The 144,179-nt window shown below is 43.9% G+C and overlaps 1 protein-coding gene and 1 long non-coding RNA gene across 4 annotated transcripts; one reads left to right on the top strand and one right to left on the bottom strand.

The window, feature by feature from the left end:
* Nucleotides 1-32,259: 32,259 nt before the first annotated feature.
* On the top strand, nucleotides 32,260-123,017 carry LOC134932989 (homeobox protein EMX1-like). The gene is made up of 3 exons (XM_063927900.1): nucleotides 32,260-32,973; nucleotides 105,419-105,603; nucleotides 122,334-123,017. Exons 1-3 carry the CDS (start codon nucleotides 32,685-32,687, stop codon nucleotides 122,499-122,501), a joined length of 642 nt encoding a protein of 213 aa, XP_063783970.1. The 5' UTR covers nucleotides 32,260-32,684; the 3' UTR covers nucleotides 122,502-123,017.
* Nucleotides 34,021-141,269, bottom strand: LOC134932990 (uncharacterized). Of its 3 annotated transcripts, XR_010179549.1 has the most exons (6): nucleotides 140,933-141,269; nucleotides 103,942-104,068; nucleotides 51,437-51,551; nucleotides 47,645-47,767; nucleotides 45,241-45,358; nucleotides 34,021-34,228 (listed from the first exon to the last, which is right to left on the bottom strand). It is a non-coding gene; the product is annotated as an uncharacterized LOC134932990 (long non-coding RNA). The 3 variants fall into 3 exon arrangements; XR_010179550.1 differs by lacking the exon at nucleotides 45,241-45,358; XR_010179551.1 differs by lacking the exon at nucleotides 51,437-51,551.
* Between the last annotated feature and the right edge of the window lie 2,910 nt (nucleotides 141,270-144,179).

Here is a 144,179-nt window from a genome sequence, read left to right as displayed (position 1 = left end):
TATGGAAGCACGACCAGCCGATGGCTATCCAGCCGTATACTAGACTTCAAATAGGAACAATATCCATGTGAATGCAATGATTGCAAACTCCACCCAATACAACCCCCCCTTTAAGCTAAGGCCATAAATTTGCTTAGAAAAACAGACATTACATACCAATAAGGCAGCCAACTATGGGGTAAATTTACTAAGCTCCCGATTTTGACCGAGATGCCGTTTTTTCATCAAAGTGTCATCTCGGTAATTTACTAAACACTAATCACGGCAGAGATGAGGGCATTCGTAATTTTTTGCAAGTCCAAGTTAAAAATTACGAATGAATACACCATCGGTCAAAACGCGGCTGTTTAAGTATGAATCTCGGTCATTTACTAAGAAGTGCAAAGCAAAAAACAAACAAACACTGCCGTGAAAAATTACAACTCGTAAAAAAGTGCTAAAAAAAAACAGACCTTTTTTTTTTATTCGTGATTGGATAGGCATGCACGGATCCATGAGATCCGTGCATGTATATCAGTGGGAAGGGGTGGGAAAGTGCTTATTTTTTAAAAAAAAATTGCGTGGGGTCCCCCCTCCTAAGCATAACCAGCCTCGGGCTCTTTGAGCCGATCCTGGTTGCAGAAATATGGGGAAAAAAATGACAGGGGTTCCCCCATATTTAAGCAACCAGCATCGGGCTCTGCGCCTAGTCCTGGTCCCAAAAATACGGGGGACAAAAAGAGTAGGGGTCCCCCGTATTTTTAAAACCAGCACCGGGCTCCACTAGCTGGACAGATAATGCCACAGCCGGGGGTCACTTTTATATAGTGCCCTGCGGCCGTGGCATCAAAAATCCAACTAGTCACTCCTGGCCGGGGTACCCTGGGGGAGTGGGGACCCCTTCAATCAAGGGGTCCCCCCCCCAGCCACCCAAGGGCCAGGGGTGAAGCCCGAGGCTGTCCCCCCCCATCCAATGGGCTGCGGATGGGGAGGCTGATAGCCTTTGTTGTAAAAGAAAAGATATTGTTTTTAGTAGCAGTACTACAAGGCCCAGCAAGCCTCCCCCGCATGCTGGTACTTGGAGAACCACAAGTACCAGCATGCGACGGAAAAACGGGCCCGCTGGTACCTGTAGTACTACTACTAAAAAAATACCCAAAAAAAGACAAGACACACACACCGTGAAAGTATAATTTTATTACATACATACACACATACATACATACTTACCTTAAGTTCCCACGCAGGTCGGTCCTCTTCTCCAGTAGAATCCAAGGGGTACCTGTTGAAGAAATTATACTCACGAGATCCAGGGGTCCAGGCTCCTCGGGAAATCCAGGGGTAATCCACGTACTTGAAAAAAAAAAAAAAAACTGTGTCCCGACCACGAACTGAAAGGGGACCCATGTTTGCACATGGGTCACCTTTCCACGAATGCCAGAAACCCACTCTGACTTCTGTCTAAGTGGGTTTCTTCAGCCAATCAGGGAGCGCCACGTTGTAGCACTCTCCTGATCAGCTGTGTGGTCCTGTCCTCACTGACAGGCAGCACACGGCAGTGTTACAATGTAGCGCCTATGCGCTACATTGTAACCAATGATGGGAACTTTCTGCCCTGCGGTTGACCTAAAGTGACGTCACCGCTGAGCAGAAAGTTCCCATCATTGGTTACAATGTAGCGCATAGGCGCTACATTGTAACACTGCCGTGTGCTGCCTGTCAGTGAGGACAGGACCACACAGCTGATCAGGAGAGTGCTACAACGTGGCACTCCCTGATTGGCTGAAGAAACCCACTTAGACATCAGTCAGAGTGGGTTTCTGGCATTCGTGGAAAGGAGTCCCATGTGAAAACATGGGGCCCCTTTCAGTTCGTGGCTCGGCTTTCCGTTTTCTTATTTTATGCAAGTACGTGGATTACCCCTGGATTTCCCGAGGAGCCTGGACCCCTGGATCTCGTGAGTATAATTTCTTCAACAGGTACCCCTTGGATTCTACTGGAGAAGAGGACCGACCTGCGTGGGAACTTAAGGTAAGTATGTATGTATGTGTGTATGTATGTAATAAAATTATACTTTCACGGTGTGTGTGTCTTGTCTTTTTTTGGGTATTTTTTTAGTAGTAGTACTACAGGTACCAGCGGGCCCGTTTTTCCGTCGCATGCTGGTACTTGTGGTTCTCCAAGTACCAGCATGCGGGGGAGGCTTGCTGGGCCTTGTAGTACTGCTACTAAAAACAATATCTTTTCTTTTACAACAAAGGCTATCAGCCTCCCCATCCGCAGCCCATTGGATGGGGGGGGACAGCCTCGGGCTTCACCCCTGGCCCTTGGGTGGCTGGGGGGGGACCCCTTGATTGAAGGGGTCCCCACTCCCCCAGGGTACCCCGGCCAGGGGTGACTAGTTGGATTTTTGATGCCATGGCCGCAGGGCACTATATAAAAGTGACCCCCGGCTGTGGCATTATCTGTCCAGCTAGTGGAGCCCGGTGCTGGTTTTAAAAATACGGGGGACCCCTACTCTTTTTGTCCCCCGTATTTTTGGGACCAGGACCAGGCGCAGAGCCCGATGCTGGTTGCTTAAATATGGGGGAACCCCTGTCATTTTTTTCCACATATTTTTGCAACCAGGATCGGCTCAAAGAGCCCGAGGCTGGTTATGCTTAGGAGGGGGGACCCCACGCATTTTTTTTTATTATTTTACAGTGTTTAATTAAAAAAAAAAAAAAAATAAACCCCAGCACGGATCACACAGATCCGGCCGAGATTGATTGTAAAAAAAGTCGGCAGTGTTTTGCTAATCACTGCCGTAAAAATAGAAAAAAACCCACGAATGACATCGACATCGGAACAAAAGAAAAACCCGAATACGACAGCTTAGTAAATTAGTCGTAATCAATTCAAAAAGTTGCAGTTTTACACTTTCGATGTCATTCGTGATTGAACTTTGACCTGAATCTGGAAAATACGAATCTTAGTAAATTTACCCCTATATCTTTACAAAGAGAAAAAAAAAAAAACTCGCTTTTTCAATATACCTAGACTATTCAATCATGATATTCATTTGATATAATCAGCAAATGCAGTACAACTTGCTGGGATGTGTAGTTCCACGAATCATACCTAGACTATTCAATCATGATATTCATTTGACATAATCAGCAAATGCAGTACAACTTGCTGGGATGTGTAGTTCCACGAATCATACCTAGACTATTCAATCATGATATTCATTTGACATAATCAGCAAATGCAGTACAACTTGCTGGGATGTGTAGTTCCACGAATCATACCTAGACTATTCAATCATGATATTCATTTGACATAATCAGCAAATGCAGTACAACTTGCTGGGATGTGTAGTTCCACGAATCATACCTAGACTATTCAATCATGATATTCATTTGACATAATCAGCAAATGCAGTACAACTTGCTGGGATGTGTAGTTCCACGAATCATACCTAGACTATTCAATCATGATATTCATTTGACATAATCAGCAAATGCAGTACAACTTGCTGGAATGTGTAGTTCCACGAATCATACCTGTTGAGCACAAAGAGTGATGAGGAGTTGGTCCTGGGTTCCTCCTAATGCAAGACAATGCTAGACCTCATGTGGCTGGAGTGTGTCAGCAGTTCCTGCAAGACGAAGGCATTGATGCTATGGACTGGCCCGCCCGTTCCCCAGACCTGAATCCAATTGAGCACATCTGGGACATCATGTCTCGCTCCATCCACCAACGCCACATTGCACCACAGACTGTCCAGGAATTGGCGGATGCTTTAGTCCAGGTCTGGGAGGAGATTCCTCAGGAGACCATCCGCCACCTCATCAGGAGCATGCCCAGGCGTTGTAGGGAGGTCATACAGGCACGTGGAGGCCACACACACTACTGAGCCTCATTTTGACTTGTTTTAAGGACATTACATCAAAGTTGGATCAGCCTGTAGTGTGTTTTTCCACTTTAATTTTGAGTGTGACACCAAATCCAGACCTCCATGGGTTAATAAATTTGATTTCCATTGATAATTTTTGTGTGATTTTGTTGTCAGCACATTCAACTATGTAAAGAACAAAGTATTTAATAAGAATATTTCATTCATTCAGATCTAGGATGTGTTATTTTAGTGTTCCCTTTATTTTTTTGAGCAGTATATATATATATATATATATATATATATATATAATAAATTTATGGACCCCTTATATATTTTCTGTTAATCACCCACACCCCTTATATATGTTGTGCCTATCGCACCCCTCACCCCCTTCCTTTATATAAATGATATCTGTCAACTCTTATGTAGTTTAATATCAAGATGCCATAAATAATTTTCAATTACTTTTTTTGCTGACTGTTGCTGGAACTGTCTGCCATAGATGTGCGGTTCCATGGCAGCACTGCGTAGCTCCTCTCTGCACACTGACTGAGGTTGCAGGAGCAGGAGGTGGAGCTGGCCAGGGTCAGGTAGATACAAGGGAGCAGGCGAGCGGCCACCAGCAGCTTGTGGCAAACGGCGGTGGCTGAGGTAGCATCTAAGGCTGTGGGCAGTGTGATGTTAGAGTATTAGAATGCTTAATATTTGTAGACACTCCCTTACTAACATGTGTAAGCCTGAATCTTCAGTGATGGTCCCTAGGACCAGGGGAATGCTGGGAAGTGGGTGGTCCAGTGTGCCTGTAGTTGGTGATGGAATAAAGCAGCACAGCAGTGAACTCACATGTCTCTGTGTCCTGATGACTGGATTTACAAACATATGAACAAAACATGGTGTCAGAAGAAGTTTAACTTGGACTGCTAGTGCTCTCAGAGTGTGACAGAATCCTGCAGCAGTCTGTGGCTCTGATACTCAGTGTCTGCAAAACCTGCCGTGTGCTCCTCTCTTCAAACAGTGAGTAACCATGGATAAACTAGCTCCTCCAACCGGCATGCTGATGTCTGGTAAATTGTCTGAAAACTGGAAAAGATTTAAGCAAAGGTTTAATATATATCTTGCTGATACAGAGGCTGACAAAACGAAGGCATCCATTTTCCTCCATGTGATAGGAGAGGATGTGCTGGACATTTATAATAGTTTTCAGTTTGCTGAGGGGCAGAATATGGTGCTATCTTCTATAATGCAAAAGTTTGAAGATTACTTTGTGCCAAGGAAAATGTGACATATGAAATATATAATTTTTACACATGTGATCAGAAGTCTGTAGATTGATTTGATCAGTATGTTACAGAGCTGCAATCACTCAGTAAAACCTGTGAGTTTGGTGATTTAAAGGATTCACTGATTAGAGATCGTATTGTCTGTGGAATACCTGATAATGGACTCAGAGAGAGACTGCTGAGAGAGCAAGACCTGACACTAGACAAGGCAGTGACTATGTGTAGATCTGCAGAAATAACTAGATTTCAAGCCAAAAAGTTACACAAGGATGCTGCTGTCCATGTAGTGCAGAACACAGAGCTAAGCAAACCTCCATTCTCAAGAATGAAGCAGTCTAAGCCACAGTCTAATAAGGAAATGTGTAGTAGATGTGGAAATGCTCACAATCCTAAAATATGCCCGGCTTATGGTAAAACCTGCATGAAATGTGGTAGACTTAATCACTTTGCCAAATGCTGTAAAATTAAAAGTGAAACAACCAATATGCATGCTGTTAAACAAACAGAGGAATTCTTTGTGGATTGCATTGAACTTTGAGTGCAGATAAGAAAGAATGGATTGTCCCTTTAACTGTGAATGAGATTGTCATTCCTTTTAAGCTTGATACTGGCGCGCAGGTGAATTTAATATCGTTTCAAGACTATAAAACTTTTAGAGTAAAACCTAAAATTCATCCAGCCAAAGTGAAAGTTACAGGGTACACTGGGGAGAAAATTCCTGTGAAAGGTACATGCTTAGTGACACTGAAATATAAGGGACAACAGTTTAAAACATCTCTACTGATTGTGGATAAAAATGTGCAACCGATTCTAGGATTAAGTTCCTGTGAGAAACTAAGCTTGCTAAAGAAAGTTTTTATGGTGACATCACAAGTAGAAGATGACTGCAAATCGGTGTTTACAGAATACAGAGACTTGTTTGAAGGTCTAGGTTGTTTGCCTGCAGAGCATAAAATAAATATAGACACGCAAGTTTCTTCAGTGATACACCCCTGTAGAAAAGTGTCGTTTGCGCTGAGAGATAAACTGAAACAAGAGTTAAATCGCATGGAAGCCTTGGGTGTGATACAGAAAGTTGATGAGCCTACTGAATGGGTAAGCTCCTTAGTAATTGTTGAAAAGAAAAATGGACAACTCCGAATATGTCTAGACCCCAGAGATTTAAACAAAGCTATTAAACGAGAACATTTCAAACTACCAACCAGAGATGAAATCATGTTGCAATTTGCGGGAGCAAAATGGTTCAGTAAATTGGATGCATCTTCAGGATTCTGGCAAATGAAGCTAGATGAGGCCAGCTCAAAGCTTTGTACATTTAATACACCAGAAGGTCAATACAGATTTCTTCGACTACCATATGGAATATTGTCTCCTCCAGAAGTATATCACAAAAAGATACACATGATTTTTGAACATATTCCAGGTGTTGAAACAATGATGGATGACATTATTGTCTGGGGATCTACAAAGGAAGAACATGATTCTAGATTGAGACAAGTAATGGAACTTGTCAAGAAAGTGAATCTAAAGCTAAACAAGGACAAATGTGAATTTGGCGTGAATACACTTACCTTTAAGGGCGACGTGGTCTCGGATCAAGGTGTAAAACCAGACCCAAGGAAAATATCAGCCATAGTGAACATGGAACGTCCTAACAACAAAGACGAAGTCAGAAGATTCCTAGGAATGATTACTTACTTAGGAAAGTTTATTTCTCAACTCTCTGATCAAACAGCCTCTCTTAGATGGTTGTTGGGCAAAGATAACGAGTGGATGTGGTCACATGAACAAGAAGAAAGTTGGCAAAACTTGAAACAGATCATTACAGAGCAACCAGTGCTAAAATTCTTTGATCCTGCGAAAAGAATAAGAATTTCAGCAGATGCTTCGCAATTTGGCCTAGGCTCAGTGCTGTTACAAGAACATGAGGATACATGGCAACCAGTAATCTATGCATCAAGAGCACTGACAAGTGCTGAAACAAGGTATGCTCAGATAGAAAAAGAACTTCTAGCGATTACATATGCATGTGAGCGATTTCATCAGTTTGTGTATGGTCAAACATTTACAGTGGAAACTGACCACAAGCCATTGGTAGCTATCATGACTAAATCATTACATGACTGTCCCATGAGAATTCAATGAATGCTTATCTGACTACAGAAATATGATGTACACTTGCTGTACTGTCCCAGCAAATACATGTACATTGCTGATACACTTTCTCATGCTGTGGACAATAGTGAAGGTTCCAAAAGTCTGATGGATGAAGAGATAGAAGCCTATGTTAATTTGATCGTAGCTTCTCTACCAGTGTCTCTTGCAAGACAATAACAGATTAGGAAAGAAACTGAGACAGATGACACAATGAAAGTGTTGAAAGATATCATTCTGAAAGGTTGGCCAGCAGAAAAGCATGCGTGCCCGCTGTCTATTCATGATTATTGGATGTACCGCAGTGACCTTACAGTTGTCGATGGTATTATTTACAAAGGCAATAGGTTTGTCATACCTGCACGACTAAGAAAAACTATGCTGTGCAAGATACATGAAGGCCACTTAGGAGAAGAAAAATGTAAGCGGAGAGCGCGTGAAGTTATGTATTGGCCAAGAATGAACCAAGACGTAGCACAGACTACAGCTACATGTGAATTATGTCTTACGTATAGACCGAAACAACAAGTCGAGCCACTGAGTCCTCACGCAGTGCCAGAGAGACCGTACCAGAAAGTTGGGCAGATTTGTTTGATTGTAATGGGAAAACATACATTGTTGTGACTGATTATTACTCTAACTACCCTGAGGAGAAGACACTACATACAACTACTAGTAAAGCCGTAATCAATTGCATGAAGTCAATCTTCCTGTGGAAGTGTTCACTGACAATGGTCCTCAGTTTTCCAGTGCTGAATTTAGACAATTTGCTGATGAGTGGGAATTTGTTCATACTATGTCAAGTCCCCACTATCCACGCTCAAATGGGTTGGTGGAAAGTTCAGTAAAAACTGTAAAGAGTCTCATGAAAAAAGCTCAAGAAGGTAAAGAAGATTTCTACAAAAGTCTTTTAATCTACCGCAGTACACCTTTACAAAATGGACTTTCTCCTGCACAAATGCTGATGGGAAGGAGGATTAGAGCAAATCTCCCGATACATGATGAACTGCTTAATACACATAACTCAGCGTTGGTCAGACTGAGTAAGGAACGTCAACAGGCGAAACAGAAACTGTTCCATGACAGACGAACAAAACGCTTATCTGATCTAATTTCGGGTGACCAAGTCCATCTCAGAGATCACGAGAAAGGTATTTGGGTGCAGAAAGGTATTGTGCAAGCACAAGTAGCACCAAGATCTTATACTATACGTACAGAGCATGGAACAGAAGTAAGAAGAAATCGGGTGGATTTAAGATCTCAACCTAACCATAATGAAGACAACATGACTGAAGAATACCCTTCATCTGACATGTATGATGATCCTCATAATGGTGAACAAACCACGATTCTAGAAAGGTCCAACATGGTAGATGAAACACAGACTGTGTATGAAAGACCCAAAAGGGAAATACGCAGACCTGAGAGACTCATTGAAATGTGTTAGATGATGTTCTTAATATGACGTTGTTAATTGTTGCATTGAAGCGTACAGGGCTTATCTTTAAAGAAAAAAGGATGTGATGTTAGTTTATTAGAATGCTTAATATTTGTAGACACTCCCTTACTAACATGTGTAAGCCTGAATCTTCAGTGATGGTCCCTAGGACCAGGGGGATGCTGGGAAGTGGGTGGTCCAGTGTGCAGTGTGTCTGTAGTTGGTGATGGAATAAAGCAGCACAGCAGTGAACTCGCATGTCTCTGTGTCCTGATGACTGGATTTACATACATATGAACAAAACAGGCAGTGACTGGAACTCCCTGCCTACGGCCTTGAGAGTGATTGTGGAGCCCGGACACCCTGACTGCAGGGGGAGGAGGGAGAGGATGATGCTGTTGCTGCCTCTCCGGCCAGCATAGAGAGACATAGCAGCATTGAGCAGCAGGCTGACTGCCAGCCGCTGACAGTCAGTAAGGGAGGCCCCAAATGCTTAATGTGTACCGCAGCTTGGCTGAGCAGAAGCCGCAGCTGTTCCTTCTTGTTGCCGGGTATTTGTTTCCACATTTTGTCAGCAGAGGCGGCGCAGCAAATGCAGTTCACCCTGGCTACAATGTGAGTGTTAACCTCTAAGGCTAGGGCCACACATAGCGGCCAAGCGGGTCTCGCTGAACAGGACCCACTTGGCCCAGGAGGGGGAGATTTGTGTGTACACGGATCCTGTTCTACAGGATGCCGCAGAACAGGATCTGGCCAGTGACACACTGTGTGAACACATACATTGAAATGTATGTGTTCACATTGAAATCCCGCCGTCCTTTCATTTGGCCCAACCGCAGCATGCTGCGGTTGGATCAGATAGCGGCGGGACTGCCACATATGTGTGGGTGCCTGCATAGGCGCCCATTTGCAGTCTCCTTCCGGCCAATCATGTGCCGCTGAACAGGACCCGCTTGGCCGCTATGTGTGGCCCTACTCTAACTGTGTGGAGTTTGTATATTCTCCCTGTGCTTGTGTGAGGCTTCCTCCGGGTGCTCCGGTTTCCTCCCACAATCCAAAAATATACCTGTAGGTTAATTGGATCCCAACAAAATTAACCGTAGTGTGAATGTGTGTGCGCGTACATGTGGTATGGAATATAGATTGTAAATTCCACTGGGGCAGGGACTGATGTAAATTGCCAAGTATTCTCTCTGTAAAAGTGCTGTAGAATATGTGTGCGTAACATGGACAAAACTGAACTCATTATCTTTCCCCCAGCCAGAGTAACACCCCCTACCAATATCTCCGTCACTGCTGACAACACCATCATCTCCGGTGTTCCCCAACTCCGCTGCTTGGGTGTCACGCTTGACTCCTCCCTCTCCTTTGCACCCCACATCCAAGCTCTGGCACAATCCTGTCGGTTCCAGCTACATTGCGCAACATTGCTTGTATCAGGCTATTTCTCTCCAAGAGTGCAACTAAACTTATCATCCACTCACTGGTCATCTCACGACTCGACTAGCAATGTTCTCCTCACTGCGCTCACATGCTCCCATCTTGCTCCCCTCCAATCTGTCCTCAACTCCGCAGCTAGGCTTATCTTCCTCTCCCGCCGCTCCCCTTCTGCCACTCCCCTTCAACAAAATCTGCACTGGCTCCCATTCCTCTACCGAATCCTCTTCAAACTCCTCACCCTCACGTACAAGGCCATCTCTAATTCCACTGCTCCCTACATCTCCAACCTCCTCTTCCCCTTCCGATGTATAACCTAGTCCTTCAGGTTTGCCTCATGCATTGACCATCTCTGCTTTGCTTACATACTGTCATCAGGCTACCTCCCACCTGCTCGCACCTCGTGTCATCTCTCCGTAGCCTCTTCCTAGTAGATTGTTAGCTCCTCAGAGCAGGGCCCTCTTTCCTCTTGTTGTCAAAACCCTCTTCTCGACACATTTCACTCACAGCCCTCTCCTACTCAGCGACCATCTTTACCCGCTTTTTTTTCCTGCTGGTAAAGGCTCATCTCTATCTATGGCCACCAGCTCCTAGTGCGCTGATCACTCACTCGCTACCTACATCTAAGCTGTATTATGTTTTGAGAATTGTGGTGCTCTTTGTTACCTGTACTCTATTTTTGTTATTTATTTACTGTAATGTTAAGTTTTGGCACCTTATAAATAAAATGTAATAATAATAATAATAATAATAATAATAATAATAATATAAATAACTGGTAGTAGTAATAATAATAATAATAATCATCATCATCATCTTCTTCTTCCTCCTTTGGTTTGGTAGGGGCGGGGGATGCAAGATGTTTATTTATGTTTGTTTTTCATTCTCTTATATATTCATTCTGCAAATTAGCTTGTGCAGAGTTTGTTAGAGTGCACTGAATCCTTCTTTGTAACTTAGCTGACCTGTTACTCTTTTTTTGCACCGTATCTTTTAATTGCTCTTGCTGTACCTTTTCATGTATTCTGTTCCTACTGATGTTATTCATTATCTTCTTGTACTATTATATTATTATATTGGTGTTATATTGGTTCATGTATGTCGCATATAGTTTTGTTTGCATTGTTCTACCTTACTAATTTGTTATTGTACCACTTGTCGCTTCAATAAAATAAATAGATAAAATATGTAATTTCAAATCAGTTTTATTTTTTCTTGTAGCAAACCAATTTTGTTGAGTCTTTGGGCCTAATTCAGACCTGTTCGCTCGCTAGGGTTTTTTTTGCAGTCCTGCGTTCGCATAGTCGCCACCCATAGGGGAGTATAATTTTGCTTTGCAAGTGTGCTAACGCATGTGTAGCAGAGCTGTACAAGCAGATTTTCTGCAGTCTCTGAGTAGCCCATGGCTTACTGAGCCACTGTGAACACTTCAGCCTGTCCGGGACCGGAAATGACGTCAGGAACCCGCCCTGCAAACGCATGGACATACCTGCGTTTTTCCAACCACTCCCTGAAAACAGTCCGTTGAGACCCACAAATGGCTTCTTCCTGTCAATCTCCTTGCGAACACCCATGCGAATGGATTCTTCACACAAACCCATCGCTGAGCGGTGATCCGCTTTGTACCAGTGCGATGTGCCTGCGCATTGCGGTGCATACGCATGCGCAGTTTAGACTTGATCGCAGGCTGTACGAAAACGCAGCCGAGTGAGCAGGTCTGAATTAGGCCCTTTATATTGAGAATGTGCTTTCTACATTTACTTTCACTTTGGACAGTGAATGATGCAGCCTTGGGGATGATGGTTGAGTATAAAAGCTTACTGTACTTCAGTCCCTGGATTCCAAGTTCAGATGAACTATGTTTATATGCTCATTTATGATCTATCCTCAATGTTTTAATAAAGTATTATCCTTTTCTATAAAAATAAACAGCAATTGACTTTTAGCATTTTTTATAAAATGTAAATACAATGTAATTTAAACTTTACCCACTAGAGGGCAGACCTGCCATTCTTTTGTTAATGAATTAGCTACAGTGGACAACAAAATTGAAAATACAACATAAAAGTCACTTAACCTTCGGTGCGGTGCAATGTTCAAAGTCACATAAACATGTGAAATGAGTCCAATAGGCACAACCTAAAAATAATGCGTGTGCAACATAAAAATGTCTTCGGTTTCGTTAAATCATGCAGAAACAACATTTCTAAGGGATTGAAACAAATTAAACGGATAGTTTATGGAAAACAGTGGCATTTTATTCAAAGAAAGTTATTCTGACAGTTATGAAACTTTTCTACATTTTTCATCAACACCAAGTAATGATAGAAAAAACAATGTGCCTGGTAGATCTCTTTGTTCACTACGTTCACTGTGGAAGGAACTTGAGACAAAACTGACCTATATGCTATCAAACATCATTAGATAAGTGACAGCTACACAACATCGCGAGGGGTGCTGTCGACTAGGAAGAGAAGGGGAGGGAAAATAGTGAGAGCTGTGCCTATTAGATCAATTGCGCCTGACCGAAGGTTAATAAGGTGCTGAGGTATCACATATACCTAGTACAGGATGTGGTATTGCGTGGACCAGGTTCACTACGATATGCCGGCGGTCGGGCTCCCGGCATCCAGCATACCGGCGCCGGGAGCCCGACCGCCGGCTTACCGACAGTGTGGCGAGCGCAAATGAGCCCCTTGCGGGCTCGCTGTGCTCACCACGCTACGGGCACGGTGGCGCGCTACGTGCACCACGCTATTTTATTCTCCCTCCAGGGGGGTCGTGGACCCCCAAGAGGGAGAATAAGTGTCGGTATGCCGGCTGTCGGGCTCCCGGCGCCGGTATGCTGGTCGCTGGGAGCCCGACCGCCGGCATACTGAAGACCACCCGCGTGGACCATTCTCTGGAATTGAGAAGTAGTGGACAACACTATTCTTCCACAAGAAAGCAGCTCAACTAACTCCTTGTTGATTTTGGTAGAAACCTTGAGGGTAATTCAGACCTGATCGTAGCAGCAAATTTGTTAACAGTTGGGCAAAACCATGTGCACTGCAGGTGTGGCAGATATAACATTTGCAGAGAGAGTTAGATTTGGGTGGGTTATCATATTGTTTCTGTGCAGAGTAAATACTGGCTGCTTTATTTTTACTCCAATTTAGATCTCAGTTTGAACCCACCCAGCCAAATCTAAAGGGGGGTACTCACGGAGCGATATTCTAAGCAATCTGACTAGATTGCTTAGAATTTGAGCATTATCACTCCGTGTGTACCCCCTACAGCGATAGCGATGCGCAGCCCCAAGCATCGCTATCGCTGGTGCTAGATTGGCCTGTGCAGGCCAATCTAGCGGGTGGCTCACTTCACCTGCTGGGTGAAATGAGCGGCCCCCCCATCTCCCCCCGCACGCTCAGCACACACCTCTCCCGCATTGGCCCGTCTATATGGGCATTTACTCTCTCTGCACATGTTATATCTCTTCCTCCTGCAGTGCACATGGTTTTGTCCATTAGCTAACAAATTAGCTGCTATGATCAGACCTGAATTACCCCCCCCTTGTCCCATGTGTTTCAGGAATTCTGTAAATGCTCAAATGGGTTTAGATCTGGTGTCTGAGAACTAGGCTATGGTCAACAAACCATTTGTGCTCAGTGGATGGGGCGAGGGGGGGGGGGGGGCATTTATTATGCTCCTTAAAGACATGTCTACTGTCAGGAAAGAAATGCTGCAATACGAACGGAACATGATAAATTGGTTTCAGTAAATCAGGGACGCTCCATCTTTTTCCTTGAAGTGCCATATAAAAGAAAATTAATGTGGACATTTTTTTCCTCACAGTTAGACTCCTAGCAATTTTTTATTAAGGTGCCCACCACACTCTAACACGCACCATAAATGTATTTCACCTCCTTACTATGGTCATGTCCCCTAGAGGCATTGGCGTCAAAAAGGGGGTGCAGGGAGTGCAGCCTGCACTCGGGTGTCACCTGCTGAGGACTGACACCAAAATGCCGGCTCCTGCTCAGTGGCAGGAGCCGGGTGCTGCACAGTAACATTATGTGCAGCTCTCGGCTCCTGTCATAGTGTAGGAGCAGGCACTGCAGCCATAGCACTCCCCGGGGGCAGCCCGCACTTCCCGAACCCCAAAAGTGACAAAATTGGGGGTTAGGACTCGAAGCCCTGCGTCCTCACGCAAAGCTCTGCCTCTTTCCTGCAAAGCCCTGCCTATTTTTCTCAGCGACGCACGGTTGTTACTGAGGTAAGTGACGCCTCTGCCTGCAAGAGGCATGTTATCTAGTAATTGTCCTTCATAACACAATTCACACTCATTCTCTGAAGAGGGTGCATCACATCTATACTTATAATAAAATTGTATTAGTTCTGTCTGTACATAGTAATTTTTGGGGAGAAATGTCTACCTTGGGACTGTATATCAGACAAAAAAACAACAGAATTTTTGTTTGACTGTTCGTTCCGGCATCATGCAAAACCTACGGGGTGAAATTGGTTTGCGTTTTCACTATTGTATGTTGAGCAATAAGTGAGGTCGACCTAAGGACCGTACCCCCACCCCTCGCTGAGCTAAGCTAGCAATAATAGCAACCATGGGAGTCCAACATTTTTGTACATGGCCCTGAAATGTTGGGATCATGTTATTGGCTTATTCAATGCACGTGTGGTAGACCTTACTTTCAGTATTTTTTGTCCCTCGTGTACCCAGGTGTTTGAAGTTATTGTCCACCATGGCGATGAAAGAACATATAGCTTAAACCATTGTCTTATCACATGCATACTAGGCAAAGCTTTAGCCACTCTCTGGGCAGGATGTACTAATGCACATCGCCGCCCAGCACCACGATGCTGATCGCATATGTACTTACATATGCGATCAGCAACAGCTCTTCCGATAAAAGCTATCCTTCGTCATGCGCAGCGGCAGCCTGACTTCCGGGATTCAGCCCCAGCAGTCAGTCTGCGCATGCGCAGGGTGACGGGGGCGGGTGCGAGGCATGCTGGGAGATCCCTCACACAGCGCTGCGGAGAGAAGCCCATCGGCTTCTATAGGGTATCACCAGCAAAAGCTGGCGAACCCCGCCGCAGCGCTGACCTGGCGGCTGGGGTATAGTACATTGGAAAATGCCGTAAACAGGGGGTTTACCGCATTTTTTTGTTTAGTACATCCCGCCCAGAGGAGTGCATTGCTCCTACAGTTAATAAGGTTTGTTTTGGTTTTCATAGCTACCATGACAGCATCCAGTTCTGAGGGTTACACTGATTGCAAATTTATGAGCAAATTGTTTTGACTGTTCAGAGACTGTGATCTAAAATGTTTTCACTGTAGCTGTCCTTCCAATGGATTAATGGTAACTGATACCATGTATCCCTGCATCTTACATACATACAGAAATATCCTCACACCTTCAGTAGTAAATGTGTGCAGTGCTGTTAAGACATCCAGGCTGGAGATTATATTAAGTATAACATTAAAGTGGAATGATATACTACAGTATGTTTTATTCATAAAAAATATTATGTATGCTAGAGTATCAGAAAGAAAAATAAATCACTTGTTTTATGTGTTAAATATTCAGAATTGCAGACAGACAAGTCAATAGAGAACCTGGCTTGTGTATAGTATTATACAGTGTCAATATACTATGTTATTTTTATGACTTTTGAATTAGCATTTAGCAGTTTCCAGTCTGCAGAAAATGTTCAGATCTTGCTGATTATATAAAATGTCCCAGTAATTACATACAAGTGCTATGTATGTCACTGAAAGGTTGTCTTCTAGTATTATTTTTTATTACCATTTTCTTATATAGCGCAACCAATTCCGTTGCGCTTTACAAACAACAGTGGAAACAACAGTGACAAAAGTGGGTAATAAGTAACAGGCAGCCATAGAGGTAGGAAGGCCCTGCTCGCAATTACAATCTATACTGAAATAGGCATTGCTATACAAGGTTAGGTGTTATCTATTGCATAATGGTCCACCAGATTGCAAATGTTCTTGGTGGGCTGTATGATGATGTCACACAGCAATGTTGACCTGGGGTAAGGAGGATGTCAAGGTGAAGAGAGAGAAAATATGTGAGGTTATGTGTGCACTGTATGTACTACTGAGACCATGGGGGTAATTCCAAGTTGATCGCAGCAGGATTTTTGTTAGCAATTGGGCAAAACCATGTGCACTGCAGGGGAGGCAGATATAACATGTGCAGAGAGAGTTAGATTTGGGTGGGGTGTGTTCAATCTGCAATCTAAATTGCAGTATAAAAATAAAGCAGCCAGTATTTACCCTGCACAGAAACAATATAACCCACCCAAATCTAACTCTCTCTGCAAATGTTATATCTGCCACACCTGCAGTGCACATGGTTTTGCCCAATTGCTATCAAAAATCCTGCTGCGATCAACTTAGATTTACCCCCCATGGGCAATACATTTTCTACTGCCAAGTAATCCTGCTATTCAGCAAAGGGTTAACGCAGTTATCTTCTCCATTAATACCCAACTTGCACAGTATCGTACTGTAGAGAGCAAGCCATTGCTTTCTAAAGCTCCATAATTTTTTTTTGCTATTCAGCAAGCATAAAAATCTTTATAAAAGATTACTTTATGCCATCTCAGAATAGCATTATATGAAGAAAATCCTAAACTGCAAGGACAGAAGGAAATTTTCCCATTAGTTCCCTGCAGGATCTTGAAATTTTACCCCAGTCTCCTTCCCTGCAGTGTGGCTAGCAGCAATTATAGGGCCTAATTCAGATCTACATTTAGCACATCTACGATCATATTCTCAGACATGCGGAGGGACGCCCAACACAGGGCTAGCTGCCCCGCATGTCTGGCCCTACCTCCCCCCCCCCCCCCTGCACTTGTGCAAAAGCATTGCACAGCGGCGATGATTTTGCACCCAGTGAGTAGCTTACTGCCTGCACAGCTTCTGCGCTCTGGCAGGGAGCTACCCGTCGCGTCCTGGGCCGCAGCGGCTGTGTGACGTCATGCAGCTGCCGAGGCCCGCCCCCCAGTGGTCCGGACATGCCTGCGTTGTCCGGACTGTGCCCCGCCATCGGCGTTCTAAGGCCATTGTCTTGCCTCCTCCAGCCCCGTGACAGCCTCTGCCTGTCAATCAGGCAGAGGCGATCGCAGCCCTGAGATGCTGTTAGCATCTCACTGGGCTCCCGAGGTGCACGTGCGCACTCCACAAAAAAATTCAGACTGCAATTACTGCCGCTGCAGCGATGCTGTCTGAATTACCCCCATTGTACAGCTGTAGCCTCTGAAAAGTGCCTGAAGTGATTTTAACTGAATGTGTACACATAAATTTTTATATATTATTAGTTTATATATTGTTATTAGTTTATATATTATTATTAGCTTATTTATTATTAATCTATACAGTATATACATAATACTTATGTGGTACTTTTGTGGTATGATAGATAGATAGATAGATAGATAGATAGATAGATAGATAGATAGATAGATAGATAGATAGATAGATAGATAGATAGATAGATAGATACTTTTATGTGTTTATAGATATATTTATACAGAATTGTTTGATGACGTACACCTGAACACTGAACAGATGTATTTCAACAACAATTCTGTATAAATATACTTCAAGTACTTCAGGACAACATTGATACTATTGCTGAATAGAGCCCCATACCTCAACTCATGCTATTATCCCTTTATAATCCCATGGAAACTCCCCATATGTTAATGAAATGGTGTACAATAATTTGATGCCATGTTATCCTTGTTTTTTACTGTCTCCATTTTATGTAGCTTCTCTTTAAATGTTTATTAATTCATCACAATAGAATTGTTACAGAAGGATTCCACAGGTGTGGGACATGTGTAGGATGTAAGAATGTCATGAATACATACATTTAGGAAAAAGAAAGCGGAGGTTTTAATAAATGGTAAAAAGTGACAGACTTTATAACATGCCATTCAACTAATATTGTTTACTGTATTGAATGTTCATGCAAACAATTTTATATTGGTCGCATAAGTTGACAGTTGAAAACTAGAATAGGTGAACATCTCGTAGAGAAGGTGGTTTACAACTACCTCATTTTATTAGCTATTATTACGCTGTGCATCTGTCCAGAGTTATTGACATGTCCAGATCTCCCTATACTAAGCAATGGCCATCAATAGCTGAAACGACTGCGGGTACCCCCTTATTTATTCTCCCCTGGCTTAAAAAAATCCCGCGCATAAAACACCCCACCCTAGACTCGACCCTTAAGGTATGGAGGAAATTTAGGTACTTAGACTCTTTTAGTCCGAGTCCCTCTTTGCCGACACCTTTATTATTTAACCCAGACCTACCCGCGAATCCCCTCTCCTTGTCTCAGTCCTCAGTGTGGGCTAAAGCTGGCATATCTCGGTTGAGTCACCTGATTGGTTCGTCGGGATTCCATCCCTTCGCAGACTTGCAACGATCTTTTAACCTACCGCCTAATTCTTTTTGGGCTTACTTACAAATTCGGCATTACGTTACTGCGACACCGGCTCGTGCGGTGGGATGGAGACCGACGATTTTTGAATCCTTGTGTCTCTCTGAGAATTTGCCACGGCACCTAATATCTCTATTGTACAGATAATGCCTTTCGAGCACTCCCACTCAACCCCTGGCATTCGTTACGGCATGGCATGAGGACCTGGGTAGAGAGTTGACCTCTGACCAATGGTCGCGCATTTTTCAGTTCACATTTGCTAGTTCTCCTTCACTCCAAGTGCTGGAGACACAATATAAAGTGGTGTCGAGATGGTATAGATGTCCAGATCGAGTCCACCATATGTTTCCGAGTGTTTCGGATGTCTGCTGGAGGTGTGGCCGGTCTCGAGGCACTCCTTGCCATATATGGTGGCGGTGCCCGGGACTAGCTTCCTTCTGGCAACAGGTTCATTCTATTACCAGGCGTATCACAGGACTCCCAATACCTGAGACACCTGAGTTTTGGTTACTTAATTTAATTGACCTACCATTATCCCAGTTTAAGAACTCCCTATTGCGACATTTAATGAATGCTGCTAGAGCGACCATTCCGTGCTTCTGGAGATCTCAGGTACAGCCTCCCATTGCCAGATGGTTCCAAAGAATTGATCACTATATGGCAATAGAAGACTTGACGGCTTCTTCCGAACAGTCTGTGTCCTGATTCACAGCCGTCTGGTTTGACTGGCTGGAATTCAAGGGAACGCAGGAATACAAAACTTCTGTGCTACGCTCCATCCCTACGACAACTTAGGGCTGTGATGGCGATGGCGGTTCTTCTTTCTTTCTCTTTTTCTTTCCCTTTCTTTGTCTGTCCTTTATGCTTCTTGTATGTTCTATTTTCCCTGTTATTAATAGTTGAAGATAATACAGATTAATGTCTCTAGCTAAGTGGGCTAATGATGTCATACATTGCTTTTGTTTCTTGTATTCTTAGTCTACGATTGGAACGACAGCTTCTGCTATAAGAATATTTGTATTACTTGCAATTCCATTGTGCTGTATACTGTTATCTCTTTATTAATAAAAACTCAATTTGCAAAAAAAAAAGAATAGGTGAACATGTTCAAAATATACGTCAGGGGCTAGAAACCCACGCTTTGTCTCTGCATTTCAAACAAGTACATCAGTGTAATGTTAAATATATAAAGAATTTTTATGGGCTAAAAAAAGCGAGCTCTAATATCCAGGGACATAATATGGCTCAGAATTTGGCAAGAGAAGAAATTCAGATGATATTTAACTATAAGACCCTTTCTCTATCGTCCTAAGTGGATGCTGGGGTTCCTGAAAGGACCATGGGGAATAGCGGCTCCGCAGGAGACAGGGCACAAAAGTAAAGCTTTTACAGGTCAGGTGGTGTGTACTGGCTCCTCCCCCTATGACCCTCCTCCAGACTCCAGTTAGATTTTTGTGCCCGGCCGAGAAGGGTGCAATTCTAGGTGGCTCTCATAAAGAGCTGCTTAGAGAGTTTAGCTTAGGTTTTTTATTTTACAGTGATTCCTGCTGGCAAAAGGATCACTGCAACGAGGGACAGAGGGGAGAAGAAGTGAACTCACCTGCGTGCAGGATGGATTGGCTTCTTGGCTACTGGACATGAAGCTCCAGAGGGACGATCACAGGTACAGCCTGGATGGTCACCGGAGCCACGCCGCCGGCCCCCTCACAGATGCTGAAGCAAGAAGAGGTCCAGAATCGGCGGCTGAAGACTCCTGCAGTCTTCTTAAGGTAGCGCACAGCACTGCAGCTGTGCGCCATTTTCCTCTCAGCACACTTCACACGGCAGTCACTGAGGGTGCAGGGCGCTGGGGGGGGGGGCGCCCTGGGAGGCAAATGAAAACCTTTAAAAAGGCTAAAAATACCTCACATATAGCCCCAGAGGCTATATGGAGATATTTACCCCTGCCTAAATGTACTAAATAGCGGGAGACGAGCCCGCCGGAAAAGGGGCGGGGCCTATCTCCTCAGCACACGGCGCCATTTTCTGTCACAGCTCCGCTGGTCAGGAAGGCTCCCAGGTCTCTCCCCTGCACTGCACTACAGAAACAGGGTATAACAGAGAGGGGGGGCAAAATAAATGGCAATATATTAATATAAAAGCAGCTATAAGGGAGCACTTAATCATAAGGCTATCCCTGTCATATATAGCGCTTTTTGGTGTGTGCTGGCAGACTCTCCCTCTGTCTCCCCAAAGGGCTAGTGGGTCCTGTCTTCGTATAGAGCATTCCCTGTGTGTCTGCTGTGTGTCGGTACGTGTGTGTCGACATGTATGAGGACGTTATTGGTGTGGAGGCGGAGCAATTGCCAAATATGAGGATGTCACCTTCTAGGGGGTCGACACCAGAATGGATGCCTTTATTTGTGGAATTACGGGATAGCGTCAACTCGCTTAAGCAGTCGTTTGCCGACATGAGGCGGCCGGACACTCAATTAGTGCCTGTCCAGGCGCCTCAAACACCGTCAGGGGCTGTAAAACGCCCCTTGCCTCAGTCGGTCGACACAGACCCAGACACAGGCACTGATTCCGGTGGTGAAGGTGACGAATCAACCGTATTTTCCAGTAGGGCCACACGTTATATGATTTTGGCAATAAAGGAGATGTTACATTTAGCTGATACTACAGGTACCACTAAACAGGGTATTATGTGGGGTGTGAAAAAACTACCAGTAGTTTTTACCGAATCAGAAGAATTAAATGACGTGTGTGATGAAGCGTGGGGTGCCCCGATAAAAAACTGCTAATTTCAAAGAAGTTATTGGCTTTATACCCTTTCCCGCCAGAGGTTAGGGAGCGCTGGGAAACACCTCCTAGGGTGGACAAAGCGCTAACACGCTCATCAAAACAAGTGGCGTTACCCTCTCCTGAGACGGCCGCACTTAAAGATCCATCAGATAGGAGGATGGAAAATATCCAAAAAGGTATATACACACATGCAGGTGTTATACTACGACCAGCTATTGCGACTGCCTGGATGTGCAGTGCTGGGGTAGTTTGGTCAGAGTCCCTGATCGAAAATATTGATACCCTGGACAGGGACAATATTTTACTGTCGTTAGAACAAATAAAGGATGCATTTCTTTATATGCGTGATGCACAGAGAGATATCTGCACACTGGCATCACGGGTAAGTGCTATGTCCATTTCGGCCAGAAGAGCTTTATGGACACGACAGTGGACAGGCGATGCGTAGAGGAGTTATTTGGGGTCGGTCTATTGGATTTGGTGGCCACGGCTACGGCCGGGAAATCCACCTTTCTACCTCAAGTCACTCCCCAACTGAAAAAGGCACCGACCTTTCAACGCAGCCCTTTCGTTCCTTTAAAAATAAGAGAGCAAAGGGCTATTCATATCTGCCACGAGGCAGAGGACGAGGGAAGAGACAGCAACAGGCAGCTCCTTCCCAGGAACAGAAGCCCTCCCCGGCTTCTACAAAAGCCTCAGCATGACGCTGGGGCTTCGCAAGCGGACTCGGGGGCGGTAGGCGGTCGTCTCAAGAATTACAGCGCGCAGTGGGCTCACTCGCAGGTAATTCCCTGGATCCTGCAGATAATATCTCAGGGGTACAGGTTGAAATTAGAGACAGAGCCACCTCGCCGTTTCCTGAAGTCTGCTTTACCAACGTCCCCCTCAGAAAGGGAGACGGTTTTGGAAGCCATTCACAAGCTGTATTCTCAGCAGGTGATAGTCAAGGTACCTCTTCTACAACAAGGGAAGGGGTATTATTCCACTCTTTTTGTGGTACCGAAGCCGGATGGCTCGGTAAGGCCTATTCTAAATCTGAAGTCCTTGAACCTGTACATAAAGAAGTCCAAGTTCAAGATGGAGTCACTCAGAGCAGTGATAGCGAACCTGGAAGAAGGGGACTTTATGGTATCCTTGGACATCAAGGATGCGTATCTCCACGTTCCAATTACCCCTCACACCAGGGGTACCTCAGGTTCGTTGTACAAAACTGTCACTATCAGTTTCAGACGCTGCCGTTTGGTTTGTCCACGGCACCTCGGGTCTTTACAAAGGTAATGGCCGAGATAATATTTCTTCTTCGAAGAAAAGGCGTATTAATTATCCCATACTTGGACGATCTCCTAATAAGGGCAAGGTCCAGAGAACAGCTAGAGATGGGTTTAGCACTATCTCAAGAGGTGCTAAAGCAGCACGGATGGATTCTGAATATTCCAAAATCCCAATTAATGCCGACAACTCGTCTGCTGTTCCTGGGGATGATTCTGGACACAGTTCAGAAAAAGGTTTTTCTTCCCGAAGAAAAAGCCAAGGAGTTATCTGACCTGGTCAGGAACCTCCTAAAACCAGGAAAGGTGTCTGTACATCAATGCACAAGAGTCCTGGGAAAAAATGGTAGCTTCTTACGAAGCAATCCCTTTCGGCAGATTCCATGCAAAGGGATCTGTTGGACAAATGGTCAGGGTCGCATCTTCAGATGCACCTGCGGATAACCCTGTCGCCGAGGACAAGGGTATCCCTTCTGTGGTGGTTGCAGGAGGCTCATCTATTGGAGGGCCGCAGATTCGGCATGCAGGATTGGATCCTGGTGACCACGGAGGCCAGCCTGAGAGGCTGGGGAGCAGTCACACAGGGAAGAAATTTCCAGGGAGTGTGGTCGAGCCTGAAAAAGTCTCTTCACATAAGCATTCTGGAACTAAGAGCAATCTACAATGCTCTAAGCCAGGCGGAACCTCTGCTTCAAGGAAGACCGGTGTTGATCCAGTCGGACAACATCACGGCAGTCGCCCATGTAAACAGACAGGGCGGCACAAGAAGCAGGAGGGCAATGGCAGAAGCTGCCAGGATCCTTCGCTGGGCGGAGAATCACGTGATAGCACTGTCAGCAGTATTCATCCCGGGCGTGGACAACTGGGAAGCAGACTTCCTCAGCAGACACGACCTTCACCCGGGAGAGTGGGGACTTCATCCAGAAGTTTTCCACATGCTATTAAACCGTTGGGTAAAACCAATGGTGGACATGATGGCGTCTCGCCTCAACAAAACACTGGACAGGTATTGCGCCAGGTCAAGAGATCCGCAGGCAATAGCTGTGGACGCGCTGGTAACACCTTGGGTGTACCAGTCGGTATATGTGTTTCCTCCTCTGCCTCTCATACCAAAGGTATTGAGGATTATACGGCAAAGAGGAGTAAGACTAGTGGCTCCGGATTGGCCAAGAAGGACTTGGTACCCGGAACTTCAAGAGATGGTCACGGACGATCCGTGGCCTCTACTTCTGAGAAGGGACCTGCTTCAGCAGGGTACTTGTCTTTTTCAAGAATTACCGCGGCTGCGTTTGACGGCATGGCGTTTGAATGCCAGATCCTAAAAGGAAAAGGCATTCCAGAAGAAGTCATTCCTACCTTGATAAAGGCAAGGAAGGAAGTCACCGCGAAGCATTATCGCCGTATTTGGCGAAAATATGTTGCGTGGTGCGAGCAGCGGAGTGCTCCGATGGAGGAATTTCAACTGGGTCGTTTTCCTACATTTCCTGCAATCAGGATTGTCTATGGGTCTCAAATTGGGATCTATTAAGGTTCAAATTTCGGCCCTATCAATATTCTTCCAAAAAGAATTGGCCTCAGTCCCTGAGGTCCAGATTTTTATCAAAGGAGTACTGCATATACAGCCTCCTGTGGTGCCTAAGGTGGCACCGTGGGATCTAAATGTAGTTTTAGATTTCCTCAAATCCAATTGGTTTGAACCACTAAAGAATGTGGATTTGAAATATCTCACATGGAAAGTGACTATGTTACTGGCCCTGGCTTCGGCCGGGAGAGTATCTGAACTGGCGGCTTTGTTTTATAAAAGCCCTTATTTAATTTTCCATTCGACATAGGGCAGAGCTGCGGACGCGTCCGCATTTTCTCCCTAAGGTGGTATCAGCGTTTCACCTGAACCAGCCTATTGTAGTGCCTGCGGCTACAGACGACTTGAAGGACTCCAAGTTGTTGGACGTTGTCAGAGCCTTAAAAATATACATTTAAAGGACGGCTGGAGTCAGAAAATCTGACTCGCTGTTTATACTGTATGCACCCAACAAGTTGGGTGCACCTGCTTCTAAGCAGTCGATTGCTCGTTGGATTTGTAACAAAATTCAACTTGTACATTCTGTGGCAGGCCTGCCACAGCCTAAATCTGTTAAGGCCCATTCCGCAAGGAAGGTGGGCTCATCTTGGGCGGCTGCCCGAGGGGTCTCGGCATTACAACTCTGCCGAGCAGCTACGTGGTCAGGGGAGAACACGTTTGTAAATTTTTACAAATTTGATACCCTGGCAAAGGAGGACCTGGAGTTCTCTCATTCGGTGCTGCAGAGTCATCCGCACTCTCCCGCCCGTTTGGGAGCTTTGGTATAATCCCCATGGTCCTTTCAGGAACCCCAGCATCCACTTAGGACGATAGAGAAAATAAGAATTTACTTACCGATAATTCTATTTCTCGGAGTCCGTAGTGGATGCTGGGCGCCCATCCCAAGTGCGGATTATCTGCAATACTTGTACATAGTTATTGTTAACTAATTCGGGTTATTGTTTAGGAAGCCATCTTTCAGAGGCTCCTCTGTTATCATACTGTTAACTGGGTTTAGATCACAAGTTGTACGGTGTGATTGGTGTGGCTGGTATGAGTCTTACCCGGGATTCAAAATCCTCCCTTATTGTGTACGCTCGTCCGGGCACAGTACCTAACTGGAGTCTGGAGGAGGGTCATAGGGGGAGGAGCCAGTACACACCACCTGACCTGTAAAAGCTTTACTTTTGTGCCCTGTCTCCTGCGGAGCCGCTATTCCCCATGGTCCTTTCAGGAACCCCAGCATCCACTACGGACTCCGAGAAATAGAATTATCGGTAAGTAAATTCTTATTTTTACTAACTCGTCTCAATAAAGAGTTTGCGGTAAAGTGGTTCATATAGTTGAATCGATTACAAGTCTTGTTTTCTTTTTTCCGGAAGTGATGCCCATGGTGGAACGCACAATGGAATGCAAATGGCGACCGGTGACTTCTGATTCTACTTGGGAGCACGGTGATGGCCGGGAAGGCGCGCGTTTAGAGAGGAGTGGATTGTGATCATGTTCAAGATATGGACTATGGGAACTACTGAGGGAAATATGTGTTTTAGAATAATTTGGTACTCCATGTCTGGAATTAGGATTGCTTGAAATTAAATTATGCTAATGAGGGCAGGGGTATTTGTACTAGTCTAGACCATACTCCCATTAGCCTTGAAAAAGACACCGTTAGGTGCTGAAACGCATTGGACAAGGAGAGAGACTGGGAGACCAGGACCTTCACCAGGCTGACAGCATTTTCATCCAGGGACACCTGATTGTTTTACCATCTATGCGCTTTTGTCTACTTTGCTTGTAGACAAAATCAACTGACGAGATTCCAATTTACCCCATTTTTGTTTTATGACTGTTGTTATTTTTTCTGATCATATAAATTTATAGCGTATACAGCAAAAATTAAAGAAAAAACAAAATAGAAGTTTATATATGACAAAATGGAATTTGAGAAAAACAAACATTCTCAAACATCATACAAGCAAAGCGTACAGCAAAGAATAAAGAAAACTAAATATAACAAAGAGAAAGTTATCAACAGTGATAATTTCCCAGGAGTTAAGTATGGGAAATAAAAATAACAGAAAGTATGGGAAACATACAACAAGAATAGGGGGGTAGGGGGAGCTGGGGGGATGATTAAGGGGGAACAAAGGGTTATATAGATGAGGGGAAAGAAGAAAGCAGAGCGGCAGAGAGGTAAGATAGTGACTATATGTTGTTTTTAATACATTTCATTACACTATTGGAAGCATATTCTTCTTCTGATTTGTTTGAGGAAACAATGTATGCAAGCCATTAATGAGAGAAGGTATATGAGAATCATCCCCCTCATCTTTCCATTATTGAATACTTCATTGACTACTTTATATTGTAGACCATCATACTCGGTAGGAGTCCACACAAAGAGACTGCTGACAGCATATAATATATTGTATATCAGAATTATGCTATGTTGTTTTATGTTCTGAGTTTCAAGAATTTACCTGAATGGTTGATCAATTCTGTGTAAAGAGAGAAATTGCTCAGCACCTGATGACTTGGTGATATTTTATTGTATTTGACAAAAGCATGGGGCTACTTTTGTTTCTCCCCTTAGCTCTTTGTTCTCGAGTATTTTAGTACAATATCTAATTTCATTTGTTATCTTTAAACCTGTTCCTCTTCGGGACCAAAACATCAACCCAACAATTTATTTCCACTGTTACTTATCCCCATCCCCTTTTTTCCTAACATATTATACTAACAAGAACAGAAGCTTTAGAGAGCATGGTTGGTGTAGTAGATAGCATTACTGCCTCACTGCCATGAGGTCATGAGCTGAATTTCTAACCAAGTCAATATATTTTGTGAAGTTTGTATGTTCTTCAATGTTTAAATGGATTTCCTCTCTGTACTCCGGGTTTTCTCCCACCCTCCAAAAATATGCAAATAAGTTTATTGGCTTCTGATAAAAAATGAATCTAGATGTGTATGTGTGTGATGTAGAATGTAGATTGTAAGCTCCATTTAGGCAGGAATTGATGAGAATGACAGAAATATTCTCCATAAAGTGCCTTAAAAAAAACCTTATGGTAATTAGCCACACTTTTTTTTTTTTTTACTGGAAATCCATCTATGAATCATTTCTTATAATTGCATTTGGAATTTCCTTATTGGACTTCATGATTGAGTTACTTATTATCAAGGTATTTTAATACCCGTGAATAATTACTTCTTCCAACTTCAGGTTTACATTTACAGAAATCCATTTCTACACTTATTTTCATTACTTAATACCTACATCATTGATCAGTGGTTCCCCGACTCTCAGTTCTCGGGACCCCAAACAGTTCACGTTTTCCAGGTCACCTGTGAATCTTTAAATTGTGACAGTTGGTAACACACCTGTGTCCAGCCACAGCATGTGCTTCGGAAGCATTTAGGGGTCCTGAGGACTAGGAAAGAGAAACCACAGGTGTGCTTCCAACTGTCATAATTTAAAGATCCACAGGTGACCTGGAAAAAAAGTGAACTGTTGGGGAGTTGTCATAGATGATAAGTCTTCTAATATGGAAAATCAGACTTAAAAAAACACAAAAAAAACCCTTCTACTATTTTTTCTTAGATATGTTTTTCTTTTGTGTACTCCTTGAGTACATTGACTGTATAACTGTGTCTGTTTATTTGTAACTAGATTTTACATTTTTTTAGACTAGTGTCAAGACTTTTATTCAATAGTTTTCACTTTTTCATTTATATTGTATCTCACAGGCAATTCAGTAGTGGCACAGCGTGTACAGCATTGAATAATTCTAATCCTCCTACTGTGAATTATTTAATTTTTCAAAATCCAGATGGGTTGTATCTTTTTCTATTCACATTTGTTTTCCAAATGTACTGTCTTCTGATCATTTATGTGACTGCCCCATATAAACCAGTCTAATCTTATGTAGTGTTTTATTAAATGTACTGCTAATTAATTGTTTGCATAAATTTTTCTGTACCAATAGGTAAATGGAAACCCAATTATAGATTATTTTATTTTACATTCTAATGGTATTTGAATAACATTTTAATTTAGATATGGATTTACACTGTATTGTAACTAATTTGCTATAATTGAGCCTATTTCACAGTGTTTACAAATGGGGTGTTTTAATGAAATACAAACATACACTTTTCTCAATCCTTTTATTTATATAAAAAGAAATACATCTATAAATACAGTATATAATCTGGCACTGTGCAAGCATAGCATTTAGTCACATCAATCCTTACCCTAATGGAGTGAACCAGTTACTTGTCCTAGTACAGCCAAACCATGACTTATTTTACTTGGAAGCCAGTTATCCTTTCCGAAAGTTTTTGGAGTAAGGGCGGAATCCAGAGCACCCGAATAAGACCCGTAGGAAGATAAAACATACAAGCTCAATGAACATTCAGGAGGAGCTCATGTGGCCAGCATGAGAACATAGCACAGTGCTTATAATCATATATAAGCTCCCAGCCTTCTGCCACAGTGCTTCCCCAAAAGTACATTATAGGACATTGGTTGTTCCTGCATGCTATCATCCCTTACACAAGCATTTGCATAAGATGTGCGTGCAGCAGTTCACATATATGATTTTATTATTTGAAACCTGGAGAGTGCGACTTAACCAGGTAAATCAGCTTATCGGTGTTTCAGCTTCACCCTGGCTCTCCTGCAAACCAGGATATTTGCCATCAGAGTTGCCAGCTTTCTCCATGTGTCCTGCAAGGAAGTTCCTAGTTTGTGGGTAACATAATTTCATCCTTTTTTGTTCTTGGATCCTATCTCCGCTAATTGCCTTCTAATTCTCTACTGATATTTTTTAACTACAATAATGTATTTCCACAAGATGTTGGTGAAAATGTGGAGCATATTTTCAGAACTTATGATATACCTTTCCTAAGAATGTACTTCTTGTGCTACCTGTGGTAATAAGCTTACTCAATTTCCTAGCAATTATCTATCTATCTATCTATCTATCTATCTATCTATCTATCTATCTATCTATCTATCTATCCGTCTCTGTCTGTCTGTCTGTCTGTCTGTCTGTCTGTCTGTCTGTCTGTCCGTCCGTCCATCCCGTCCGTCCATCCATCCGTCCATCCATCCATGCATCCGTCCGTCCATCCATCCATGCATCCATCCATGCATGCATGCATGCATGCATCCATCCATCCATCCATCCATCCATCCATCCATCCATCCATCCATCCATATCTCTCTCTCTTCGCCATTATATAAAGCAGCTTGTTGTCATTTATTTATCACCCAAGAATATGTATATAAAACTCAACAAGTTCTTTGAATCAGAAAAGATTTACTCACTCCTTACAGCTTGTACTGTATTACTAAAGTAAATGAGTAGTTCCCCTGACACCAGCTAATTGTGTAATATAGTTCTGCATAGCTGTGTTTGCTTGCGCAGATACGCTTCTTTGTCTATCTTGTCACTTGAATCTCCTGATCAGTATCTATGCATCTATGGCTGTATAATTCTCACATGAGTGCTGTTTGATCTGCACTGGACCTGCCTATTACAAATAAGTGATATTACATTTGTGTAACACAATGCATGACAAATACATTTCAGTAGTCTCAGAAGGATGCAACTAAAATATATTGATAATAGATATCACTTTCATTTCATTTTTTGTGATTACCAAAAAAATAAGTTGTTGACCATGACTTAAAAAAACAAAGTTGATTTTATCATCTGTATAATGTCTACTAATGTTATGTTACATTCCGGCGCCTGTGATCAGACCTATATCATTCGGCTTCTCAGCTGCACTGGAAGGTTGCCTTCGCTTTACTTTAGGTTCATTTTCTCTTTTATTCCCCAATCTAACATATACTCCTACAAAATACAAAGTCCTGTATTCATTTGGATATAGATAAAATATTCACGTTACTACATTACTTTTACTTTAAGTATCGGTGAGATATGCAAATTTTTCTATCTTGAGACAGAGGATCATTTAGATTTCCGATCTACGCTTGTGACTGTGACCAAATATAACACCAACAAATGTCCTAGTGATCTATGCCACATAAATCCAAAAATAGTTACATTTTATTTACGTTGCACTTGTTGAGTGATGGAAATAAAAACATCACTAAACGGTACAGTCCACCGCAGACACACCGGCATATGCAGGCAGGGTGTGTTCGGGTCTGAATCGACGTTTCAGGTGCGAACTCTTCCTCAGGAAAGCTATCCCCACAGTCCGGGTCTGGGTGTTGGTGCTAATTGCAGGCGACACCAATAATACACGTTTGAGTATTACATCAAGGGTGTCATTCTCGCTCGGTGAGATGAGGTAATCACTCCAATAATTACAGCTATGTGAGTATTACAAATGACAAAGGTAATTTGTCAATGAGTTTACAGACACAAGTGACTTGGTTAATTATGGTGATATGTGTCATCTAATGACAATGAGACGAATGCAACGATTTATAAAACAGAGCCACTTCTTGCAGGTTTTCTTCCACCTTTTATTGTTTAATATGTTTTAGAGTACAGTAAGGTTTAAATCATTTCACTTTAAAGAAGCCATGACTTCTGTTTATTAATCCCCAAGATGTAAACTTGTCTTAACCATGACATTATTTATATTAGGGATGTGATATGTTTATGTGATGTATGTAGTAATAGGTATATTATTTAATGTAAGCCGCACGTTCATTTGCAGCTTTTAAAAGGTTCTTCTACATTAGGATCAGTGAATATTAACATTACGGTGATGTTATATATTTGTGTTTTTGTTCTGTTTTTTTTTTTTAAAGCAGAAATCCGTAAAATAAATAGAAATGCCTAACCCAGAGCAGCAGATGGCATGTAGCTGGCAGAGAATAGGCAACGCTGCTGTCAGTGTTTATGTACTCCTTAACCAATGTTTAGCCATTATAGCTGTCAGGATTCACTTTGTTCTTAGTCCAGCATACGTTTTACACATGACATTGTTGCGCTTAGTTTTTCACATAAATCCTTCAATTTCTTTGTGGATGCAAGCCATCAAAATAGGGTTCCGCTAATTATCAGAGATCCAGTAGGTTATATATAGGTTTCTTGGAATAATGTCACACTGACCATTGCAATGGCTCCAAGTTAAGAAAAGCGAGAGCTGCTGTATTATATTATATTCTGTATTATCTTTATAGTTGCTTGTTTTAATTAGACCAAAGTAAAATTTATAGTATAAGCTTGTGTAGTGTCATATGCGACCCCCTGCTTGATGATGTAGAGCAGGCATTCCCAACCTCGGTCCTCAAGGCACACTAACAGTCCAAGTTTTAGTGACATCCAGGCTTCAGCACACATGGTTAAATCAAAATAACTGAGGAACTAATGAAGTCACCTGTGCTCAAGCATGGATATCAGTAAAACCAGGACTGATGCCTGATGTAGATGAACAAATACTAGATGATGTTACTAGATGATTATATGCTCATAAGCATACTTGCCTACCTGACCCTCTCCATGTGGGAGAAAATGCTCTGTTCCTGGACTTTCCTGGTAATGTATGATTTCCATCACCTGTGGTGAGCTAGTTAATTGATAAGAAAGGTGTTTCACCACAGATGATGGCAATCATACATTACCAGGAAAGTCCAGGAACAGAGCATTTTCTCCCTCATGGAGAGGGTCAGGTAGGCAAGTATGCTTATGAGCCAGCACTGAGGGTACATAAGCAATGTGCTGCCACTGTCACTATCTATAATAATTATTGCTTTATAGGCGGGAGATTCTTGTGCACCCACAATTGTTAACAACGTTTCCTCCTCCGCCTCTAATGGGTATGCTCAGGACACGTTAAGGTAGGTAATGGGGGAAGTGGATGTTCCTGAGCGAGTCACTTGTGTAGCCGGGTCCCTTTGGCAGCGCCTCCCTGCTCTCCCCCTATTGGTGTGACTGGGGGTGAGGGCTGATTAAGGGAGTGATAGGGGAGGACCCTGTGCACACATGAGCTACACATCCAGGTGCTGCGCCCAATTCCTACACATCCCACTCGTCGCCCTCCTCCCAGTCCCCGTCGCCCTTTCTACCTGTCGGAGACTGGCACTGACTGCCTGACGGCACCCAACAGGAGCCCCGGATCAATCTGCCATCCACTCAGCGGAACAGCCCGGTGCAAGCGCAGGGAGATAAGTTACCCCCAGCCTGTACCAGGAACTGACCATCGCCTGCAGGTGGCGAGCCTTGGTGTGCCCGCCCAGTACAGGGCACGTACCCCAGGCACAGGCTGCGCTGCACGGGGCAGGGGCGATGTCACCGGTGTGACCGAGGGGCAGTCACACAAATCACACTCAGGAATACCCATTCCGGAATAGGAGAACCCACTCCACACCTGGCACCGAGTGCCCTGCGGGTAATGCCCAGCCTCTGCCTCCTATAACCTGCCCCAGGGGCAGCACCATGTTCCTGCCTCCCACTAGGAAAGGCTTCTCCATTGAGGCTCTGGTAGGTCCAGACCGAAGCCCAGAGGAGCCCCTCAGACCCACGGCGATAAAGTACCCCGAGCCTGTGCCCGGCCTGCCACCTGCCCAGCTCCGCCACGGGATCCGGCTCCTGGGGGCCCCAGAGCTGCTATTCCCGGAGCCAGCAGCGAATGCTTATGGACACGGTCTAGGGATCCCACAGCACCGAATCCTCCACCGGGACCCGCTCAGCTTCTGCCCCTGGATCCTGCGGCACCGGCTGCCCGGTGAGTGGGGAGCTGCATACGATGCATATTATGCTATATGTGTGTCTTGTACAGTGTCAGTGCGGTCTCCGTGTGCCCAGCACAGGCAGTGCCCGCTGTCCCGCTGACCAGTCTGATCCCTGCACTCCCCCAGCATTGCAGCACATGACACTTCCACAGATCCTATCCTGCAATTGTCAGCAGCTTGTTCCTTGTGATAATTAACTGAGATTTTAATATGTATTAACCTACCAGGAGAACCCTGTTTCCCTCAGTCACACGTTTTACTTTTTAATTAACACACTTAAAATGTGCTCATTATTTCTATTACCACAGTTCAGGGTATCACATGCAGCATCTGACTACCTACATATCAGTCACATATATGTCACACAGCTGCCGCTATTACACCGGGGCAGACAGTGAAGAATATACCTAGTATTAACACTGACAACATATAACCAGAGCATCAGCTTTCTGCCAGGTATCAGGTAGCTGCAGCCCAGGCAATGCAGTACTGGATCGTGTCCAGGCTAATATGTATAGAGGGACAACAAATCCGACTTTTATTTATTTATAGAATAAAAAAGTTTTCGTTTACGATGCATTAACGATTAGCATACAACATACTTGTGTACACCCCCGTGTTCTATGCTTGCTAGTTACTAATAGTATTATCGTGCACACTCCTCCTGTATGTATAACAGTCACTCAGAACATGGACCATATATAGAAATATAAGTGTTAACTACTGCAATGGTCATGATGATTAAAAAAATATATAATCGAGATATATATATATATATATATATATATATTTATTTCGTTAGGCATATAAATGTATTATTTCTTTCTTCCTGTTACTTATAATTGCAGCCAAACGTTAAAGGAGCCAGTTGTTAGCTCCATGTATTTAGTTAATTAATTGCGTATAAATTATATTGACATTCTAAATTATATTATAACGTGTTTTGTATTTTAAAATAGTTTACAGTACCAAAATTACAAAAACAAACAAACAAACAAACAAACAAACAAACAAACAAAAAAGCAGACTTCAATTAAAAATCAATTTAGACACATTTAGTTTACGGGAATAAACAATATTGTGGTCACATTAAGTAGATTGCTATGCTGCAGGAGTTAACTAAACAAACTCTTTTGGAAAACTTTCGAAAATGAACAATGCATTGTGATTTCATTATTTCCAGACGATGGGAATCTAGAGGAGAGGGGTGTGAGGTGCCAGACACAGAATTTCTCATTCCTACAGCTTCTACAATAAAAACACGGCACAGATATTATGCGGCTAAAGTAACAGTGTCACATTAATATCGAGTTTATACAGTACACTTTTGTATTTTCTACAACCAATTTACAAAAATGTGTTGCTTTATTGTATATAGTGTGTCACAGATGTTAAATACTCAAGTGACTAAAACACAATCTTGCCCAGATTTATCTATCTATCTATCTATCTATCTATCTATCTATCTATCTATCTATCTATCTATCTATCTATCTATCTATCTATCTATCTATCTATCTATCTATCTATCTCTATGTATATATGTGTGTGTGTGTGTGTGTGTGTGTCTGTCTATCTATCTATCTATCTATCTATCTATCTATCTATCTATCTATCTATCTATCTATCTATCTATCTATATATATCTGCTTTATAACAAAACCATCATCAGGGATAACAGTGTGTTTGTGTGTGTGTATATGTCTATACAAACATGTGTATACATACTGTATAAACACACCCAATATTAAAAGCACAAATGTAAAATTGTCTGACTTATGTAATAGAGTCACCATAGTTTCTAAAACGACTTTAATTTAATGGACTACCGATAAAGGCCGTCGAACTAAAAACATACACAAGTTAATTATACCAATGTTTTTAAACCCACTAAATGTCAAAAATAATAATAATAATAATAATAATAATAATTATAATAATAATTCGTTATGTAGCACTTTTTTACAGAAAAGACTCAAAATCCTTTGCATTATTGCAGAGGGTGAGGGAGCCATCTTGGGTGCGCTAAATTCCTTATCAAGTAATCAATCACATCAGTCCGTGCCCCATTGGCACTTACAGTCTAAATTCCCTACCGGCTACCCACATACACACACACACACAGGCTAAAGTTAATGTCATCAGAAGCCAATTAACCTACCAGTATTGTTTAGGACTGTGGGAGGAAACTGGAGCTCCAGGAATAAGCCCACACAAATACGGAGAAAATATACATACCCCACATATATAAGGCCCTGGTTGGAATCTAACCCATGACCCCAGCACTGTGAGGCAGCAATGCTGACCACTTTATCATTTCTATATTTGTTCTGTTGTGCAGTTTTAAGAAGAGCTCAGTTCTATGTATACTTTGCATAGAAAAGTTTGCAAATAAACATAAATGTTTAATAGGAGATCCTTAAAGCTGTTTGTAAGCATTGACATTGTTAAAAACAAAATAATATAACTAATTATAATAATTTTATTATTATTATTATTATTATTATTATTATTATTATTATTATTATCTTTCCTTAATAAAGCACATACATAGTAGACAGCACTATAGACTGAGGAGACCATGACACAAATAAATTGCATTCAGTGACATGGAATTGAAAGATGGTCATGCTAAATTATTTAACAATCCAAGTGGTGTGAGGAGCAATTATACATCAGGTATTATTAGAACCACTCCCCATTATACAGTCACACACAGCATACAACATGTCTATATACATACATTATACACCGTAGGTTACTTCAAAGAAAACGGTAGTTTGAAATTTGCAAAAAAAAAAAAAGATAATAATAATAATTAAGTCTGTATTTAAAATGAACCCGTTTTTCAATCATTATTTTCTGATCATGAAAAAAAATGTGGCTAACCTTTTGGATGTAATATATGTTTAGAAATGATGATGCTACAAAAGTTTTCTATGTAGCATTTCTCAATTTTCCTTAATGCGTTGTGTTTGAGCATAATTAATAGTAACGATAGCTGCGCTTTCACTACAGGCATGGAATATATATATATATATATATATATATATACATATAATATAAAAAACAAAACGGGATTTAATGAAGAATTAATTGGATCAGTGCACAGGAGAGAAATCAAAATAACAAATAATAATACGTCTCACAGACGCACTCAAAACGCAGCCACCATGAAGACCAGTAAAATCAGAAGTACACCCATGAGCATTTGAAGTTACAAACAAGAGGGAGAAACAGCAATTCAACAATAATGGGCAAACTCCAATATCAGAATTAGAGTAAACACATATCAATTATATTCTAACATATATATCAACACTATCCAAATCCAGGTTAATGTAATTTAAAATGCTTTGAAATTGTAAGCTTGCGAGCAGGGCCTTCCTACCTCTATGACTGTTTGTTATTTCCCAGTTTTGTCTTATCATTGTGTCCAGTTGTAAAGTGCAACAGAATTTGCTGCACTATACAAGAAACTGTTACTAAATAAAATAAATAAATAGATGACAACAAAGCTATCCCAATCATAAGCTACTTGTTGTCTCTAAATGTAGATGTGAATATATAATGTATAGGGTAATTAGCCTTAGCCACTTGTTTGTAACTAGAGATGTGCGGGTTCAGATTTACTCAGTTCTTAACGCCAAGACTAACTCAAGTTCAGAAGTATCCATATTTTTCTTATTTGCTATCCAAAACACGTGACATCTGAGAGCCAAGCAGATGCCATTTTGAGATCCGGGTAAATCCAAATCCGCACATCTCTATTTGTAACATATGCTACAAACTACCTATATATGCTGTGATTTTGACTGCCGGTTAGACCATCTGAGACCTAATTGGACACTAGTCTCAATGTGTATAGGCAGAAGCTGCCAATCTCATCTAATTGGGATGTATAAAATGTTGGGTGGCATGGGCGGTAAATGCTTCCTGACCAAACGCACATGATCATGTATGTGGCTATTATCAGCCTGTGCTAATGGTGCTTTATCAGTCCCGGTCACTCAGTTTATGCTCTGGTTGGCTTTATCTTTTACTTTTACCCACACAGGTGAATATATGTGTAAAGACATATCTGACAGAGATTCACCTGATCTTGTGGTAGGGCTAAATGTCCACAGTGAACTGTATTTTGGCACCCTAAGAAAGCAAAAGCTTATCTGAATTAAACCATAAGCTATAGTATAGGGAGAGATAACTGTTGTGCATGGGAATAGACACATTCTAGCTGCACAAACAATGATTCTCGATCAATAAATTGAGAGGGAAATATTACATAGATATATTAATTATAGGACAGTAGCATACATTTATAAAGAAAGACATCAACATATTTAAAAGTACAATTTATTTTCTCACCTTCAGAACTGTTTTCATTTGGAACAGAAACAAATCGTTGGGGTATGTATGTCACATTTCCCGTACAGTGATTATTATATTGTAATAACCAAGAGTAGTGGCATCATTGCTTCACTATCATCGAATGGAAGTTTTCTACATCTAATCAATAATATGGAATAACTGGAATCTTACTAGACATTAATCAGATAACTAGTATCACTGAATAGTAAGGACCTATTATATCTCATAGTCTTATAATTTACAGCAAATAACCTTTTCCTATCCTTTTAACAGTGTAAGGAGAGAGAGAGAGAGAGAGAGAGAGAGAGAGAGAGAGAGACACAGACAGACAGACAGACAGACAGATGGGGCTAGGAAAAATAAAAAGAGGCCACACTGAAACTCTGCAAAACCTTATTACTGATTTTTATTTAAATACATAGGTAAATATACGTGACTACATATCAGAGGACATACAGTCCTGTCTAAATGAATACTCCCATGATGTACTAAAATATTACCTTCACCAAGAGCGTGTAGATTTTATTCTAGACAATTTCTGAAAAGGGTTTTCTATAGCACTCAATAGGGAGACAGACAACAGACAAAGTAAAATGGAAACCAGCACAAGCGCGCTCTACATGTTACCAAAGTACACTGTGACAATTGATTGAAATGGCGGTGAGATCTATAAGCTACAATAGATGCATTTCATGTAACAAGTGATATATCTTGTAAATAATGAACAGGAAGAATCCGAACTGAAGCTAATACAGACTCTTCAGACTCTCCTTTTCTGCTGGAGGAGTGAGTGTGCTGCTTACTTTTCCAGGATTCTCATACTGAGATATATATATATATATATATATATATATATAGAAAGACAAAGCCGCTGTAGCTGTCTCTTTCATTTGCAATCCTTAGAGTTCCGCACGTCTCTCTCGTTGCTTTCATGGTTCCACTGGTTTGTGGTAGGGCACCCATGTATGTATGTATATATATATATATATATATATACATACAGTGTCGGACTGGGGCATGAAGGGCCCACCGGGGATATGCAGTGGTAGGGGCCCATGATTAGAGGTATGGCCAGCCTCCAAAGGGGGTGTGGCCAGCCACCACAGAGGTTTGGCTCACCATTATAGAGTACCTGGTCTGGACTCCTTGATAATTGATATAGTAATTAATGCTAGTGCATGCATGATAATGTGCCAGATTAATGACAGCAATGTACTGTAGAGAATACATCATAATCCTGTGCAGTATAAGGTAACATATGTATAATATATAATTCAAGTGCAGTCTAGAAACTGATCCCTAGAGGAGGAGGGCCCCCCAGGCAGTGGTGCCTACCGGTGGTTTCCCCTGTACCCCTGTGGGCCAGTCTGAGCCTGTGTGTGTGTGTTTGTGTGTGTGTATATATATATATATATATATATATATATAAACAGTTTTTATACAGTGCAGCATATTCCGTTGCGCTTATATATTTGTTTAACTTCTGCATACTTTAACCTAACTTTTAATATGCCTTACCCCTTTGTAACTTTAGGTAGATTAATGTACAGAATAATTTTTGTGTTTTTGAGCTGTACTATTACTTTTTGTATTTGCAGTTCCAAACATATGAACATTCTGTTTTATTTACTTTTTTGTTGTTTGAGTGGAGATGGTACTTTTATTAGGTAGCATTTTAATTCTTTTAATTTAGAAGTGCATTATATTTCTTCCTAGGAGAAAATCTGTCTGTCTCTCTCTCTCTCTCTCTCTCTATCGTTCTTCTCTATTTTCAGCACTAAAGTTTCCAATGCACTGATCATATCTAGTACCAAACTAAACCAGGTGTTCCATGCCTTTATCAATCTCTTAGTGCTATATATGGGATTCACACAATGTTCAGTGGCCTAGAAACTGTTTTGATGGTTCTTAGCTGTTATCAACAGTGGGGGTTGACAAATTGTCTTGCCGTGCAAACATATCTGTTTTTTTTTATGGTTCTTCCATATGGGACCAGTGAATAAGACCTACAGTAGGCCTGTCCATCAACTGTATATCTGGAAGGGATTATTAAAGATCAATACAAAGCACAAGTTAGAGCAGTATATAACTATATAGAGGGAAAATCCATATCTTTTTCAATATTTTGAATATCTGTCAATTGAATTATATATTTCAGATCTTTTACTGACATCAAAAGCTCTGTTACTACTGCCAGGTCTATTCATTAATATCGTATTGTCAGCACTAACTGCACATATAACTGAGGACTATTAAAAAGTAGTACGAGCAGTGTGCTGACTGAAAAGTAGTACGAGAGCACTACGCTGAGTGAAAGTAGAATAGTTGGTGTAGTGGTTAGCATTACTGCCTCACAGCACTGAAGTCATGTGTTCATTTCTCTCAACGGTCCTAACTGTATGGAGTTTGTATATTCTCCCCCCTGTTTGTATTGGTTTCCTCCGGGTACTTCGCATTTATCCCGCACTCCAAAAGTATACTGGTAATTTAACTGACTCATGTCAAAAATGAACCCTAGTCTGTGTGTACATGTGACAGGGCATATAAAGTATAAACTCCACTGGGGCAGGGACTGATGTGAATGACTAAATATTCTCTGTAAAACGCCGCAGAATATGTGTGCGCTATGTAAATAATTGTTAAGTAATAAATAGTACGAGCAGTGTACCAAATGAAAAGTAGTACAATCATTGTGGTTTTGATCATACTGTATATTTTGAATATTACTTATCACTTTCTTACAGATCTTAGTACATACAGTATGTATCACCCTATTCCGTGCTTACACTGACCCCTCCTATGGGTTGGGGATGAAATCCCGGCAGTCGGGATCCCGGAGGTCAGAATACCAACACCGGGATCCCGGCCACCAGAATGCCGGCAGCAGGTAGAGCAGTAAAAGCCCCTTGTGGGCTCGCTACGCTCGCCGTGCTGCGGGCTCGGTGGCTTGCTGCGCTCACCACAGGTTCTATTCCCACTCTATGGGTGTCGAGTGGGAATAGTCCTGGCGCAGCTGTCAACATTCTCGGAGGGTGGGACCCCAGCGTCGGTATTCTGGCCGCCGGGAGCCCGACCGCCAAGATATTAACTACATCCCCCTCCTATGCTCTGTGCTCTTTTATTAAACCTGAAATTTAGGCCTTTTACCCACTGACATCAAAATTATATGTTTGACGTGTGTTTTTAAGCCAAGTATAAAGCATGCAACTGCATGATAACATAAAAGCTATTATATGTGTCCATTTGCGTTCTTTACTGCAGTTTGCATTTTGTTGTGTGACTTTCTCAATTTTGGTGCATTTAAAGCATGTCCCTCCTCTTAGAAAAAGTCCATTCATCCCCTTGGGAATGCATTTATTGATCAAGATTGTTAAACATTGTAAGCAATAGGGTTTGTAAGTCGTGTTTTAATGAAAGTTTAATTTAAAAATTTTTTTGGGGGTTTTATTTTTTGTAATGAAAATACTTTATTTAATTTAGATATCAATTCTGCCTTGAACACATATGTTATGTTATTTTAATACAACCATCCTGGAGTGGAACCCAGGTGAGAAATAGGGGACGTAACACAGCAAAACACATCATCATGGACTTGAACCAGCTGCTCATTGCCGTGACCTGTAGCATCAGGAAGCAAGGGGCAAGGCAAAAATAATACGATTCACCGCTAAGCTTGTTTTCAGGGGCCTAATTCTGAGTTGATCGCAGCAGGAACTTTGTTAGCAGTTGGGCAAAACCATGTGCACTGCAGGGGAGGCAGATATAACATGTGCAGAGAGAGTTAGATTTGGGTGGGGTGTATTCAATCTGCAATCTAAATTGCAGTGTAAGAATAAAGCAACCAGTATTTACCCTGCACAGAAACAAAATAATCCACCCAAATCTAACTCTCTCTGCACATGTTATATCTGCCCCCCCTGCAGTGCACATGGTTTTGCCCAACTGCTAACAAAGTTCCTGCTGCGATCAACTCAGAATTACCCCCCAAGCCCCCAGACCATCCACTTCACTGTGAGGCTGGTCTACTGAGACGGAATTCTGGGAGACTTTAAAATAAGTTGAGCATCGTCTCGGGGATATTTTGGGAGAGTAGGCAGCTATTGGTCTAACATATCGTTTGGGTCCCCAGACATAATTTTTTTAAAACTATAATAGTATATCATTTTAAAGGTATCGTGTGAATACCCAATAGCAGTTAGCAAGAATATCTTGTCTCGTAAATCCTAAACACATCCTGTTGTCAGACAGGAAGTTCCCAGCTAGAGAAGGGGGTGGCTGCGACTTCAGAAGCCGCAGCAAAATGGAAGAAGAGAAATTCATGCCAATACCTTCTCCTCTGCATCCTTTCCAGACAAAAATTGTGAATCATCACAATGCTGGCACAGCTCGGGCCTGTATGGCCACAGTCATGAAGTTCATGTCCTTTTACCACTAACAGGATGAAGAGCAATGTCAGCAGGATTAATGATAGAAACTTTGCTAGAATGCCTGCAACATCTGTACCAGCAGCAAGATAGCACTTGTGTTATTGAGAGATCAATTAATGCACGTACATATTATTTTTATGTTATACTTTTATGTTTTTTCGTTAATGCAATACCACTTGGTAAAACTGTTTAAATTCACTTTGGTGAAATTACCTAATTCAGAAAAATAATCACTTATTTTATATATATATATATATATATATATATATATATATATACAAAATATAAAATCACTTATTATATATAATATATACACACACACACTCACTCACACATACATATATTTATATGTATATGCTGTATATATATATTTATATACTATATATGTATACGTATATATATATATATTTTTTTTTTTTAAATGTATGTATTTAGGTGTGTGTTAAAACTTTACCGCTGCTATTACACAAGGTTCGGTGGCATGGGTGAAAGGAGATATACAGCATTTGCAGTAATGATATGTGCTATAGTAGTGTCATGCTGGCATGTCCAATCTTGTACATTTACCATAAAATGATGATTCCCTGTTGCGTGTGCATCCCCCTCTGGCTGTAATGGGGTCAGTGCAGATGTAGATGAGTCAAGGAGGAAAAACAGGATGTTTTCTCTATGTTTAAAGCAGTCTCCATGGCACTGTGTGCCTCAGGTTTATTCTATAGGGTTGCATGGTGCATTGTGGGTAAAGGGAAGTGCATTTACTAATACTCTAATTGTTTACTAAATTGAATAATCAGCACAAGACCAAACACAACATTTCTTATAAACTCCTTAACTACAATTCAAAGCGATGTTTTATGATTAGTATTTACCTTATCATCTTATTGTATAGTCATAAGGGCTCCATATACTAGAACGATAATGTCTGATTTCATCCGATTTCGACGTTTCGGCCCGATAAATCGGATGAAAAGTGGCAAATCGGATGTGTTTTACATACGATCCGTGGTCCTGTGAGCATCAGATCGGAGCCCCTAGGTCGTTAGTGCTACACTCGTGATATATCGGATCCTGCAGACATGACTGGGATCGCATATGATACATCGTATGCAGAAGGACCACATACGATATATTGTATGTGATCCTGCCACCCGGGAAGCTGCCGGGTGGTTCAAGGGAAATCGCATCCGACTTTAGCCTCCGACATGTTGCTGTAGTTTTTTGGGCCCTATATACTTCCAGTCCAGCAAGTATAACTTAATATTTAAGTAACTGCTGGTCAAAGCGCAATCTTTTATCCATGTACAAGGAGATAACAAAGCACTGGGAGACATGACCATATAAAAACTATGAAAAACATTCCCTGAACTTGGAATTGGCAAAAAAAAAAATAATAATAAAAAAATAAAACTCAATCAATCAATCAATCAATCAATCAATCAATCAATCTGTGTAACACATTGGAGTATGGCAGAAGGGAAAGGGCAATTTGTCCTCTGTCCTCTCTGCAACTGGAACATGGTATCAGAGGTCATCATGCCATAAAATGTCTACATTTATATTGGATCAAGGTTTGGTTATTTTCTTTTGAATTAAACATTACACTATTCTGTCATAATGCTACATTATGAGAGACATACATGTTCAACTAAAAGAATTACAGTTATGTTCATTATCCGATGTGTCCAAATATTCTCGGAACAGCTCTCTTTTTCATCCACTAGTCATTATCTCTTAATGTTTATTTTCCTGTAATGAATCCAAACAAAATGTACTTATTTCCCATAATATCAAAGAGCCTGTCCCAGATAATGCGACTGCCCTGGGCTATGCGATGCCTTGGAACCAAAAAAAGTCGTCAACTATGGAATAGGTTCCTGTTGTAAAGTGTGGTGTTGTTGTATGCTCTCTATATATGAATAATAGAAATGTTTTATTATATTTAGTACCAGAAAATAAGTATGAGATGGATTTTATTGCCTCACCCAACCTAAGGTCACATGGAGTCCAGGGTTTTAATTTAGAATTATGGGAGCTCTACCTCATTTGACGTGGGACCTGTCACCAAGAGCTGCTTCTTTATTGAAAAACACAGTTAACAGGAACATTTTGACATCAGATATCTTCTTCCTCTTCCTCTTCCTCTTCTTCTTCTTCTTCTTCTTCTTCTTCTTCTTCTTCTTCTTCTTCTTCTTCTTCTTCTTCTTCTTCTTCCTCTTCTTCTTCTTCTTCTTCTTCTTCTTCCTCTTCTTCTTCTTCTTCCTCTTCTTCTTCCTCTTCCTCCATATTTTTATTTTTTGTGCAGATTTTTTACTTTTTATTACTGGTTGAGTTCATTTGTCAATCACTCCCATTACTAATCTGCAGGGCAAGCTTTGTATGTTTACAATCACACAGGTGTAGGAATTACAATTACACAGGTGTAGGAATTACAATCACACAGGTGTAGGAAGAATCACACAGGTGTAGGAATTACAATCACACAGGTGTAGGAAGAATCACACAGGTGTAGGAATTACAATCACACAGGTGTAGGAAGAATCACACAGGTGTAGGAAGAATCACACAGGTGTAGGAATTACAATCGCACAGGTGTAGGAAGAATCACACAGGTGTAGGAATTACAATCACACAGGTGTAGGAAGAATCACACAGGTGTAGGAATTACAATCACACAGGTGTAGGAAGAATCACACAGGAGTAGGAAGAATATGATTTTGTTTATAAAATACACCACTAAATCCAGGATTTAAATTTGCATCAAGTTAACAATGGCTCTGTTTCCAAGGGGTGTGGAATACAAGGTCTACATTGACAAAAGGTCAACATGGAAAAGGTCGACACACGAAAAGGTCGGCATGAATTTTTCGTTCATTTTGGTGTAATTTTTTACCATAGTAGCACGTGGAACCCCAAAAAGTGTACCACGTCCCCTCGCTTGGCTCGCTTCGCTCAGCACAGGTTACAGTTGCTAATTGGAGTCCATGTGGATGGTAAAGTATGAAGAAAAATTAAATTAATTCCAAAAAACTAATGTTGACCTTTTGCTATGTAATGTCGACTGTTAGATGATGTTGACTTTCAGCCTAATAACTGTCTGTCGACCTATCATCCGGATACCGTTTCAAGATATGTTAACTCTTTTAGGCTATGTCGTATATGGTTTAGCAAAGGAGAAGAATATATATATATATATATATATATATATATATTAATGCTTTGAGCGATACATTTTGAACTTAGTTATTCTAAAGCTAACTGCATTGCCAGAGGTAACATGATTTAAATGAACGTTCACTATACAGCGGCTTTTCCCGAGATTTGTACCATTATCAGAAAAGGAATGCAGATAGTTCCTTAACTATTGAGAGCTGAATATGTTTTACAGATAGAGAGCTGTTGGATCTTCCCACAGCAGAATAGCACACTGGGAGGTGTTTACGGCACATTTGAATACATTTTGCTTACCCCACAACCCCTTCCCAACATTGCTGTGAAAGACTCTTCAGTGGGGAATGGATGAAGGTTATTCCTTGTTTTGTTCATGCATTTGGAAAACTACCCTTTTGAAATTCTGCATTTTCTCCTGGTTTGGGAAAAAAACACTTTAGTAGGTTTCCCCCATAGTGTTTGTTTAGCTCCACTTTGCATTATCCAGAAAGTAAAGTAAAATATTTATTCATATAATATGACTCAGACATGGAAATATAATTTGCCTTTGGTATGTGCACAGTAAAAATAATTAAATATATATTTAATGTAGTTTTTGGCCACAGTTTCACTTATTTTCATTTTAATTTAAAACTATTTTACATATATATTGATTGCATCAAAATAATCCACACTTCATCATGCTGACATGTATTTTATATTATCATTTTTTTTGTAGTTTAATAATATGTGTACTAGGTTTAATTTAGCAGGTTTTACGTATATAGGGGGTAATTCCGAGTTGATCGCAGCAGCAGATTTGTTAGCAGTTGGGCAAAACCATGTGCACTGCAGGGGGGCAGATATAACATTTGCAGAGAGAGTTAAATGTGGATGGGTTATTTTGTTTCTGTGCAGGGTAAATACTGGCTGCTTTATTTTTACACTGCAATTTAGATTTCAGTTTGAACACACCCCACCCAAATCTAACGCTCTCTGCACATGTTATATCTGCCCCCCCTGCACTGCACATGGTTTTGCCCAACTGCTAACTAGTTTTCTGCTGCGATCAACTCGGAATTAAGCCCATAGTGCAAATGTTGTGTTATGTTTAACTGGTTATGGTATGGTTTATTTTCTACCAGAATTCAGACTGATGCGGCTACATTAATTTAAGTAGTGATATTATATATAGGGTCTGGCACTCCCTTCGACATACATTACTGTGCTAGGTGCCTTCTTTATATACTTGTATATATAATACCTCCGGTGTGGTACTCCTAGCCCATAATAAACCTCACTCAGGACAGCCACCCTTCAATGCCTGCTTTATTGGCATATTCATCAGGAAATAAACTATTATGGGCTAGGACTGCCACACCGGAGGTATTGTATGCGAGTGACGGACACCCCCCAGTGTCTATATACATATATATATATGACCCTTGATGAAGTCCTGAAGGAAGAAACGCGTTGGACATTCCATGATCTTTCCCAGATCAACCTCCTGTACCTAAGATAAGCGCTTTATACACATATACTACAAATCGATGTGTACCTTGTACTTTCAGAATTCATCCAACGCGTTTCGTCTGGTCTGACTTGATGAAGTCAGACCAGACGAAACGCGTTGGAGGGAATCCTGATACTACTACTGAATCCTCAGTTAAGCTACTCATATCCATCTCCATTATTTTAATTGCATTCTAATTTTCATGTATCCCTCATCAATTCCATGTGTTTTTAGATTTTAGATTTTTTAACATATGAATTGTATTTTTTAATAACCCCATGCTTTCCAATTTGTTCCTAAACTTTTTACGTGCTCCGCATAAGTTTTAAATTGTTTTCTTGCTAGAATAATTTTGATGTTTTTCATTTATATGTGCCTAGGGTTCCATCGTGCTAATATTTAGCACCTGTGGATGTTGCAACCCCGATTGGCCAGTTGTATGTTTTTATATAAAAAAAATATTTTTGTTCCTTAATAAACCCCCTTCTTTTAAGAAAATAAGCAGTCCTTTTAATTTGCTGCCACCATTGGTCGCTCAGATCTTATCCATCATTTTCAACTTTTAATCTTTATCCTGCACTCGTACTAGTGCAGAACCTACTTAAGAGGTAGCAGACGCCCTTTATGTATTAGGGAGTGGCGTATAGTGACTGTATATTTGGGGGTCACTAAAGCTGACATACTGTGAAAAACTTGTGTCTACTGCATATTTTTGGCGCTGTTTGCTCACCCCATACACATATATATGTATATATATATATATATATATATATATATATATATGAGTAGGAGAAGGTACAGCACTCCAAACCAGGAAACAGAAGTGGCACTCGTAGCATAGCATAGAAGTTACACACACAAATGTGGTTAACAACGTTTCAGTGGACACACCACTGTCGTCAGGCTTGTTAACCACATTTGTGTGTGTAACTTCTATGCTATGCTACGAGTGCCACGTCTTTTTCCTGGTTTACATATATATATATATACAAAGTTGGATTGCCGGCACTCCGTCTCTGACCAGTAAAGGTGCCTCGGTGCCTCCAGTGCGATGCTGTGCAGCAGGGCTATGTATAGTGCAGGAAGAGTGGCACTCACATGGACTTCTATTTCTTTAAATGAATGGGCGCAGCACGCCTCCGCTGGTTAACGTTTCAGTTTTATTCTTAAAACTTTCGTCAGAACAAAGAACATTACTAAATTGCTTACCTTTATACCATAAGAGACCCGTGAAGACACCCACATGGAAACAGGAACCGCTGGACGCAGGGTCGGTGACGTCACGCTCCCGCGACGTGCGCTCATGCGCGCATGTGCCGAACCCTCCGTTGCCTAGCAACATACAAAACACTATGTGAAGACAACCATCACCATGACTACACGCTAACATGCCGCACTATCTTAATAAAAATGCAGAGCAGCCTAACAATGGGCTGCAACCTTATAATAAGCATAGTATGAAGTCAAATGCATTAATCGAGCATAGAAAGCAACGCATTTATGTTAGAGAAGAGGACAAGAAATTAAATAAAGCAATTAAAATTCAATTGTTCATTCAATCCTCTTGGGGCCACCGTGTCCAATGAATGGATCCACCTAGCTTCTAATTGTAGAAGTCTCTTGCCTCTATCTCCTCCTCTTACACTTGGGGGGACATGATCTATGAGCTTGTAGCGCAAGGTGGCTAAACTGTGTCGATGTAATTTAAAGTGCCGGGCCACTGGCTGTTCAGAATCTGAGCCTTCCAAAGCATGTCTAATCAACATTCTGTGTGTCGCCATTCTTTCTCGCAAGGTACATGTGGTCTTCCCAATATACATGAGCCCACATGGGCAGCGTATGAAGTATATGACGAACTTGCTGGTACAGGTCAGTATATGCTTAATGTCGATTTTCTTGCCGGTATGCGGGTGATTGAAGGTATTTCCAGGTTCCAAATAGCTGCAGGTTGTGCAGCCTGTGCATTTATAGCAGCCTGGCTTTCGTGAAAGAAAATTCATTTTTAGTGGTGATTGGAGGTGTGAAATATCATTAATAACTAGAAGATCTTTAAGATTCTTTCTTCTGGAAAAACAAGGCATAATTTTATAATCTTTGAATCCCTTAAGCTCCGGATCTAGAGTTACAATCGGCCACAAATCTTTAGCCGTTTTTACATTAAATCCACTATCATGTTGATATTGTTGTACAAATGGTAATATTTTCTTGTCTGATGGACTTTTGAACTTTGGTTCCATAAGCTGTACTCTAGGCTTCGCCAGGGCTTTAATTTTTGCACGGACCAGATCTTCAAATCTGTAGCCTTTCGCTAGAAACATCTGCATCATCTCGTTGATAGCTGCTTCTGCTTTATCATTAGTGTCTGTTATTCTCCGTGCCCTCAAAAACTGGGAGTAAGGTATACCACCTAAGCAGGCCGGGGGATGTTGGCTAGAGGCATGCAGGTATGTGTTTCGGTCCGTCGGTTTTTTGTAGAGGTCAGTGGACAAGTGGTTACCTTCCAGCGAAACTTTGACGTCCAGATAGTTGACCGTCATGTCACTGATGACATAAGTAAATTTAATGTTAACGTCTCTGGAATTAATTTTTAGTATAGCCTGTTCAAGATCTTCTATACTTCCTTGCCATATCAGGAACACATCATCTATGAATCTTGTGATCCATATTATCCCCTGTGCGAAATCTGGTGAATCTAATAGCAGTTCCTTCTCTTTGGTGAACATAAAAGAGTTAGCGAATGCCGGGGCCACACAAGATCCCATTGCACACCCCTTTTGCTGGTTATACCAGTGGCCATCAAAGAGAAAATAGTTACGTTTCAGTGTAAGGCCTAGGAGCTGAATCATGAAATCTATATCAGGACCATTATAGTCTCTGTCGCTGAGGAGAAGGTTTCTTGTAGCTGTGAGGCCTTCTTCATGTGGTATATTCGTATAAAGAGACACCACATCCATAGTGCATAATACACAACCTGGTGGGAGAGGTGTAAACTGCTGCAATTTTTTAAGAAATGTTGTGGTGTCTTTCAGGTACATCTGTTGTCTTTGCACCACTGGCTGCAAATATATGTCGATGAATTGTGAGATTTTGTAATATAACGAGTCTCTTGCGGCAATAATCGGCCTGCCAGGTGGATTTGTCATATTTTTTTGAATTTTGGGTATGGTGTAGAATACAGGGGCTATTGGAAACTCCTGCTTTAGATTCTTTAACATGTCAACAGAGATGATACCTTCCTCAGATGCTTTTGTTAGTATGTTATCCAGTTCTATCTTGTACTGAACCGTAGGGTCATGCTCCAGTCTCTTATAAACTTCGGGATCGTTTAGCTGGGAATAAATTTCCTTTTTGTAATCTGAAAGATTTAGTACCACAATACCGCCCCCCTTATCGGCGGTACGGATCACAATATCGGTGTACGAGCGCAAATTCGCCAATGCTAAACGTTCCTCTTTACTTATGTTACTATGCATGGCTCTCACACTTTTACCATAACTGATCACTTTCTGGTCCAGTGTCCGTGTGTAGCATTTCAAAGAGAGGTTGTTTGAAAAAGGGTCAAATTTTGACTTGACCTTCAGCTGAGGGGGAACATTAGACCTCGTGTCCCTCCCTAGGCTGCATTGGTTGCTTGTCAAAATATTCCTTAATTCTAAGTTGTCTGGCAAAGCGGTAAGAATCAACCTGCCATTGCAGGGCATCAAATTTCCCGGATGGTATAAACGATAAGCCTTTGTTTAGCAAAGAAATTTCATGCTGAGTCAAAGTCCGGTCTGATAGATTGAACACAGTGGTTACTTCCTCGTTTTTGCCCCTTTTTTTGAGGTCTCTTTTCCACTGCCCCCCCCTCCTTGTGCGGTTTTTGGGGGTATGCCGCGCTGTGCGCGGGTCCGAACCCCTAAAGGGTGTTTACCGGAACCAGGCGTACCAGCTTCTTCCGATCCACTGTAGGAGGTGTATTCTCCACTCGAGGTGTCTCGGTCAGTGGTTCTATAATTCCTTTTCTTGTCTCTAAACATCTGACGGTTCAATGCCCCAGGGTTCTGGACCCAGGCATAAACCTTACTTTCCATGTAATCACGTTGAACCGTGGCAAGCTTTTCTTTCTTAAATTTGACCAAATTGGTTTTGTAAATGTCCATCTGCTCAGTCAATTTTTCTAACCAATTGGTCTCTTGATCTTTAGTAAGGGCCTCCATATGCATGTCCTCAAACTTAGAAATGCTGGATTTAATCAGTTTCAGCTCACGCGCTGACTCTTCTATCACCAACAGGATAAGATCAAAGCTGCATTTGTTCAATACAGCTACCCATCTCCTACAGAAATCTTAGTTATACCTCCCTATGGTGGGGGTGTTCCTGATCCGGAATCCCCTAGGGATCTGTTTATTCCGATGATAATCGGAGAGGGTAACACCATGCATTAAAAAATCCATTTCTTTTTTCTTATATTTAAGGAGCTCAAAATATAGCTGTTCATTTGAATCAGAACCTTTTGTGGTGGAGAAGTCGTCGGTGAAGTAGATGTCCTGTGCCTCTGCATCCGAAAAACTCAAGAGTTTCCCCCAAGGGTAAAGCTATGCTGCGATAGCCGCTGGCCTCATAAGACATGATGTGCAGGCCTTGTTAGACAAATCACCACAGTGCAGGTGCACCAAACGTGCAAATACCCAATAATCCACTCGTGTGGTTCTTCCGTAGAATGTAAAAGCGGACAGGTGCCTTGCAAGAAAAGGAGGGCTGTGGGGTGCTTTCCTCACTTGTTCCTCCTAGACTATCTGCAAAGTTGGATTGCCGGCACTCCGTCTCTGACCAGTAAAGGTGCCTCGGTGCCTCCAGTGCGATGCTATGCAGCAGGGCTATGTATAGTGCAGGAAGAGTGGCACTCACATGGACTTCTATTTCTTTAAATGAATGGGCGCAGCACGCCTCCGCTGGTTAACATTTCAGTTTTATTCTTAAAACTTTCGTCAGAACAAAGAACATTACTAAATTGCTTACCTTTATACCATAAGAGACCCGTGAAGACACCCACATGGAAACAGGAACCGCTGGACGCAGGGTCGGTGACGTCACGCTCCCGCGACGTGCGCGCATGTGCCGAACCCTCCGTTGCCTAGCAACATACAAAACACTATGTGAAGACAACCATCACCATGACTACACGCTAACATGCCGCACTATCTTAATAAAAATGCAGAGCAGCCTAACAATGGGCTGCAACCTTATAATAAGCATAGTATGAAGTCAAATGCATTAATCGAGCATAGAAAGCAACGCATTTATGTTAGAGAAGAGGACAAGAAATTAAATAAAGCAATTAAAATTCATATATATAGAAACAAAAGTACAGCACTCACCAAAATGAGCTCACTTATCCTCACAACATCTATGGATAAATGAATAAATGATGGTGGTTTAGTTAGTGAATTGGCCAATGCACGGAAGCCTGCATACCGCTCCAAGGTACCCCACCTTCATGCAGGTCCTACACTATCACCAAATCATCAAAATTAAAACCTGGCAACTGTATCACATAATATAACTGCAAAAATGCCCACTTGGTGTAAGGTGTACCTGCCATGAACTGCATGGCTTTTAAAAGGTACACTAGTCACCTGACACTGGCTAATAATTTACTAAAGGGCAGCTGACACAGGTTTAGGATAATTGGGGTGCATGAACAAAGTTTGTGGCCACAGTTAATGAGTTAACCAGGGATTAACCCTAAAATATACCAACAAATAGAAAACCACAGCACTCACCACCCCAGAAGCGGGGTGCAGTATCCGCACTCGCCACTAATAGGGTGGGGTGCATGTAGCCCATGGCCACCTACTCAAAAATATAGAAACAAAAGTACAGCACTCACCAAAATGAGCTCACTTATCCTCACAACATCTATGGATAAATGAATAAATGATGGGGGTTTAGTTAGTGAATTGGCCAATGCACGGAAGCCTGCATACCGCTCCAAGGTACCCCACCTTCATGCAGGTCCTATATATATATATATATATATATATATATATACATATACTGTGTGTATAATACAGGTTGAGTATCCCATATCCAAATATCCGAAATACGGAATATTCCGAAATACGGACTTTTTTGAGGGAGAGTGAGATAGTGAAACTTTTGTTTTTTGATGGCTCAATGTACACAAACCTTGTTTAATACACAAAGTTGTTAAAAATATTGTATTAAATGACCTTCAGGCTGTGTGTATAAGGTGTATAAGAAACATAAATGAATTGTGTGAATGTACACACACTTTGTTTAATGCACAAAGTTATAAAAAATATTGGCTATAATGACATTCAGGCTGTGTGTATAAGGTGTATATGAAACATAAATACATTCTGTGCTTAGACTTGGGTCCCATCACCATGATATCTCATTATGGTATGCAATTATTCCAAAATACGGAAAAATCCCATATCCAAAATACCTTTGGTCCCAAGCATTTTGGATAAGGGATACTCAACCTGTATATATATATATATATATATATATATAGAAAAAAGGAAGAAGGCTGCGGCACTCCATAAGCAGAATATTAATGTATTGGTTTTCCTTTCCTTTCAGCAGCACGCAGCTTGAAAACGGTACCTGCGAGTACCGAAACGTCGCTGCTATTTACACTGCTGTAATGACTTTTTAACCAATACATTAATATTCTGCTTATCGAGTGCCGCAGCCTTCTTCCTTTTTTCTGCATTTACATTTGCTGAGGGCACCCTCTATTTATTCAGACACACTAGCATCAGAGTGCGGGTTCATCCCTGGGACTATATATATATATATATATCCAGCTTCTGAAGAACGCATTATTGCTGTTTGTCTAAGGACGGGGCGCATATAGCCCCGAAATATCACATCAATAAAAAAAGTTTATTGCTTTACGAGACCTGCAGTGCCGTGTTAGACACCCGTATCAGGGCGTTCTTCAAAAGCCAGGTGTATTTATTTATGCAAGGGCACGCAGGCAAGTGATCCCTGTAAGGAGAGTGCCGTTCCACGTTGGAGTATATATATAATATATATATATATATATATATATATATATATACACACACACACACACACACACACACACACACACACACACACACACACACACACACACACACACACACACGCAGTACGGATGGTGTAATGGTTAGCATTACTGCCTCATATACTGGTAGGTTAATTGGATCCCAACAAAATTTAACCCTAGCGTGAATGTGTGTGCGTGTACATGTGGTAGGGAATATAGATTGTAAGCTCCACTCAGTCAGGGACTGATGTGAATGGCCAAATATTCTCTGGAAAGCGCTGTGGAATATGTGTGCACTATATAAATAACTGGTAATAATAATAAATATATATACTTATAAAGTTGTAATGGTTGTGTCTGTACATAGAAACATAGAAATGTTTTTGGAGAAATATACTTCTTGGAACTGTGTATGAACTATGGAGAAGATAAAAAAAAATGATTAAAAATTTATTTTGTCTGTTCGTTCCACGATCGCACAAAAACGACTGGATGAATTTAGATAATGTTTTCACTATTGTATAGCTTACTGACCTGGAAAGAAAATGAGATATGTATTATCTCAATGTGACATCCGGGAGAAGGGCTATGAATAAATAAACAGACACTTGACTATCGGCGCAAGCAATGTGCAGGCTTCCCGGGCAAAAAATTACTATATCATCCCAAGTTTTGATGGTGGGTGGTTGGGGCACAGGCGCAGGCAGAAAGGGGACGGGGCCTAAAGTGGAGGGGCGGGGCCTCGAGTGGAGGTGACAGGGCCTAGCACCGCGACTCTCGTTTTTGTCATTTTGGGGGCGTGCCCAGTTCTCCGGCTCCACTTTCTGCAATGATAGATACTGTGCCCATACGGACAGCATCTATTAACCCCTTCAGTGGCATGACCGGAAATATTCCGGGCTTGCCAGCGATGACAGCACTGGCAACCTGGAAGATTTCCGGGCATACTACTGATTGAGATCCCAGGGACAGTCGTGCAGCGTGCACGGCACCCAGGAATCAGTATACTCCTTTATAAAATGGAGTATACTCCATTGAAGGGGTTAAGCGATCACCGTCTGCTTTGCAGAGCAGTGGGAGATCACTGGCTCTCACAATCTGCCCCCCAACCCCCACCCGTGGCACACTGAGACCCGCGGGAGGGACAGCGGGGTAGTGTCCAATTAGTGGGACTGTCCTGCTGTATTCGGGACAGTTGGGAGGTATGCCACAGTGGTTAAAGTGGGCCGGAACGAAGTGGAACTGCGTTCCGTCACCTCTAATTGCAGGCGGAACCAGTTCCGCCTCCGCCCGGCCACAGCATCAGGTCCCGACTCCCAGCTGCATTTTAAAGGTGGCAGCGGCCGCCAGCCAATCCAGGCTCGCGGACCGCTGTAGCACCAATCAGAAGTAGGGGCGGCTATGTAAAAATCTGGCGTGAGCCAATCACGGCTTGCGGACCGCCAGCCAATGAGAAGCTGCCAAGTGGCAGCTTCTCATTAGCTGGCGGTCCGTGAGCTGGGAATGGCACATAATCGGCGCCAGATTCAAAGTAAGCCTCGCAAAGTACATCCCATGGGGTATATTTACTAAGCTCCCGATTTTGACCGAGATGCCGTTTTTCTTCAAAGTGTCATCTCGGTAATTTACTAAGCAAAAATCACGGCAGTGATGAGGGCATTCGTAATATTTTGGAAGTCCTTGGAAAAAATCACGAATCAATACACCATCGGTCAAATACGCCTGCAATTTGGTAGAAATCGGTCATTTACTAAAAAGTGCAAAACACAAACACTGCCGACAATAGCCAAACACTGCCGTGCTAAAATACAAATCGTGAAAAAGTGCTAAAAAAAAACAGACCTGCTTTTTTATCCCGTGTTTGTATAGGCATGCACGGATCCATGAGATCCGTGCATGTTTTTCAGTGAGAAGGGGGGGGAAATGTTATAAATTAAAAAAAATACGGTTCCAAAAATACGGGGGACAAAAAGAGTAGGGGTCCCCCGTATTTTTGAAACCAGCACCGGGCTCCACTAGCTGGACAGATAATGCCACAGCCGGGGGTCACTTTTATACAGTGCCCTACGGCCGTGGCATCAAATATCCAACTAGTCACCCCTGGCCGGGGTACCCTGGGGGAGTGGGGACCCCTTCAATCAAGGGGTCCCCCCCCCAGCCACCCAAGGGCCAGGGGTGAAGCCCGAGGCTGTCCCCCCATCCAATGGGCTGCGGATGGGGGGCTGATAGCCTTTGTTAAAAGTGAATGATATTGTTTTTAGTAGCAGTACTACAAGGCCCAGCAAGCCTCCCCCGCAAGCTGGTACTTGGAGAACCACAAGTACCAGCATGCGGCGGAAAAATGGGCCCGCTGGTACCTGTAGTACTACTTCTAAAAAAATACCCCAATAAAGACAACACACACACACCTTGAAAGTATAACTTTAATACATCCATCCACACCTCCATATACACATACTTACCTTATGTTCCCATGCAGGTCGGTCCTCTTCTCCAGTAGAATCCATGGTGTACCTGTAGAAAAAATTATACTCACATAATCCATGGTTGAAGGCTCCTCTGCTTGTAATCCTTTTGTAATCCACGTACTTGAAAAAATAAAAAAACGGATACCCGACCACGAACTGAAAGGGTCCCCATGTTTTCACATGGGACCCCTTTCCCCGAATGCCAGAAACCCACTCTGACTGATGTCTAAGTGGGTTTCTTCAGCCAATCAGGGAGCGCCACGTTGTGGCACCCTCCTGATCGGCTGTGTGCTCCTGTACTGTCTGACAGGCGGCACACGGCAGTGTTACAATGTAGCGCCTATGCGCTCCATTGTAACCAATGGTGGGAACTTTCAGGTCAGCGGTGAGGTCACTTTCGGTCAACCGCTGACCTGAAAGTTCCCACCATTGGTTACAATGGAGCGCATAGGCGTTACATTGTAACACTGCCGTGTGCTGCCTGTCAGACAGTACAGGAGCACACAGCCGATCAGGAGGGTGCCACAATGTGGCGCTCCCTGATTGGCTGAAGAAACCCACTTAGACATCAGTCAGAGTGGGTTTGTGGCATTCGGGGAAAGGGGTCCCATGTGAAAACTAGAGATGAGCGCCTGAAATTTTTCGGGTTTTGTGTTTTGGTTTTGGGTTCGGTTCCGCGGCCGTGTTTTGGGTTCGACCGCGTTTTGGCAAAACCTCACCGAATTTTTTTTGTCGGATTCGGGTGTGTTTTGGATTCGGGTGTTTTTTTCCAAAAACACTAAAAAACAGCTTAAATCATAGAATTTGGGGGTCATTTTGATCCCAAAGTATTATTAACCTCAAAAACCATAATTTCCACTCATTTTCAGTCTATTCTGAATACCTCACACCTCACAATATTATTTTTAGTCCTAAAATTTGCACCGAGGTCGCTGTGTGAGTAAGATAAGCGACCCTAGTGGCCGACACAAACACCGGGCCCATCTAGGAGTGGCACTGCAGTGTCACGCAGGATGTCCCTTCCAAAAAACCCTCCCCAAACAGCACATGACGCAAAGAAAAAAAGAGGCGCAATGAGGTAGCTGACTGTGTGAGTAAGATTAGCGACCCTAGTGGCCGTCACAAACACCGGGCCCATCTAGGAGTGGCACTGCAGTGTCACGCAGGATGTCCCTTCCAAAAAAACCCTCCCCAATCAGCACATGATGCAAAGAAAAAGAAAAGAAAAAAGAGGTGCAAGATGGAATTGTCCTTGGGCCCTCCCACCCACCCTTATGTTGTATAAACAAAACAGGACATGCACACTTTAACCAACCCATCATTTCAGTGACAGGGTCTGCCACACGACTGTGACTGATATGACGGGTTGGTTTGGACCCCCCCCAAAAAAGAAGCAATTAATCTCTCCTTGCACAAACTGGCTCTACAGAGGCAAGATGTCCACCTCATCTTCACCCTCCGATATATCACCGTGTACATCCCCCTCCTCACAGATTATCAATTCGTCCCCACTGGAATCCACCATCTCAGCTCCCTGTGTACTTTGTGGAGGCAATTGCTGCTGGTCAATGTCTCCGCGGAGGAATTGATTATAATTCATTTTAATGAACATCATCTTCTCCACATTTTCTGGATGTAACCTCGTACGCCGATTGCTGACAAGGTGAGCGGCGGCACTAAACACTCTTTCGGAGTACACACTTGTGGGAGGGCAACTTAGGTAGAATAAAGCCAGTTTGTGCAAGGGCCTCCAAATTGCCTCTTTTTCCTGCCAGTATAAGTACGGACTGTGTGACGTGCCTACTTGGATGCGGTCACTCATATAATCCTCCACCATTCTATCAATGTTGAGAGAATCATATGCAGTGACAGTAGACGACATGTCCGTAATCGTTGTCAGGTCCTTCAGTCCGGACCAGATGTCAGCATCAGTAGTCGCTCCAGACTGCCCTGCATCACCGCCAGCGGGTGGGCTCGGAATTCTGAGCCTTTTCCTCGCACCCCCAGTTGCGGGAGAATGTGAAGGAGGAGATGTTGACAGGTCGCGTTCCGCTTGACTTGACAATTTTGTCACCAGCAGGTCTTTCAACCCCAGCAGACCTGTGTCTGCCGGAAAGAGAGATCCAAGGTAGGCTTTAAATCTAGGATCGAGCACGGTGGCCAAAATGTAGTGCTCTGATTTCAACAGATTGACCACCCGTGAATCCTTGTTAAGCGAATTAAGGGCTGCATGCACAAGTCCCACATGCCTAGCGGAATCGCTCCCTTTTAGCTCCTTCTTCAATGCCTCCAGCTTCTTCTGCAAAAGCCTGATGAGGGGAATGACCTGACTCAGGCTGGCAGTGTCTGAACTGACTTCACGTGTGGCAAGTTCAAAGGGCATCAGAACCTTGCACAACGTTGAAATCATTCTCCACTGCACTTGAGACAGGTGCATTCCATCTCCTATATCGTGCTCAATTGTATAGGCTTGAATGGCCTTTTGCTGCTCCTCCAACCTCTGAAGCATATAGAGGGTTGAATTCCACCTCGTTACCACTTCTTGCTTCAGATGATGGCAGGGCAGGTTCAGTAGTTTTTGGTGGTGCTCCAGTCTTCTGTACGTGGTGCCTGTACGCCGAAAGTGTCCCGCAATTTTTCTGGCCACCGACAGCATCTCTTGCACGCCCCTGTCGTTTTTTAAAAAATTCTGCACCACCAAATTCAAGGTATGTGCAAAACATGGGACGTGCTGGAATTTGCCCATATTTAATGCACACACAATATTGCTGGCGTTGTCCGATGCCACAAATCCACAGGAGAGTCCAATTGGGGTAAGCCATTCCGCGATGATCTTCCTCAGTTGCCGTAAGAGGTTTTCAGCTGTGTGCGTATTCTGGAAAGCGGTGATACAAAGCGTAGCCTGCCTAGGAAAGAGTTGGCGTTTGCGAGATGCTGCTACTGGTGCCGCCGCTGCTGTTCTTGCGGCGGGAGTCCATACATCTACCCAGTGGGCTGTCACAGTCATATAGTCCTGACCCTGCCCTGCTCCACTTGTCCACATGTCCGTGGTTAAGTGGACATTGGGTACAACTGCATTTTTTAGGAGACTGGTGAGTCTTTTTCTGACGTCCGTGTACATTCTCGGTATCGCCTGCCTAGAGAAGTGGAACCTAGATGGTATTTGGTAACGGGGGCACACTGCCTCAATAAATTGTCTAGTTCCCTGTGAACTAACGGCGGATACCGGACGCACGTCTAACACCAACATAGTTGTCAAGGACTCAGTTATCCGCTTTGCAGTAGGATGACTGCTGTGATATTTCATCTTCCTCGCAAAGGACTGTTGAACAGTCAATTGCTTACTGGAAGTAGTACAAGTGGGCTTACGACTTCCCCTCTGGGATGACCATCGACTCCCAGCGGCAACAACAGCAGCGCCAGCAGCAGTAGGCGTTACACGCAAGGATGCATCGGAGGAATCCCAGGCAGGAGAGGACTCGTCAGACTTGCCAGTGACATGGCCTGCAGGACTATTGGCATTCCTGGGGAAGGAGGAAATTGACACTGAGGGAGTTGGTGGGGTGGTTTGCGTGAGCTTGGTTACAAGAGGAAGGGATTTACTGGTCAGTGGACTGCTTCCGCTGTCACCCAAAGTTTTTGAACTTGTCACTGACTTATTATGAATGCGCTGCAGGTGACGTATAAGGGAGGATGTTCCGAGGTGGTTAACGTCCTTACCCCTACTTATTACAGCTTGACAAAGGGAACACACGGCTTGACACCTGTTGTCCGCATTTCTGGTGAAATACCTCCACACCGAAGAGCTGATTTTTTTGGTATTTTCACCTGGCATGTCAACGGCCATATTCCTCCCACGGACAACAGGTGTCTCCCCGGGTGCCTGACTTAAACAAACCACCTCACCATCAGAATCCTCCTGGTCAATTTCCTCCCCAGCGCCAGCAACACCCATATCCTCCTCATCCTGGTGTACTTCAACACTGACATCTTCAATCTGACTATCAGGAACTGGACTGCGGGTGCTCCTTCCAGCACTTGCAGGGGGCGTGCAAATGGTGGAAGGCGCATGCTCTTCACGTCCAGTGTTGGGAAGGTCAGGCATCGCAACCGACACAATTGGACTCTCCTTGTGGATTTGGGATTTCAAAGAACGCACAGTTCTTTGCGGTGCTTTTGCCAGCTTGAGTCTTTTCAGTTTTCTAGCGAGAGGCTGAGTGCTTCCATCCTCATGTGAAGCTGAACCACTAGCCATGAACATAGGCCAGGGCCTCAGCCGTTCCTTGCCACTCCGTGTGGTAAATGGCATATTGGCAAGTTTACGCTTCTCCTCCGACAATTTTATTTTAGGTTTTGGAGTCCTTTTTTTACTGATATTTGGTGTTTTGGTTTTGACATGCTCTGTACTATGCCATTGGGCATCGGCCTTGGCAGACGACGTTGCTGGCATTTCATCGTCTCGGCCATGACTAGTGGCAGCAGCTTCAGCACGAGGTGGAAGTGGATCTTGATCTTTCCCTAATTTTGGAACCTCAACATTTTTGTTCTCCATATTTTAATAGGCACAACTAAAAGGCACCTCAGGTAAACAATGGAGATGGATGGATTGGATACTAGTATACAATTATGGACGGGCTGCCGAGTGCCGACACAGAGGTAGCCACAGCCGTGAACTACCGCACTGTACTGTGTCTGCTGCTAATATATAGACTGGTTGATAAAGAGATAGTATACTCGTAACTAGTATGTATGTATAAAGAAAGAAAAAAAAACCACGGTTAGGTGGTATATACAATTATGGACGGGCTGCCGAGTGCCGACACAGAGGTAGCCACAGCCGTGAACTACCGCACTGTACTGTGTCTGCTGCTAATATATAGACTGGTTGATAAAGAGATAGTATACTCGTAACTAGTATGTATGTATAAAGAAAGAAAAAAAAACCACGGTTAGGTGGTATATACAATTATGGACGGGCTGCCGAGTGCCGACACAGAGGTAGCCACAGCCATGAACTACCGCACTGTACTGTGTCTGCTGCTAATATATAGACTGGTTGATAAAGAGATAGTATACGCGTAACTAGTATGTATGTATAAAGAAAGAAAAAAAAACCACGGTTAGGTGGTATATACAATTATGGACGGGCTGCCGAGTGCCGACACAGAGGTAGCCACAGCCGTGAACTACCGCACTGTACTGTGTCTGCTGCTAATATATAGACTGGTTGATAAAGATATAGTATACTCGTAACTAGTATGTATGTATAAAGAAAGAAAAAAAAACCACGGTTAGGTCACTGGTATATACAATTATGGACGGGCTGCCGAGTGCCGACACAGAGGTAGCCACAGCCGTGAACTACCGCACTGTACTGTACACCTATCAATCTCAATGCACGTGTGAAAATGGCGGCGACGCGCGGCTCCTTATATAGAATCCGAGTCTCGCGATAGAATCCGAGCCTCGCGAGAATCCGACAGCGTCATGATGACGTTCGGGCGCGCTCGGGTTAACCGAGCAAGGCGGGAAGATCCGAGTCGCTCGGACCCGTGAAAAAAAACATGAAGTTCTGGCGGGTTCGGATTCAGAGAAACCGAACCCGCTCATCTCTAGTGAAAACATGGGGCCCCTTTCAGTGCGAGGTCGGGTATCCGTTTTTTTATTTTTTCAAGTACGTGGATTACAAAAGAATTACAAGCAGAGGAGCCTTCTACCCTGGATTATGTGAGTATAATTTTTTCTACAGGTACACCATGGATTCTACTGGAGAAGAGGACCGACCTGCGTGGGAACATAAGGTAAGTATGTGTATATGGAGGTGTGGATGGATGTATTAAAGTTATACTTTCAAGGTGTGTGTGTGTTGTCTTTATTGGGGTATTTTTTTAGTAGTAGTACTACAGGTACAAGCGGGCCCATTTTTCCGCCGCATGCTGGTACTTGTGGTTCTCCAAGTACCAGCTTGTGGGGGAGGCTTGCTGGGACTTGTAGTTCTGCTACTAAAAACAATATCAAACACTTTGAACAAAGGCTATCAGCCCCCCATCCGCAGCCCATTGGATGGGGGGACAGCCTCGGGCTTCACCCCTGGCCCTTGGGTGGCTGGGGGGGGGGACCCCTTGATTGAAGGGGTCCCCACTCCCCCAGGGTACCCCGGACAGGGGTGACTAGTTGGATATTTGATGCCACAGCCGCAGGGCACTGTATAAAAGTGACCCCCGGCTGTGGCATTATCTGTCCAGCTAGTGGAGCCCGGTGCTGGTTTCAAAAATACGGGGGACCCCTACGCTTTTTGTCCCCCGTATTTTTGGAACCAGGACCAGGCGCAGAGCCCGATGCTGGTTGTTTAAATATGGGGGAACCCCTGTCCATTTTTTCCCCATATTTCTGCAACCAGGGTCGGCTCAAAGAGCCCGAGGCTGGTTATGCTTAGTAGGGGGGACCCCAGGCAATTTTTTTACACAGTTTAAACAATTTTTTTTTATTTTACAAGGTGAACAATGAAGCCCAGCACGGATCTCTCAGATCCGGCCGAGATTCATTGTATTAAAGTCGGCAGTGTTTTACAATTCACTCACGTAAAACACTGCAAAAAAAAAACGAATGACATCGACATCGGAAAACCCGAAAATGCAGAATACGGCAGCTTAGTAAATTAGTCGTAATCAATTCAAAAAGTTGCAATTTTACACTTTCGATGTCATTCGTGATTGAACTTTGACCTCTGATAAAGCTAAATATTTATCGTATATAATACCCTTTATGAGGTCTAAGAACACTGTACGCTATTTATGTATGAAGTACCGTAAGGGTACGCTAGTTGCGTAACAATCGCTTTGCCGTGATCGAGACGCTCAAGCGTCACGTTCACTCACGGCCAAGAGATCACAGGCAGGCACGTTATTGGCTGTTAACTAAAGTAATGATTCGCTATAGCGTAGCTAACGCTCGGGACCAAGAGGAGATCACCAGCGGAGCTGACGCTCACTATATTAAACCTTTGTATCTAAACCATAAACAGTGTATTGTGCAGTAAAACCTTAGTGTAATGTTAGAGAGTAAATGCAACACAGTATAACCTTATTACCTTAAAAGCTGTTTGAGCGTCACCGACGCTCTGAGAATACTTAATACTATAAGAAACACACAGATACCGTGCTCAGGGTCCAACGCCTAAAATATATATTATGAATGCTATACTTGCAAAAGAGTTAAACACAATACAAGTCATACACTACAATATAACATAGACCACCTAACCAGATAACTACACAGGAAATACAATACAATACAATTTAAGGGAAAATGAGAGAGAAAGAGAAGGAGAGAGAGAGAGAGAAATTGAGAGAGATTGGCCCACAATAACAAGAAGATCAATATAGTTGCGGAGAAACACTTACGCACAAGGGGAAACGATCGCATGCGCCTCGATATCCAGCTCCCGATTATCAGCAATGAGAACCGTTGAAGAGAGTGAACTGGATATGGTCGGCCTGCCTATTTATGCCCCACACACAATACAATTCAATGGTCCCTACAATCTCATTGTTCATTGGACATAGGAATTCGGCTTCGCATTATAACAAAAGGTCATAGGTTGATTCATACAGGTGGGCTGTGACTATTTCCAACTGCTCAGGTGGGAGGGAAACTGGGTTTCCCGCCGCATGGGTAATAAAGTGCAAATAAAGTAAATGTTCATAAACTTCTTATGTCCATAACTATTCGCACGAGCGATTGATCTGCTTCAAACCAACACCGGAATATTTCTAATTAAATATTCTTCCGATGGATACTAAACACCACTGTATTACTCCTGTCTGACCCTTCGTATCAAACAAAGAGGGATTTCTCTGTTCATGAACATTCTATATTAACCAAACTTTCAGAATCTATCAAAGGGACCATGATCTACAAAATACATTATATAGTGAAAATATGTAATGATTGAGTCGCACGCTACGATCGCATAAACTCTACCGTAAATACGCATACCATGCGCCTGCGGGTGCCCGCGACTGTGAGTATGCGCACGTACGGGAGAGCGTACGCATGCGCAGCACGGACCAGTATGAGGTGCAAATATGGCAGTGTGTGTAGAGATATTTTTCTGACTTTGACAGTCCACCCTTTGGCAGTCAATAATAACTGCCACCTTCTAAAACATTTCAAAAGGAGAAAAATATATGTTAGGGGTTAATTCATTTCCATGGTTGGGTAAGGGAGGAGTGAGGAGTAGGTGGGAAGAGTGTATGACCTAGTGAGATAGCAGAAGCATGTATGTATGAGTCCATGTTTGGGGGGGTCATGTATCATCGTGCCGTACGTGTTGTAAATCAAGCTTCGAGGTATTGCGAAGTATACATTTGAATTCCTTCTTATCCCGTGGTACGGGTCTGTGGATGGGCTGTCAAACTTTACCGAGCTCTTTTCGGTTTTGGTTGTAACAAAATGGGGAAGCACATTTTAGTTGATGATACATGAATGGGGGAGATATGTGATTGCTGATATCTGTGCCTGTATTCCCTATCGACTATGTGTGTCATTACCTGTGGGTTGTAGAAATGAAGAAAAGACATAATTACGGTAAATGCGGTGGTATTCTATGTCAGGTAAATGTACAGTCGTCGATTGAGGTCTTGTTCGGTATCAGTTGAAAGTCGTCTTCTTTGCGCTGTTTTGCCCATTAGGTGCGAGCAAAAAGCTTTGTCAATGCCAATAGATTTACAAAAATGTTGGGCTAGCGTGAGTTTAAGAATTCTAGGGAAACTGGGGATCCATGGCAAAGTTCATCAAATGTCCGTATCTAAAAGTGGTCAAAACTTCTTCTTTGGTCAATCCGTTGTCTGTATAGTGTCTTGTCAACTTCCTCGTCCAAGGGGGTCTTTTTATCTTGGAGAAAAACAGAAAAACAGGTGAAAGAAACGGACCGTAGAAATCGCATTTTCATCACATCATTGTTTCTACATTTGGGTCATAAATCAAGTCCAGGTTAATTACAGTTTCCTCACTCCTTAAACTCATTACCCTAGTACGATGATTGCACTTCATTAAAGCCTGACCGCATCTAAATATCAATCCAATCGATATGACAACACCTAAGATACATAGGAGAAACTTCCCAACATCCATTATGACTCCTTGAGCCCAGTCTCCTAAACCAGAAAACCAATTTCGCGGGTTCAACCATGACACCCAACCAGTCAGCTCATTACCTACAGCAGCAAGAGTGAGATTGTGTCTCCTGCGAAATTCCCACTTCAATTGGAGAATATCGTCCATCTTTTGGTCTATGACCTCGACCGGATCCTCGGTGCTATTTGTAATATATGTGCAACATTTCACGCCGTATTGTGTTGCCAGTGTGACACAATATCCGCCTGTCACTGCTGTGAGGTAATTGAGAACCATTCTATGCTGTACCAGTTCTGTTTTGTAAGCTTGAAGTTCCCTTCCAGTATACCTAAACGTGTCATCATACATTTCAGTGATATTATCTAACAAATTTGCGAGCGCAGAAATGTATTTATAATTCAGCACTCCTCTAGCGGTGCGGGTGAAATCTAACGCGATTAAGAATTGAATCCCGGTGGATTCACTTATCAGATCAGAGGCCGGATGCTCTGTCTTCTCTATCAGGTGCCTTTTAACAACGTGCTCGTAATGGGTGTGAGTATAAGGAGCTTGGGCACCACGGTGTATGTCTTTCATTTTGTCATGTGATACAGTCATTACTTCAGGCAGTACTTTTCCAATATAACACAATCCTTCAGAGTTTGGGGCAAGCCACTTGTACGCCTTTCTCCCGCATATGAAATATGCATAATCGGGGAGAACATATGGGACGGAGTAGGACATAACCATATTACACACCTTCCATGTGAAATCTCCTAACCCTAATTCTTCCATCTGCTTAGTACACGTATCAGGTTGTACGATATGTGCACAGTATCCTGGTGATACCTCTCCAACTTTAGTAATCCTATTTCCTAAGGTATACCTATACCGGAAAGATTTTCCTCTACTGGCTATGTGGCGTACAAGCTCTGTATCTGTAGGCATTCTATCTGCTCTATGCGAAAAGGTCATGGTGTGGTTACTCCATGACACTTCCCAATTTCCCGGTTTTCGGGGATTGGAGATGTTGAAACATAATAGGGACCTATCCACATGGTATTGGTGGAGCTTCAAACTAGGAGGGCTGGAGATATTAAACCTCCGGTCCACCGGTCTCCCACCATTTAACTCAAGTACCTCCTCTATCGTTAAAGGAAATGGTACTAGCCCTGATTTGCTATGACCCTGAGGTACTTGAGAGCATACCCAACAATCTGTTTTGTTTAACACATTACCCACTAAGGAGTGATAGTCACTCAATGGATGCCGGTCCATATGGATATTAAAACTGGATTGGCATTTCTTAATGCACCCATCCTCAATGACATTGTTACAGAGCCTACAGATACAGTTTTCTTCAGCTAACAATCCTTCACAATTCCTTCTATGGTCAATGCTATCGGATCGTTTTCTGATACTCGCCTTTGCTTGTTGATTATGTTGTTCTCGGAAAACTACGCCTCCATCTTTATCATCAGAACCCATTCCAGAACCTCTCTCGACCTCCATGGTACTCTCGCCGGAACAGACTGCTCTGGTCAACATCATGGTCAACAGGAAAATCCGGATCACAGTCTCTTGGGGCAAGTCCATCTTAGGAGGAGACGAAGAAGAATGAAAAGGGGGGAAAAATAATTTGAGGGAGAGGGGATGGGAAGTGGAGAAAAACAATAAAAGGGAATGGGGAGTCGACAACAGCTCTTGGTCTTGAGATTTTCACGGCTCAGGTGCCGCCTCAGTCCTCCTGGAACAGACACTCCAGTGATACAACCTCTACCGTCTGTTCCTTATCACGGGACTTCTCTGGATCAGCAACCTTCTTGCAGTGGGATGAATGAACCCAAGTCTCTCTCTCAGCAACCTTTAATGCTGTAGTGCTAGTCAATAAGACCTGGTATGGTCCTTCCCATCTGTCAATAAGGCAACCTGAGCGTAGAAAATTCCGTATCATTACATAATCCCCAGGTTCAATGTCATGACAATTACTATCTGGTAAATCAGGAATCACCAACTTCAGATTATCATTTTGATTCCTCAACTGTTTACTCATGTTAATCAAGTATTTTACAGTCACTTCATTGTTACATTTCAAATCATCCTGAGGGTTAATCATGACATGCGGTTGTCGACCAAACAAGATTTCAAAAGGGGACAGATTAAGAGGGGACCTGGGAGTGGTTCTGATGCTGTACAGTACAATGGGTAAAGCTTCTGGCCATGTCAATCCTGTCTCTGCCATCACTTTACTCAATTTATTTTTAATAGTGCTGTTCACTCTTTCGACCTTCGCACTCGCCTGTGGACGGTACGGAGTGTGCAGCTTGCTATCAATTCCCATCAATTTACACATTCCTTGAAAGACATCACCTGAAAAATGGGTACCCCTATCACTTTCGATAATTCTAGGGATACCATATCTACATACAAATTCCTGCACAATTTTCTTAGCAGTAAACATAGCGGTATTTGTGGCCGCTGGAAATGCTTCGACCCAATTTGAGAAAACATCTATACAAACAAGTACATATTTCAAATTTCGACAAGGGGGTAATTGTATAAAGTCAATTTGTATTACCTGGAAAGGGCCGCCGGCAGGTGGGATATGGGATGGTTCTGTAGGTATTGCCTTTCCAATATTCTTTCTCAAACAGGTAAGGCACGACATGGCTCTTTTACTCGCATGAGAGGAGAATCCTGGGGCGCACCAATTGATAAAGCTAAATATTTATCGTATATAATACCCTTTATGAGGTCTAAGAACACTGTACGCTATTTATGTATGAAGTACCGTAAGGGTACGCTAGTTGCGTAACAATCGCTTTGCCGTGATCGAGACGCTCAAGCGTCACGTTCACTCACGGCCAAGAGATCACAGGCAGGCACGTTATTGGCTGTTAACTAAAGTAATGATTCGCTATAGCGTAGCTAACGCTCGGGACCAAGAGGAGATCACCAGCGGAGCTGACGCTCACTATATTAAACCTTTGTATCTAAACCATAAACAGTGTATTGTGCAGTAAAACCTTAGTGTAATGTTAGAGAGTAAATGCAACACAGTATAACCTTATTACCTTAAAAGCTGTTTGAGCGTCACCGACGCTCTGAGAATACTTAATACTATAAGAAACACACAGATACCGTGCTCAGGGTCCAACGCCTAAAATATATATTATGAATGCTATACTTGCAAAAGAGTTAAACACAATACAAGTCATACACTACAATATAACATAGACCACCTAACCAGATAACTACACAGGAAATACAATACAATACAATTTAAGGGAAAATGAGAGAGAAAGAGAAGGAGAGAGAGAGAGAGAAATTGAGAGAGATTGGCCCACAATAACAAGAAGATCAATATAGTTGCGGAGAAACACTTACGCACAAGGGGAAACGATTGCATGCGCCTCGATATCCAGCTCCCGATTATCAGCAATGAGAACCGCTGAAGAGAGTGAACTGGATATGGTCGGCCTGCCTATTTATGCCCCACACACAATACAATTCAATGGTCCCTACAATCTCATTGTTCATTGGACATAGGAATTCGGCTTCGCATTATAACAAAAGGTCATAGGTTGATTCATACAGGTGGGCTGTGACTATTTCCAACTGCTCAGGTGGGAGGGAAACTGGGTTTCCCGCCGCATGGGTAATAAAGTGCAAATAAAGTAAATGTTCATAAACTTCTTATGTCCATAACTATTCGCACGAGCGATTGATCTGCTTCAAACCAACACCGGAATATTTCTAATTAAATATTCTTCCGATGGATACTAAACACCACTGTATTACTCCTGTCTGACCCTTCGTATCAAACAGTGGGGTACATTTACTAACATTCGTAATTTCCGAAAATAGGTCAAAGTTCAATCACGAATGACATCGACAGTGTAAAACTGCAACTTTTTGAATTTATTACGATGGATTTACTAAGCTGTCGTATTCGTGTTTTTCTTTTCTTCCGATGTCGATGTCATTCGGTTTTTTTTACCTAATTTTACGGCAGTGATTAGCAAAACACTGCCGTTTTTTTTTACAATCAATCTCGGCCGGATCTGTGTGATCCGTGCTGGGGTTCTTTTATTTTTTTATTTTTAATTAAACAATGTAAAATCCCAAAAAAAAATGCGTGGGGTCCCCCCTCCTAAGGCAAACCAGCCTCGGGCTCTTTGAGCCGATCCTGGTTGCAGAAATATGGGGAAAAAATGGACAGGGGTTCCCCCATATTTAAGCAACCAGCATCGGGCTCTGCGCCTGGTCCTGGTCCCAAAAATACGGGGGACAAAAAGAGTAGGGGTCCCCCGTATTTTTAAAACCAGCACCGGGCTCCACTAGCTGGACAGATAATGCCACAGCCGGGGGTCACTTTTATACAGCGCCCTGCGGCCGTGGCATCAAAAATCCAACTAGTCACCCCTGGCCGGGGTACCCTGGGGGAGTGGGAACCCCTTCAATCAAGGGGTCCCCCCCCCCCAGCCACCCAAGGGCCAGGGGTGAAGCCCGAGGCTGTCCCCCCCCATCCAATGGGCTGCGGATGGGAGGGCTGATAGCCTTTGTTGTAAAATAAAAGATATTGTTTTTAGTAGCAGTACTACAAGTCCCAGCAAGCCTCCCCCGCATGCTGGTACTTGGAGAACCACAAGTACCAGCATGCGGCGGAAAAACGGGCCCGCTGGTACCTGTAGTACTACCACTAAAAAAATACCCAAAAAAACACAAGACACACACACCGTGAAAGTATAATTTTATTACATACATACACACATACATACATACTTACCTTATGTTCCCACGCAGGTCGGTCCTCTTCTCCAGTAGAATCCAAGGGCTACCTGTTGAATAAATTCTACTCACGAGATCCAGGCTCCTCGGCAAATCCAGGGATAATCCACGTACTTGAATAAAACAAAAAAACGGTTGCCCGACCACGAACTGAAAGGTGACCCATGTTTGCACATGGGTCACCTTCCCACGAATGCCAGAAACCCACTTTGCCTTCTGGCTAAGTGGGTTTCTTCAGCCAATCAGGGAGTGCCACGTTGTAGCACTCTCCTGATCAGCTGTGTGCTGCTGTCCTCACTGACAGGCAGCACACGGCAGTGTTACAATGTAGCGCCTATGCGCTACATTGTAACCAATGATGGGAACTTTCTGCCCTGCGGTTGACCTAAAGTGACGTCACCGCTGAGCAGAAAGTTCCCAGCATTGGTTACAATGTAGCGCATAGGCGCTACATTGTAACACTGCCGTGTGCCGCCTGTCAGTGAGGACAGCAGCACACAGCTGATCAGGAGAGTGCTACAACGTGGCACTCCCTGATTGGCTGAAGAAACCCACTTAGCCAGAAGGCAAAGTGGGTTTCTGGCATTCGTGGGAAGGTGACCCATGTGCAAACATGGGTCACCTTTCAGTTCGTGGTCGGGCAACCGTTTTTTTGTTTTATTCAAGTACGTGGATTATCCCTGGATTTGCCGAGGAGCCTGGACCCCTGGATCTCGTGAGTAGAATTTATTCAACAGGTACCCCTTGGATTCTACTGGAGAAGAGGACCGACCTGCGTGGGAACATAAGGTAAGTATGTATGTATGTGTGTATGTATGTAATAAAATTATACTTTCACGGTGTGTGTGTCTTGTGTTTTTTTGGGTATTTTTTTAGTGGTAGTACTACAGGTACCAGCGGGCCCGTTTTTCCGCCGCATGCTGGTACTTGTGGTTCTCCAAGTACCAGCATGCGGGGGAGGCTTGCTGGGACTTGTAGTACTGCTACTAAAAACAATATCTTTTATTTTACAACAAAGGCTATCAGCCCTCCCATCCGCAGCCCATTGGATGGGGGGGGACAGCCTCGGGCTTCACCCCTGGCCCTTGGGTGGCTGGGGGGGGGGGACCCCTTGATTGAAGGGGTTCCCACTCCCCCAGGGTACCCCGGCCAGGGGTGACTAGTTGGATTTTTGATGCCACGGCCGCAGGGCGCTGTATAAAAGTGACCCCCGGCTGTGGCATTATCTGTCCAGCTAGTGGAGCCCGGTGCTGGTTTTAAAAATACGGGGGACCCCTACTCTTTTTGTCCCCCGTATTTTTGGGACCAGGACCAGGCGCAGAGCCCGATGCTGGTTGCTTAAATATGGGGGAACCCCTGTCATTTTTTTCACCATATTTCTGCAACCAGGATCGGCTCAAAGAGCCCGAGGCTGGTTATGCTTAGGAGGGGGGACCCCACGCAATTTTTTTTTAAAAAATAAGCACTTTCCCACCCCTTCCCACTGATATACATGCACGGATCTCATGGATCCGTGCATGCCTATCCAATCACGAATTAAAAAAAAAGTTCTGTTTTTTTTTAGCACTTTTTTACGAGTTGAAATTTTTCACGGCAGTGTTTGTTCTTTTTTGGCTTTGCACTTCTTAGTAAATGACCGAGATTCATACTTAAACAGCCGCGTTTTGACCGATGGTGTATTCATTCGTAATTTTTTACCTGAACTTGCAAAAAATTACGAATGCCCTCATCACTGCCGTGATTAGTGTTTAGTAAATGACCGAGATTAACCGAGATGACACTTTGAAGAAAAAACGGCATCTCGGTCAAAATCGGGAGCTTAGTAAATATACCCCAAAGAGGGATTTCTCTGTTCATGAACATTCTATATTAACCAAACTTTCAGAATCTATCAAAGGGACCATGATCTACAAAATACATTATATAGTGAAAATATGTAATGATTGAGTCGCACGCTACGATCGCATAAACTCTACCGTAAATACGCATACCATGCGCCTGCGGGTGCCCGCGACTGTGAGTATGCGCACGTACGGGAGAGCGTACGCATGCGCAGCACGGACCAGTATGAGGTGCAAATATGGCAGTGTGTGTAGAGATATTTTTCTGACTTTGACACCTCAAACGGAAAATTACGAATGTTAGTAAATATACCCCTATGTGTGTGGAGGCTGGTGTCCAGGCGCCCCTGTGCAGCACTTAAACCTGCTCCTTCACACAGCACTACATAGAGAGATCCGGGCAGCGCTACAGCTACATGCCCCGCCCCTTCCCAGCTCCCGACCTCTGCTGCCAGGCCCGGCGACAGGGGGCGTCTAAGGGGACATCTGTATCGGGCCCCATGCTTCAGAGGGGGATCAGGTGCATAAAAAATGAGGCGGCATCGCATCCTCCTGTTCGTCCGCATCCATCAGTCCAGCCTGCTGGCTGCCTCAAATCAACTGGCTTTTCCGGCAGTCAGCGGCGCTTTCTCACGACTGACTGTGTGCCCATGAAGAGTGGAGGAGCTGAAGCAATGTGCACTGATCACCGTCCAGGTGCAGGAACTGGATCGCCTGAGCAAGTAAAGACTCAAAAAAGGTAGCCTCTACTAGCTAGCAGAGGGACAGGACCATTGTAATAACAATCTTGAAAAAATGCATTTGAGTTTGCCTAGAATGACACACTAAAGCACCAGTACCTTTGTCATGTGGGGCAATTATTTACTATAAACTAACAACAACAAAAAAAGTTCTAATTTGTGATGCTTTGAATAATGCTTAACTGTGTGTTTATGTGTGTGTATATTTGTGTGTGTGTATAAACTGTGTGTATGTATGTGTATATATATATATATATATATATATATATATATATCTCTATATATCTCTATCCCATACTAGTATGTGGGGCGGGCAATGTGAAAAAGATTGTGGTACTTTTGTGTGGCCATGCCCCTTCCTTGTGAGGCCACACCCATTTTTGCGGTACGCGTGTCTTCGGCATGCGCTAAGCGGGAGGCGTCGTGGAGGTGGTGAGTTCCCCCACCTCTCCAGGACCACTTTAAGCCCTGGTATGCCATATGTACATAAATATAATTTTTTGGGGACTGTTTAAAAACTATGGAGTAAAAATTTTTTATGGTGGAATTTGCACAGGCTCCTCAGGTCCAAAATGGTATATATATATATAAATATATATATATATATATATTAGTGATGAGCGGGTTCGGTTCGTCGGCATCCGAACCCCCCCGAACTTCACCTTTTTTTACACGGTTCCGAGCAGACTCGGATCCTCCCGCCTTGCTCGGTTAACCCAAGCACGCCCGAACGTCATCATCCCGCGGTCGGATTCTCGCGAGATTCGTATTCTATATAAGGAGCCGCGCGCCGCCGCTATTTTTCACTCGTGCATTGGAGATGATCGTGAGAGGACGTGGCTGGCGTCCTCTCAGTTTCTATGTTCAGTGTACTGCAAATATCTGTGCTCAGTGTGCTGCAAGTGCAAATATCTACGTTCTCTGCTGAAAAACGCTCCATATCTGTGCTCAGTGTGCTAATTGCTTTATTGTGGGGACTGGGGACCAGCAGTATTATATAGTAGGAGGACAGTGCAGAGTTTTGCTGACCAGTGACCACCAGTATTATACGTTCTCTGCCTGAAAAACGCTCCATATCTGTGCTGCATTGTAGTATATAGTAGGAGGACAGTGCAGAATTTTGCTGACCACCAGTATAACTATATATATAGCAGTACGGTACAGTAGTCCACTGCTCCTACCTCTGTGTCGTCAAGTATACTATCCCATCCATACCTGTGGTGCATTTCAATTTTGCACAGTTTGCTGACCACCAGTATATAATATATAGCAGTACGGTACAGTAGGCCACTGCTCTACCTACCTCTGTGTCGTCAAGTATACTATCCATCCATGTTAAGCAATGGTGAGGTCAGCGCACTTGTGGGAGAGAAGGAATGTGAGAAAAAGGGTGAAGATGGAAGGGGATGGAGAAAGAAGGGATGAAAGAAAATGGGAAGAAAGTGATGTGACAATTTGATGTATGATAGTGTTCACAAATGACCAAATGTCGTAATAAATGATATTTATTAGGGTTGTATGTTCCCACTGTCAGGTGTGTCAAGCAGACCACCCTTTTCAGTGTACCCTCCTGAATGGTACACTTCTGCTCAAAACTTCTAGAATTAATAATAAGAGTGGTGAGTAAAAATATGTGTCTCTCCGTAAATCTGGCACAATGTCTGTGTCAGTGTTACGTCCTTGGGAGTCCTAATGTTCAGAGGTCCCTTGCGGGATGAATGTCAGCTATGCCCAAGGGTGCACCTTTACCATAGGTATGGTATCGCCTATGTGGCTCTGAAACTAGGTTAGTATCAGTCGTGGTGGGGTGTGTGACAGTTTGCGGCGTCATGCCTGTCAGACCTCCCTGTGTGCACCAAATGAGGAATCGGGGGTACGGGCTTTTGGACAATGTACAGAATGCAGATATGCGCACCCTGGGGTATTGCAGGATAATTATATATTCTATACTGAACGTTCAGATGTTTAAATCCTTCCTTAAAAGTCGAACAGAGTTATTCCATTTTCCCTCCCGGGATCTCAGTACCGCTTCTCCTCTGGCCGTGGTATTCCTGGGTATTCTCCTCTTCCTGGAACAATCGCAGTCTGTCCCACAGCACAGGTGCTGTGGGACAGATTTAAACATCTGAACGTTCAGTATAGAATATATAATTATCCTGCAATACCCCAGGGTGCGCATATCTGCATTCTGTACATTGTCCAAAAGCTTCTTTGGAAGTGGGGGTGACCACTTCAGCAGAGTCTGCAGCACTTCTGTGTTGGAGCGCTGGTTTGAAAAAAGATTTTTATAGGGGGTACGGGCTTGGTTCTTACACTTACCGCCGGGGGTGCGTTCCGCGCGCCTATGCCGGCTCAGCTTCCGTTCCCGAGTCCTCCGGTGTCCTTTGATGTCCAGGCCGTCTCGTCTCGGTCCCCGTGGTCGGTCAGCGGCCGCCGCTTTCCTCCTTCCTCCGCCGGGTCCCGTCTGTGACTTCCTGCTTTGCCGCTCACGTGATGTGTCACGTGAGCAGGAGTGTTCAATTAACCCCTGTTGCTCGGGGATACCTCTCTCCAGCCGGGGAGAGGTGTCTGTAGAATGCAGTGTGTAGTGAGACAAGTCCACCAACGCGTTTCAGCAATCTGCCTCTTTCTAGGATTTTCAAAGCAGGAAGTCACAGACGGGACCCGGCGGAGGAAGGAGGAAAGCGGCGGCCGCTGACCGACCACGGGGACCGAGACGAGACGGCCTGGACATCAAAGGACACCGGAGGACTCGGGAACGGAAGCTGAGCCGGCATAGGCGCGCGGAACGCACCCCCGGCGGTAAGTGTAAGAACCAAGCCCGTACCCCCGATTCCTCATTTGGTGCACACAGGGAGGTCTGACAGGCGGGACGCCGCAAACTGTCACACACCCCACCACGACTGATACTAACCTAGTTTCAGAGCCACATAGGTGATACCATACCTATGGTAAAGGTGCACCCTTGGGCATAGCTGACATTCATCCCGCAAGGGACCTCTGAACATTAGGACTCCCAAGGACGTAACACTGACACAGACATTGTGCCAGATTTATGGAGAGGCACATACTTTTACTCACCACTCTTATTATTAATTCTAGAAGTTTTGAGCAGAAGTGTACTATTCAGGAGGGTACACTGAAAAGGGTGGTCTGCATGACACACCTGACAGTGGGAACATACCACCCTAATAAATATAATTTATTACGACATTTGGTCATTTGTGAACACTTTCATACATCAAATTGTCACATCACTTTCTTCCCATTTTCTTTCATCCCTTCTTTCTCCATCCCCTTCCATCTTCACCCTTTTTCTCACATTCCTTCTCTCCCACAAGTGCGCTGACCTCACCATTGCTTAACATTAGTACGGAGGTAGGACACCTCTAGGCCTAGCAGCACTAACCCCCCATCCCAGTGAGCGCAGTCTCTCTAAAATTATCTACGAATACTATCCATCCATACCTGTGGTGCATTTCAGTTTTGCACAGTTTGCTGACCACCAGTATATATAATATATAGCAGTACGGTACAGTAGGCCACTGCTCTACCTACCTCTGTGTCGTCAAGTATACTATCCATCCAGGTCCGGACTGGCCATCTGGCTCTTCTGGCAAATGACAGAAGGGCCGATGGCCACGTGGGCCGGTCCAGCCGACCCCCTCTTGTGTCACTGAGACACGCTGCCGCTCAGTCCGGCGGCAGCGTGTCTCAGCTGTCAGAAGCTCAGAGCGCGCCAGCGCGGCTATGTCTGGCAGCGTGTAGCGGACTTCAAACCAGCCGCCGGTTCGTGAGCCAATCAGAGCTCGCGGACCGGCAACGACCAATCAGGAGCCGCCGCTGCCGGTCCGCGAGCTCTGATTGGCTCACGAACCGGCAGCTGGTTAGAAGTCCGCTACACGCCGCCAGACATAGCCGCGCTGACGCGCTCTGAGCTCCTGACACCTCACATCACAGCCGGAGGAGCAGCAGCAGCAGCAGCGGTAAGTAAGCTGCTGTGGGGGCAATTGGCTGGCACTGTGGGGGGCACTGGGGGCATTTGTATACCTGGCATTGTGGGGGCAATTGGCTGGCACTGTGGGGGCATTTGTATACCTGGCATTGTGGGGGCAATTGGCTGGAACTGTGGGGGCAAGTGTTTACCTGGCACTGTGGGGCATTTGTATACCTGGCACTGTGGGGGCATTTATATACCTGGCACTGTGGGGCATTTGTGGATCTGGCACTGTGGGGGCATTTATATACCTGGCACTGTGGGGCATTTGTATACCTGGCACTGTGGGGGCATTTATATACCTGGCACTGTGGGGCATTTGTGGATCTGGCACTGTGGGGGCATTTGTATACCTGGCACTGTGGGGGCATTTATATACCTGGCACTGTGGGGCATTTGTGGATCTGGCACTGTGGGGGCATTTGTATACCTGGCACTGTGGGGGCAATTGTGGATCTGGCACTGCATTATTGGGGGCATATGTCTGTGTATCACGTCCCATTTTAATTGGCCACACCCTCTATGGGACACTCTCTGTCTGATTGGTCGCCGATTGGCCCCGCCGGGAGTGCACACAGACGCTCTCATTCTACAGAATGGGCGCACGTGAGTGTCCACGCCCCTTTTCTGGAGCGCGCGCGCTTAGTTACAACCTTTATTTTTCCATACCCCCCACTTCAACATTTCCACTTCAACCAATGGTTGTGTGTATTTTAATACAGAATGATGTACACTTGTATGTTGTTATAATATTAATTATATTTGTAAGAGCATAGACTAAGAAGTAGGAGGAGTCGGGAATAGTAAGGAGAGGAGTCAGATGCTGACACCGAGGTGGGTCTGTGTGCTTCAAAAATGCCAGGGCCTATTTTTGGTCCCAGTCCGGCCCTGTATCCATCCTTACCTGTGGTGCATTTCAGTTTTGCACAGTTTGCTGACCACCAGTATATATAATATATAGCAGTACGGTACAGTAGGCCACTGCTCTACCTACCTCTGTGTCGTCAAGTATACTATCCATCCATACCTGTGGTGCATTTCAGTTTTGCACAGTTTGCTGACCACCAGTTTATAATATATAGCAGTACGGTACAGTAGGCCACTGCTCTACCTACCTCTGTGTCGTCAAGTATACTATCCATCCATACCTGTGGTGCATTTCAGTTGTGCGCAGTAAATATAGTAGTAGGCCATTGCTATTGATATATTACTGGCATATAATTCCACACATTAAAAAATGGAGAACAAAAATGTGGAGGGTAAAATAGGGAAAGATCAAGATCCACTTCCACCTCGTGCTGAAGCTGCTGCCACTAGTCATGGCCGAGATGATGAAATGCCATCAACGTCGTCTGCGAAGGCCGATGCCCAATGTCATAGGAGAGAGCATGTAAAATCCAAAAAAATAAAGCTCAGTAAAATGACCCAAAAATCTTAATAAAAATCATCTGAGGAGAAGCGTAAACTTGCCAATGTGCCATTTACGACACGGAGCACCACACCACATCTGCCGGCGGACATCTGATGCTTTGCTTTCTTTGATACTTACGGACCTACAAGTAAGTTGCGGTGATCCCCAACTTCTAGAAGTGACTTTCACTTTATGTTTACGAATGCCCTTGAAGAAATTATGGACTTTTACGAGTTTTATTTGTTAGAAAGTACCAAATAAGGACATTGCAAGATTTTGGGACCTATCATACTGCACGTTATAAAGGATATAACTATCCTCTAAGGTGAAAGATTTGCTAAGGCATTTTCACCCCCCAATATATGTTTTATGTTGTATTGTTTATATGTAGTATACCGGTATTAGGACTCACTTTTTTCTAGATATCAATCAAATAAATGTGTATTTTTGTGCCTAAATATTTTCCATAAAGATGTATGACCAATAATTTAAGTAGAAGTGTCAATATCTGATATCATAGCGCTTGGAGGGCTTTCTTTGGTTTCTTAACATAACATTGGGAAAAGTGGATTCCCTTCATACTCCTGTAGCAGCTTGTTTTATCAGATAGCGTTAAGCGCAGTCTTTTTATTTTGTTTTTTAAGGAACGGCTGAGGGCTAGTGGTTCAGCTTCACATGAGGATGGAAGCACTCATCCTCCTGCTAGAAAACTTAAAAGAGTTAAGATGGCAAAAGCACAGCAAAGAACTGTGCGTTCTTCTAAATCACAAATCCCCAAGGAGAGTCCAATTGTGTCGGTTGCGATGCCTGACCTTCCCAACACTGGACGGGAAGAGGTGGCGCCTTCCACCATTTGCACACCCCCTGCAAGTGCTAGAAGGAGCACCCGCAGTCCAGTTCCTGATAGTCAAATTGAAGATGTCACTGTTGAAGTACACCAGGATGAGGATATGGGTGTTGCTGGCGCTGGGGAGGAAATTGACAAGGAGGATTCTGATGGTGAGGTGGTTTGTTTAAGTCAGGCACCCGGGGAGACACCTGTTGTCCGTGGGACGAATATGGCCATTGACATGCCTGGTCAAAATACAAAAAAAATCACTTCTTCGGTGTGGAATTATTTTAACAGAAATGCGGACAACTGGTGTGAAGCCGTGTGTTGCCTTTGTCAAGCTGTCATAAGTAGGGGTAAGGACGTTAACCACCTGGGAACATCCTCCCTTATACGTCACCTGGAGCGCATTCATCAGAAGTCATTGACAAGTTCAAAAACTTTGGATGACAGCGGAAGCAGTCCACTGCCAACTAAATCCCTTCCTCTTGTAACCAAGCTCCTGCAAACCACACCACCAACTCCCTCAGTGTCAATTTCCTCCTTAGACAGGAAAGCCAATAGTCCTGCAGGCCATGTCACTGTCAAGTCTGACGAGTCCTCTCCTGCCTGGGATTCCTCCGATGCATCCTTGAGTGTAACGTCTACTGCTGCTGGCGCTGCTGTTGTTGCTGCTGGGAGTCGATCGTCATCCCAGAGGGGAAGTCGGAAGACCACTTGTACTACTTCCAGTAAGCAATTGACTGTCCGACAGTCCTTTGCGAGGAAGATGAAATATCACAGCAGTCATCCTGCTGCAAAGCGGATAACTCAGGCCTTGGCAGCCTGGGTGGTGAGAAACGTGTTTCCGGTATCCACCGTTAATTCACAGGGAACTAGAGAATTGATTGAGGTACTGTGTTCCCGGTACCAAATACCATCTAGGTTCCATTTATCTAGGCAGGCGATACCGAAAATGTACACAGACATCAGAAAAAGAGTCACCAGTGTCCTAAAAAATGCAGTTGTACCCAATGTCCACTTAACCACGGACATGTGGACAAGTGGAGCAGGGCAGACTCAGGACTATATGACTGTGACAGCCCACTGGGTAGATGTATTGCCTCCCGCAGCAAGAACAGCAGCGGCGGCACCAGTAGCAGCATCTCGCAAACGCCAACTCGTTCCTAGGCAGGCTACGCTTTGTATCACGGCTTTCCATAAAAGGCACACAGCTGACAACCTCTTACGGAAACTGAGGAACATCATCGCAGAATGGCTTACCCAATTGGACTCTCCTGGGGATTTGTGACATCGGACAACGCCACCAATATTGTGCGTGCATTACATCTGGGCAAATTCCAGCACGTCCCATGTTTTGCACATACATTGAATTTGGTGGTGCAGAATTATTTAAAAAACGACAGGGGCGTGCAAGAGATGCTGACGGTGGCCCGAAGAATTGCGGGCCACTTTCGGCATTCAGCCACCGCGTGCCGAAGACTGGAGCACCAGCAAACACTCCTGAACCTGCCCTGCCATCATCTGAAGCAAGAGGTGGTAACGAGGTGGAATTCAACCCTCTATATGCTTCAGAGGATGGAGGAGCAGCAAAAGGCCATTCAAGCCTATACAGCTACCTACGATATAGGCAAAGGAGGGGGAATGCACCTGACTCAAGCGCAGTGGAGAATGATTTCAACGTTGTGCAAGGTTCTGCAACCCTTTGAACTTGCCACACGTGAAGTCAGTTCAGACACTGCCAGCCTGAGTCAGGTCATTCCCCTCATCAGGCTTTTGCAGAAGAAGCTGGAGAGATTGAAGGAGGAGCTAAAACAGAGCGATTCTGCTAGGCATGTGGGACTTGTGGATGGAGCCCTTAATTCGCTTAACCAGGATTCACGGGTGGTCAATCTGTTGAAATCAGAGCACTACATTTTGGCCACCGTGCTCGATCCTAGATTTAAAACCTACGTTGTATCTCTTTCCGGCAGACACAAGTCTGCAGAGGTTCAAAGACCTGCTGGTGAGAATTGTCAAGTCAAGCGGAACGTGACCCGTCAACAGCTCCTCCTTCACATTCTCCCGCAACTGGGGCTGCAAGGAAAAGGCTAAGAATTCAGAGCCCACCCGCTGGCAGTGATGCAGGGCAGTCTGGAGCGAGTGCTGACATCTGGTCCGGACTGAAGGACCTGCCAACGATTACTGACATGTCGTCTACTGTCACTGCATATGATTCTGTCACCATTGAAAGAATGGTGGAGGATTATATGAGTGACCGCATCCAAGTAGGCACGTCAGACAGTCCGTACGTATACTGGCAGGAAAAAGAGCCAATTTGGAGGCCCTTGCACAAACTGGCTTTATTTTACCTAAGTTGCCCCCCCTACAGTGTGTACTCCGAAAGAGTGTTTAGTGCAGCCGCTCACCTGGTCGGCAATCGGCGTACGAAGTTACTTCCAGAAAATGTGGAGAAGATGATGTTCATCAAAATGAATTATAATCAATTCCTCCGTGGAGACATTCACCAGCAATTGCCTCCAGAAAGTACACAGGGACCTGAGATGGTGGATTCCAGTGGGGACGAATTAATAATCTGTGAGGAGGGGGATGTACACAGTGAAAGGGGTGAGGAATCGGACGATGAGGAGGAGGTGGACATCTTGCCTCTGTAGAGCCAGTTTGTGCAAGGAGAGATTGATTGCTTCTTTTTGGTGGGGGCCCAAACCAACCAGTCATTTCAGTCACAGTTGTGTGGCAGACCCTGTCGCTGAAATGATGGGTTTGTTAAAGTGTGCATGTCCTGTTTATACAACATAAGGGTGGATGGGAGGGCCCAAGGACAATTCCATCTTGCACCTCTTTTTTCTTTCATTTTTCTTTGCATCATGTGCTGTTTGGGGACTATTTTTTGAAGTGCCATCCTGTCTGACACTGCAGTGCCACTCCTAGATGGGCCAGGTGTTTGTGTCGGCCACTTGGGTCGCTTAGCTTAGCCATCCAGCGACCTTGGTGCACCTCTTTTTTTCTTTGCATCATGTGCTGTTTGGGGACTATTTTTTGAAGTGCCATCCTGTCTGACACTGCAGTGCCACTCCTAGATGGGCCAGGTGTTTGTGTCAGTCACTTGGGTCGCTTAGCTTAGTCACACAGCTACCTCATTGTGCCTCTTTTTTTCTTTGCATCATGTGCTGTTTGGGGACAATTTTTTTAATCTGCCATCCTGTCTGACACTGCAGTGCCACTCCTAGATGGGCCAGGTGTTTGTGTCGGCCACTTGGGTCGCTTTGCTTAGTCATCCAGCGACCTTGGTGCAAATTTTAGGACTAAAAATAATATTGTGAGGTGTGAGGTGTTCAGAATAGACTGGAAAGGAGTGTAAATTATGGTTATTGAGGTTAATAATACTATGGGATCAAAATGACCCCCAAATTCTATGATTTAAGCTGTTTTTGAGGGTTTTTTGTAAAAAGACCCCCGAATCCAAAACACACCCGAATCCGACAAAAAATTTTCAGGGAGGTTTTGCCAAAACGTGTCCAAATCCAAAACACGGCCGCGGAACCGAATCCAAAACCAAAACACAAAACCCGAAAAATTTCTGGTGCACATCACTAATATATATGTATATGTATATGTGTGTGTGTGTGTGTATATATATATATATATATATATATATATATTCTCAATAGTTCAATCAGCGGCACTCAGAGACTGGAAACATACACATATACACAGCAGCGGCACTCAGAAATAAATAATGGATCATTTTCATTGAAACGTTGACCAGGAGACTTGTCCTTACATTGTCTTATTTCTGCGTGCCGCTGCTGTGTGTACATATATCTCTAACACTGTCTGTCATTAGAAGGCTCTAGATTTATGTTTATTTTGACCACTTGTAACAGCTGAGTGCTGGATTCGAATGTATATGTACACCTCCACACAGCCCCCCTACTCACAAATGACACTGTCTCCACACAGCCCCCCTCCTCACAGATAACACTGCCTCCGGAGTGTTCCACAGGGTAATACATAGCACAGAGGGTCCACAGGATAACACATGACATAGGATAATACATAGCACAGGGTGGCACAGGAAACAGATGACACAATGAGGTATAGGGTAACACATGGCACAGGATGCGGCCGCAAGGTGAAGGGTTGCACATGCGCACTACGGTCTTGCGTGTGCAGACTCTCTGAATGTAGCCACTGCGTACAGACGTGCGGCTGCATTCAGGTCTGGATAAACCCCTTGGTCCACTCCTTTTCTCTCTCTATACGTCCTCTTTAGGTGCGCTCATTAGCACTTTTGACTTACAATATAATTTTTATGCTGATGATACTCAAATCTATCTTTCCTCCCATTGCCCACTCTCCTCATTTGTGTATCCAACTGTCTCTCTCCTATATCCTCTTGGATGTCCCAGGCATTCTTAAACTTAACATGTCTAAGACTGAGCTGATCATCTTCCCACCCTCTTGCGTAACCTAATTTTCCACAATTTAATTATCTATTTATGGTACTACGATCTCCTCTAGTCCCCAAGTGCGCTGCTTTGGAATAATCCTTTACTCCTTCCTCTACTTGAAACCACACATTCAGTACCTCTCATAAACCTGCCGTTTTCATCTCAAAAATATTTCCAGGATCAGACCCTTTCTCACCCAGGATCAGTAGTGCAAGTATAAAAAATCTCTTAGTGGTACTGTGTGCGCTATGAAGGGGCGTGGCCAATGAAAATGGGAGCATGACACACATATGGGGGGTCAGATACACATATGACCCCAATAGTGCAGTGCCAGATACACATATGCCCTCAATAGTGCCAGATACACATATGCCCCCAAAGTGCCAGAAACACATATGCCCCCACAGTGCCAGATATGCCCCCACAGTGCCAGATAAAAATATGCCCCACAGTGGCAGATATGCTGCCACAGTGCCAGATACAAATATGCTGCCGCAGTGCCAGATATGCCCCCACAGTGCCAGATACACATACGCCCCCACAGAGACAGATATGCCCCCACACTGTGCCAGATATTCCTCCACAGTGCCAGATACAAATATGCTGCCACAGTGCCAGATATGTTCCCACAGTGCCAGATATGCCCCCACAGTGCCAGATACACATATGCCCCCACAGTGCCAGATACACATATGCCCCCACAGTGCCAGATACACATATGCCCCCACAGTGCCAGATACACATATGCCCCCACAGTGCCAGATACACATATGCCCCCACAGTGCCAGATACACATATGCCCCCACAGTGCCAGATACACATATGCCCCCACAGTGCCAGATACACATATGCCCACACAGTGCCAGATACACATACGCCCCCAGAGTGCCAAGTACACACATGCCCCCACTGCTCACTGCTGTTGTGTGTGTGTGTGTGTGTGTGTGTGTAAGGGGAGAAGTCTGGTCTCCAGCGGCTGCGTGTAAATCAGGCACCGGTTCATGAGCCATTCAAAGCTCATGGTACAGCAGCCAATCAGGAGCTGCTGCTGCCGATCTGCAAGCTCTGATTTGGCTAACGAACCGGCACCTGTGTTTGAGATACATGCCGCCGCTGGAGACCGGACTGAGGGACAGGAGAGGCACACACTGCACTCTCCTCCCCTCACACACAGCAGCGGGTGCAAGCAAAGGGGTTGAGCCGGTACACAGTACCGCCCTGTGCCGCCCTACTTGCAGCACTGCCCAGAATGCCACTAAGACCCTTATCCACTCACTGGCTATCTCCAGACTGGACTACTGTAATCTTCTCCTATCTGGCATCCCTGACAATTGCCTCCCTCCACTCCAATCTATCCTCAATGCTGCTGTCCGACTCATCTTCCTCACCAAACGTACAAAGTCCACCTCCCCTCTCCCACTGGCTCCCCTTCCCCTTCAGAATCCAATTCAAGCCTCTCACACTCACGTATAAAGCTCTCACCCACTCCTCTCCCATTTACAACTCTGACCTTATCTCCATTTACACTCCGCCCGTCCTCTTCACTCTGATGCATGCCGCCTCTCCTGCCTACTGATTCCCTCCTCCCACTCCTACCTCCATGATTTTGCACGTGCTGCTCCCTATATCTGGAATTATCTTCCTCTCCCCCTTAGACTCTCCACCTCTCTCCAAAATATCAAATGGGTTCTCAAGACCCACTTCTTCACTAAAACACAGCAAACTCTCATCCTAAGCTCCCTGCCCCACGCTCACTGTCTTCCCCATATGTGTCACACCTGTCTGTCAGCCCCTACCAGTTAGAATGTAAACTCCCACAAGCAGGGCCCTCTTCCCTCATGTGCTTTTCCTTCTCCTACTTAAACTATCTTTTATTCCATACTCCCTTCGACAGCACCAAATCCCTCGTTTTCTGCCACCCTGATACTTATTTCAGTGTTGTCTGCTGATGCAGCTATGTTTATATACCCAGTACTTGTCCTATATCGTCTTGAACTGTAAGTCACTGTTTTCTTGTTTTGCCTAATTGTTTATGTACTCTGTATTTGGGCGCTGCAAATCCCTTGTGGCGCCATATAAATAAAGGTTAATAATAATAATAATAATCATAATAATAATAACATGGCAGCGGGGGCACAGGGTAACACATGGCACAAGGAGCACTGCCAGCGGACTGTATGGAGAGAGAGGAGGAGGGGAAGGATGGGTACAGTACCTGGTTGTAGTCGGATGCAGGGGCGACACCATGCACTGCAGGAGTACTGGGAGCACTGGGATCACATATTACCAACTCACAGGGTTGGGAGTACTGGGAGCACAGGGCATGCCCCCCACCCCCCTCCCCCCCCGAGGCAGATCTGATATAGATATAGATATAGATGGATGGATGGATAGACATATAGATATGGATTCAGTATGATACACCGATGGACAGTATACCGGCATCCCGTCCATCAGAACTCCATCAGCCCCCTAGAAAGTACCCTAACCCTCCCCTTGCCCCTACCCTTACCCTCCTTTGTGGGTGCCCAACCCTAACCCTCCTTTCCTCACTGCCTAAACGTAACCTCCCCTTGAAAGAGCCTTACCCCCCTCCCTGGTACCTAAGCATCCTTTTCCCGTCCCTGCACCTTAACCCCTAGCCCCGCTTCTAATGCCTAAACCTACCCCCCCCCCCCCCCCCCCCTGCTAAAAGGACGGATTTTGATGCCTGGATCCCAAGCACCGTCGGGATTTTGATTAGAGATGAGCGGGTTCGGTTCCTCGGAATCCGAACCCGCCCGAACTTCAGCTTTTTTTACACGGATCCGAGCGACTCGGATCTTCCCGCCTTGCTCGGTTAACCCGAGCGCGCCTGAACGTCATCATGACGCTGTCGGATTCTCGCGAGGCTCGGATTCTATCGCGAGACTCGGATTCTATATAAGGAGCCGCGCGTCGCCGCCATTTTCACACGTGCATTGAGATTGATAGGGAGAGGACGTGGCTGGCGTCCTCTCCATTTAGATTATAAGAGAGAGAGATTTACTGGAGCTTAGGACTAGGAGGAGTACTGTAGAAGTGTAGAGAGTGCAGAGAGTTTACTAGTGAGTGACCACCAGACAGTGCAGTTTATTTAATATATCCGTTCTCTGCCTGAAAAAAGCGATACACACAGTGACTCAGTCACATACCATATCTGTGTGCACTGCTCAGGCTCAGCCCAGTGTGCTGCATCATCTATATATATTATATATCTGTCTGACTGCTCAGCTCACACAGCTTATAATTGTGGGGGAGACCGGGGAGCACTGCAGTGCCAGTTATAGGTTATAGCAGGAGCCAGGAGTACATAATATTATATAGTGAGTGACCACCAGACAGTGCAGTTTATTTAATATATCCGTTCTCTGCCTGAAAAAAGCGATACACACAGTGACTCAGTCACATACCATATCTGTGTGCACTGCTCAGGCTCAGCCCAGTGTGCTGCATCATCTATATATATTATATATCTGTCTGACTGCTCAGCTCACACAGCTTATAATTGTGGGGGAGACTGGGGAGCACTGCAGTGCCAGTTATAGGTTATAGCAGGAGCCAGGAGTACATAATATTATATTAAAATTAAACAGTGCACACTTTTGCTGCAGGAGTGCCACTGCCAGTGTGACTGACCAGTGACCTGACCACACTGACCACCAGTATAGTTAGTAGTATACTTATATTGTGATTGCCTGAAAAAGTTAAACACTCGTCGTGTGACTTCACTTGTGTGTTGTTGTTTTTTTTATTCTATAAAAATAAAACTCATTCTGCTGACAGACAGTGTCCAGCAGGTCCGTCATTATATAATATATAATATATACCTGTCCGGCTGCAGTAGTGATATATATATATTTTTTATATCATTTATCATCCAGTCGCAGCAGACACAGTACGGTAGTTCACGGCTGTGGCTACCTCTGTGTCTGCACTCGGCAGGCAGTCCGTCCATAATTGTATACCACCTAACCGTGGTTTTTTTTTCTTTCTTCTTTATACATACATAGTTACATAGACATCTCTTTATCAACCAGTCTATATTAGCAGCAGACACAGTACAGTACGGTAGTTCACGGCTGTGGCTACCTCTGTGTCTGCACTCGGCAGGCAGTCCGTCCATAATTGTATACCACCTAACCGTGGTTTTTTTTTCTTTCTTCTTTATACATACATAGTTACATAGACATCTCTTTATCAACCAGTCTATATTAGCAGCAGACACAGTACAGTACGGTAGTTCACGGCTGTGGCTACCTCTGTGTCTGCACTCGGCAGGCAGTCCGTCCATAATTGTATACCACCTAACCGTGGTTTTTTTTTCTTTCTTCTTTATACATACATACTACTACGACATCTCTTTATCAACCAGTCTATATTATTAGCAGCAGACACAGTACAGTACGGTAGTTCACGGCTGTGGCTACCTCTGTGTCTGCACTCGGCAGGCAGTCCGTCCATAATTGTATACCACCTAACCGTGGTTTTTTTTTCTTTCTTCTTTATACATACATAGTTACATAGACATCTCTTTATCAACCAGTCTATATTAGCAGCAGACACAGTACAGTACGGTAGTTCACGGCTGTGGCTACCTCTGTGTCTGCACTCGGCAGGCAGTCCATAATTGTATACTAGTATCCATCTCCATTGTTTACCTGAGGTGCCTTTTAGTTGTGCCTATTAAAATATGGAGAACAAAAATGTTGAGGTTCCAAAATTAGGGAAAGATCAAGATCCACTTCCACCTCGTGCTGAAGCTGCTGCCACTAGTCATGGCCGAGACGATGAAATGCCAGCAACGTCGTCTGCCAAGGCCGATGCCCAATGTCATAGTACAGAGCATGTCAAATCCAAAACACCAAATATCAGAAAAAAAAGGACTCCAAAACCTAAAATAAAATTGTCGGAGGAGAAGCGTAAACTTGCCAATATGCCATTTACGACACGGAGTGGCAAGGAACGGCTGAGGCCCTGGCCTATGTTCATGGCTAGTGGTTCAGCTTCACATGAGGATGGAAGCACTCAGCCTCTCGCTAGAAAAATGAAAAGACTCAAGCTGGCAAAAGCAGCACAGCAAAGAACTGTGCATTCTTCGAAATCCCAAATCCACAAGGAGAGTCCAATTGTGTCGGTTGCGATGCCTGACCTTCCCAACACTGGACGTGAAGAGCATGCGCCTTCCACCATTTGCACGCCCCCTGCAAGTGCTGGAAGGAGCACCCGCAGTCCAGTTCCTGATAGTCAGATTGAAGATGTCAGTGTTGAAGTACACCAGGATGAGGAGGATATGGGTGTTGCTGGCGCTGGGGAGGAAATTGACCAGGAGGATTCTGATGGTGAGGTGGTTTGTTTAAGTCAGGCACCCGGGGAGACACCTGTTGTCCGTGGGAGGAATATGGCCGTTGACATGCCAGGTGAAAATACCAAAAAAATCAGCTCTTCGGTGTGGAGGTATTTCACCAGAAATGCGGACAACAGGTGTCAAGCCGTGTGTTCCCTTTGTCAAGCTGTAATAAGTAGGGGTAAGGACGTTAACCACCTCGGAACATCCTCCCTTATACGTCACCTGCAGCGCATTCATAATAAGTCAGTGACAAGTTCAAAAACTTTGGGTGACAGCGGAAGCAGTCCACTGACCAATAAATCCCTTCCTCTTGTAACCAAGCTCACGCAAACCACCCCACCAACTCCCTCAGTGTCAATTTCCTCCTTCCCCAGGAATGCCAATAGTCCTGCAGGCCATGTCACTGGCAATTCTGACGAGTCCTCTCCTGCCTGGGATTCCTCCGATGCATCTTTGCGTGTAACGCCTACTGCTGCTGGCGCTGCTGTTGTTGCCGCTGGGAGTCGATGGTCATCCCAGAGGGGAAGTCGTAAGCCCACTTGTACTACTTCCAGTAAGCAATTGACTGTTCAACAGTCCTTTGCGAGGAAGATGAAATATCACAGCAGTCATCCTACTGCAAAGCGGATAACTGAGGCCTTGGCATCCTGGGTGGTGAGAAACGTGGTTCCGGTATCTATCATTACTGCAGAGCCAACTAGAGACTTGTTGGAGGTACTGTGTCCCCGGTACCAAATACCATCTAGGTTCCATTTCTCTAGGCAGGCGATACCGAAAATGTACACAGACCTCAGAAAAAGAGTCACCAGTGTCCTAAAAAATGCAGCTGTACCCAATGTCCACTTAACCACGGACATGTGGACAAGTGGAGCAGGGCAGGGTCAGGACTATATGACTGTGACAGCCCACTGGGTAGATGTATGGACTCCCGCCGCAAGAACAGCAGCGGCGGCACCAGTAGCAGCATCTCGCAAACGCCAACTCTTTCCTAGGCAGGCTACGCTTTGTATCACCGGTTTCCAGAATACGCACACAGCTGAAAACCTCTTACGGCAACTGAGGAAGATCATCGCGGAATGGCTTACCCCAATTGGACTCTCCTGTGGATTTGTGGCATCGGACAACGCCAGCAATATTGTGTGTGCATTAAATATGGGCAAATTCCAGCACGTCCCATGTTTTGCACATACCTTGAATTTGGTGGTGCAGAATTTTTTAAAAAACGACAGGGGCGTGCAAGAGATGCTGTCGGTGGCCAGAAGAATTGCGGTACACTTTCGACGTACAGGCACCACGTACAGAAGACTGGAGCACCACCAAAAACTACTGAACCTGCCCTGCCATCATCTGAAGCAAGAAGTGGTAACGAGGTGGAATTCAACCCTCTATATGCTTCAGAGGTTGGAGGAGCAGCAAAAGGCCATTCAAGCCTATACAATTGAGCACGATATAGTAGGTGGAATGCACCTGTCTCAAGCGCAGTGGAGAATGATTTCAACGTTGTGCAAGGTTCTGATGCCCTTTGAACTTGCCACACGTGAAGTCAGTTCAGACACTGCCAGTCTGAGTCAGGTCATTCCCCTCATCAGGCTTTTGCAGAAGAAGCTGGAGACATTGAAGGAGGAGCTAACACGGAGCGATTCCGCTAGGCATGTGGGACTTGTGGATGGAGCCCTTAATTCGCTTAACAAGGATTCACGGGTGGTCAATCTGTTGAAATCAGAGCACTACATTTTGGCCACCGTGCTCGATCCTAGATTTAAAGCCTACCTTGGATCTCTCTTTCCGGCAGACACAAGTCTGCTGGGGTTGAAAGACCTGCTGGTGACAAAATTGTCAAGTCAAGCGGAACGCGACCTGTCAACATCTCCTCCTTCACATTCTCCCGCAACTGGGGGTGCGAGGAAAAGGCTCAGAATTCTGAGCCCACCCGCTGGCGGTGATGCAGGGCAGTCTGGAGCGACTGCTGATGCTGACATCTGGTCCGGACTGAAGGACCTGACAACGATTACGGACATGTCGTCTACTGTCACTGCATATGATTCTCTCAACATTGATAGAATGGTGGAGGATTATATGAGTGACCGCATCCAAGTAGGCACGTCACACAGTCCGTACTTATACTGGCAGGAAAAAGAGGCAATTTGGAGGCCCTTGCACAAACTGGCTTTATTCTACCTAAGTTGCCCTCCCACAAGTGTGTACTCCGAAAGAGTGTTTAGTGCCGCCGCTCACCTTGTCAGCAATCGGCGTACGAGGTTACATCCAGAAAATGTGGAGAAGATGATGTTCATTAAAATGAATTATAATCAATTCCTCCGCGGAGACATTGACCAGCAGCAATTGCCTCCACAAAGTACACAGGGAGCTGAGATGGTGGATTCCAGTGGGGACGAATTGATAATCTGTGAGGAGGGGGATGTACACGGTGATATATCGGAGGGTGATGATGAGGTGGACATCTTGCCTCTGTAGAGCCAGTTTGTGCAAGGAGAGATTAATTGCTTCTTTTTTGGGGGGGGTCCAAACCAACCCGTCATATCAGTCACAGTCGTGTGGCAGACCCTGTCACTGAAATGATGGGTTGGTTAAAGTGTGCATGTCCTGTTTTGTTTATACAACATAAGGGTGGGTGGGAGGGCCCAAGGACAATTCCATCTTGCACCTCTTTTTTCTTTTCTTTTTCTTTGCATCATGTGCTGATTGGGGAGGGTTTTTTGGAAGGGACATCCTGCGTGACACTGCAGTGCCACTCCTAAATGGGCCCGGTGTTTGTGTCGGCCACTAGGGTCGCTAATCTTACTCACACAGTCAGCTACCTCATTGCGCCTCTTTTTTTCTTTGCGTCATGTGCTGTTTGGGGAGGGTTTTTTGGAAGGGACATCCTGCGTGACACTGCAGTGCCACTCCTAGATGGGCCCGGTGTTTGTGTCGGCCACTAGGGTCGCTAATCTTACTCACACAGCTACCTCATTGCGCCTCTTTTTTTCTTTGCGTCATGTGCTGTTTGGGGAGGGTTTTTTGGAAGGGACATCCTGCGTGACACTGCAGTGCCACTCCTAGATGGGCCCGGTGTTTGTGTCGGCCACTAGGGTCGCTAATCTTACTCACACAGCTACCTCATTGCGCCTCTTTTTTTCTTTGCGTCATGTGCTGTTTGGGGAGGGTTTTTTGGAAGGGCCATCCTGCGTGACACTGCAGTGCCACTCCTAGATGGGCCCGGTGTTTGTGTCGGCCACTAGGGTCGCTAATCTTACTCACACAGCTACCTCATTGCGCCTCTTTTTTTCTTTGCGTCATGTGCTGTTTGGGGAGGGTTTTTTGGAAGGGACATCCTGCGTGACACTGCAGTGCCACTCCTAGATGGGCCCGGTGTTTGTGTCGGCCACTAGGGTCGCTTATCTTACTCACACAGCGACCTCGGTGCAAATTTTAGGACTAAAAATAATATTGTGAGGTGTGAGGTATTCAGAATAGACTGAAAATGAGTGTAAATTATGGTTTTTGAGGTTAATAATACTTTGGGATCAAAATGACCCCCAAATTCTATGATTTAAGCTGTTTTTTAGTGTTTTTTGAAAAAAACACCCGAATCCAAAACACACCCGAATCCGACAAAAAAAATTCGGTGAGGTTTTGCCAAAACGCGTTCGAACCCAAAACACGGCCGCGGAACCGAACCCAAAACCAAAACACAAAACCCGAAAAATTTCAGGCGCTCATCTCTAATTTTGATGCCGGTGTTAGTATTTTGGCCGTCCGGCTGCATTTTAACATATATATATATATATATATATATATATACACACACAAGATTTATAGAACAAATGGGGTTATATAAAATATCTCTGCTAATACAAATGTGAGTACTCTTCTTGGATGATTCTTTTTGGAGTCCATATTTGTAAGAAAGAGCATCAAGGTGTGGCAGGTGTGTGACATAAGACACAAATTGCTTCATGCTATAATTTGAACATTTATAGGAAGGCTGAAAACAGGTGGAGCGCTGTTATTTTTTGATAGGTAATGTTTTTATAATATATCGTTTTCTATTACAGCGTATATGTTTAAGTTGTGTTTTCATCATGTCATACAATATGGCATTGTGCCGGTGAATGTTTAATGTTAAACAGTTTTGTAATAGAAACAATAAACAAACAAAAAAAGAGAAATTATTATTAAAACCTGTCCATCGAGATCAGAGAGTTGGCATCTACGGCAAAGGCAAGGATGATAGTTTCTACATTGTTGGTAGTTATAGTAATGATTTCAGTTACATTGTTTGCCCTTTTTGGGATGCTACATACATAGTAAAGCAAATGTTTGCATTTGCTTGTGTAAAGGAATGGAGCAGCACCATTTTCAATTGCTGATCCTGGCATTGTATCTACCTGCAAGAAAATAGTCTTCTACTTGTGCAGATTGAAAGCTTGCGCTTGTAGGCTCTCCTATCTATCCAATAGACATATATTTAGGATACACGATCAAGATATATGATTGTGACAGCTTAATCATTTCAGGTTTGTACAATGAAGGTCTTGAGGTTGACTTAATTCTCGTAGCTAGGAGGTGAGCTTTGAAGGCCGATTGCAGTACACCTGAGGGCTATCTGAATTCTTGGCCGATCAGTTCTAAATTGATTGTCAATTGGCCTGCTGGATAATACCAGTCTGACACATGATGAGCATTTACTGCAAGAGTACCAGGAGCATACTCTTAAATGAATGCTGCAGTTCAAAATGAGTGTTCGCTTCAGACACAATAGAGGGACATCGAGGTGCTTTTCAGTACTAACATTGTTCTTCTATTATTGCAAAACTATTTATCTTGTACTCCTTGGAACAACCTTTTCATGACCAGCATGGATTTCACTACAGGATAGAGACATTGGTAAAATGTCAAATATTTTGTAAAATTTTGTCTTTGTGGAATATTGGAACTGTGGGGTCTATTTACTAAGCCTTGAGTGGAGATAAAGTCGCTGGAGATAAAGTACCAGCCAATCGGCTCCTAACTGTCATTTTTCAAACACAGCATGTGGCATAGCAGTTAGGAGCTGATTGGCTGGTACTTTATCTCCAGCGACTTTATCTCCAACCAAGGCTTAGTAAATAGACCCCAGTGTCTGATCATGTTCTTTGCATAATGATCTGGTTACATTTGACACTCATATACATTTTAAAACAAACACAGGCGTAAATATAGCTATAGTATTTTCTTTGACTGTTACGGGGTCTGGCAGCATAGGGGACTATTCCAGATGACAAACAAATGTCCCATAAAGCCACAAGCCCAAGAAGAATTTGTGAGTGTAATTGGATTTGCCCTTTTTACACATAAATCACTGTGGAAGGCTATAAGAGCATGTTGTCTTTACAAGAAGACGTTTATGGGTGACAATGGACCGTTTTCTGGGAGTGGTTGGAAAAACGCAGGCGTGTCCAAGCGTTTGCAGGGCAGGTGTCTGACATCAATTTCCAGGACCGGATAGGCTGAAGTGATCGCAGCGGCTGAGTACATTCAGACCTACTCAGAAACTGCACAAACTGTTTTTGTACTGCTTGGCTGAACAAGCGTTCGCACACTTGCACAGCTAAAATACACTCCCCTGTGGGCGGCGACTATGCATTCGCACGGCAGCTAAAAACAGCTAGCGAGCGATCAACTTGGAATGACCCCCATGGTGCAATGAGCAGAGATGATTGGAACACCCCTCTGAGCTCTGTCTACACTGATACTTGATTTTCCCCCCTTTGCCAGCACCTGACATGCTGAGCTGTGAGCCTGTAGCTGTGCCTGGCAGTTTTGTGATTTAGATAAGGAATACAAATAATGACAAGTATATATAATTAAGAGGAATGAATGAGATTGCTACTAATGTAATTATTTATGTACCTTATTGCTATTGACTATGGGGCTAGACATTGAACTCCTGAAAACATGTTTTTTTTTTATGCTCATGAGATATTTATTTGAGCTACAAGGAGTAGAGGCAGGGAACATTTGAAAGCACCTAAAACAGTAGATTGTTTTTTTCTTTTCTTGTTATATTAAAGATCCTGGCTGTCGGGATCCCTGCAGCGGAAATCTCGACACTGGAATCCCGACACCAGAATCCCTACTTCACTTCAGAAGTGAAGTAAGAGAGCCAGGAGCCGGGGTGTCTACTGGTGAGTGATGGGGACACAAGCCGCGGTACATGCACACGCATATACATACACACACAAGCACACACACACTCACTCTCTCTTTCTCTCTCTCTATAGAGGGGCTCTACCTTGTGCAATGTGTATAAGGAGCTACGTGGCATAATGTGTATAAGAGGCTCTACCTGGTGCTATATGTGTAAGGGGCTACCTGGCGCAATGTGTGTAAGAAGCTCCAACTGTTGCAATGTGTACAAGGGGCTACCTGGTGCAAGGTGTACAAGGGGCTACCTGGTGCAAGGTGTATAAGGGGCTACCTGGTGCAATGTGTATAAGGGGCTATCTGGTGCAATGTGTATAAGGGGCTACCTGGTACAATGTGTACAAGGTGATACCTGGTGCAATGTGTACAAGGGGCTACCCGGTGCAATGTGTATAAAAAACTCTACCTGGTGTAACGTGTATAAGGGGCTCTGCCTGGTACAATGTGTATAAGGGGCTCTACCTGGAATAATTTGTATAAGGGGCTCTACCTGATGCAATGTGTATAAGGGTCTCTACCTGGTGCAATGTGTATAAGGGGTGCTACCTGGCATGTATAAGGGGTACTACTGTGTGGTGTAATGTGACTGACAGACACTATAGTGTGGTATAATGTGAATTGGTACTATTCTGTGGCCATGCACCTTTCCCATGAAGCCACGCCCCTATATTTTTGCCACATGCCTTCGGCGCACACTATCCCTATTTTAAATAGGGGAGTGCCAAAGGAAACATTCGCCCTGGGCCCCACAAGGTCTAGAACTGACCCTGGGTTAGGGTTAGGCTGCAGTGTGGGGGTGGTTTAGGGTTAGGCTATGGGGGTGGGGAGGTTAGGGTTATGCTGCGGATAGGGGTGTTAGAATTAGGCACCACGGGGGGGTAGGTTTAGGCACTAAGAGGGGAAGGTTAGGGTTAGGATGCGATATGTGGGGGGTTAAGTTCAGGTACTAACCGGGCAGGTTAAGGTTAGGCACTAATGCAGGAGGGTTAGGGTTAGGCTGCAGTAAGGGAGGGATAGGTGGGTGACTTAAAATGCTTAACTCACCCCTGTCGGGATCTTCAGCATCGGAAATCCAAGGTCAGTATTTTGACCCCCGGCATCCCGTCCGCCGGGAATTCATACCTAGCCTGCTTTTTCAAGGAGGTCATGGTGATGGCCATCCCAGACCACACAGTTGAATATCCCAACCATTTATTGAGGAGGAAACTTGGAAGGCTGTAGATGACAGTGGAGCCTTCTAGGTGTTCACTACTGAGTGTACAAAAGTAACTCAACTGTTATGTTTAGTTATATATAGGCATGGTACTAGTACTTGGTACTAGTACTTATATCAGCTGTATGCTGAAGTGTACAATCATTAGCCTGACAGCCGTTTTGGTGGGAGCATCCATCAAAATGGCCGTTGTGAGAGTGATTGTAAATTTCTGCATACAGCTGAGATAAATACTAGCGCCATACCTGTATATTGCTTAACATAATTTTTATATTGTCTTGGATTATTATGACCGCTTTTTGCTAATACACTTTGGTGGTGTGCTGGTCCTTTTTAGCTTACTGAAACATATTTTTTCTATTTATTGTTGGGGCCTAGCACCCGGAATATACTATTACCATTTAAGTGTGTGTGTGTGTGTGTGTGTGTGTGTGTGTGTGTGTGGTTCTCCTATTTTCTCCTTGCTTTATATCTCTCTATATAGATAATAAAGTTCTCGGTAGGTGTTTTTTCATTCAGGCTAATCTTGAGAATGGATGGAAGGATTCTGATGCAGGTTTTCACAATTTTATAGAGCATTTGTCAAGGAAGGTTTTGGTGTATGAAGCATTAAACTATGACAAAAGCCGAGCAGTGATAATTTTAGTGAAGCAAGTCAGTAAGAGAAGAATGGTATGGCTCTACAGTGCCACATAATGGCCAAGAGTGGTATCGAAGTAGCTGTGTTCAGTTTTTTGCGTTAGAGCTATAGGCAGTCCAGATACCTGTATCCAAGGGAGTGTGATTGCTATAGACCCATAGCACCTCTGGGGCTGACCTACCCCTGGCACCCAGCTTACCAGAGGGGCCATGACAATGACAAGTTGTTGCATGGTGCAACCAGTGCAAAAGCCACTTTGTTCTCTTACGGTCATCATGCACTGGCTGCACCATGCAACAACTTGTCAATCACAGACAGCTGCACCCTCCCACTCCTGATTACTCCCACTATGTAACTATGGAGGTGGTGCTACATGGGGGCAGGTCTACATGGGGTACTGCTGGGGGCAACATGTTTCTTGATGTTATGATTTCTTGTAATTGTCATTGCATGTGTGGGGAAGTTGCTCGGTGAAACAGTTAATTATTGCATACTGACTGGTGTTTACCTCCTTTGAACATTTGCCCATTGTGGTCAGGTGTACTATATCTTTATATTTAGTAAGGTGCAGTCATGGTGTAAAGGACAGAGTATGATTACTGATTAGTAAAAGAAAACAAATACTGAGCAACATCCCCAAACAGGCAATTTCAACTTTAAACTTGTTATTTATTTTGTACGCTCTGGACATGGCTACTAATAACAAATGCACAGACAAAATTCTTAAAGCTATGTTTGCAAATGCTAGGAGCTTAGGAGACAAAATTCCAGAGCTAATTGCGATAATGACAAGGGATAACCTGGATTTTGTGGCAATTACAGAGTCTTGGTGCAATGAGAATCATGATTGGGACATAGCTATACCTGGATACAATTTATTTAGGAAGGATAGAATAGGAAGAATAGGAGGAGGGGTAGCAATGTATGTGAAAAAAAGCATAAATGCTACTTAAATACAAAATATTGAAGCCAAAACTGACGCCCTTTGGGTCACCATAGAAACCGGGAAGAAGGACATTATTCGCATTGGTATGATCTATAGACCACCAGGCCAGGGGCAGGATTTGGACAGGAACCTATTGTTGGACATCTCTAAAATGGTTTTAAAGGGAGAAGTCATAATCATGGGAGACTTTAATTTACCTGATGTAAATGGGGAGGGGTCTTTTGCAAGTTCAGCTATAAGTGGCAAATTTCTACATTCCTTACAGGGAGCATCTCTCAATCAATTGGTGAGGGAGCCCACTCGCAAAGACTCAATATTAGATTTGATTCTTACAAATGGTGATAGGATATCTGATATATATGTGGGTGAGCACCTGGGATCCAGTGATCATCAAGCAGTATGGTTTAGTATAAAGACAGGATCCAACTCCTGTCACACAAAAACAAAGGTGTTGGATTTTAGAAATGCTGACTTTGCAAAAATGGGGAGATGTTTAAGTGATTCATTGGCAGACTGGAGGAACTTGGAAGGAGTGCAGGAGAGGTGGGAAAAACTGAAATGTGCAATACTAAGTGCAACAGAGCTTTGTATCAAAAGGGTTAGGAAAAGCACCAGGAAAAGGAAGCCAGTGTGGTTCACAAAATAAGTATCAACTAGTGTGAAAGCAAATAAGATGGCTTTTAGGAAATACAAACAGACTCAAAATAATAACGACAAAGAGGTGTATCTGGACAGACGGAAGGATGCTAAGAAAGTGATCAGACGTGCAAAGGCAGAAGCTGAGGAGAAAATGGCCCAGTCAGTAGATAAAGGGGGCAAAACTTTTTTTAAGTATATAAGTGAAAGGAGAAAATCAAATGGAGGAATAATAAGACTTAAGACAGAGAGTGAGCATTTGGTGGAGGGAGACAAGGCAATAGCAGATCACCTAAATAATTATTTTTGCTCAGTATTTACTATAGAAGAAGGGATGGGGCCACAGTTAAGTTGCAAGGACATTTATAAAAATAAGGTAGATGAAAATACATTTACAGAGGAGAAGGTCCTAACAGAACTTTCAAAACTAAAAGTGGATAAATCAATGGGACCAGATGGGATACACCCAAGGATACTCAAAGAGCTAAAAGATGTGCTGGTTACACCTTTGACAGAATTATTTAACCAGTCACTAAATACCGGTGCTATTCCAGAGGACTGGAAAAGAGCAAATGTAGTTCCACTGCACAAAAGTGGAAGCAAGGAAGAAGCAAGTAACTACAGACCAGTAAGCCTTACATCAGTAGTAGGGAAAGTAATGGAAAAACTATTAAAAGAAAGAGTTGTGGAATATCTTAAATCAAACAACTTACAGGATCCAAAACAGCATGGATTTACTGGTGGGAGATCATGCCAAACAAATCTTATTGACTTTTTGACTCTGTGACGAAAATAATAGATCAAGGGGGAGCTGTAGATGTAGCATATCTAGACTTTAGTAAGGCATTTGACACTGTCCCACATCGCAGACTGCTAAATAAACTTGAAAGCCTGGGGGTGGATTATAAATCAGTTAAATGGATAAGAACCTGGTTGCAGGATAGGAAACAGACAGTCGTAGTTAATGGAGTGCAATCTATGGAGGGAAATGTTACCAGTGGAGTACCCCAGGGATCTGTACTTGGTCCAGTTCTCTTTAATATCTTTGTTGGTGACATTGCAAATGGTATTGAAGGGAAGATATGCCTTTTTGCAGATGATACAAAGATATGCAACAGGGTAGACACACCGGGAGGGGTAAAACAAATGATTAATGACCTAGGTAGGCTTGAGAAATGGTCAAGAACGTGGCAACTACAGTTTAATGCTAAAAAATGCAAAATCATGCACTTGGGTCTCAAAAACCCAAAGGCTAAATATAGTATCAAGGGTACTATAATGGAAACTACTGAGGAGGAAAGAGATTTAGGAGTCACTATTTCAAGTGACTTGAAGGCAGGAAAGCAATGCAACAAAGCAATGAGAAAGGCAAGTCAGATGCTTGGTTGCATAGGGAGAGGAATCAGTAGCAGGAAAAAAGAAGTGATAATGCCACTGTATAGGTCATTGGTACGGCCCCATCTGGAATACTGTGTCCAGTTCTGGAGACCCTATCTCCAGAAGGATATAAATACATTAGAGAGTGTACAAAGAAGGGCAACTAAAATGGTGCATGGCCTACATCACAAAACTTACCCGGAAAGGCTAAAAGATCTTAACATGTATAGTTTGGAGGAGAGAAGGGAAAGGGGGGACATGATAGAAAGTTTCAAATATATCAAGGGTCTTAACAAAGTTCAGGATGGAAACATTCTTCAAAGGAAAAGAAGTATTAGAACTCGAGGGCATACATTGAGACTGGAGGGGGGGAGGTTCAGGGGAAATTTAAGGAAAAATTACTTCACAGAAAGGGTATTGGATAAGTGGAATAGCCTCCCATCAGAGGTGGTAGAGGCTAAGACTGTAGGGCAATTTAAACATGCTTGGGACAGGCATATGAATATCCTTACAAAGAATTAAGGTTAAAAAAGGGTTGAGATTGCCTAAAGGATAAAATAAAAAAAGGGGCAGACTAGATGGGCCAAGTGGTTCTTATCTGCCGTCAAATTCTATGTTTCTATGTTTCTATGTAACATCTAGTGTGGAATAGTAAGTGGTGTTTTTATATCCGGACCACAGGAGTGATGATCCCTCCTGCAAACTGCTTCTTAGTCACAGGCAGACTCCAGCAGCAGCTCACCTGTTCCTCTTTCCTTTCATAGAAGGCTTCAAACTGCTGCTGCAACTCTGCACTGGGGAGGAAATCATCACAGTTCATCCTTCACATATGTTCCTGCTCCCGTCTCTCTTTAATGCTCTTCCTTCACCTGCTTCAATGAGTCATCAGTAATATAGCCAAGCCTTTCCCATATGTACCTCTGCTCCTTGTTTCACCAAGCGTACCTCTACCCCCATCCCCATGAATGCCTCTGCCACCTAACTCCCCATGTGCACCTATCATATACCCTCCCCATATGTACCGCTGCCTTCCGAATTACCAAGCATGCCTTTGCACCCTCCCCATGAATGTTCCTGACCCCCCCTCCCCATGAGTGCCTTTGCCTCCTACCTCCCCATGTGCACCTATCTATCATCCCCACTCTCCATATATACCTCTGCCTCAACAAGCATGCCTCAGCACCCTCCCCCCCATGAGTTCTTTTGACCTCCCTACCAGGGCTGTCTTAACAGTAGTTTAGACCCTGGGCTCCCCCCCAACTGTATGCATGGCTACTACTGCTCCCCCCCCCCACTATATGCATGACCGGTGCCTCCCCCCAACCGTATGCATGGCTGCTGCTGCTCCCCACCCTAACTGTATGCATGGCTGCTGCTGCTCCCCCCACAACAGTATGTACCCCACTGTATGTAGGGTAACTGTTGCCCCCCCCCCTCCCAAACTGTATGCATGGCTGCTGCTGTTAACTCCCCCCAACTGTTGCATGGCTGCTGTCCTCCCCTAACCTGTCTGTTGCATGGCTGCTGCTGCTCCCTCCCTCCCTGACTGTGTGGTGCATGCACACTTGCTTACCTGTGGGCTGTGAGTATTGATAGTCAGGAGGAATCAGCATGTCAGCGCTCTAAGCCCCATGGAAACTGCCAGAGCAGAGCTACACGTGACTGCAAGGTAGGGGGGATACCTTACTTGCTGTTGCTGCAAGCTAGAGGGGTGGGGGCGGGGCGGGCATTACCATCCACGTCTGAAAGCTGGGGGTGGGGATTTACTGGCTGAAATGGCCCAGGTCCCTATGATCGTGGGGCCCTTGGGCAACTTATATTACGCCCATACAAGGAGACTGTCCTGCTCTCTCCCCATGAGTGCCTCTGCTCCCTACATCCCCATGTGCACTGATCATCTCCCCTTCCCATATGTACCTCTGCCTTCTCTTCCCATGAGTGCCCCTGACCACTGCCTCTCCAGTTGTGCCTCTGATCCCCCTCCCCATGAGTATCCCTGGCCTCTTACTCCTGGGGGTGGGCCTCTAGTGTGTGTGTGTGTGTGTGTGTGTGTGTGTGTGTGTGTGTGTATATCTATCAGAGGGAGAGAGTTCCAAGTAACTTTTTTATTCAATCCTTTTGGCGGGTAGTGTCCAGTCATAGAATCCTCTTGGTTTCTGAAGACAGTAATTTGCCTGTACAATAACCTTCCCGAGTGGTGGAGGGGATATAGTCTATGATTTTAGATTACAGAGATTGTAATATATGTCCATGTTGATTGAAATGCAATGCCACTGGCTGATCAGTATCACTTCTTTCTTAAGCTGGGTACAGATTAAACAATGTGCAAACTACGCAATGGTCGTCCCAATTTTCCTTGAACTCTCAGACAAACGATAGAGGGCATACACACTGTGCAATCATACAAATGACGGAACAATATATTCTGCTTCATTAGGTCGTGCATACACACTGTGCAATGTGTTGAAAATCATTGACAATATCAGATTGATCAGCATGCACAATCAGTCTGAAGATGTGATGACATGAGTGCGCTGTACTGCGTACAAACTGAACGGTCTGACATTCAGATCCATCTGCAACTGGGCAGTGGTTCAAAAATCGTGTACCCAGCCTAAGGCAATTCTAATAGTAGAATGGTGGACTGCCATCTGTTCTTTAACACATCTCATTGTCTGTCCACAAAATATAGCCCAAAGGGGCATATGATTATATACCACAAAAGTGGAAGAACAAGTGACCACATGTCCGATCGTCTATATTTTATTTTGAGTGGGTCCAGGTTGTAAGTACGTATATGTTACGCAACTAAACAATGTTAGCTGCCCCATGTTTTAGTAAGCCTATTGCTGTTGGACTTGTTTCCAAAACAAGAGATATCGCTACATACTAGACTGTCGTAAAGGTTCTTCTCCTGGCTAAAACACACCATAGGTTGTTGCCGAATCTAGGTAAGTCATTGTCACTAGATATAATAGGCCAAATGGCCCTAGTGGCTTGTTTTCGAACCACAGATTTGGCCAGGGTTATTTCATTCACCCATGGAATCACTTATAGCTTCTGTTGTTGTTTTCTAGTTGTAGATTACCAATTGTTGCCTAGGTAACACAAGGAGCTCTTGTTTTTGTTGTTTAAGTAACTGGAGGAGGGATCCCCGTTTAAAACATTTTTCCACTATTTTAGTAAATTCAGCATTAAACTCTTCAATGTTACTGGTGATACGAGCAATCTGTAATATCTACTAACTATGTAGGCCTTTTTGCGTTCTGGTGGAAGATGGCTGTTGGCTGACAATAGTGTGTTTCTGTCTGTATCTTTATTATATACTGAATTGGCAATCTTGTTATTTACCACTTTAATAACAACATTCAACTTATGTGTAATCACGCTATTATAATTGTACATTAAATTAATATGGGTCTACATTGTATTTACAGTATGTTGTCTATATTGTTGGAGAAAAAACCTGCACCCCCGCCCTAGTGATAGCAGTGCTCCCACACATTGAGGCAGATGCACTAGCCTTGGAGAGTGATAAAGAGGAGATAAACTACCAACCAGCCAGTTCCTGTCATTTTTCAAACATAGCCTATAATATGGCAGTTAGGAGCTCATTGGTTGGTACTTTATCACTCTCCAAGGCTTAGTACATATGCCCCACAGTCTTTTAACCTAGAAGTATATAACCTCTTAAAGAAAATACACTACCTGATGTCCGGATGGCAGCTTTAAAACATTATCCTACAGTTCACATAGGTACAAATCCTGTAAAACAAAGAATAAAGTGCTTCCTACTGCAATTTATGAGTGAGACTGTATCAAGTGGATCTGATAAATCCCCAAGTGCACATGTATCCATGGGCGCCGACAGCTCTGTCGTGCCCTGGTAATGAGAAGGGGTGTTGCCAATAGTTGAGTGTCGGCCGCACGGTCCACAAAGGTGGCACCAGTGAGAGCAAAGATGGGCGGCGGGGGTGGGGGTGCGGGTGCGATCGCTTCCTCCCGCACATCACACAGGGAGAGAGCACTGACTGCCTCTGCAGGTGGGGGCTTTAGCGGGACCCGGGAGAAGAGTACTCACTCCTTACGCTCTCTGCGCCACTGCACGTGCCATTTGGTATGGCAAATCAATGCCTTACATGAGCATTATAATATCCATAAACTGTTTCCTCAATTCCAACTTCAGCCTCGAGAGAGAGAGAGAGTCTGGCCATAATCTGGGACACCCATGATTTACCCTAGTTCTGCCGTAGATTAAAACCAGGTGAATTGCAGGCTTGAATCAACCAGCCACCGAATCTGTGCAAATCACAGGTGAAGAAATATTATGTCAAGCCTATCCATCCATCTATCCATCCATCCATCCCCCCCCCCTCTCTCTCTCTCTCACTTCCTCAGGATAACCCCCATAACACACAACCACAACATTTATAGGTGCACTCACCCCTTGAACATCTCCCCCATGCTGGTCACCGCAGCCATCGCGTCCCGGGCTCCACGTCTGTCCCCCTGGGTTACTAACTTCCGGCGGAAGTGATGTTGCGGGTCCCGGCCACATTGCCTTGATGATCCTGCACAACATAACACTGTTACGGAGCTGATCTACAGAATGCCACATTAGTGTGGATGGACAAACAATAATATATTAACCTGGACCCACTAATAGAGTGGGTCCAGGTTAATATATTATTATTGTTTGTCCATAATTCATATGAGTATGAAAAGTCTAGGGGAGGAATTCAATTTGCCCTGACAATTTAATGGGGGCAAAAAACGGGGAGTAGTCCCAAGCTTTTTCACAATTTTTATTTAGGCTATTCAATCACAGCCCGTTTTTTCCAACCGTTAAATTAACTGTTTTCAGGCATTAACACATAGGATCTGGCAGATTCTCCCGGACCTATGTGTTAACACTGCCACTGCTCGCGAAAACAGACTATTTACCGGGAGGGACTTTCGATCCTGTTCGGGTATGGGCCCTCATTCCGAGTTGATCGCTAGCTGCTTTCAGTCGCAGCCGTTTTCAGGGAGTGTGCTAAAAAACACAGGCGTGACAGGTAAAAACACAGGCGTGCCTGGGGAAACGGGGGAGTGGCTGGCCGAACGCAGGGCGTGTTTGTGATATCAAGGTAGGAGTAGGTTTGGAGCTGCTCAGAAACTGCATGAAAATTTTTACGAGCAGTTCTGCTAACCTTTCGTTCGCACTTCTGCTATGCTAAGATACACTCCCAGAGGGCGGCAGCCTAGCGTGTGCACTGCTGCTAAAAGCAGCTAGCGAGTGATCAACTCGGAATGAGGGCCATTGTAAAAACAAAATCCCCGTTAAGTGCAACCTCGGGGCTGACTTCGGGGATAACTGAATAGCCACAGGGAATCAATTAGCAGGGCCGGTTCTGCGGCTCTGTGCGCCCCGGGCGGCATTAGGGGGCGTGACTTCGTAGAGGGGGCGTGGTCATTTACGCCCCCTGTACAGACTGAAATGATGTGCGGTGCGCGATGACGTCATCGCGCACCGCACAGTAAAGGACCTCTCCGCGAAGGGAAACTAGACGCGTACGCGTCTAATTTCCCTTCACAGCGGCAGGGGGGGGGGGCAGCGGGGAGCAGCGGGGGGCACAGCAGCAGCGGATCTTGCCCTGGTGTGGTGCCCTCCGGATGGCGCCCTGCGCCCTCCGGAAGGCGGCGCCCCGGGCAAAAGTCCTGCTTGCCCGTGGCAAGATCCGCTACTGTCAATTAGCCCATGGTAAATTACCGTGGCTAATTGAATTCCCCCCAAAAAACTTGCAGATGGGGTTGTATTACATAGTTTTATGTTTAGCGAAAGCTTTGCATTTCTCTCATGCATTTTCAGTGTGCAGTGAATTCAACCATATATCTTTCAGACTGTATAAATAGTACTAATAACATTTCTTTTTTCTAAGGGGAGGAAAATACTCCAGAGAACTATTTGCTTCAAGGACCTTTTTCAAGAAAACCCAAAAGGATACGTACTGCATTCTCTCCATCACAACTTCTGCGCCTGGAAGGAGCCTTTGAGAAAAATCATTATGTAGTGGGCACAGAAAGGAAACAGCTTGCAAACAGTCTGTGCCTCACGGAGACCCAGGTAAAGCAGGAGTCACAGTAAACACTACTTCCCTGTTTGTACACATAACTCCTCAACGTTTAAGATTAATTGTTTTCAACATTTTTGCAACAAAATAAAAGCAGTAGTTTTGGCTGCCCTCCAACTTTGTACATTGAATACACGAGGAAGTAGAACTTAAATAGCTTCACTTAGTACATATTGGCTGACTTCCCCAGCACAAACATAGACATAAAGATTAGCAACAACATTATGGGGTAAATGTAATAGACTGCGAACTGCAGGCATTGGCAGGTTCCCGACGAGTCTGCCCGATGTTTAAAGTGGCAATCATTTAAAAGGCAAAGCCAACCTGGTTTTGCCTTTTAAAATGACTGCTACTTTAAAACATTGGGGGTAATTCTGAGTTGATCGCAGTAGGAACTTTGTTAGCAGTTGGGCAAAACTATGGTGGTCATTCCGAGTTGTTCGCTCGCTAGCTGCTTTTAGCAGCATTGCACACGCTAAGCCGCCGCCCTCTGGGTGTGTATCTTAGCTTAGCAGAATTGTGAACGAAAGATTAGCACAACTGCGAATATAAATGTCTTAGCAGTTTCTGAGTAGCTCCAGACTTACTCCTACACTGCGATCAGTTCAGTCAGTTTCGTTCCTGGTTTGACGTCACAAACACACCCAGCGTTCGCCCAGACACTCCCCCGTTTCTACAGACACTCCCGCATTTTTCCCAGAAACGCAAGCGTTTTTTCGCACACGCCCAGAAAACGGCCAGTTTCCGCCCAGAAACACCCACTTCCTGTCAATCACACTCCGATCACCAGAACGATGAAAAATCCTTGTTATGCCGTGAGTAAAATACCTAACTTTTGAGTAAAATAACTAAGCGCATGCGCTCTGCGAACCTTGCGCATGCGCAGTAAGCGACTAATCGCAATATAGCGAAAATCGGCAACGAGCGAACAACTCGGAATGACCACCTATGTGCAGGGGAGGCAGATATAACATGTGCAGGGAGAGATAGATTTGGGTGTGGTGAGTTAAATCTGCAATCTAAATTGCAGTGTAAAAGTAAAGCAGCCAGTATTTACCCTGCACAGAAACAAAATAACCCACCCAAATCTAACTCTCTCTGCAAATGTTATAGCTGCCCCCCTGCAGTGCACATGGTTTTGCCCATCTGCTAAAAAATTTCCTGGTGCGATCAACTTGGAATTACCCCCATTGTGCAGACTAACTGGGAATCTGCCAATGCTTGCAGTTTGCAGGCTATTACATGGTTTTGCCTATAAATGATTGCTACTTTAAAATACACTCAGACTCGCAGGGAACCGCAATTCGCAGGCTATTACGCTTACACCTATATGTGTGTAACTTTGCAATTGAAGGCAGCAGAAATGCTTACCTGCTTCCCCAATTGAATTCACAGTCTAGGGATGGCACTCCTCTCTCCTATTAATAGTCTAGGGCAGTGACGTGCGGTGAGGTCAGGGGCTGGGGAGGCACTGTAGCTAAATACCCCCCCCCCGAAAAAAAAAAAGTGCAGTCCCCCCACACCACTGAAACCAGCACCAGGCAGAACCAGCCAGGGGGGATAATGCCATAGCAGGGTAGACACTCAGTGTGGGGTCCCCCTGCCATGCCATTAAACACCCCCCAACCCAGTCAGCCCAGGGCTGGAATTCCTCGGAAAGTGGGGCCCCCAAAAAATCAAAATGGGGTCCCCCCTCCCGAGCAACAACCAGCACTGGGCTGATAGCCCAGTGCTATGCCCCGCACCCCTGGTGGCGGTGTGTGCGGGGTTCATTGTATGCTTATACTGTTCTTTACAGGTGGCCTACAGATCCCAGCAAGCCTGCCCCAGCACGCTGGCACTTGGAGAACCACAAGTGCCAGCATGCCCGGACATAAATGGTCCACTGGCACCTGTAGTCCACCTGCAAAGAATAGTAATATTGTTCTTTACAGGTGGCCTACAGGTCCGAGCAAGCCTGCCCCAGCATGCTGGCACTTGGAGAACCACAAGTGCCAACATGCCCGGACATAAAGGGCCCGCTGGCACCTGTAGTCCACCTGTAAAGAAAATATAAAAAAAAAAACACTACACATTCTTTAAAAAAACCTTTATTAAACTGGGTCTTCACCTGGGGGCGGCGGCCTTTAAGCTCTTTTGCGTGGCCGCCGCCTTCCCAGGGCTTCCGGCGTCTTCACCTGGGGGGGCGCCACATCCCCAGGGCTTCTGGCGTCTTCACCTGGTGGGCGGCGGCTGCTAAGCTCTTTTGCATAGCCGCCGCCCATCCAGGACTTCCAGCGTCTTCACCTGGTGGGCGGCGGCTGCTAAGCTCTTTTGCATAGCCGCCGCCCATCCAGGACTTCCACGACGTCTTCGATCTTCGGGAGCTCTTCTCTGCTCCTCCTCCGCCGTCGGACTGACAGCCGCTGCCTCGCGCTGACTTATATAAGTCAGCGGGAGGGGGCGGGGCGATGACGCGGCGAGCCATGATTGGCTCGCGGCGGCCATCTTGAATTTCAAAAATTACGCTGAGGCGCCATTTTTGAAATGGGTACCGCTTCCACTGCCAAACTCTGCACATAAGCCTGAATGCCGCATCCCGCCGCCGCCCGCATCTCCGCCGCCGCCCGCATCTCCGCCGCCAGCACCTCCACCGCCCGGCCCGCCGCATCCCGCACCTCCGCCGCCACCGACGCCCACACAGTGATTGACAGCGGATCCAGTGACGTATCCGCTGGCCAATCACTGTGGCCTCACTCACAGGGACGTGCTTTCATAGGTTGAAAGCACGTCCCTGTAGGAAAGCGGCACCTCTAATGATGCCGCTTTCCCATGTTATTTCAATGGGCTTTTCCTGCCCATTGCTAGGCCCCGCCCGCCCCCCGCTCCCATATCTTTTCCCAATCACTACGGGAGGCACCACGATCGGTGCCTCCCAAACTGATTAGGAACAGTTTAATGATGAGCAAAATAATAAAGAAGATACTTATGTGTCATAAGTATCTTCTTTGTATTATTTTACTCATTAATGACAGGGGAGGCACTGCCTCCCCTGACTGCACGTCCCTGGTCTAGGGATGGCACTCCTCTCTCCTATTAATAGGCTAGGGATTCTCTACTATTAATAGTCTAGGGGAGGCAGTCATCTCTCCTAGTCAAAGTCTAGGGATGGCACTCCTCTCTTATATCACCACTGTCTAGGGATGGCACTGCTCTCTTGTAATAACAGTCTAGTGCCCTTATTTGTCAATGAGTGATAAATTTCACTGTGAGTGATAAATTGCACCAGCGAATCCGCTCCGGGTGTGGTAGAATAGATAGACAGTGTCTAGTTAGACAGTCAATAGATAGACACCATGGCCCTCATTCCGAGTTGTTCACTCGCTAGCTACTTTTAGCAGCCGTGCAAATGCTAAGCCGCCGCCCTCTGGGAGTGTATTTTAGCTTAGCAGAAGTGTGAATGAAAGGATCGCAGCGCGGCAACAAAAAAAAGATTGTGCAGTTTCTGAGCAGCTCCAGACCTACTCAGTGCTTGCGATCACTTCCGACTATTTAGTTCCTGTTTTGACATCACGAACACGCCCTGTGTTCGGCCAGCCACACCTGCGTTTCCCCGGGCACGCCTGCGTTTTTCCACACACTCCCAGTAAACGGTCAGTTACCACCCAGAAACGCCCACTTCATGTCAATCACTCTGCGGCTAGCAGTGCGACTGAAAAGCTTCGCTAGACCTTGTGTGAAAGTAGGTTGCGTGTGTGCATTGCGGCACTTTCGCATGCGCAGAAGTGCCGCTTTTTCGACTAAACACTGCACTGCGAACGAAAACAGCTAGTGAACAACTCGGAATGACCACCCATATGTTAGACAGACATTAGGTCGACAGGGTCAAAAGTTCGACATGAAAAAGGTAGACAGTACAAAAGGTCGACAGGGTCAAAAGGTCAACATGAAAATGGTAGACATAAAAAAAGGTAGACCCCATGTTTTTTGCATTTTTGTGGTTTGTGTGGATAGTTTTGTCATCTGGCACCCCCAATTGTAGAAAGACATACCCTCGCGGGGCTCGCTGCGCTCGCCACGATTCGGGCTCGCCACAAGGTTTATAACCAACTCTATGCCGACATGAATAGAGAAGGTATGAAATAGTCCAAAACATGTTAATGTAAAAAAAAGTTTGTCTATCTTTTTTATGTTGACCATTTTCATGTTGACCTTTTGACCCTGTCAACCTAATGTCTAACATATGGTGTCTATCTTCTGACTGTCTAACTAGACACCGTCTAGCTATCAACCGGATACCATCCGCTCCTAACTGTTATTTTTCAAACCCAGCCTGTGACATGGAGTTAGGAGCTGATTGGCTGGTGTAATTTATCACTCACAGTGAAATTTATCACTCATTGATAAATAAGGGCATTAGAATGGTATTTCTCTCCACTATTAAAAATTCTATAGATTGCAGTCTTCTCTTCTATTAACAGTCATAACAGTCAAGGATGGCACACTTATCTTCTATTAACAGTTTAGGAATAGCAGTACTCTCTTCTACACTATGTAGACAAAAGTGATTGGACACTGACAGCAAATAGATCAACAAGATTTTATTGACATCATTACTTTGTAGGCAGGGGCGTACCTAGAACTTTATGGGCCCCATAGAAACATTTTGAAAGGGCCCAGATCCAATATTTACAGAAACTGTAAGAAGATTATCCCATTAAAGCACCATGTTCACAGATGTTAATGCACAGAATCTGTGAAAAGTTCACGGATTTGTGCGTTAATATGGTGACGGCACCTGCAACCCCCCCGAGTTATCAGGGATTTTTTTCATACCCACTGAGGGATGTGAAAAAAACTCCCCAATAACTGTTGGCTTCGGGGCTAATTGGATAACCCTGGGGGATCAATTAGCCCACGGTAATCTACCATGGCAAACTGAATTCCCCAATATGCAGAATATTGCCCTAAGTATCACAATATACATGAAAACTCAGCACAATGAAAAGAAAATCACATCATAGCACACAGTCACTGATAGAAAAATCATATTACAGCAACCTAGGTGACATCACACTATAATGACTCAGGCAGTACCAGCTCCTAAGTAATTACCAACATATAAAAGGTGGAAACAAATCCTGCATGGTAACTCACAGAGCAATAACAGCATAACCCAATGGTATTATGCATCCACTATTTATTTGAAAGGCATTACACATGTATATCAGGAGAGATTCAAGAGATACACACATAAATAACTAAAAGGAATAACTAAAAAAATAAAAAATGATACACTTACTGTAACCCCATAGACAAGGATATATTTGTACACTCTGATAATGTTGATTATCTTTACAGGAATAAAAGCTATACCTTAAACACACCATCAATACACTTTAAACCTTTAGCCGCTGCGGCCGCTATACTTAGTTCACACTCTACGCACCTTTTACGCTATTTGCGGACAGAGTCTCGTACAGTGTACGGACTTTGCGTACACACGCCGCGCTGACGGTACAAAGTACTCTCAGCGCGTACACACCCAGAGATACACTTAAAACCTTCTACAGCAATGCAATGCAATAATAACAATAATAATACACTTTAAACCTTAGCAGGGCAATGAGCACATGACACCAATTGTGATTAACCGCTGGGTTCCGACACCACAGTGGATTATTTCTGAAAGGGGGTTTACAATACAAATTATACACTACAATACAGACAATATATATAACAGAATAATGGCTACAGTCAATGTACATACGTGAGAATATTCGCGTGCGCTTCCTGGTCCAGTCCTCCGTAATCAAATAGATAACGTTGTGAGTCTTGTGACTGGCCTCTCTGCAGCAGGCTTTAGTTATACAAGTCTTCCAAAAGCAATACAATGGATACTGTAATCCCTTTGTCCATTGGACACAGGGATGCACCTTTACAGTACAGGAGAGGTCATAGGTTGATTTGAAAAGCTAGGCGATGTCTTTTTCAACTGCTCTTGTGGGTGGTCTCCTCTGGATTCCCGCCGCATACATAATATACAGTAAATACAGTTTATATCTATATTCTGCTTCTGCACATAACTATCCGCAGGAACATGCGATCTTCCGCAGACCAACACCGGAATGTTTCCCTTAAAATACCCTACAGCTGGATACCAAATACCACCTTATAACCTTAGTCTGTCCCCTCTTATCCTGTAAAGGTGAATCCCTTTGTTCTGCAACCATTTAAACAGCTATAACTTTCTGATGTGGTGCAAGGAGACTATGTGTACATTGTGCACTATTTGGATTAAATATGTAATGTGTTCTGATGGCCCTCCATGCGTACACAAACTCTGCCGTAAATACCCATACCACGCGCCGATGCGCAGGACCGCGGGAGCGACCATATGCAAAGTGCGTACATGTGCACGCACTGCAGAACAAGTGCACGCGCAGTGGGCATGTGTGTGCAGTTTATACGTGCTGTGTGTTCTGCAATATTTTTTGACTTTGACAACTCCCCCCCACACACACACCTCAACACCCAGGTAATAATAGTACATAACCCCCTATACATTATTACACACCCCAATCCAGACACCCCCAGGTAATATTAGTATACCCCCCAAACACACAGTACAACACCCCTGCAAACCCCCCCTCCCCCCAAAGATACAAAGATAATATTAGTGTACAACCCTTCTTCCATACATTACTATATCCACCAATTCACCTCCCCTCCCCCAGGTAATATCAGCAACTGTATGCCCCCCCTCACACACATTACTACTCTCCCCCCGCCCATCCCTGCCGTGTATTCTCTGTGTCACACGCTGCAAGTGTAACACTCTAGTATTAACACTGCAAAAGAGGAAAGGCAGTGGGGGCTTTACTCTTTTGCAGTGTGACTGGGTGCTGGGAGGAAAGCAGGCCCTAGAGGCAGTCGGGGCCCCATAGCAACTGCACTCCCTACACTTACGTTAGTTATGCCACTGTTTGTAGGTCCACCACATGCAGTTTACTGCAGTTTCCCCTCTTTGCAAACTGGCCACAAGTTGCTGGAAAACAGCAGGTGGTATGTTTTGCAATTTCGCCTTACATACAGTGACCAACTGCAACACTGAAGAAGGTTGAGTTGGTGTAGAATGCACCCGCTGCTTCAGTTCGTCCCAGAGGTTCTCAATGATGTCAAGGTCTGGACTTTGAGCTGGCTAATCCATCCAGGTTACCAAATTTTCTGTTTAGCAGTCTAGCATCGCTCGGTGTCTGACTGGGGCATGAATTGCCCACTGGGGGAATACAGTGATAGGGGCCCATGATTAGGGGTGTGGCCAGCCTCCACAGAGGCTCGGCTAAGCATTAGAAAGTGTATGATCTGGGCTCCTATGTGTGTGTATATATATATGCATATATATATATATATATATATATATATATATATATATATATATAATATTCCATGCATGATAATTTATCAGATGAATGTACTATAGAAAATATAACATAGTCCTGTGCAGTATAATGTAACATATGTCTAATGTGTCATTCAAGTGCAGAGTCTGGAATCTAGGCCCTCATTCAGAGTTGTTCGCTCGCAAGCTGCTTTCAGCAGCATTGCACACGCTAAGCCGCCGCCTACTGGGAGTGAATCTTAGCTTAGCAGAATTGCAAACGAAAGATTCTCAAAATTGCGAATAGAAATTTCTTAGCAGTTTCTGAGTAGCTCGACACTTACTTTGCCACTGCGATCAGTTCAGTCAGTTTCGTTCCTGGTTTGACGTCACAAACACACCCAGCGTTCGCCCAGATACTCCCCCGTTTCTCCAGCCACTCCCGCGTTTTTCCCAGAAACGGCAGCGTTTTTTCACACACACCCATAAAACGGTCAGTTTCCGCCCAGAAACACCCACTTCCTGTCAATCACACTCCGATCACCAGAACGAAGAAAATTCTTCGTAATGCCGTGAGTAAAATACCTAACTGTTGAGTAAAATAACTAAGCGCATGCGCTCTGCGAACATTGCGCATGCGCAGTAAGCGACTAATTGCAAAATAGAGAAAATCGTCAACGAGCGAACATCTCGGAATGAGGGCCCTAATCCCTAGCAGAGGGGGTGGGCCCTCAGGCAGTGGGGCCCACCCAGGGTTTCCTGAACAAATTACCCCTTTTCAAACTCGGCTAGCTCCCTCTGGCAGGCCATTTCGTTAGAACAGTGGTTCTCAAACTCGGTCCTCAGGACCCCACACAGTGCATGTTTTGCAGGTAACCCAGCAGGTGCACAGGTGTATTAATTACTCACTGACACATTTTAAAAGGTCCACAGGTGGAGCTAATTATTTCACTTGCGATTCTGTGAGGAGACCTGCAAAACATGCACTGTGTGGGGTCCTGAGGACCGAGTTTGAGAACCTGTGCGTTAGAACATGATCTAATCAGTGCCCCCTCTATCCGTTTTATACCTCACGAACATGTGTCTGCTGCAGGAGCACGCCATTTCACTTGTGCAGGGTCGGTTGCAATCACTTTTGTCTACATATTGGTATAACAGTGTAGGGATGGCACTACTCTTCTTTTAACAGTATAGGGATGGCACTACTCTCTTCTATTAACAGTGTAGCATGTGTTATAGTCAGAGTTGCAAAACCCAAGCATTTATCTTGTGCCCTTCATCAATGAATGAACTGCTGTCCAGTCAGGCAAATAACAGTAGAAGAGAGTTTAGGTTTGAAGTGTTGTAGCCTCTAGGGCAGGCTTTCTCAACCTTAGTCCTCAAGGCACACTAACAGTCCAGGTTTTAGTAGATGAGCGCCTGAAATTTTTCGGGTTTTGTGTTTTGGTTTTGGGTTCGGTTCCGCGGCCGTGTTTTGGGTTCGACCGCGTTTTGGCAAAACCTCACCGAATTTTTTTTGTCGGATTCGGGTGTGTTTTGGATTCGGGTGTTTTTTTCAAAAAACCCTAAAAAACAGCTTAAATCATAGAATTTGGGGGTAATTTTGATCCCAAAGTATTATTAACCTCAAAAAACATAATTTACACTCATTTTCAGCCTATTCTGAACACATCACACCTCACAATATTATTTTTAGTCCTAAAATTTGCACCGAGGTCGCTGTGTGAGTAAGATAAGCGACCCTAGTGGCCGACACAAACACCGGGCCCATCTAGGAGTGGCACTGCAGTGTCACGCAGGATGTCCCTTCCAAAAAACCCTCCCCAAACAGCACATGACGCAAAGAAAAAAAGAGGCGCAATGAGGTAGCTGACTGTGTGAGAAAGATAAGCGACCCTAGTGGCCGACACAAACACCGGGCCCATCTAGGAGTGGCACTGCAGTGTCACGCAGGATGTCCCTTCCAAAAAACCCTCCCCAATCAGCACATGATGCAAAGAAAAAGAAAAGAAAAAAGAGGTGCAAGATGGAATTATCCTTGGGCCCTCCCACCCACCCTTATGTTGTATAAACAAAACAGGACATGCACACTTTAACCAACCCATCATTTCAGTGACAGGGTCTGCCACACGACTGTGACTGATATGACGGGTTGGTTTGGACCCCCCCCAAAAAAGAAGCAATTAATCTCTCCTTGCACAAACTGGCTCTACAGAGGCAAGATGTCCACCTCATCTTCACCCTCCGATATATCACCGTGTACATCCCCCTCCTCACAGATTATCAATTCGTCCCCACTGGAATCCACCATCTCAGCTCCCTGTGTACTTTGTGGAGGCAATTGCTGCTGGTCAATGTCTCCGCGGAGGAATTGATTATAATTCATTTTAATGAACATCATCTTCTCCACATTTTCTGGATGTAACCTCGTACGCCGATTGCTGACAAGGTGAGCGGCGGCACTAAACACTCTTTCGGAGTACACACTTGTGGGAGGGCAACTTAGGTAGAATAAAGCCAGTTTGTGCAAGGGCCTCCAAATTGCCTCTTTTTCCTGCCAGTATAAGTACGGACTGTGTGACGTGCCTACTTGGATGCGGTCACTCATATAATCCTCCACCATTCTATCAATGTTGAGAGAATCATATGCAGTGACAGTAGACGACATGTCCGTAATCGTTGTCAGGTCCTTCAGTCCGGACCAGATGTCAGCATCAGCAGTCGCTCCAGACTGCCCTGCATCACCGCCAGCGGGTGGGCTCGGAATTCTGAGCCTTTTCCTCGCACCCCCAGTTGCGGGAGAATGTGAAGGAGGAGATGTTGACAGGTCGCGTTCCGCTTGACTTGACAATTTTGTCACCAGCAGGTCTTTCAACCCCAGCAGACCTGTGTCTGCCGGAAACAGAGATCCAAGGTAGGCTTTAAATCTAGGATCGAGCACGGTGGCCAAAATGTAGTGCTCTGATTTCAACAGATTGACCACCCGTGAATCCTTGTTAAGCGAATTAAGGGCTGCATCCACAAGTCCCACATGCCTAGCGGAATCGCTCCGTGTTAGCTCCTTCTTCAATGCCTCCAGCTTCTTCTGCAAAAGCCTGATGAGGGGAATGACCTGACTCAGGCTGGCAGTGTCTGAACTGACTTCACGTGTGGCAAGTTCAAAGGGCATCAGAACCTTGCACAACGTTGAAATCATTCTCCACTGCACTTGAGACAGGTGCATTCCATCTCCTATATCGTGCTCAATTGTATAGGCTTGAATGGCCTTTTGCTGCTCCTCCAACCTCTGAAGCATATAGAGGGTTGAATTCCACCTCGTTACCACTTCTTGCTTCAGATGATGGCAGGGCAGGTTCAGTAGTTTTTGGTGGTGCTCCAGTCTTCTGTACGTGGTGCCTGTACGCCGAAAGTGTCCCGCAATTTTTCTGGCCACCGACAGCATCTCTTGCACGCCCCTGTCGTTTTTTAAAAAATTCTGCACCACCAAATTCAAGGTATGTGCAAAACATGGGACGTGCTGGAATTTGCCCATATTTAATGCACACACAATATTGCTGGCGTTGTCCGATGCCACAAATCCACAGGAGAGTCCAATTGGGGTAAGCCATTCCGCGATGATCTTCCTCAGTTGCCGTAAGAGGTTTTCAGCTGTGTGCGTATTCTGGAAAGCGGTGATACAAAGCGTAGCCTGCCTAGGAAAGAGTTGGCGTTTGCGAGATGCTGCTACTGGTGCCGCCGCTGCTGTTCTTGCGGCGGGAGTCCATACATCTACCCAGTGGGCTGTCACAGTCATATAGTCCTGACCCTGCCCTGCTCCACTTTTCCACATGTCCGTGGTTAAGTGGACATTGGGTACAACTGCATTTTTTAGGACACTGGTGAGTCTTTTTCTGACGTCCGTGTACATTCTCGGTATCGCCTGCCTAGAGAAGTGGAACCTAGATGGTATTTGGTAACGGGGGCACACTGCCTCAATAAATTGTCTAGTTCCCTGTGAACTAACGGCGGATACCGGACGCACGTCTAACACCAACATAGTTGTCAAGGACTCAGTTATCCGCTTTGCAGTAGGATGACTGCTGTGATATTTCATCTTCCTCGCAAAGGACTGTTGAACAGTCAATTACTTACTGGAAGTAGTACAAGTGGGCTTACGACTTCCCCTCTGGGATGACCATCGACTCCCAGCGGCAACAACAGCAGCGCCAGCAGCAGTAGGCGTTACACGCAAGGATGCATCGGAGGAATCACAGGCAGGAGAGGACTCGTCAGACTTGCCAGTGACATGGCCTGCAGGACTATTGGCATTCCTGGGGAAGGAGGAAATTGACACTGAGGGAGTTGGTGGGGTGGTTTGCGTGAGCTTGGTTACAAGAGGAAGGGATTTACTGGTCAGTGGACTGCTTCCGCTGTCACCCAAAGTTTTTGAACTTGTCACTGACTTATTATGAATGCGCTGCAGGTGACGTATAAGGGAGGATGTTCCGAGGTGGTTAACGTCCTTACCCCTACTTATTACAGCTTGACAAAGGGAACACACGGCTTGACACCTGTTGTCCGCATTTCTGGTGAAATACCTCCACACCGAAGAGCTGATTTTTTTGGTATTTTCACCTGGCATGTCAACGGCCATATTCCTCCCACGGACAACAGGTGTCTCCCCGGGTGCCTGACTTAAACAAACCACCTCACCATCAGAATCCTCCTGGTCAATTTCCTCCCCAGCGCCAGCAACACCCATATCCTCCTCATCCTGGTGTACTTCAACACTGACATCTTCAATCTGACTATCAGGAACTGGACTGCGGGTGCTCCTTCCAGCACTTGCAGGGGGCATGCAAATAGTGGAAGGCGCATGCTCTTCACGTCCAGTGTTGGGAAGGTCAGGCATCGCAAACGACACAATTGGACTCTCCTTGTGGATTTGGGATTTCAAAGAACGCACAGTTCTTTGCGGTGCTTTTGCCAGCTTGAGTCTTTTCAGTTTTCTAGCGAGAGGCTGAGTGCTTCCATCCTCATGTGAAGCTGAACCACTAGCCATGAACATAGGCCAGGGCCTCAGCCGTTCCTTGCCACTCCGTGTGGTAAATGGCATATTGGCAAGTTTACGCTTCTCCTCCGACAATTTTATTTTAGGTTTTGGAGTCCTTTTTTTTCTGATATTTGGTGTTTTGGATTTGACATGCTCTGTACTATGACATTGGGCATCGGCCTTGGCAGACGACGTTGCTGGCATTTCATCGTCTCGGCCATGACTAGTGGCAGCAGCTTCAGCACGAGGTGGAAGTGGATCTTGATCTTTCCCTAATTTTGGAACCTCAACTTTTTTGTTCTCCATATTTTATAGGCAGAACTAAAAGGCACCTCAGGTAAACAATGGAGATGGATGGATTGGATACTAGTATACAATTATGGACGGACTGCCACGGTTAGGTGGTATAAAAAAACCACGGTTAGGTGGTATATATTATAATAATAATACAATTATGGATGGACGGACTGCCTGCCGACTGCCGACACAGAGGTAGCCACAGCCGTGAACTACCGCACTGTACACTGGTTGATAAAGAGATAGTAGTATACTCGTAACAACTAGTATGACACTATGACGACGGTATAAAGAATGAAAAAAAAACCACGGTTAGGTGGTATATATTATAATAATAATACAATTATGGATGGACGGACTGCCTGCCGAGTGCCGACACAGAGGTAGCCACAGCCGTGAACTACCGCACTGTACACTGGTTGATAAAGAGATAGTAGTATACTCGTAACAACTAGTATGACACTATGACGGTATAAAGAATGAAAAAAAAACCACGGTTAGGTGGTATATATTATAATAATAATACAATTATGGATGGACGGACTGCCTGTCGACTGCCGACACAGAGGTAGCCACAGCCGTGAACTACCGCACTGTACACTGGTTGATAAAGAGATAGTAGTATACTCGTAACAACTAGTATGACACTATGACGACGGTATAAAGAAAGAAAAAAAAATACCACAGTTAGGTGGTATATATTATAATAATAATACAATTATGGATGGACGGACTGCCTGCCGACTGCCGACACAGAGGTAGCCACAGCCGTGAACTACCGCACTGTACACTGGTTGATAAAGAGATAGTAGTATACTCGTAACAACTAGTATGACACTATGACGACGGTATAAAGAAAAAAAAAAAATACCACAGTTAGGTGGTATATATTATAATAATAATACAATTATGGATGGACGGACTGCCTGCCGACTGCCGACACAGAGGTAGCCACAGCCGTGAACTACCGCACTGTACACTGGTTGATAAAGAGATAGTAGTATACTCGTAACAACTAGTATGACACTATGACGGTATAAAGAATGAAAAAAAAACCACGGTTAGGTGGTATATATTATAATAATAATACAATTATGGATGGACGGACTGCCTGCCGACTGCCGACACAGAGGTAGCCACAGCCGTGAACTACCGCACTGTACACTGGTTGATAAAGAGATAGTAGTATACTCGTAACAACTAGTATGACACTATGACGACGGTATAAAGAAAGAAAAAAAAATACCACAGTTAGGTGGTATATATTATAATAATAATACAATTATGGATGGACGGACTGCCTGCCGACTGCCGACACAGAGGTAGCCACAGCCGTGAACTACCGCACTGTACACTGGTTGATAAAGAGATAGTAGTATACTCGTAACAACTAGTATGACACTATGACGACGGTATAAAGAATGAAAAAAAAACCACGGTTAGGTGGTATATATTATAATAATAATACAATTATGGATGGACGGACTGCCTGCCGACTGCCGACACAGAGGTAGCCACAGCCGTGAACTACCGCACTGTACACTGGTTGATAAAGAGATAGTAGTATACTCGTAACAACTAGTATGACACTATGACGACGGTATAAAGAAAGAAAAAAAAATACCACAGTTAGGTGGTATATATTATAATAATAATACAATTATGGATGGACGGACTGCCTGCCGACTGCCGACACAGAGGTAGCCACAGCCGTGAACTACCGCACTGTACACTGGTTGATAAAGAGATAGTAGTATACTCGTAACAACTAGTATGACACTATGACGACGGTATAAAGAAAGAAAAAAAAATACCACAGTTAGGTGGTATATATTATAATAATAATACAATTATGGATGGACGGACTGCCTGCCGACTGCCGACACAGAGGTAGCCACAGCCGTGAACTACCGCACTGTACACTGGTTGATAAAGAGATAGTAGTATACTCGTAACAACTAGTATGACACTATGACGACGGTATAAAGAATGAAAAAAAAACCACGGTTAGGTGGTATATATTATAATAATAATACAATTATGGATGGACGGACTGCCTGCCGACTGCCGACACAGAGGTAGCCACAGCCGTGAACTACCGCACTGTACACTGGTTGATAAAGAGATAGTAGTATACTCGTAACAACTAGTATGACACTATGACGGTATAAAGAATGAAAAAAAAAACCACGGTTAGGTGGTATATATTATAATAATAATACAATTATGGATGGACGGACTGCCTGCCGACTGCCGACACAGAGGTAGCCACAGCCGTGAACTACCGCACTGTACACTGGTTGATAAAGAGATAGTAGTATACTCGTAACAACTAGTATGACACTATGACGACGGTATAAAGAAAGAAAAAAAAATACCACGGTTAGGTGGTATATATTGTAATACAATTATGGATGGACGGACTGCCTGCCGAGTTCCGACTGCCGACACAGAGGTAGCCACAGCCGTGAACTACCGCACTGTACTGTGTCTGCTGCTAATATAGACTGGTTGATAAAGAGATAGTATACAATACATACAACAATATACTACTATACTGGTGGTCAGGCACTGGTCACCACTAGTCACACTGGCAGTGGCACTCCTGCAGCAAAAGTGTGCACTGTTTAATTTTAAATTAATATAATATTATGTACTCCTGGGGGCTCCTGCTATAACAACCTGCAGTGCTCCCCAGTCTCCCCCACAATTATTATAAGCTTTGCCTTTTATACATTGATGTGCAGCACACTGGGCTGAGCTGAGTGCACACAGACTGAGTCACACTGTGTGACTGGCTGCTGCTGTGTATCGTTTTTTTTCAGGCAGAGAACGGATATAGCAGAGAACGGATATATTATATTAAAATAAATAAAAGTTAACTAACAACAACTGCACTGGTCACTGTGGTAAACTCTGTCTGACTCTGCACAATCTCTCTCTCTCTTCTAATCTAATTTCTAATGGAGAGGACGCCAGCCACGTCCTCTCCCTATCAATCTCAATGCACGTGTGAAAATGGCGGCGACGCGCGGCTCCTTATATAGAATCCGAGTCTCGCGAGAATCCGACAGCGTCATGATGACGTTCGGGCGCGCTCGGGTTAACCGAGCAAGGCGGGAGGATCCGAGTCTGCTCGGACCCGTAAAAAAAACATGAAGTTCGTGCGGGTTCGGTTTCAGAGAAACCGAACCCGCTCATCTCTAGTATCCATGCTTGAGCACAGGTGACATAATTAGTACCTCAGTTATATTGATTTAACCATCTGTGCTAAAGCCTGAATATCAATAAAACCTGCACTGTTTAGTGTGCCTTGAGGACCGAGGTTGGGTTTGCCTGCTCTAGGGGGACCACCCTCCATATCCAGAACTCCAGGCAGCCAGGGATCTGTGAATTTTTTTTAATTTCTTTTAAAAAATGAATAAATTCAAACAAGAACTTCAAAATTATAGTTTTGGTGCTGGTTAATAATAAAAAAAAAAAATACAAATCATGTACGACTTTGGTGATATTCTTCTGTGGCACTTTACAATTGATATGAATTTTTATTTCTAAATTTTAGTCATTGTATGGAGACCATTGCATCTGCAAATTGTATAATCATATTGTATGGAGACCATTGCCCAATAAATGCTACAAAATATTCTTTCTGGTTGAAGTGATTTATGTTTGAAAAGCATTTTTAGATGGAATTGGGAAATAAGTATCAATATGTTTAATTCATATCCCTTTTTCACCAAAAACCTGGGCCCAACCTGGATGATTAAACACGGTTTCAAGCAGTTTCACAGCAGATTGAAACCCCGTTCACACCGCAGGCTGGACCCGGGGCTTCCCTTGGCCGATGCTTGGAGATGACATCATCTTCAAGCGCAGTGATTCATCTCTCCATGCTTTTAGTGTGACCCGGGTCACACCGTTTACGCAGCAGGCTACCCGGGTCAGTGCCGGGTTTGTCCCTGATAGATTTCAAATGTTGCCACTGCAAGTGATTATTTTATTTTTATTTTGACACAATTTTTTTCCCCCCGTAGGTAAAAGTGTGGTTTCAGAACAGAAGGACAAAGCACAAGCGTCAGAAATTAGAAGAGGAATGTCCAGAAAATCAGCAAAAGAGAAAAAGTAGCCAACATGTTAGTAGATGGAGGATGGCAACATGTCAGAATAGCCCCAAGGACATTGACGTCACATCAGATGACTGATATAACCTGTTTAATAAACTGCACATATTACATGAAGATGGACTATTATATCATGTGGTCAGATGTTATCTGCAAGAGACATGGTCAATCATTAACTCAACTTGTAGTATGAACAATGGACAATGCACTTGTGTCAAAGTTTGTAATTTCATTTAATGACACCTCCCAGGACATTCTGGCCAATCATTTATGTTCTAACATGATATTGTATGGCTGTGTAGATACAGTGATATTGCCTATACTTGTGTTCAATAGAAAATGAACCAGTTGGAAACGACTAAGAACTGTCATTCAGAAGATGATAGCAATACAATACTTTTACCTCAGGAATCCACATTGTGTACTAGATAAAGAAAATGTAAATATATATTTAAACATGAAAGATGTGGCTATCTAAGGGGATAATTTGATATTAAACATGGACACTAAGATTATTTATTGTTATACATACATATTCCTCAGGAATGCATACTAAAGTAGCTATTAAAAGGATTAAAAGGCATGACAAATATGAAATACTGCTTTATAGAGTCCCTACTTTGTCTTTTGTTATAAAGCTCCCCTATGCGGTTATAAATGCCCCCTACCTTTATTCAGAGTTTCACATTACCATAAATGGGTAACATAACCACAATGATGGAAACTGAGATTAGATAAAAGAGGGTTATAGATATTCCCATGTAGGAAATATCACTACAGAATGATCAGTGTAAACCAAGTATGTAGAAATGCATGTGGCTTTCTGGAAAAACCTCTTACTTTTATACTACATGTGTGGCAAGCTGGAAAACAGCTCTGAGACTATCAGTAATATCAGATATTGACTTGTTAAAACATGAGAATATTATGTTGCAATTGCATATTCAAAGAATTAAATGGACAAGTGTGCCTGACATTATGCACATGAAACCCTACACAGCTGACACACAAGCTATTAGATTCACATTACAGTGACACCTAGTGCTACCCACCAGAATCTCCTCTGACTCTTACACTACTAGTGCCATATGACCCACTAGAATCTCCTCTGACTCTTATACTACTAATGCCATATGACCCACCAGAATCTCCTCTGACTTTTATACTACTAGTGCCATATGACCCACCAGAATCTTCTCTGACTCCATTACTGCTAGTGCTATGGTGACCCACCAGAATCTCCTCTGACTCTTACACTACTAGTGCCATATGACCCACTAGAATCTCCTCTGACTCTTATACTACTAGTGCCATATGACCCACCAGAATCTCCTCTGACTCTTACACTACTAGTGCCATAAGACCCACCAGAATCTCCTCTGACTCTTATACTACTAATGCCATATGACCCACTAGAATCTCCTCTGACTCTTACACTACTAGTGCCATATGACCCACCAGAATCTCCTCTGACTCTTACACTACTAGTGCCATATGACCCACCAGAATCTCCTCTGACTCTTACACTACTAGTGCCATATGACCCACTAGAATCTCCTCTGACTCTTACACTACTAGTGCCATATGACCCACCAGAATCTCCTCTGACTCTTACACTACTAGTGCCATATGACCCACTAGAATCTCCTCTGACTCTTACACTACTAGTGCCATATGACCCACTAGAATCTCCTCTGACTCTTACACTACTAGTGCCATATGACCCACCAGAATCTCCTCTGACTCTTACACTACTAGTGCCATATGACCCACTAGAATCTCCTCTGACTCTTATACTACTACTGCCATATCACCCACCAGAATCTCCTCTGACTCTTTTTTTTTTGTATATTCTGTTTTTATTCAAGAAAATTCAATAATTACAACACTTTGAGTTCAGAAGGCTGTTATACATGCAGTTAGAGTTAGGAATAATCTAAACTACAGCCTCAATATAGAGAGTTGTCACAGGTTTTAAAGGTTATTACAAGTATGGTCATCAATATATCATCCTGTAATATTTAATACGTTTTCCAGCTGCCTTCTGTTTATACAATAATCCTAATCAAAACATCGAGGTAATGGTAGTGAAGTAATTAGAGGAAAAAGGGGGGGGTGGGATGGGCGAGGTAAGGAATGAGAAGTGGGAGGGTCGGGGATCGGGGTTGACCAGTACCAGGAGATTCGTATGTTAAGAGGAGGTTGGGATGCCTTCATTATGGGGGGGCTGGTTGCATTGCTAGTTCACTTGGTTGTAAACAGGTGTTCCTTATACTCCTTGGAGGTGGTATAATCTATCCATGGTAGCCACATAGCCATGAATTCTGAGAGTTTATCTCTAGAGCTCAAGAGGATGTTCTCCATATTCATGTAGTGATTAATCCTCTCAAACCATAGTTTTCTTGTGGGTGGAGTTGGGGACCTCCACAGTGTGGGGATAATTGCCCGCGCTGCATTGGATAGATGGCGTAGCAGTGACGTTTTGTGCTGTGCCAGTGGGGTAGGGGAATGGGAGAGCAGCCAAAAGGCCGGGTCAGTATGGACAGGTGTGTGTAGTATATTTTGGGAGATGGAAATGACTTCTGCCCAGAAAGGGCGAATTAAGGGGCAAGACCACCAAATGTGCATTAGGGAACCGGTTGCGCCGAGGCATCTCCAGCATTTGGTTGACACTCCCGGATACATGTGATGGAGGAGGGAGGGATGTCTGTACCACCGCATTATCAATTTATATTGGGTTTCCCTGACTTGTATGCACACTGAGCTTTTGTGGGCTTTGAGAAATATCATACGCCACTCTTTATCTGTCAGTCGGATTTCCAGGTCTCTCTCCCATGCCTTTTGAAAGGGTGTGGGTGTTTGGATTTCAATGTCTTGAATTAGTTTGTAAAGTGTAGAGATTGTGTGGTGGGGGGTATTTCTGGAGACACATAGCCTCTCAAACTGTGTAAGTTCCCTTGAGGCTTGGGGGTGTCTATGCCCGGAATGTATGTAGTGTCTTAGTTGTAAGTATTTCCAAAAATCTCGCTGCGGAATGTCCCATTTTAGTTTTACTTCTGAGAATTGCTTAACTCCTGTGGAAGTTGCTATTTGGCCTACCCTAAAGAGACCCGCGAGGGCCCAGTTACTGAAATGTGATGGTGTTAAGCCGGGTTGAAAGTCGGGATTGGCTAGAAAAGAAGTCATTGGGCCGAAGGCGGAAGAAATATTTGGCCAGGTGCGTGCCTTTTTCCAGAATGACAGGGTCGCGCTGATAGTTGGGTGAGTGGTATGGGTCTTGGGGAGGGAGGGGAGCCACTGAAAAATCTCCGGGAATTGCTGCATATAGAGTCCCTCCAGTGCCACCCATTGTTTTGTATTCCGACTCCTCGTCCAATCTAAGACTCTATTGAGCAATATTGCCCAGTAATAGCCCCTGATATCTGGTAATTGAAAGCCCCCACTCCGGGTAGAGCGGGTCATTGTGGATCTGCTAATTCTAGGTCTTCTCCTAGACCATATGAATTGCTGTGTCAGGAGTTGTATGGACTTGAACCAGGAGTCTGGGATTTGTATTGGGAGGGTTTGTAATTTGTATAGCAATTTAGGGAGTGTATTCATTTTTACGACGTTCACTCTCCCCAACCATGATAGTGGCTTGAGGTACCATCTACTATAATCAGCTCTAATCATTCGGAGGAGAGGAGTGAAGTTCAGGTTAAATAAGCGGGATAAGTCTTTTGGTAGCTGTACTCCCAGATAGGGTAGGTGTGATGTGTTCCAAGTGAATGGGAAGGATTGCTTAAGTTTATTCACAGTGTCGGGGGGTGAGGATATGTTCAAGGCACAGGACATAGACATGTTTATTTTAAAGTTGGAAAGTTGACCGAAGTGAGTCAGTTCCTGCATAAAATGGGGAAGGGAGGTGATCGGATACGTTATTGTGGCCAGGAGATCATCCGCAAATAGGGAGAGCTTATGTTCTGTGTCTCCTACTGTTAGGCCTGTGATGTGGCCATTAGCTCTAATGGCCCTTGCAAGGGCCTCAATGCATAGGATAAATAGTAGAGGTGATAGTGGGCAGCCCTGTCGTGTCCCATTGTTTATACAGAAGGGTTCAGACAATGTCCCGTTAACTCGGACTCGGGCTGTGGGTGACTTGTATAATCCCATGATTCTGCCAAGTGCCAGGGGACCCAGTCCTATGTGCCCCAGAACAGACCTCATAAAGCCCCAACTGACTCTGTCGAAGGCCTTTTCAGCGTCGGTAGACAATAGCACCGTAGGGGGACCTCCTTGGGACGCTATATGGATTAGGCTTAGGACCTTTGTGGTATTATCTTTGGCTTCGCGATCTAAGACAAAGCCCACCTGGTCGTTATGGATCAGAGATGGGAGGAGTACATTTAGTCTATTTGCCATTAATTTTGCAAATAGCTTGGCATCAATGTTTCCTCTGACTCTTTTACTGCTAGTGCTATGGTGACCCACCAGAATCTCCTCTGACTCTTATACTACTAATGCCATATGACCCACCAGAATCTCCTCTGACTCTTATACTACTAATGCCATATGACCCACCAGAATCTCCTCTGACTCTTTTACTGCTAGTGCTATGGTGACCCACCAGAATCTCCTCTGACTCTTACACTACTAGTGCCATATGACCCACTAGAATCTCCTCCGACTCTTATACTACTACTGCCATATCACCCACCAGAATCTCCTCTGACTCTTACACTACTAGTGCCATATGACCCACCAGAATCTCCTCTGACTCTTACACTACTAGTGCCATATGACCCACCAGAATCTCCTCTGACTCTTACACTACTAGTGCCATATGACCCACCAGAATCTCCTCTGACTCTTACACTACTAGTGCCATATGACCCACCAGAATCTCCTCTGACTCTTTTACTGCTAGTGCTATGGTGACCCACCAGAATCTCCTCTGACTCTTTTACTGCTAGTGCTATGGTGACCCACTTGATGCTCCTCTGACTCTTATACTGCTAGTGCATACCTCCCAAATGTCCCAAATACAGCAGGACACTGTCCCGCCGTCCCTCCTATGGGTCACCGCAGTGTCCCGTGGGCGTGGGTTGCAGATTGGGAGAGCCAGTGATCACCGTTACTCTGCTCTGCAAAGCAACTGGTGATCACTGAATAGAGGCCGTGCACATGCACATGGCATCTATCAGTGCAGGGAGGGTTAGCTGGGGGCTGCCCAGCTGCTCAGGGAGTGCTGGGCACGCCCCCAAAATGATGAAAATGAGGATCGCGGTGCTAGGCTACACCCTCCACCTGAGGCCCCGCCCACTCCCCAGAGGCCACACCACCTTTTCAGTCGCGGCCATGAGGGAGGTCTTGATTCAGCGTTTTTCAAAAGTTGGGATGAATGCTAGTACCATGGTGACACACCCAAATCTCCCGTGACTCATAAGAGGTAAACACAGGATTTTTGCAGGGGGTTTTATGTTTATATATATATATATATATATATATTTGGCACACAAGCATATACATGTCTCACACACACACTTACCATGCTGCGGATTGCAGATAGAGACAGTACCTGACACCATGTCATTAGGCCCTTCCCACTCATGGCAAAACTTTGATTCGTGGGTCTATCGTGAGGCAGAAGGGACAAAATGACATGATTTTAGTGGACTTACATCACACTGCCCTACCCTCACCCTACTGACCAATGTATTGTGGCAAAATACAGCAAAAGGACTGCTGGCAGTAATAAAAAACATGGGATCCACTGAGGCAGGGGGGTGTTTCTGGATACTCATATCTGTACAGCACATATGATCAGTTGATGCGATGTACGACCTGCGGGACTGCGCATCGCATCATATTTGCCTCCCCTTTGTGTCCTAGTGTGTGTCTGAATGTGCAAGCAATGACATACCCACTTTCTGCGTCTCTGCATGTTGTACCACCACTGGTGAGTCTAGAGATGCCAGCATTGGTTGCACAATCGATGCTTGCTCCAGCCCTATGAATTTGTTGCACATGTGCAGTAGTAAATAATCACTCAACTATGTGAACTTTGGGATTGCGTGCGCCTGGTGTCCGACTCCTCTTTTGAGCAACATACATCATATAGGTCACATCATTGCTGAAGATGCATGAATTAGTCTGTAAGAAATGTAATTGCTTGACCTATCAGTGCCTGTGTTTTTTTTTGGTTTGTTTTTTAACATATAGGGGTATATTTAATAACTGTCGGAAGCTGCGTCTTGTCGGAAAGACGGCAGCTTCCGACAGTTTTAGGTCGGAAGGGGTTCCGACCTATTCATTAGGGCCCCGTTTATTCCGACAATTCGGGAAATCCGACTTGTCGGAATGCTGTCAGAATGCACACTGATCGGCGGCTTTAGCGTGCATTGTCGGAAGCGGGGCCAAACCCGACAGGTTTTAGCCCCATTTCTGACAATCTCAATCCGACTTTAAAGGTTTTTCACATAATTTTAATACAACATATAAAAAGACAAATAGTAAAAATGCAAGGGTACAGAATAAAACAATATTCAAGCTTATCAGTCCGTATATGCAATTGGGTACATCCTGTTTCTTGTAAAATTCCAATAATGGATGAAGTCAAACTGCTGACGAAACGCGTTGGGACTCCTGCACCTGAGACCTCTTTATGGACAGATAAGCTTTTTTAACTTAATAATCCTGTACGTTTGCACTTTTACCATTATTGGAATTTTTACGAGAAACAGGATGTACCCGATTGCATATACGGACTGATAAGCTTGACTCTTGTTTTATTCTGTACGCTTGCATTTTTACTAATTGTCTTTTTATATGTTGTATTAAAATGATGTGAAAAACCTTTAAAATAATCCCTGCTGGTGGGTTTTAAATATGGAGGATTTGCTTGTCCTTAGAAGGTTTTTTAGATACAACTAAAATCTATGGTGAAATAAGTTTTTTTTTAAAAACTGTACGCGCTATGTTATTTTTGTTCTATTGCTTTCCACATATGTACATTGGTCATGTGACCGAAAATATTGTTTGTATCAGATAAGTAATGTCCATATATTACCACTTGGTTCCAGGGCCGGATCTAGGGGGGGGGGGGGCGAAGGGGACGACCGCCCCCCCCCTAACACAGTCATAGCCACGCCTACTTTTCAGCAGAAGAGAGCTCTCCAGGGAGAGCCTGAGGCAGAACGATGTGCTGCAGCTTATACCACAGCAGCACAGAGGAGCCAGGAGAGCAAGAGTTACAGAGCATTTGCCCCTCACTTGCTGGTGTGTGGGTACTAGGGATAATAAATACAATCACCCCATAGCACAGTCACATGTACTTAGAACAATCACAAAGCTCTATCTTAGTCTCACTCAAAAAGTTCAGTCAGAACTGAGAGAGGAGGCGTTAGGATTGCAGATGGGAGGAGTTGGGACTGTAGAGGGAGGAGTCAAGATTAAACAGTAAACCGCCCCCCCTAAAGAAAAGTCTAGATCCGTCCCTGCTTGGTTCACTTTATACAATTTCTTTTACACTAATAGGCGCCCATTTTTTCTCCACTTGTTCTATTTCACATCGTGTATGGGCCATCCAAGCACATATCACATTGCTTAAGGTTGCTGCCATCCACTAATTGGAGAAGTTTTATTTTAACCTTTTTATGTATTTATTCACTCATTTATAAATCACAGAATCACGTGCTCTTATAGTGCTTACATAACGTTACCTGTGCGCCCCCCTATCTATTGTTTTTATATATATATATATATATATATATATACACACCAAACAAAAACAGGTGGCACTCACAGACTTGTAGATAGGTGGAAAACAAACTTCACCCCGTGAAGAATTAATTGAAAACAACAGGTAACGTTTCGGGGACACATCCCCTTCCTCAGACAATTAAACAGTGCAAAATCGAGTGTACTTATAGCATACAATGACCCCACTTACCCCCGCAATCACGACTCCCAGCTGCGTGGACCACAGAGTGCCCAGGCGTCCCCTGTCCCGCACTTCCGGTCTCGGCGTCACGGCCTGCCCGGAAGTGACGCAATCAGGCTTTGCCGGTCCCCATGGCAACGCGCTGAGAGCCCTGCAAAACAACAAAACATCACTTTGTAACACAATTACAGTGAATAAACACGGCACACAAATGTACAGATTGCTCACACGGAGCTGGAGTGTGCCTACCAAACAAACACATGTGAAATGGAACAATCATAAAAACGTGATAAAACGATTCAAAACAGAACGATGTGTCCTCCGCAATTGGGAATAAAATATAGACATACATTTCAAAACATCTAGTGCCAGTAAGTCAAGAACATTATCAGAAATCACTAGAGGCAGTCTGGCATGAATGGCAAACCCTCGGGGAGACCCTTGTGAGCATGAGCTGACACTAACATAAACAGGCGACTCAGCTGCTTCCTAGACTAAACTTGAATGTGATACTACTTTATCCAAAACAACTCCACAGCGCATATTATCCAAAGGAATGTGGATGCTGACCATTTTATAGGAAGGTGCACGGGATCATAAAAGATTACAGAGATACAGGGCCATAGACCATGTACCAGCTTCCGTACGGGGGGGGGGGGGGGGGGGGGGGTGACAGGGGGAAAAGACTACTCCAGCTTGAATCTAGGTGGATTTTCCGCCTAGATTGCCTGGGCCCTAGAGGGTTAAACGAGTCCCTGGGATTAATTAATTTTTTAATAAATTTTTTATTATTTTTTATAATTTTTTATAATCTTTTATGATCCCGTGCACCTTCCTATAAAATGGTCAGCATCCACATTCCTTTGGATAATATGCGCTGTGGAGTTGTTTTGGATAAAGTAGTATCACATTCAAGTTTAGTCTAGGAAGCAGCTGAGTCGCCTGTTTATGTTAGTGTCAGCTCATGCTCACAAGGGTCTCCCCGAGGGTTTGCCATTCATGCCAGACTGCCTCTAGTGATTTCTGATAATGTTCTTGACTTACTGGCACTAGATGTTTTGAAATGTATGTCTATATTTTATTCCCAATTGCGGAGGACACATCGTTCTGTTTTAAATCGTTTTATCACGTTTTTATGATTGTTCCATTTCACATGTGTTTGTTTGGTAGGCACACTCCAGCTCCGTGTGAGCGCTCTGTACATTTGTGTGCCGTTTTTATTCACTGTAATTGTGTTACAAAGTGATGTTTTGTTGTTTTGCAGGGCTATCAGCGCGTTGCCATGGGGACCGGCAAAGCCTGATTGAAGTCACTTCCGGGCAGGCCGTGACGCCGAGACCGGAAGTGCTGAACAGGGGACGCCTGGGCACTCTGTGGTCCACGCAGCTGGGAGTCGTGATTGCGGAGGTAAGTGGGGTCATTGTATGCTATAAGTACACTCGATTTTGCACTGTTTAATTGTCTGAGGAAGGGGATGTGTCCCCGAAACGTTACCTGTTGTTTTCAATAAATTCTTCACGGGGTGAAGTTTGTCTTCCACCTATCTACAAGTCTGTGAGTGCCACCTGTTTTTGTTTGGTGCATGTCGGTGGACTGGCATGTCCACAAGGAAGGGCACCTCAGCCAGCTAATCTGGAGGAGTGCCGGGGCATATTCTGGATATATATATATATATATTTATATAATGTAATGAGAGTCACATTGTCTGACACCATCTCAGTTTGTAACTCACAGGTTCTTTTAACATGAGGACTTGCCACACTTGTAATGGATGACTTTACAGTTTGGGTGCTCGGGAATTTAATATTAGTGAGCTGCCATCTTTTCATTAGCTACAGATTAATTCTCTGACCAACATAACCTGCCAGGATTTGCCAAATAGTAAAGTGTGGGTACTGTTAGGTAAAAATGAATTAACTTTTGCAATGTTTTATTTGAGATCAGAATGTAACTACAGTAGCAACTTCAGTGGCAGGTCCAAGGATGTCTACATTAGACATTTGCGGTTTGGTATGTTAGAAATTCGAACTCACCCATATGGATTATTGTTTTCCTTATATGTATAACAATGGGTTTTCATGTGCTAAAGTTGCATGTGGTATTCAACTGAAGTTTGTATTCCAAATGTTGTAAGTTAGTACTGTTCACCCTGACTGTGGTTGGTGAACTTTACTAATGGTTTTTATGAGGTTCATTATTATGATGCGGATTTTGATTTTTTTGCTTTGGCTTCTTTTCCTTCTTTCCTCCTGTCCTATTGCCCTTCCCCCTCTTTCCCTTGGGTCATGTGCACTCGGTGCCTGGTCACCTTTTGCCCCCTGGTCTCCCCTCTGTCTTGCTCGGAGGTACAAGATAGAGAATGCTTTATTCTACTTTTCATATAAAGGACAGGGATAAGCTAATGTTTCTACCAACCTTATCACAGGCTAACTTGCAGCTAAATTCCACCTCGCTTCGTTTTATATCTTGGAACGTAACGGGCCTCAATTCAGCAATAAAACAAGGTGCTGTGTCATCTTAAGTGATTTTGTCCAGACATCATGATGCTACAGGAAACGCATTGGTTGAAGAGTGCTCTACTCTGAAAAACCCCTGGATACAGGAATGCGTGTCTGTCTCATATTGTATGAAAAAACATGGTGTAGCTATATTGTTTAGTAAGCGCTTAACCTATACCATTACGGATATGCTAGTGGACCCTGAGGGCAGGTTTCTTTTGGTTCATGTCACAATCCAAGGTGAACATTTCACACTCCCCAATTTATATGCACCCAACTTTCTATATTTTTCTTTTTATAACTCTATTTCTAATTGGTTTCTGAAACACGATACCCTTAATTTAATAATTGGTTGTGACTTTAACTTTCTACACAACAACACTTTGGACCACTCAAAACCATCGCTTGGGCCTGCCGTATCTCTTTGAGAGGGTATTGATAGATTAATTGATATTTGAGACTTCATGACTCATTTACTAGACTTGAGTATATGCTCACGTCAGACACTCTATTCTCTTGTGTCAAGTGTACCTTTATTGACCAAATTATCATTTCTGACCATACCCCGGTTGTAGTGGATTTGACACGTCTCAGTCTTCTAAGCACCTCCTACCTTTGGTGCTTCTCTTCTTTTCTTTCACAGAATGAGGACTTTCAGAAATATCTGAAGACCAAATGGAATGAATATTTAGATGACAATATTGCACACTGGGATAATCCAGTACTATTTTGGGAGGTGTCAAAGGCAGTTATGCGGGGACATATAATATCATACTTAGCAAAATGTAATAAAGGCCGTAAAGATAAATTACACCTCTTTACTAGTAAACTGCGACACTCTTGCCATCACTATTTGTCCTTCACTACTGAGACGAATAAATCTCTTTACCTTCAAAACAAACAACCAAACAAACAAACAAACAAACAAACAAACAAACAAACAAGAAGCGAAGCTTAAAGGTGCATGCACACGGAGAGATTTTAACTATGAGAGATTTTGACTGAGCGGTTTCCCTTGAACTGGCAGTAGGAGATTTTGACTAACTTTACCAGTAATTTTGACTAACTTTACCAGCGATTTTGGCTATGGGCTATTTTGGCTCACTCATTTAAGTAAGGGGATGCTTTTTCTTTTCCAGCGACCTAGCCAAAATTGACTTGCCTACACAGTCTATTTTTAGCAGCGATAGCGACCTGGCGGGGACACGCATCGCTATCGCTGCTGTGTACACACAGAGCAATATGCACTAACTTTCTGAGCGATTTTGACTATATAGTCAAAATCGCTCAGCTATATCGCTACGTGTGTATGGACCTTAGGACAGATTACACTAGAAACCATTCTTTTCGATGGGGGACAAAACTGGTAGGCTTCTAGCCTTTATGGCAAAGCAACAGAAAAAATACATTATTATATTACCAAACTTTGTGATCCTGCTATGGGTACCACATTTACTTCCCAATCTGACATATGAACTGTTGGAGTTATACTTTCAATCTTTATATACAGCTGACTCCCCCAGTCCTGACAGTGTGAGGGCGAAGCGGACTACTCAGCAAAGGGATTGTTTACATGGCAATATTACAGAGGAAGAGGTTGCCCGGGCAATCGATATGCTTAAATTGAATACGTCGCCTGCCCCTGATTGCCTTACAGCAAATCATTATAAAATTTTGAAAGATGATATCACCCGACTCTTACAAATTTATTACAACAAATTTGAATAACATTGACTATCCTTCTTTTAATGAGGCAATGGCAATTCTAATTTCCAAGCCAGATAGGCATATATGAGGACAACAAAGAGATAGCCCTATCACTTTCCTCAGTCAATATTCCAAAATCTTGGCAAACAATATTTCTACTAGATTGCATGCAATGATGCCAATGCTTCTTACACCACACCAACTTGGGTTCACAAAAGGGCGTCACTCTGTTTTGGGGATTCGTTCAGCAATAGCAGTTTTAGCATCTTCTCCTATGCACCAAAGGTCTTCTACTATCTTGTTAAGCCTGGACACTCAATAAAATTCTTTAAGAATATTTATATTTAGTTTTGGATTCTTACGGACTTTGGACTGGCTTTTATTAAGGCAGTCAGATATTTTTACTTAAATTTGATTACTAAATTACTTATCAATGGCGTTCACGGTAATCCCATCCCATGTCTGCTTTCAGCTCTTTTATATAACCTTACCTTGGACCGGCTAATGCGTACCAGAAACACTTTGGATACATTTTGGGGTTCACAATTAACTTCACCAAATCCATGGCATTAGCCTTGTGTAGCAGGCCTTAAAGTCCTACGGGTAATCTGGGAGGACTGCAATGGTCAACATCTAGTATATCTTACCTGCAGTGTAGTATATCTTACCTTTGTATCAAAACTGTTAGGAAAAACACAAGGAAAAGGAAGCCAGTGTGGTTTGCAAAAGATGTAGCAAATATTGTGAGAGCAAAAAAGATGGCTTTTAGGAAATATAAGCAGACACAAAATAATGAAGACAAAAAGATATATCTTGTTAGACAGAAGGAGACAAAGAAGGTAATCAGATGTGCAAAGGCACAAGCTGAGGAGAAAATGGCCCAGTCAGTGGGTAAAGGAGGCAAAACTTTTTTTAGGTATATAAGCGAAAGGAGAAAAACAAAAGGTGGAATTATAAAACTAAAGACGGACACTGGGAGTCTTGTTGAAGGAGACAATTTAATAGCAGATCATCTTAATGATTATTTTTGCTCAGTATTTACTACTGAAAGAGAGGGGAAGGGGCCACAGTTAAGTTGCAGGGATATTCAGAAAAATGAAACAAGTACATTTACAGAGGAGAAGGTCCTAACAGAACTCTCAAAGCTGAAAGTGGACAAATCTATGGGGCCAGATGGGATACATCCAAGGATACTAAAAGAACTTAAAGAGGTGCTGGTAGCACCATTGACAGAATTATTCAACCAGTCATTAGCTACAGGAGTAATTCCAGGGGACTGGAAAAGAGCAAACGTAGTCCCACTGCACAAAAGTGGAAGCAAGGAAGAGGCAAACAACTACAGACCAGTGAGTCTTACATCAGTAGTAGGGAAATTGATGGAAACACTCTTAAAAGAAAGAGTTGTAGATTATCTCAAATCTGGCAATTTACTGGATCCCAAACAGCATGGATTCACTAGGGGGAGATCATGTCAAACAAATCTTATTGACTTTTTTTATTGTGTGCCTAAAGTGATGGATAAAGGTGGAGCCATGGATATAGCTTATCTAGACTTTAGTAAGGCTTTTGACACAGTTCCACATCGCAGACTGCTAAATAAACTTGAAAGTTTGGGATTGGATATTAGGATTATTGAATGGATAAGATCTTGGTTGAAGGATAGAAAACAGAGAGTTGTGGTAAATGGAGTGCATTCACAGGAGGGAAATGTTACCAGTGGAGTACCCCAGGGATCTGTACTTGGACCAGTGCTTTTTAATATCTTTATTGGTGACATTGCAAATGGCATTAAAGGGAAAGTATGCCTTTTTGCAGATGACACAAAGGTATGCAACAGGGTAGACACACCAGGTGGGGTAAAACAAATGATTGAGGATCTAGGTAGACTAGAGGAATGGTCAAGAGTCTGGCAATTACAGTTTAATGCCAAAAAATGCAAAATCATGCACTTGGGTCTCAAAAATCCTAAATCTAAATACAGTATTAATGGCACTATACTGGAAACTACTGAGGAGGAAAGGGATCTAGGAGTCACTATTTCAGATGACTTAAAGGCAGGTAAGCAATGTAACAAGGCAATGAGGAAGGCTAGTCAGATGCTTGGCTGCATTGGGAGAGGAATCAGCAGCAGAAAGAAAGAAGTAATAATGCCACTGTATAGGTCATTGGTACGGCCTCATCTAGAATACTGTATTCAGTTCTGGAGGCCATATCTTCAAAAGGATATTAATACATTAGAAACTGTACAAAGGAGGGCAACTAAAATGGTGCATGGCCTACATCACAAAACATACCCAGAAAGACTAAGAAATCTCAATATGTATAGTTTGGAGCAGAGAAGGGAAAGGGGGGACATGATAGAAACTTTCAAATATATCAAGGGTTTTAACAAAGTCCAGGAGGGAAACATTCTCCAAATGAAGAGAAGCAATAGGACACGAGGACATGCACTGAGACTGGAGGGGGGGAGGTTCAGGGGAAATTTGCGGAAAAATTATTTCACAGAAAGGGTAGTGGACAAGTGGAATAGCCTCCCATCAGAGGTGGTAGAGGCTAAGACAGTAGAGCAATTTAAACATGCATGGGATAGACATAAGGATATCCTTACAAAGAAATAAGGATCAAATAAGGTTAGTGCTAAAAAATAATATAAAAAAAAAAAGGGGCAGACTAGATGGGCCAAGTGGTTCTTATCTGCCGACAAATTCTATGTTTCTATGTGGCAGATTGGAATGGAAAACCAGCCTGGGAAATTTATGGAAGTAGCCCTAATGGGGGCGAGGTCTGTTGTTGGGGTGGGATTCCTTCTCATAGGGCATGATTCTGAGTTGAATATAGTTGCAGTCTTCCTTGCATCTTTTGCTGTTGCTGAGTCTGTGACTGTATGCTAATGATACTACAATGCACTTCCTGAGTGTACATCTGTGCATCCAAATATGCAAGGACTAAGGCGTCTAATGTCAGTATCTACAGACGTTGCAATTATGCTTTGTGCGTCTTTAGACACCACCATCAGTCGCACCATATAAACTTTGACCAACCCTATGCTAGGTGCAGATCATTCATCTGAGTATGGCCTCTATATGCAACCACTTTCAGAAACATGCCCACACTATGGTACATCTGCCTTTGATTAGCCAGCCCCCTGTAACTACTCAGGAATGCTAAACACATTTCTAATACACTTCTTGGTGCATGTCTGACTATGTGCTGGAACTCTGTGCAAACACCATCGCGGTGCATACATGCGCTGTGAAACGGAGATGCAAGTGCAGATGAAAAACATTGCACAAGATAAAAAAAAACAAAAAACATTGGCCCCTACAGGAAAAATACATACACATTGGGCCCCACAGAAACACTAAAACAAATCAGCCCCCACAGGAAAACAAATATTACATATATAATATAGCTTGTGGTATTACAGTTTGTTTAAAATTCCCAGTGCTGTTTGAAAGGCCCAGTGACACTGAGAGGTTTTATAATTCTTGGCTGTAACATATATACTCATTTATCTATTAACATTTATGTAGCGCTATTCCATGGAGCTTTCTTTCAAAGTCAGGAAGGGGAGGATTGGCAACTAAAAAATATGTAGAAGTGGCCTCACATGGTCAGCACCAGAGGTATTTTGTATAACCATGGTGGCAGCACCACCCCTCACATGTCAACAAACCAAACAGGCCCCACATGCACATTGTCCCACCGGGAATACGCCCCTGCTTAGCTGGGTTTTCAATTATCCAAAACTATACACAATTTGTACTCCCTAAATGTCACTTCAATAATCAATAAGATCCGTACGGAAATGGAAAGCCGCAACATTTTCAACTTTCATATTTAGGTAGAGCCAACCTAATAAAAATGATCATTTTTCCTAAACTGTTATATCCAGTGCAAGTCCTTCCAGTGCTTCTTACTTTAACTGATATTAAAAGAATAGATGTCGTTTTCTGCAAATTATATGTGGAACAAAAAACTTAAACTGAGTTTGAAAATTCTCCAACGCACCAAGGAGGAAGGGCAATCAATTTTCCCCATACTTCCTTTTATAATCATGCTACAATCTGTAGGTATATTTAAGACTAGATTTTTAGATTTTGGACTTAATCTGTTTCTTGCACATGCCTAAACATGATATCCCGCCACCTCTGCTGGACAATCCACTGTTGATGACAACATGGTCAACATGGCACTCTATGCGCAATACATTTAATATCCATTCTTCCTATTCACTACACCTCTCTGTCTTGGGTAACAATAACTTTCAGAATGGATTGGCTGCTAACCCCTTCCAAATGTGGGAGGCTCAGGGACTCCGCACTATAAGACATCTCACTAATTCCTCACTTAAACGTCCATTAACATTTGAACAGGCATATATACAAGATGAATTTTTACAGTCTTGTGATTTAGCTTTTTTAAAGGCCCAGCACTACACTAGCAAGGTCCTATCTTCCCTGTCTCGCTTGGATTGGGACAATCAGTTGGATGCCGCTTTCTTATATGATGCCTAGTCATACAGAGCTATAGCTCTTTTTTATTGTTTATTAAGAATCCCTTACTTTACGCTCATGTTCACCACGGGCATCACTAAGGGGCAGATATGCTTTCTGGATTTGTCAGAGGCTACTATTTTGCACACTCTTCAATACTCTCTTCGAACACTTACTGCTTCCGTCTATAGAGAAATGTTCTATATTTTTTCCTCAACCACTGTCACATGGTTGGCATAGCAAACTCATCAGCATGCCAAAAATATGCCCAGATGGAAGCATCCGTATATCATTGTCTATGGGACTGTAATGTTATTAAGAAATTCTGAATTGAGGTAAAACAATTCATGTTAGACAAATTAATCAATTACCTTCCGCTGACACCAGAATAGGCGGCGTTGGGATACCTCATGGGGACTACTCGTGTTTCTAAGGGCTGTAAAAAACTAATATTGATCCTGTCAGCAGTAGCCCAAAAATGTATTTTGCAACCATGGATTCATCTCCCCTTTACCTATCTTCAAAGAGAAACTATTTTATGTTTTTAAAATGGATTGGATGGAAGCTTCACTCTATAAGGAGAAAAAGAACAGTTTTTTTCTGTATTTGGGAAAGTTTTATTGATACTTTTGTAACCCCCTTGCTCTGCTCTGGGGTAGCTGTTCGAGAGAGTTACTATCAACTACCTTTGTGCCTCCACCCAAACTATTAACTATTGTGTTATATCACCCGGCTTGTTTGGGTAAGCCGTATCTAATGTGTATGCGCCTATGTGTATAGATAATGCATTACACACAATCCAATAATTAATTTACCTGTTTTCTCTCCATTAGGCCTGTCGGGTCCCCTAGCAGAAGAGTCAGGCAGTGGTAAGTATAACAGCTTTATTGTACAACTATAGTTGGGTTATCAGCGTCAATAAATTCTTTAGACCGTTCCAACAAACATTCCCACCTATATAATAATTATTACACAAGTTAATCACTATACTCTCCCCGTCCTATACAATGTATTCGCATGCAGTACAAAAAAAATACCTCTGGTACCATATCAGATCTTTTCAAAATGAGATCGACCCGGGTATTTATACAAACATTCGTGCACTGTTGGGGCCCATGGTTTCTGAGTTGTTACATGTTACAGTTATATTGCCTCAGTTATAGAATATATCCACCTTGGACTGCTTCCTTTACTTTACTCAGCGATGACACTGTTATTATAACTCACGTTTCCTCTTAACCTCCAGTTAGGGTTTATTTTCCACTCTGACTGGTCGGGCTGGTTATTACTGACTTTCCTCTCTGATGGTAAATGGTCACCAGCTGGCTATATCAAAGCATATACACATCCTATTGTCCCTGACAGCTATCCAGATTTAGTATCATCAGTTTCTCTGTGTCGTGAGGCTTTACTAGTAAAGTCTATCATTACTCTCAGGCGCTTCTATCTTTTCGTTATGCTGGTAGATAAGGGAAACGGTATGACTTCAGTTCGCTAAATAGTTACTTCTCTTTCAGTCTATAACTGCCCCTCCTTCAGGAATGTCTCTATTTCAATAGCTATCCCGATATGGGTGCTTCCTTTCGCAGCTTTCTACTTTAACAGGCTCTACAGTTCTAGGCTTTCAGTCTATATGTGACAATAGTGAACCTGTAGCATCTCTGGGTATGTAGTATATAATCGGCTACAGTCTATATAGTAATGTGTAGTCTATAACTGGCCACAGTCCATATAATACTGAAGAATGCTTATGGTGACTCTAAAATTAAAGTTCATTTGAAAAGATTTATAATATATACAGTTAATGCAGTGAGGATTCAAGCATTTGGCACTTTAGTACTGAAGGAGTTAACTTGTCAGGGGGAGGCGACACAATGGATAGTTGCTCACCTCTGGTAGCTCCCCCGACTCCTCCTGTTCCTCTTGTTCCTCTACGCTCTGCCTCTCCACCCCCTCTGTCTGATTATTGTAAGACAGATAGTGTAGGTACCTCTTATTGTAGTTCTTGTACCAATCAGTGAGTCCTCAGCACTGACAGGATCTCACTCCTCACCGTTCTCCCTCTTACTCTGTTGCCTGCGCCTCTACTGCACAGCTCTCTGGCTCTCCAACCTCGCCGTCACCGGGACTGCCTCTCCGCCAGGGGCTATTTGTCTGCCTGCAGCGTTCTCCAGCCTCACTGTCACCGAGACTACCTCTCTGCCAGCGTCTCCGTACTCCGCTCTCTGCTCTGTTACTAGAGCTGCCCGCCGGGATGCTGCGTCTCCCACAGGTACCATTTGTGGGGGACTAACTGTTACAGCATGCGCAGGGGCCCCTTTCCCTTCACTCCTCATGCTCTCCCCAACGATCTCCTGGCCTCATGGCAATCTAGAAACTTCTCCCCACATACTGCAGTACATGAGGTTAACTCCTTCACCTCATGCCCTATGTAATATGACAGACTACATATGCATATGTATACACAATATATATATATATATATATATATATATATATATATATATATATATATATATATATTAAAATTACCAGTAGGGCTACACTCTCCCCCTGGTGATCTACTTACACTCGTTTAATTGGATCACCATATTCTATATGTTATTTAATTGCTAAAATAGGGCCAAGATAACACCATACCCATGTGATTAACTCTTGGCACCATACAAGGTACCCCCAACTGATCGTGAGTTAACACTAAAGAAGCCCATCTCTGTCTTTCTGGTCTATTATGTGCCCCTTCATTTACCCATTCTGTGTCATTGAAATTATAGTAGTTGAAATCCCCTTGTACTTCCCCTCTATCTTCTACCAGCCCTGTTCCGGGGTCTCCATCTTCTACTAGCCTAGTCCCAGGATAGCATTTGTAGCTCTCTCTACTCAATATTTCTGCTCTTATTCCAGAGATATCCTCGGGAACATCTCTAATACTTTCTTTGGTAGGCTCTCTGACTCTATTAGCTGACTCTCTATAATAATAGCCAATTATCTCATCTTCTTCATTTATACTATCAGTTTCATTAGAGATATTGGTCTCTATTCCTGGATCTACCAATCCCTTGGTGGATGGTGTTTCACCCTCCTCTCGAAAGGACTCTAAACGTACTTCCCATCCGATGGGGAGCAGATGCTTCCGATGATAGGTTAAAGTTGCTCCCGATCCGCTCTCCGGTCGTAGTTTGTACACTGGCAGATCCGGGAATTTTTCTATCACTATATATGGCTGTTCCTTCCATCTGTTCATAATCTTGAATTTCTTTGGCATTCCCAATCGTCTAAGTAACACTCTATCTCCTGGTGCCAATGCGTGATCTCGCACTTTCCTGTCATATCGGATTTTTTTTTTCTAGTTTATCAGCTGTGTGCTCTGCTAATTCATACGCTTTTTTCAACTCTTCCCTTAACTTCTTTACATATTTCAGATGGGATGAATAGGAGCTTTCCCCAGATGAAACACCCATGCTCACATCTATTGAAAGCTTAGCTTCTCTTCCGAACATCAGGTAATATGGTGAGTATCCTGTGGCCTCACTCTGGGTGCAATTGTATGCATGCACTAGTCAGGCAATGTGTCTTTTCCAATGAATTTTTTCTACAGGACTTAATGTTCCTAACATATTCAACAACGTCCTGTTGAAACGCTCTGGTTGTGGATCTCCCTGTGGGTGGTAGGGCGTGGTTCTTGATTTGGATATCCCACAGCTCTTACACAATTCCTTAATTAGTCTACTTTCAAAGTCCCTACCCTGATCCGAATGTAACCGGTTTGGTAGCCCATAGTGGACAAAGAATTGGTCCCAAAGAGTATTCGCGACTGTGACTGCCTTCTGGTTAGGTGTTATATAGGCCTGAGCATAGCGGGTGAAATGATCCGTCACCACTAGTATATTACATTTCTTTCCCACTTCTACCTCTAACGTTAGGAAATCCATACATACTAAGTCCATGGGACCATTGCTCTTGAACGTTACCAGCGGGGCCGCTCTTTCAGGCAAAGTCTTTCTCACGATGCAATTCCCACAATTGCCGCAGTATTTCTCTATTTCTCTCTTCATCTTCAGCCAATAAAACCGGTCGGTTACCAGTTTTAGAGTTTTTTCAAACCCTAAGTGTCCATGGTTATCATGTAAAAACTGCATAACTCTCATCCGATACTTCCTTGGTAATATCAATTGGTATCTCTCTCTTCCATTGCTCTGTTTCGTGTGTCTGTGTAGTGCTCCCCGTCTCATAAGCAGGTTCTTCTTCTGTTTGTTCAATAGCCTTACTTCCTCCTCTATCTCTGGCCTAATATAGTCATTCCTCAGCTTACCGGCTCCATTCATCATTTGTCCAATACCAGGGTCTTGAAGTTGATCTTGCCTAATCTGGCCCTCCTTCAATTTTTCCAAACCTTCCATCTCCAGCAAATTGATCCAACAGTAGTATAGTGAAAGTGCTTCAGGAGTTGCTCCTAGTGCACCCACTTGTGCATGCTTTATATGATTCTCTATTTGTAGGATGTGGCACATTCCACGAACTTCTCCAGCCGGTATCTCAATCCATTCATCGTCCTCCTTCCCTTCTGCTGACTGCCCTGGGATTCTCGATAACGAATCTGCATCAACATTGTTCACCCCTGGCCGATATTTCAGAGAGAAGTCGTACAGGGCCAGGGTGGCCAACCAGCGGTGCCCAGTTGCATCCAACTTGGCGGTAGTGTGTACATAAGTAAGGGGGTTGTTGTCAGTGTGAACTTCGAATTTGGCTCCATATAGATAGTCATGAAATTTATCCACGATGCACCATTTTAACGCCAAGAATTCAAGTTTGTGCGTAGGATATCGCTTTTCACTGTCTGATACCCCTCTGCTGGCAAAAGATACAGGCCGCAATTCCTCCTGATGTCTCTGATATAACACGCCTCCTAAGCCCTCTATGGAAGCATCAAAATTGGGATTTGCATAAGCTAATACAGTGGCACCCGTTAAGCTCTCTTTTAGGGCATTAAAAGACCTTTCACATTCACCTGTCCACCTTTCTCTGAATGGTTCATTAACCTTGTATAGATCACCACTCCTTGTCGTCCTTGAGGTCTTACTCCCTGTCATAGACAAGTATCCCTTTGTTAAGTCAGTTAGTGGTTTAGCAGTAGCTG

The sequence above is a fragment of the Pseudophryne corroboree genome, chromosome 6, assembly GCF_028390025.1.
Source record: "Pseudophryne corroboree isolate aPseCor3 chromosome 6, aPseCor3.hap2, whole genome shotgun sequence".
Lineage (NCBI taxonomy): Eukaryota > Metazoa > Chordata > Amphibia > Anura > Myobatrachidae > Pseudophryne > Pseudophryne corroboree.
Note: the sequence above shows the minus strand (reverse complement) of the source record. Positions and strands in the feature narration are given on the sequence as shown.

Coding starts and splice junctions, on each gene's coding strand:
- LOC134932989 (XM_063927900.1), top strand. CDS start 32,685: ATGTTCCTGCCTCCCACTAGGAAAGGCTTCTCCATTGAGGCTCTGGTA. Junction 32,974..105,418: donor CCTGCGGCACCGGCTGCCCG/GTGAGTGGGGAG, acceptor CTTTTTTCTAAG/GGGAGGAAAATACTCCAGAG. Junction 105,604..122,333: donor TGTGCCTCACGGAGACCCAG/GTAAAGCAGGAG, acceptor TTCCCCCCGTAG/GTAAAAGTGTGGTTTCAGAA.